The 112,548-nt window shown below is 33.4% G+C and overlaps 4 protein-coding genes across 4 annotated transcripts; all 4 read right to left on the reverse strand.

Moving 5' to 3' along the window:
* Positions 1-2,005: 2,005 nt before the first annotated feature.
* Positions 2,006-13,404, reverse strand: LOC147075746 (uncharacterized). The gene is made up of 5 exons (XM_085942374.1): positions 13,304-13,404; positions 10,171-10,344; positions 7,413-9,091; positions 5,889-6,041; positions 2,006-2,157 (listed from the first exon to the last, which is right to left on the reverse strand). Exons 1-5 carry the CDS (start codon positions 13,402-13,404, stop codon positions 2,006-2,008), a joined length of 2,259 nt encoding a protein of 752 aa, XP_085798500.1.
* A 3,383-nt stretch (positions 13,405-16,787) lies between these two features.
* LOC147075747 (circadian clock-controlled protein daywake-like) lies at positions 16,788-38,836 on the reverse strand. The gene is made up of 5 exons (XM_085942054.1): positions 38,701-38,836; positions 24,340-24,571; positions 23,414-23,544; positions 20,675-20,827; positions 16,788-17,003 (listed from the first exon to the last, which is right to left on the reverse strand). The coding sequence occupies exons 1-5, from the start codon at positions 38,780-38,782 to the stop codon at positions 16,852-16,854; spliced, it is 750 nt and encodes a 249-aa protein (XP_085798180.1). The 5' UTR covers positions 38,783-38,836; the 3' UTR covers positions 16,788-16,851.
* Positions 38,837-46,226: 7,390 nt separating this feature from the next.
* On the reverse strand, positions 46,227-71,910 carry LOC147075748 (circadian clock-controlled protein daywake-like). Its single transcript, XM_085942056.1, has 5 exons — positions 71,683-71,910; positions 61,597-61,828; positions 59,413-59,543; positions 53,742-53,894; positions 46,227-46,550 (listed from the first exon to the last, which is right to left on the reverse strand). The coding sequence occupies exons 1-5, from the start codon at positions 71,756-71,758 to the stop codon at positions 46,399-46,401; spliced, it is 744 nt and encodes a 247-aa protein (XP_085798182.1). The 5' UTR covers positions 71,759-71,910; the 3' UTR covers positions 46,227-46,398.
* A 4,931-nt stretch (positions 71,911-76,841) lies between these two features.
* LOC147075749 (circadian clock-controlled protein daywake-like) lies at positions 76,842-93,706 on the reverse strand. Its single transcript, XM_085942055.1, has 5 exons — positions 93,470-93,706; positions 87,044-87,275; positions 84,299-84,429; positions 81,634-81,780; positions 76,842-77,706 (listed from the first exon to the last, which is right to left on the reverse strand). The coding sequence occupies exons 1-5, from the start codon at positions 93,552-93,554 to the stop codon at positions 77,555-77,557; spliced, it is 747 nt and encodes a 248-aa protein (XP_085798181.1). The 5' UTR covers positions 93,555-93,706; the 3' UTR covers positions 76,842-77,554.
* Positions 93,707-112,548: the final 18,842 nt, after the last annotated feature.

Here is a 112,548-nt window from a genome sequence, read left to right on the forward strand (position 1 = left end):
GAATATATCAGAACACGATGCCAATACATTATTTTAATACTTTTAGCCATCGTTAAGTAGAATTTAATTAATTTTCAGTTAATTCTGTTTTGTATGAAAAGTTATTTCGGAAGTAATCCGTAATCCAATCCACTATTATTGATTGCTAGGAAATTATTAATATATACGTGCGTTACTATGGAAATCAATATGAGTGTCAAAATGACATTTCAGTATTATTTCTATCAAATACAATTTTTTTTGGTCGTTTAAGCTAGTCAAGTCAAGTTTATATGATTCAACAGAAAATTTAAAAACGTTGTATATAAAAAGTTCTTTTTATCTTGTAATTTTTACTAATGATAATGAAGGTACGATCATGATATCGATATAGTAAGGCCCCGTCCAGGGTGGACGCGTTCGGCGGAGCGTTGAGTGGCGCGCGCAACTCAAACGTATAAAGTGTAACTAAAAAAGACATTGTCTACAAACATTTTCACACACGGTTATATGTTTGAGTAGCGCGCGCCGCTCAACGCTCCGCCGAACGCGTCTACCCTGGACGAGGACTGGAATCGGCCATAAAATATTCATTTATCGCACTGGACAAAGCTGACTTAAGAATGTGAGTCAATGTAAATCAAGCCATGAAATGGTATATTATGTTTTATCAGTGAGACGTCGTCGGGATCATAGCCAAAAATACCCGTCAAAATGTTCCAAATTATGTGCACTAAAAATGATTATTCAATTTATGAGGATAACTGGGCTGATTGGGTTCGATAATAAATGTAATGAATATTTTTATTATTAATATGTATTTTTTATTATATTTACATGTTTATGGTCATATATTTCTGTTTCAAGTATTATTTTAATATTATTTAGTTTTTCTTATAGGTAAGTAGGTAGTGTTACCAACATAATGATACATCCGTATGGAATGCAATGCTATATTATTATTTGTAAGGCATTACTTTTCAATATTTTCTTTCTTACTTTCATACTTTGATCGTTAAAATAATAGATTCCCAAATTCCCGTACTATTTCAGATAAAAATACTGAAAGTCGTCATATCTCTCTAGAGATCAACCTTCTTTATCAAAGCAAAATACAGAAAGTGCAATGATTACTGCTTTATGTATCTATATTTATACCTACGGAATATTGGAAAACAAGATGTTGTTATAAATAAAACGCTCTGATGCTACATACACTTAAAATTATTTATTGTTAAACACAAAATATTTGATAATGAAACATAAATATAAGAAAAAAGCGATGAACATGAAAAATAATCCTAATGAGATGGATGAAAATGTTGCGTTGCTTCCAACTTATTAATGTTTGGCTCTCGATTATTTACTCGCAGTCATTTTATTTTTTTAGTATTTTGAGAGATTTGCGTCATATTTTGATAATATTCAAATCAAATCAAATCAAATTTATTTATTTTACATATAATGAACACAACAAATTATAAATTCAAAGCATTCACGACATGACAGTTAATAATACAATAAATAATAAAATAAGAAATAAAATAAGAAAATAAATAACAAAATAAAAGTAGATGGAAGCACACAAAGTGAACTTTGATAGACCCTATCTTAAAAACTTATGAAACAATGTCCATCTAAATTCACCCTCACGTAAGTGGAATATATCAATATCCGAAGCGATTTCATTAAACATGGTTACTGCCCTTCCAATTGGCATTACTAATGGCAGGTTAGTTCTGCACCGTGGAAGAACAATCAACGGATGCCCTCGATTCCTAAGGTAATTATCAGAGACATCAGAGAGAATATTGTAACTACTTTAAATTATTTAACTGTATTTTATAACAACACTTAAAACTGGTTTCCAAAATTTTCTTCTGCTTTATTTTTGTTTTCACTGCCTCCTTATTAACGACACCTTATTACTTCCGAGGCTACCGCCGGCCCCCTAGATCACTCTAGCTGATAAGCAGCTTCCATTAATAATTAATTCTTAAAGATAATTAAATATATCACTTTGTTCTTATACAACTAAAAATTCTTCCACCGCTACTTCGTCGAGAAAATATCCAATAAATTCTACAACCCTGTTGGTCATGGCGACCATCATTGGTGTTCCTACTTCGTTGAATATCTCTTTCCAGTTTTCATTCGCGAACCTTATCACTCCATCAGCTGAAACAAAAATAAAATGTACATAATATAATGGAAAGAGTACGTGAAAGCACACGCGATTAGGGATTGCAATTCCGGTATTTCAAAACCGGTATTAAATTATTAATCGACACCGAAATACCGGTTTCAAAAATAAAGAATACCGGCATTTTCGGTATTAAGAAAGCACACACGTTTATGTTTATCGAAAATATTTTAACGTTATTTTTTCATTACTTACTACTATATTGCCGCCAAAATACAAAAATATTGACTGAAACCAACAAATGTTAAATAATATTAAAACAAAATCCCTCAAATTGTTACGATGAATAATTAACGTATATCGAAGAAGAAAATATTAGTGGCGAATATTTCCAATTATTCTATAACTATTGATCTAACGTTGATAGTATGCACCTACATCCAACTAACATTGAGTTTGAGAAAGATTTTCCTGTATCCGGACTTATAGTTTTTGTAAAAATTAGCAGTTCTAAAATATTATGATCTATACATATTGATAAAAATCAACAATATAAAATATGTAGGTAGATATTTTAGGTTGCTATAAAATAGTGTTTTAAAAAAAAATATGGTAACAATAATTATTAATGGGTACTTCTTTTTTCTATAATATCTATGTTTTGACGAATACCGGTATTGATATATTCATTCGGTATTGCAATCCCTACACGCGATGGTATTGAAACAGTTTGGATATGTATTCTCAAATACGCTGTTGTCCACTTTGAGGAATTTTCTTTTTCTTTCGTCTCTTTCTATTGTTATGCGATTGATTTTGACATAACTGCATAGACCAAACGCGGGCTAAATGTAGTTTTAGGGAATTTTCGACAGTATTCAAGAGTCAAGGGGGAAGGAAGGTTGGGGAATAATTAAATTAAATACAAAATTAAAAAATTTCACATTTTAAAGATTTAACTGGTGGTAATTATTATCCCAGCTAACTATATACTGTTACTAACCATACTGCCAGGCGGCTCTCGTGGTGAAGTTGGTAAGGCGCTCGCCTTCCACCCGAGAGTTCCTGGGTTCGATTCCCGGTCATGACAAAAACATTTATGTGTTTTTCTCAAAGCTTGGGTGTTTGTGATTGTTCAAAATTACTAACAACCACCTTATACGAAAAAGCAAGGACATGGTTATTAATAATTCTAAAAAAAAAAAAAAACCATACTGCCAATTAATCGGCACCGTTACTAAATCGTAGCAGACTTGGGAAACGAAAAACTGTCAAAATAGTAAAGCAGGTATAACATAGGTATACAGAATTCAATGAACTGTAGTATACTCGTATTATGTGTTTTCGTATGCAAGTTAAAAAAACATTAAGGGGGGACATGCTCGTCGAAGGTCAAAATTGAGTTTTTATTGTATATTCAAACCATGAGCCTGGACACTCCTTAAACGTTGTAGATGATCTATTTATATAATTTTGAAGCCTTATTATCCTTTATAGTTATTTTAAACATTTGATGACTGCATGAAGTATTTTTGTTACATAAAATAGTATTCTTTTAAACCTCTCGCTCTAATGTTTTAGAATATAGTCATATTTCGGTACATAACTGTGCAGTGGTGTTAAGATTTTTTACATTTATTAATTTTTAAACGCATTTATAAAACCATTAGCATAATTTATTACGAGATAATTTTTGTAAAATATTCACGATAAAAAATTATATTGATAATCTCTGTGATCCCAAATTTGACAAGAATTAGGCATTTTATTATTCAAAAATCGGCAAGATTAACACATTTCAAGATGATTCTAAAGATATTTATTATAAGCTATGTTTTTGACCATTCAAGTGTGATAAACATCTTATGAATAATGATTGCTTTATAATAATTATTGACCTAAGAATAAGGTAGTGTTTTTTTGAAATACGCCATTTCTTTTGTCATTCCCCAGTAGTTAAGCTACAACATACGGCCGTAGCCATAAATTGACAAACTATAATTGAAGTAGGGAGTAAAATGATATTGACGCGCGTGTTTGAACATGTACCGTTTAAAAAAAAATATTAAAAAATCCGGTTAAGTACATGTTCAAACACGCGCGTTAACATAATTTTACTCCCTACTTTAATTATAGTTTGTCATTTTATGGCTACGGCCGTATGTTGTAGCTTAATTACTAGGGAATGACAAAAGAAATGGCGTATTTCAAAAAAACACTACCTTATTCTTAGGTCAATAATTATTATAAAGCAATCATTATTCATAAGATTTTTATCACACTTGAATGGTCAAAGACATAGCTTATAATAAAAATCTTTAGATTTATCTTCAAATGTGTTAATCTTGCCGATTTTTTGAATAATAAAATGCCTAATTCTTGTCAAATTTGGGATCACAGAGATTATCAAAATAATTTTTTATGGTGAATATTTTACAAAAATTATCTCGTAATAAATTATACTAATGGTTTTATAAATGCGTTTAAAAATTAATAAATGTAAAAAATCTTAACACCACTGCACAGTTCTGTACCGAAATATGACTATATTCTAAAACATTAGAGCGAGAGGTTTAAAAGAATACTATTTTATGTAACAAAAATACTTCATGCAGTCATCAAATGTTTAAAATAACTATAAAGGATAATAAGGCTTCAAAATTATATAAATAGATTATCTACAACGTTTAAGGAGTGTCCAGGATCACGGTTTGAAAATACAATAAAAACTCAATTTTGACGTTCGACGAGCATGTCCCCCCTTAATTTAAATTGAAATTTAAACGGAATATAACTTAGTATATTCGCTTGAATTCTGTGTACGATACATATTATACCTACTTAAATATTTTAACAGCTGTCACTCGCGTTTCTCAATTATGCCACTATTTAGTGGCGTTACTAGATCTATCGGATCATTAACAAAAAAGTTTGTTTTTTACGAAGAACGTTATAATGAGAATGTTTATAGAATGTGTTATAGTACCCAAAGCCGACTATATTTAGGTCATGACACTGACATGCGAATTACGATAGTAGTGCTAGTTATTAATTATCTTCGAAAGCAATGCGGTAACCTTTTTGCAATAAATAAAGATTTTAGATTATGTATTTCGTTCACATCAGTTAATGTAAGTATTGCCATGTATTTCAATAATAAACAATCATAATTTCCTAAAAAAACAGTTACACTAGAATTATGAACAATAATTAATGGTACGATCGAAATTTACAGTTTTGTATCACAACCTGACTATAGTAGGACTTGCAACATGCATACAGCGCGTATTTTAGATTTTTTCAATAACATTTTTTAACTACTTTTACTGAAAATTCACGTAATTAATTTTTTTTTAGATTATCTTTCAATATTTGATCTATTTCAATATGACTACAGTGAAGTACCAAACCAAGTTATAGACGACAATTGGATTGAGATAAATACTATTACTGTTTATTTCAATATGCAACAATCATCATTTTATACAAACAGTTTACCACATTCCAATCAAAGTATAAGCAATAACCAGCATTACAATCGAAGTTTGCACTTTCGTTTCACGGTCTGACTATAGTGGGCTTTGTAGCTATAGCATATTTATAAATAATTTTAACATCTTTGGTATACGACAAATAGGTGAAAACACTTTTTGAGCTGGACAAAGAAACGTTATGGATTTATGCGTATATTTTTATGGAATAGATTATTAACGTGTTATCAAAAGTAATACGTTTAGTAAGTCTTTAATAAAAAATAATACATTACCTAGAGCTTTATTGCCATTGAATAAATTTGAAAACTCAAATTTCACATGCTTTGGGGAATATCGCACTTTATGTTTCACAATTTTCCAATGATCTTTTCCATCCGAACCCTTGACAACATCGTACGAGAGTGTGTAGTTGTATTCTGTGTTTGCTAGAATGATAAAACAAACAATATTAAGTATACGAATGCACAAGCATTTGTGTATTAATGTGAATGTGTAACCCGCCAGGGGCATCTAGTGGCATATTATGACCGTACCAAAATTAGAATCGGTATACGAATATAGTATGTATAGGGATTTCAAGTAATAATTATTATTAAACTGGCGCTAGGGGCCGTTCAGGTCCATGGCCGACTGCACAACGTTTTTCCAGGCATCTCTGTCCAGCGCTCTCTCTTCCCAGTTGACTATCCCCAGCCTTTCCGCATCCCTTTGAATGTTGTCCGCCCATCTCCGTCGAGGGCGGCCAAGAGGTCGAGTACCAGCTGGTGTGCCTTTGTAAATCCTATAGAGAGTTCTAGATCGTTCAGATCGTACAACGTGGCCCGCCCATCTGAGCCTTCTTGACCTCAGAATATTAGTGATTCTAGGTTGGTATCGGTCGAAGAGCTCAGCGTTTGTGCGGATGCGCCACCGGTGGTTCTCATTGACGGGTCCAAGTATTCTCCGGAGGATTCTGTTTTCAAACACTTGGAGCGCCTTTTCTTGTTTTTCTGTTAAACCCCACGTTTCACATCCATACATGACGATTGGCTTGATGACCACGTTATACACCCGGAATTTCGTTTTGATGGACAGCATTTTGGACCTGAACAGACGACTCAGCGCGAAGTACGCTGCATTTCCACTTCTCAGTCGGTCAGAGAGCTCTAGGGACATTTCATTTTTAGAGGTAATGTTGGAGCCCAAGTACTTGAAGAGAGAGGTTCTCTCGAACGAGGAGTTTCTTATTCCAATGTTTCCAGAGGGTTCAATGCCTCTTGTCATTTTCAAATACTTGGTCTTTCCCACATTTACTCGTAGATTCAACCTTTTCGCTGTGTCCTCCAGAGGAGTGAAAATATCTCTGACTTCTTCTTCAGATTCTCCGAGCACCACCAAATCATCTGCGTAGCCCAATATTTTATGGGACCCATTCAGGGTAACTCCACCTTCTGCTTTCAGAGCTTCTCTAACGGCTTTCTCTAAAGCTAAGTTGAACAGCATTGGTGATAAGGAGTCGCCTTGTTTTAGTCCTGCTGTCACCTTAAAAGATTCTGATATACTACCTTGCATATGAATTCTACTTCTGGATCCGTCCATGCATACTTTTATTATATTTATAAGTTTTGACGGTATTTCAAATTCTTTCAATATATTCCAGAGAGCTTCTCTATCAATAGAGTCATATGCGGTTTTAAAATCTACAAAGAGACAGTGTACATCTTGGGCGTATTCCCATTTCTTTTCAAAGATTTGGCGCAGTGTAAAGATTTGATCGGTAGTACTGCGGTTTCGTCTAAAGCCGCATTGGTAGTCACCAAGAATGTTTTCGGCATATGGTAGAATTCTTTCGAGAATAATGTTCGACAGAACTTTGTATGCAGTAGGAAGAAGAGAGATGCCACGGTAGTTTGCACAGTTGAGTTTGTCCCCTTTCTTGAAGATAGGACAGACCAGTGATTCTTTCCATGCTTCAGGGATCTTTTCTTCCTCCCATATTTGTTGCAGTAGCTCAAGCATGGCACTAAGAAAGGTTTCTCCTCCATGCTTGAGAAGCTCCGATGGAATATTATCGTTTCCTGCCGATTTGTTATTCTTTAAATAACTCAGTGCTCCCATCAACTCTGCCTTATTTGGTGGCGGTATAAGAGGTTCTGCTGTCGCGATTTCTGGCGATTCCAAAGGTTCATCTGGTACAGAGCGTTGAAGTAAGTTTTCAAAATGGGACTTCCATATGTTTAGCACTTGCTCTTTGTTTGCCACTATCTGACCCTGTTGATCTTTGATTTGTAGCGTGCTAGGTTGAAAGCCTCTTTTTTCAAAGCTCACTTTCGAGAAGAATGATCGAGTTTTATTTCGTTTTGCTTCTTCTTCCATCTGCTCAAAATTACTTTTGATGAAGCTTCGTTTGCACTTTCTCAGATGCTTTCGGACATTTTTGCACGTCTCGCTATATCGTTTCTGTGCTTCTTCGCTCTGCGTATTTTGCAGATAGAGCGCTCTTTCTGCTCTTCTCTCCTCCACCATTTGTCGGCAAGTGTCGTCGTACCAAAGGCACTTTACTTTCTTGGGTGCCAGTCCTATCGAGACTTCCGCAGCTTTTACCATTCCTTCTTTTAGTCTCTTCCACCTCTCATCGATACTCCAGGCTTCTCCTTCGGTGAGTTTTCCGATTTGGTTTTTTAACTCTTTTCTGTAGCTATCTCTTCCGTTTGGAGTTGTCAGCTTTTCTATATGGTACTTCACTCTCGTCTTCGCATTTGCGTGGGCTGTCTTTTTAAGTTTTTCCCTAAAGGTTGCTATCGATAAGTTGTGGTCCGTATCACAGTCAGCGCCTCTGTAGCTTCGAATGTTTTCAATAGCTTTATGGTGTCGTCTATCAATTAGAAAATGGTCAATCTGGTTAAAGGTCTTCCTGTCCCTTGAATTCCAAGTCACTTTATGTATATTTTTACGAGGGAAAGTGGTACTTCGGGCGATTAAGTTTTTGGCGCTGCAGAAGAGAGCCACTTTTTTACCATTTTCGTTAGAATGATCATGTAGGCTCTCTTTTCCAATAAAGGGTCTGAATACAGCTTCCTTCCCTATTTTCGCATTGAAGTCTCCTAGCACACATTTGATATCATGTCCCGGTAGCCTGTCAAAAGTCGCTTCAAGGAGATCATAGAAATTATCCTTTTCGGCCTCTTCTGAAGTCTCTGTCGGGGCATGTACATTCACAAGTGATATATTAAACCATCTTCCTTTGATTCTGAGCACACATATGCGCTCGTTTACGGGTTCAAAAGAAAGTATAGCATCTGCTACTTCTCTAGCGACCACAAAACCTGTTCCGAAAACATGTTTCCCCTCTGTGTTTCCGCTATAGTAGATAACATGCTGTCCGACTATAAGTTTTCCGCTATCCGGCCAACGGGTTTCCTGGATGGCGGTAATTTGGACCTTATATTTTGACAGTTCTTCCACTAGGTTTTGAGCTGCGCCAGCTCGGTATAGGCTGAGTACGTTCCAAAATCCTATTCGTAGTCCATTTTTCGGTCCGGGTCGTCTAGAAGCGGTTGCCATATGTCCGAGGCATTGTGTAGTATTAGTAACCTTTGGTGATTTCACGGGAGAGAGTGGTTAACCCTCTGCCCAACCCCCAACCTGGAGGGCCAGGTCTGTTGGTCCGCGGGAGATATTTTATTTTTCTCCTACCCTTGATTAGGGCATTCTCCTATCCGCCACCTGGAGACGCGCTCTCTAGGGGTTACAGACTCCCCCGAGAGTCAAGTAATAATAAATTAAATATTAATTATTTTTTAAATATAAAACATTAATACAACAATTTAGTAAAAAAATCTTTTCTACATATTAGAGAAAACGTAATAAACTAAATTTAAAAAATATTCATGCCCATAAAATGATGTTTAATAATAATGTGAGATCCTTTAAAAAAATCACATTTTATAACGTTGTTTTTAAATTATAGGTTTATCTTTGACTTCACATAAAAATATATTTTTTAATATTTCAGATACCTACCTACGTATTCATTAATTAAAACACTTTAAAATGTAAATTATCTACAAATTTCTCAAATTTCAAACTTCGCATTTTTGCACTTAGGACGCGCCGTAAACTACATTATTATGTTTCAAATGAGCATAGTATCATAGAAATGTGTCTACTCAAAAAGATTTTTCAGTCGCAGCAAATAAATAATGATTATAACACAATGTATGTAATATTGACCGAAATGCGTCTCATCTTGTGCAGTATAGGTCTGTTACCGAAAGTTGAGGCGATCACATATACGAAAGATTGTGTGTATTGAAGTATATGAAGAATACAGATTTTTTTACAGGTGTTCCTTTTTTGATTAGCTCGATTTTTTTCCTAAATCAAAACAAAGAATCTCCTTCTTTAAAAGACGATTTAAAAATTTGAAACATCCTGTTTTTAAACAATGCGTCTGTGTGAGTATTCTGGTTGCCTCAACTCTGGTTGTGCTACCTATAACAACAAACGTTCTAAGAAATAAACAAACAGCGGTGGAAAACAATTGAAAGTTCAGTATTTTTAAATTAACCTTACCTCGAAGATTCAGAAAAATTATTTAATTCTGATGATTCCTTACCCAGGTTTACATAACTTTTCCCTGCTCCGGTTACTGGAATTATCAAAAGTCTTCCATTGATTTTGTAAGTAGAGTTCAACACAGATGTACTTAAAGTTCGCAACTTTATTTTCTTCTTCTTCTGATTCAATCTGAAAAAAAATATTTAGTTGCTACAATAACAATGTTTATGGCTGTGGAAATCTTAATAATTACGCTTATAAAGAAAACCTATTCAAAATATAAAGAAGCATACAATGGTACACATTAAATCTATTATTAATATTAAGAATGTATTATAGAGTAATTATTTTGTGTTTTTTTTATAAACTATACAATTGTATTTTTCACACCAAAGAAAGGTATAATATCAATATGACACTTAGTGTTATAATCAATTCATTGATCTGATAAGAAAATTATTTCACCTTAATTTCTTCGAATGTTCTTCATTTTAAATTTGTGTTTATATATTCTAATTCTAATGCAAAACCTCCTAACATATCACACAGGCTTATTGATACTTTAAAACAAATAGTGATAAATTTTGGTATCATATTCTTTTCTACCGAGCGATTTTATAGAGCCGCGTTGAAAAAAGTTTTATTAGAAAATAAATGAACATATTTATTTCGACCCTTATACCCCGTTTATGAGTGCATGGATGTACTGCTAACGTATTATCGTGCAAATTGCAAGATTGCATGCACGTATTAAAAAAGTTCAGTAGCTCCTGAATTTTCACACGACAATCGGAATATGTGTAATATATTGCAATATCAGCACCTGTGCAGTATAACGATAGTAGCAAACCTGTCGGTAAAAAACCAAACTATACCACGCAGACTTATTTCGAGGTTTACCGATTTTCACGACCTGTCAAGTAATACCATAAAATGACAACATCGCGTCTTGCTTATTCTTGAAGAATGAGATTGGCGGGACAGTCAGGACTTTTAGACTGTAAACAGTTATTATCGCGATAGTTTAAAATACACACTAAATGGTGCAGGTAAATCCATGCACGTGTACAGGCGCTTAAAGGTAATCTTCTTCTCTTATTAGTTAAAGCATTTAAACATCACATGGTGCCTCCAAGAATTGCTGTCATGACAGCCGCGGAAGCTATAATTTGACTAAGTATCTATATTTTTTACAATCACCGAGATATTATGTATTAACAAATCAAAACTATGGAATTAACAAAAATTTTGTTTCACAACTGTTATAGCAGAGTTCTATTGCGTAAGCGTCAGTTCGATGAATAATAATAATTTAATCATTCGACTTCAAAATGTAGATGAAGTTTCTTTTTGATAAAATACGTTTGACAAATATTACAATCAACATTTTATAAATTTAAATTAATATCTCCCCAGTTGTATTAGGTATTTGTAGTGTGAAAATACTTTTACAATTTAATATTAAAGATCCTATTTATTTTATTCAATAGTAGACACATGCAAGATTTAATAATATTGTGTTTTGTTGAAAATACATATTTTTCGAAATACCTAAGAAACATACCTACTAGAAGAAATCATAGAAAAAATTTAGACCTTTCAACGTCTGAATAATCATATATTTTGAGTAATCGATCCATTTATGACTCATAGAAACTATTTTACTAATAACTACGCTTTCTCAAAGGTGTCAAAACAAAATTTCAACATCCATAATCCTAAATAATAGCCAGCTTTGTTATGAATACTTTAGATAATTACACATTTTTAACTAAGTGTTAAATATTTTATGTTAAAATGTAACAAGAGTCGTTATTTAAATAGAAAATCTTAAAAAAATAGTTTAATTAATAGTCATATTGCATTCTCAAACAACATAGATAATGTCACAACCATATAATGCATGTGTGAGGATAATACCCCATTTACACGTGCTTGGAATTACTGCTGACAGTACGGATTATCGTGGCCATAACAAGAAAATGTACGTGTAGACATGTATTATCCTGTAGTTGCAATATTGCATGCATGAATCAAAAAATTTCGGAAGCTTCTGAATTTTCATGCAACAGTTGGGATTTTTCCGATCTGCGCCTGAGCAGTAGAACGATAGTGGTGAACCTGCCGGCAAAAAAAAGAACTACACCGCGCAGACTCATTTTGAGGTTAACCGATTTTCGGTACCTGTCAATTAGTACCATAAAATGACAACATCGCGTCTCCCTTAAAGCGCCTGTACACGTGCACGGAATTACTGTCGCCAATTGTGCTTATTTTATACTTTCATCACAATAAGTGTTCACACGTAAAAGTGCTGACTGTCTCTCCAATCTCATTCTTCAAGAGTAAGCGAGACTCGATGTTGTCATTTTATACTACAATTTTGACAGGACGTATTGAAAATCAGTTAACCTCAAATGATTAGTTCGTTTTTTTACCGGCAGGTTCGCCGATATCGTTCTACTACGCAGGCGCAGATCTTACTTGCGCGGAAAAAATCATCACAATTTGGAAGCTTCCACTTGTTTGATTTATGCACGCAATCTTGCCAACTGTAGGATAATACATCTTTCCCCATACATTTTATTTTTGTGCACAGTAAATCTATGCACGTGTAAACGGGGTATTACTCTTGAAGAATGAGATTGGAGAGGCAGTCCGAATTTTTACGTGTAAACAGTAGTTATTGTCACGATAGTTTAAAATACACACTTCTGCTGCTAGTCCATGCACCTGTACAGGCGCTATACGAAACCGATGCATTATTATGAATGAGTTAACTTGACGTAACATATCTCGGTTAATTTAAGTTCAAATTTTCCGCTAGTTTGGACAGTATGTAAAAACATTCGCAATACGATGCGTCTTTGATCCATTTGCCAGATAGAGTATACGTTTTATAAATTTGCACTTTTTACTACACTGATACGCGTCTTTGCCTGATTACTTCGTATAAAATAAGATCAAATGATATTCACTTGTATTAATATAATATGTAGCAAATAAATATACATAATTTATGTTAAAAAAATATTTTTAGAATATAATTACATCGTTTTCATCCTAGAGCTGGAGTGCAAAGTTATGAAGTGGCAACTCTACCTGGTCTTTCAAGAGTTGGCATATTAACGCCCCTGTGTATACTTACTCTAAGCCGAGAACTTTACTATCTCCAAGCTCAGTTATGACGACGTTAAAGAAGTCGAATTGCAAAGATGGCTGCCCTTTTCCAACAACATCATTAAGCATCATCGGGTCAAATGATCTTGGACCATCTTCAGAATTTTTCTTTAACACTTTTAAACCCTTTTGGATGGCATTCTTTAAACACAGATTCAGTGCAGGATCCGATTCATGGCACGGCGTTATACTGGAAGCTGACAAACATTAAAAAAATATATAAAAACCAGTTGTCTGTAGAGTCCTTGCTCGCGAAAAATGTTTGATGGGTCCTGGCCAGTGTTTCCAGGACTCATCAACAAATAAAGTCAATGATACCAGCAAGACTTTCCTTATCTCGGAATTTCTGATGAAAGTAATACATTTCGTATACATTTGTTTTAATTACGATAAAATAGTCGTCTACGATATAATTTTATTTAGTAGCTAGCTGTATATAATATTTAAAAATATGGCTTGCACAAGACTAAATATAATATTTTAAGTTTTAATTATTTAAGCTATTAAATATTCATCACTCTACCAAAAAAGGCGAATGCAAAGGAGCGTAGCTAAATAAATATAATTAATTAGGTACATGGGTCAATGAGAAATGGGACCAGTCTCAGGAAATAAAAACTAGAGTTGAGATCGCAAGGAGCGAGAAGTTCTACGTAGTATCAAAACCAGGAAACTACGGTACCTCGGCCATATTATGAGAGGACAAAAATACAGAATTCCCCAACTTGTCATTAAATAAAAGATCAATAGGAAGCGTAGCAGAGGACGCCGCTGCATTTCGTGGCTTAAGAACCTCCGTGATTGGTACGAGTGCAGCTCCACTGAAATGTTCCGGGTAGCAGACGACAAAGATAAGATAGCCTTGATGGTGGCCGACCTTTGCTAGGGGATGGCACAATAAGAAGAAGATTGATTGGTTTGTTAAAGATTGATCATGATTTAAAATGTTCATAAGTCCTTATTTATTTACATTGTGAACATAACAAATCTAAATTCAAAACGTTCACAACATGAGATTTACATTACAACAAAAATATTACTATCAAAAGAGAGAAGAAAAAATATATATAAAAAATACAATTTTATACAGAAAAATAAAATTTTGAAAACAAAATACATAGCATGTCACTGAAAATGTCCATGTCTTTGGGGAGCGCATTGACTAGTCTTGCACCCTTTCGCTAATAGTACCTGATAGGCTTGACACGAGGAAACTGTTCCGACACAGAATATAATATCATGGCTGCGACCACGTAGGTAATCGACAGGCGCATGTAAATTTAAATTCATTAGTACACCAGGATTGGAAACTATCCCTCGCGATAACAGGCAAAAGTGTTTCAAGAGCAGAAGTGACCTATTCAAGAGAGTGAAAAGTAAGCATGCCTTGTAGAAAGGCAGTCGGAAAATAATATTTGACGAATTATCGAGAGGAAAATAGTTATGTATGGTTTAAAATAAAGACATCAAAGAAATTTCTTCTAGACGCGCTCTAAAATAAGCTTGTAGTAAACCTCATAAGGACACTAGATAATAGACCCATATTTAACGAGTATAGGTACGTATGACATTTGGATTCTTGAATGGTTTAGCTTATCTATGAAATATACGGCACTTTGTAGGTTAGCTAATGATTTGTTAATATAATTATAAAAATCCAAAAATATATTAAACAAAATGTTAGAACAAATAAAAATACCTACATTTAAACCAAATATGACTTGAATCCACAACTGTAAAGTATAATGTTCAGACTGTTTTATTAAAAAAAATATTCACTAATAGTCTAATTAAAGATGTTTTAATATATTGCATTCAAGGAACTTACGTAATTTTTGTGCAAATGCATGATTAGTTTGTATCGAAACTATCAATGAGTACCATGCAAAAATGGCACTGAAACTTTTCACCATGATGTTTGACATCTATCTTGATAGAAACCTGGCGTGTTTAATGCCAAGCTATATAATATTAAACCAGTTTACATAATTTTGCAACGATCTCCTTCCCCGAGCAGTAGACTAAGATAAGCGTTTACTTTGCAAGGACGAGGATAACCGCTCAATATTCAGACGTATGACGCCAAGAAAGCCAAATAAATCTGTATCCGAAATTTTAGTATCATAATGAAAGTTATATATTTTTGCACAAATTTTGTAGCAATATGACGTATTTGCCAAATTATCAATGTAAATAATAATGCGTTATGTATGATACGTAGGTAAGATAACTTTTCGGACGCATAGTTATTAGTAAATTTCGGTGTCATTAGTTTAGTGTACCAGAGGCACCTAGCGGAAAAATACGAAGCTTGTAATTTGAGACATTTTTTGAAGAATCTGCGTTGTAAAAGAGTATTTTAATAGTAAACAAAAATAAACTTGTGTATAATAATTAAACATATATTAGTGACAGGAAATATGCATAAGTAAACCGTTTTTTATATATTATTTATTAAATATTCATTATATGAATTCTTGTCCTTCGGTCTGACAACTGCTCTCGGTTTATGCACTGGCGCCCATTCAATATTGGTGTATTTGAAGGTTGCAACACACACTGTTGCACGTCTATAATGTGTGTTTCATTTTCGTAGGACACTCACACATTCAAAAACCCTGCCTCAAAACGTATCTCATATTCTTCCACACTCGAGATCGGTTGCCTGTTACTCAACACCCATTAGGTATTTCAGCGCGTCTATTCTATACACAAGACTGCTTTCGGCCTATCTAGGGTAGGTTTGTATCGAAGTATTAGCACTTATTGTAACAATTACAATAAGTTAGTTGTAATTGATACAATAAGCGCTATGTTTTAACAGCACCTCTTTTGGCTGTGGTAAATTTTAGAGCGAGTTAGACGGTTTTGACTGCTTAGACGGCTAACTTATTGTAATTGTTACAATAAGTGTTAATACTTTGATACAAACCTATCCTAGATAGCTACCGTAGCAGCCGGAAGCAGTCTTGTGTATAGAATAAATGCGCAGTTCCCATTAATTCTGTGTTCCCTCGTATTAACAATAAACCTCAAAACAAACATTGGACTCAAGTCAGCTTTGTGTGTGGACCATTTAGCCTAGCCATTCGTAATTTAGGGTAGCGTGTGTATGAACACAAACAAAGAGTATATTATTATGTATTACTGATACCACTAATACATAAACCAAGTTCATTGAAGTTTGGAATGAACTGTAATAATTAATTGTCTCTTTGAACTGCCTTGTACGAAAAAAGCAAAGGCAAGGTTCGTAATAAATTAATTAAAAAAATATCTGCTCTGTAGGTGAACCTGTCGTTCACCACTGAGTTTCTAATATATTAGGATCAAACTGAGTGACAGCTTTGTACCCTGATTTCCCAGTTCACGCTGAATTTTCAATGATACTATTATTCAATAAAAAACAATTTCTTTTACTTTTTATTTCTATTACAATAATATAAGTAGGTATAATAACATATTATGTATTATTTTTTATTAATAATAAATAATTAATACAGTAAATATTTTGTATCAGGGTAGTAGAAAATCTTCGACTGGCACGTTGTCGAAAACACTTTTGATTTGTTTCATGATGACGTCTATGAATGCGGTCATCACTGGTGTTCCAACTTCGCCGAAAATTTCCCGCCAATTCTCGTTGGCAAAGCCTATCAACTGATCAGCTGGAAAAAATACATTGTATTCAATAATTATACATTTAGCGGATTAGCATTACGCCAATACAACGGACAGGATCGGCAGCGATTTTACTTAAATGAGGGTCTCGAACCAGTCATATAATTGATAAATTATACCAAAATCATTACAAATTAGTGTACCCAACGTCAAAACAGCATATAACATGACAACTTAAGGCGATGTCTTTACATACCAGAGGCACCTAGCGGAAAAATACGAAGCTTGCAATTTGAGACATTTTTTTGATTATTTACAATTTCAACTGTATTACTTAATTAATAAATATGTATCTGAAAACATTAAAAAGAAAAATATTTTTTTAAGTCATAGATAAACTTATTGTAAAAAAATGTTGTAAAATGTGAATTTGTCACAGGACCACATCTTATTATTACATTATATTTTATGGTCATATTTATTATTAAAATTTAGTTTTCTATTTTTTATTGTACAGATTTTTTACTAATTTACTAAAAGTTTTAATATTTTTTTTAAAAAACATTGATTTTTATAAAAATATAAATGTGTATAACTTGAAATCCTTTTTATTTATATCTTAAATATTATAACCATACCTAATTAAGATTAATAGACTTAATAAACTAAATTTTAATAATAAATATGACAATAAAATATATGTACTTAATAATAAGATAGGATCCTGCAATAAATTCACATTTTTTAACAATTATAAGTTTATCTTTGACTTAAAATTAAAAATATTTTTCTTTTTAATGTTTTCAGATACATATTTATTAATTAATATAGTTGAAATTGTAAATTATCAAAACAACGTCTCAAATTGCAGGCTTCGTATTTTTTCGCTAGGTGCCTCTGCTGGTATTCCTCTCCCCCTTAAATGGCAGTCTCGAACCAGTCATACGATAATTAAATTATACCAAAATAATTACAAATTACTGTACCCAACGTCAAAATGGCCTATAACATAACAACTTAATCAGATAAACCACTAGTATTATTAAATTGTATCATCACCTTTATCTTCAATATTAATTGGATAAGGAAGAGATACATTGTTATTTTGGCTAGATATGTTGGTCATGGCCCCCACATCCTGAATCGCCCCCCTACCTATCGCTAAGGTTAGGTGCAGTGTGATTTTCTACAGTACGGCACTCAACATAATATTATGAAGTACTTCAGCAGCATTCTTTTGTGGTAGCCAAGTAACATGGAATCCGTCGCCATTTTGGATAAACAGCCATTTTGTATGTCAAGAAACACACTTAAAATAATTACAAAGTGAAATTATACACGTGAAGTATCGTTAAAATATACCAATCATCATATCACACCACATTCCATCGCATAGCCATATATTTTACAACGTTTTTATTGGGTCTAGGACGATTTGGCACCGGACAACTGGACGCCACGGAATTCGAAAATAAATAGACGTTAGGTACTTATAGGTACTTTAAAAAAAAATATTAAATATTATTATTTATACTTCAATGATTATATTATGATTTAAAAGTTGGTAAGAATGTAAATATGCAGACGTAAACAATGATTTAATCTTGCATATGTTTAAATTCCAACGAAAAAAGAGTTTTTTATTTTATATAAAGCCTTAGGCATGGTAATTCGCAATCCGCGTTAAAGAATACACTGTGTTAAGAGTAAAATGAATTCAAACTACTAAGTAATAGATGGAAACTGATTAAAATACCTCGTCTACACGTGTCTACGACAGTGCGGCGTCCAATTGTCCGGAGGCCAGTCGTCCCATTCCCTTTTTATTAGGTCGTATTCTTATTTGTTCGGTGGTTGTTTGTCCGGTACAAATCTTGCAATCGATTTTTAACTAACTTCCCGACTAGCTATACATTTGAAACTTTTAGAATATATCAGAACGCGATGCCAATGCATTTTTTTAATTTAGCCACTTTTAAGTAGAATTAAATTCATTTTCAGTTAATTCTGTTTTGTATGAAAAGTTATTTTGGAAGAAATCCGTAATCCAATCCACTATTATTGGTTGCTAGGGTCCTAACAACTAAATTATTAATATATATATGCGTTACTATGGAAATCAATATGAGTGTCAGAATGACATTTCAATCCCACCTATGATAATTATGTTGGTAGTTGGAATTTATAGTTTTTATTTTATTGTTTATCGTATGGGACATTAATATCGGTCAGTGCCTTGGGCCGCCAAGTATCTGACTCCAGCCACTGGACAACACAAACATGGGCACTCCAAACCAACTCGCCCCGCACCATATTCAGTTTTAATCGAGTGTATCACGAGGTCCTACTTTTGTATATGAAGCATTAGCAGTTGTTTACGTCTAGGAATGTCTCAGGAGCAGATACCCAAGACTTGGGTATCTCTCTCTCACGCTCTCAAGTGAGCTTTGACCGAGTTTAATGAAATACGCAATTTAATAAAAAGTGCAATGGGATAGAAAGGCACGGAGACAAAAATAAATGAATTTAATGATAATATATAAGAAAAAAACAAAGCTAAAAACCGCCACTTGACAGGATGTAATTAATAGACATAATGTGAACACAGAAACACATAAACATAAGCACATAACTCAATGCCAGTGATACTCCAAGTGCACGAGCTAGTGTGCTGAGACACCTAAGGCCAGTGTGATAATGTAATAATAATGTTAGCTTTGTCTGTTTCGGTAGCTGTATTTTTTTCGAGCAATATCAAAATTTATTGCAGCATTCTGCTCTTCCTTTATTGCAGATATTATGTACGCAATCTAATCGAATGCAACTTCACTAATTCCGAATGGCTAATCACCGACCGACAACTTTTACTACGACAGTCCGGAAAACAACAAACGTTTCAGATTTGCCAATCTTACTATCATTTTGGTCCGCGTACTCTGCAAGACCGTGACTAATGTAATATGTAGGTCATTATCAGATTTTGGAAGCAGAGGCAGTTTGGCCCGGGTCTAACAATATTAGGCAATTTTAAACTATGTTAAAAAAATGCTTAATTTGTTCTCAATGTTTTGATTCGGTTTGATCGTTGATCCGCACTTCAAATTAATTGCAATCACGTATTTTTTTTATTAATCATATTCTAATTTTAGTTTAATAGTTTTTTAATATAAATTAATTGCTTTTTAAATATGTCAAAATCTAAGTAATAATATGTGCCATGGTCAATAAAAACTAAACTATTTTGAAGGGTTTCAAGATTATTAAATTTACTTAACTTAATAGCGCCTGTACACGTGCATGGATTTACTGGAAGCAATAGTGAGTATTTTAAACTATCGTGACAATAAAACTATTTACACGTAAAAGTGCTGACTGTCTCTCCAATCGCATTCTTTAAGAGTGAGCGAGACGCAGTGATGTCATTGTATGGTACTATTTCGTAGGTACTATTTGACAGGTAGTGAAAATCAGTCAAGGTTCGCCACTATCGTTCTACTGCGCAGGCGCAGATCGAAAAAATTTTACTCTTGCATGAAAATTCAGAAGCTTCCAAACTTTTTTGATTCATTTATGCAAGCTTGCAACTACAGGAATGCAGGATAAAACATGTTTACCCATACATTTTCTTGTTATGGCCGCGATGATACTAACTGTCAACAGTAAATCCATGCACGTGTAAACGGTGCATAACTTATAGAAATCTTAATTAAAAACATACATAGGAATTTGTTTCCATTGAAGAGGTTTGTAAATTCAAATTGAATCGCCTCTGGGTAGTATGTAACATGGTGTTTCTTCAGTTTCCAGTAATCTTTACCATCTGGTCCTTTCACCACGTCGTAAGGAAGACTGTAGTTAAATCCTATATTAACTGAAAGAAAAACGAACAATATGAAATTGAAATTATTAAGCAGTTTTGCCAATCACCATAATTATGTATGGTACTACAACCCGTGGCGGGTCTTGGCCACGTGATCTTTTTGCCTCCATACCTCGGCCTCCAAATGCCACTTTCTTGAACAGCCCCAAAGATTCTTCTGAAAACTCTCCTCTCAAAGATATACATATTTCTCTCATCCTGTTTGCTGGGGGCAGGGGAGTTTTATATATGGTTGCTTTGGTTTTCTTTGAGAGTGATTTGGTCTTTAGAAGTTTTTGGAGACCAAACTAGCACCTGTTGGCGAGGGTGATCCAGCCAAGAGCTTTTGAAATGAGTGAGATTTTATTTCATGGAAGACACCTTAATTAAAGCCCTCGACTTTGATTCTGAATGAAATATCTTGAAAAAAAGGTTGAAATTTCTTATATTCTCGACTTCAGGAGGAGTCACTCATAGAAAACGCTCGCAAAGAAGTTTTACTTAATTAAGAGGATATACGAGTGAAACACGAATACAATCGTAAGATTTCGACACACTAGTTTTCATTACAAACACCATATTAATAAAACAAAATAATATGATTCTTTTATACTATAGATATTATGTTTAATTATCTATCGGAATATATATAGTCATAATCATCATCAGCCGGGATCGATCCACTGCTGAATAAAGGCATCCCCTAGGTCCCTCCACTCTTATCGGTCCCTTGTTTTTTGCTGCCACTTACATCCACCGACCTTTATGAGTTCGTGTATCCAGCAGGTTTTAGGACGTCCCTGTGTGCGTTTAGTGCCCCTTGGGTGCCACTGTATGACGGCATTTGTCCACTCGCCGAGCGACATACCAGCCCATTGCCATGTCGTCTGCTTAGCGACCTCTATAACAGCGTGTACTTTTGTCTGCTTCCTAATACAATGGTGTTGTGTGATCTTTACGCGTTATGCCCAACATGCACCATTTATTCATGCCTCGTCACGCTACTCATAATTTTTTGATTTCTCTTACATTAAGAGTCCATGTTTCATATGCATACGTAAGCGTTGGAACCACTCATTTGTTAATAAATGAATATCGACTCTTTCATGCCAAAAGGGGAGGGGGTTAGTGACAAATCGCTACTATTCAGGATTTCAGGAAATTTCATGATAATGAGAACAACTTCGTTTCTTTACAACTTCTTTCTTAGTATTTGAGTTTTTTTTATTTCATTTATGGTAGAATAATATTGTTTTGGTGTATGCAGCGTTAATTTATTTATTTATTTGCAATTATAAGGTGTAAATCACTTAATTCCTTTTGGCTGTCCAAGAAAAAATACAAAGTTCATAAAGAAAACACCTAATTGTTTTTGTTCTATTAATTTATTCATGTTTTTATGTTTTATTTGTTTATTATAATCATTTTAATTTTGGTACGTTACGTTAGCGGTAGGTACGTTAATTCTTATTGGATTTCTGTAGGGTTATCACTTACGTCCAAATTGGACATTCTTAACTCTGTTTGCAATCCATCTATGAAGAACGCCCTTTTGTCAGTTTGTAGATATTTTTTTTTTGTAAACCTTACTTCATAATATTTAACTCGAAATCACCAAAATATCACTTACGCCCTTTGCTTGAAGAAGTCAATATATACATAAAATTATATTGAAAAAAAAACATAATTTGAAAACATCTCATGCATATACGAACTAGAAAAAAAATAGAAAAAAATACGACACCCAACGGGACTTGAACTTGTTTAAAAATCTTGTGAGTTATTCGTTGAATAAAGGAAATAGTTTTTTTTATTATATAATCCCAGGTTCGAATCCTAGGTCTGGCAAATACACTTATGGTTTTTCAATTTGTGTTTGCAGTCAGAGTATGGACCTAATAGGTTGGCTAACATCTATTTCTAGTAAAAACAAAAATCTTTTAATACGAACCTCCACTCTGTGGATGCCCATGCGATCTTATTAGGATCAGATATGGCCGAAAGAAAAAAAGAAAATATATACACTCCTCTTGACTGAATCCAGGATGATGCTCAGGAAATCTTTCCATTTCGGATTAGAGTAAAGAGAGGTTTTTGTAGCGACCTGGACCTCATAATTATTTTTCTGCAGAAGTGAAGAAAACAAGAGCTTGGTATTTTCACACTCAGCGAGTACTCGTTTTTGTTACATATATATATATATATTATTTTGGTAAATTTATATTTAAAAAAATGAGCCGTGAGCCATCAAGGAATTGGGGGTTTCAGGTTGTTTATACGTTGGACATTTTTACTCATTATTAGTTCACTTTATTAAGGCTTGTTTACACTGGCTTAAGTGCTAATCATTAATACAAGCACCAACATGATCCAGTTGGTAGCTGGGTTGTTCCGTGTAATTGCTATTTTAAGTCGACACTCACGATGATCGTTCAATCTAATTAATAATTACAATTAGGCTTTATGAGTATAGTCGATTTGGTCGCCGCGGAGGAATTCAAATGACTTTGCGACTATTGGATAAACCATTTTTTGTATTCTAGTGACACCATTAAATTTGATCTCCCCCACTTTATTACAATAAACAAATCCACTTACTCATTCTGATATAACTATCTCCATCGCCCGTCACAGGGATGATCAATAATCTTCCATTGGCCTTATACTTAGCTTTCATATGACCCGTGTTTGTGGTTGCAAATTTTATTTTCTTCTTCTTCTGATTCAATCTGAAATTAAAACAAATCAAAGAAGGTGAGCAGGTACAAAGTTATGCCAAAAAATACAATTATTGGAGAGTGCAAGCTAATTTACCGGAGACATCTGGCGACAATATACGAAAGGTAAGATTTAATAAAACAATATTAATAGATAAACAAATAAAATGTATTAGGTAAAATAAAAAATAAATCGGTTTTGGCTAGATACTTTTTTTCTAAAACTAGAGCAGAAAATTTTACCTTGTTTTAAAATTCGTATATTTTATTTTTGTCAATGTGTAGTGCCTTCTAGAGATACTAAGCATGTGATTGATAGTATAGTTCATATATTATAATAATATATTCAATTAATAAATGCGTACTTACTAAAAATATTTCTTTATTTGAAATCAAAAATGTAAACTTACAACACATTTAAAAAAATATATATTTATTATTAAAATTAAGTTTTCTTTAATGTTTTAAAAATAATTTTGGCTAATTATTCATAGTTTTAATGTTATATTTTATGCACAGTGATCTGAGCTCCCAGCAGCGTAGCTATATAATTTACACCGCAAGACAAGTTCGATTTCCATTTGGGCATCATTCTTTTTTTGTAAAACATCTATTTTAGTGCATTTTAATATATTTTATTAAAAAGTATCTAATATTATATGTTATGTTCAGTAAATTGTATCATTAAAATACTAAACATTAAACAAATTCAAGTCCCGTAAATATGGCTGGTTTAGGACTCTTTTTTCAGTTTCCTACCACAGCCTACCTTCTTTAATTAAACATGCACCATTTGCCAATACTCACTTGAAATCAAGCACTGTGGAATTTGTGATCCCGTATACATTGATGTTGAAAAAATCAAATTGCAAAATTTGTCCGAAATTTCCCTTGATGTCGCCAATCTTCATAGGTTCGAATGGTATCAATCCAAGTTCTGGAACTCCCTTCGCTAACATGGTTAGGGCAATCTGTGTCTGCTTCTTCATGCAGGTATTCAAATCAGGATCTGATTGACGACATGCGGTTAAAACGGAAGCTGCAACATAAGTAGAACACAAACATTGTTAGGAATATATAACACCAATAACTTTACTTGTCATAATAATTATATCTTGTAACTAGGGAATCCAATCCCGAGTCAAAATTCTGATCCCGGGATTTCGGGATTACAATTTGACAATCCCGGGATCCCGGGACTGGTCCCGGGATTGGCATTTTTTCCATTGTTAATATAAAATTTTTATATTTACAAATATCATTGTAAAATCGGTCAAAAATAAATCTAGTATAATTTATACTATTTAAGACATTTATTGTTAATATTGTATACGTTCAATAAACGGAAATAAACAAGTTTAATGGAGTAAATAATATTGTACTACAAATAATAATGTGAATTTAATAGGAGATTGCTGTTTCTGATAGTAAAGATTTAATGAATGGATTAGCGAGATTTAAAATAGTAAAGCAAATAATCATGGCGTACTTATGGCCCTTCCGCTTCACAAATCTAATTAGTAAGCCAAATATGAAACTGCCGTAAAACGTATGATATCATGGTGGAATTACTTTGTTAAAAGTGCGAAGCATTGTTTTTTTCCAATCTTTCCATTTTTAATAATTTATGTGAAAAAATAAAATGAATCGGCAACCTACACATGGGTATAAATCAAACTTCATTAAAACTCAGTTTATTTCTAATGTAGTTATTTTTTATTTAAAGTAATTTTTCTGTTATATTTTCGCTTTTATTTTATTTTCCATAAAAATTGATAAAAAAATCAATCCCGAAATCCCGGGATTATGTTTATCAATCCCGGGATTCATGGGTATCGAAAATAGTACGGGATCCCGGGATAACGGGATTCGGGATCCCGGGATTGGAATCCCTACTTGTAACAGGCTCGGTGCAAGATGTGCATTATACGAGAGCGGGCGAATCAAGAAGGCGGTCAAAAAATAATTTTCTCATTTTATGTTAAGAAGTAAACTTTTCAAAGATTTATAACAAAATTAATTTTTTTTTAAAAAATATCATCATTTTTAACAAAAATATCCAGCCAGCCCAATAAAAATCAGCAATATCTGTCATAGTACTCAGTGACATCCCTAGGCAAACTGCTGCCCTTAAGCAGCATAGAATACTTGCTTACCTCTATTATTTTTGATTTCGGGTATTTAAAACAGACAAATATGCCAAAGATCTTTAATCGTAGTATATTCTTGGGTTTTCACCGTGTCTCCTTCTTCCTTCTTTACTTGACGTTTCGGGCTCGTTGCAGAGGCCATTATCAAGAGATATGTTTTATGATGAAATGTAGTGTGGGTATGTGAATGTAAACGTTGCTACACTACATTTCATCATAGAACATATCTCTTGATAATGGCCTCTGCAACGAGCCCGAAACGTCGAGTAAAGAAGGAAGAAGGAGACACGGTGAAAACCCAAGAATATACTACGATAAAAAACAACCGTGAAAGCCTCAAACATTATAAAGATCTTTAAATTTACGTACGCATCATATTCTGAGATTTTTGTAAATAGGCAACTGAGACTAATGTTTAAATTAGCTGCAAGTAGCAAATAAATTTTATTAAAAGTTGATTGGCTTAATTTTTATAGTAGGGGACCTCGACATTACTCAGTGTCTGGGCCTCTACATAATACTTTAAACCGATGCTGCCTTTCTATGAGATTATTTAAATTGTATCTAATACTTTCATTTAAAATGTATACAAAAAACGCATAACTTTTTCTTTCCGAAAAACCAAGGTGGCCGTCGTCCAGGACGTTGTCCAGACGGTGTGGCCCAGGGAATACAAAATGAATGGGAACCTAATAGTTCCCTTAAAACCAACCCGCCCCGTACCACACTCTCTCTTAATCGAGCGTATCACGAGGCCCTACGTTTGCATGTTAAGCATCACCAGTTATTATGCCTGGATTACGCATGTCTCAGGTGCAGATGGCCAAGTCAAGTACGTCACCACGCACTCAAGTGTGCTTTGATTGAGTATACAGAGACTTTCTAATAAAAGTGCCCGTGGGAGAGAGGATCACGGAGAATCAACAAAAATAACTGATTCTAATAATTAATTTACATATAATATGTAAAAACAAAGCTAAAACAATGCGGATTAATGGAAACCAGCTTACCCTACGGGCATGGTAGCAATTTTGTAGCAGGGTTCGCTTTAGGCTATAAAACCATGGGACATATAGCGAACTGACTGTTCACAAATATTGAATGCGCGTTATGTTTACGTGACAAACTTTATTGTATAATACGAGACAGACCTAACTATTGAAAATGACATATAGATCCGACCAGATAGGGTAAGCCAGTTTTATTAATTTTGAGTTCCATGGTGCGGCCGAATCGTCCTACGACCGGCTGTTACCAAGTAAGTATGTATCTACCTACTGTTTTTTTAAAACATGACTTCACCACTATTAATAATTAGCGAATACTTATTATTATTGATACAGTATTATGAAAAAGATTATTTTTAAATTTCTGCAATGTATGCTGATTATAATTATATTGTTCTATTTTTGAATAGTTAAATTATATATTCAGACAGTTAAGGTATGTTAGAGGTCATTGTTAATATAACTTCATAAAAATGTTAATTAATAATAATTTCGTATTGTATGTAATAACAAGATACGCTGTTCTGATGACGCCTTAGGCAAGAGCATTCGTAATTGACCAGTTTTGTAGCACCTACTTAAAAATGTCAACATAAAAATCGATTTCATTATATTAAAATTTAATGTTGAGAAATAGTTTGTATTTCAAATCACTTGCGTATGCTATGGCCATTTAAAATTAAGTCAACGCAAAAATGTTGTTGAAACATCTTCTCATCGGTATCGTGAATAAAAATATGCCAGATAAGAAAATAGACTAAACTGTAGAAAAATGATGGATTTTCTCAAGACTACAAAAACATATTGAAACTAACATTTAAAAAAGTCATAAGTATGAATATTGCTTTCACAAGAATTTCAAATTTATTTATTGACATAATATAGTGAACTTCATAAATTGAAAATTTAGGATGTTCATAACATGACAATATGAAAATTTTAGAAATATAAACAATATTAGAAAAACAATATAAAAAGACTAGATTCAGAGAGTAAATTAATATAAAATAATTACAAGATAAAAAGAACTTTTTATATATAACGTTTTTAAATTTTCTGTTGAATTATTGTGCTCAATTATGCTCAAACTTGTACTTGATATGAAGTAAATAAAAAAACAAACAAATATAGAATACTGAAATGTCATTTTGACATTTCATTTTGATTTCCATAGTAATGCACGGATATATTCCACCTCCTTAGAAACCAATTCTTTTATTTTTTACGGATTTTTTTGAAATAACTTTCCATACATAACAGAATTAACAGAAAATGAATTCAATTCTGCTTAAAGATGGCTAAAAGTATTAAAAGAGTGCATTGGCATCGTGTTCTGCTATATTATAAGTTTTAAATGTCTAGCTAGTCGGGAAGTTATTTAAAAATCGATTGCAAGATTTGAACTGGACAAACAACCACCGGATAAACAAGAATATGAGCTAATAAAAACGTTGTAAAAATAAAATATTTGGCAGTGTTGACAATTCTAAGGAAAGACCACTGTATGTTTTGATATTTTATAAATTTCGATAAGAAACAATTTAAATACTTAAATGACAGGGCTCTAGTCTGGGGGCCCGGGCTCTGGGGGGGGGGGGGTGACGTGGTGGGTTGATCAGATAAGTAAGGTAAACACACACCACAATCTTGCTTTAATAGTAAAAAAGTCACATGCGTATTATGCTTCATGACCATTAACATTTTAAATTATATAATTGAACGATGTAATTTTTGATTATTTCGTGTCGATACTCGACAACTCCATGATTAAAGTAGATGTATTAAAAATAGAAAAAAAAATCGTTAATAATACACTAAATAGGTGCCCTTAATTTGAGCTAAAACACAATTTCAAAAATATTAATGTAGTGTGTCACACTGCCTTTAACCTTAGCGATAGGTAGGGGGTCCTACAAAGATCTTATCCTGAGGGCCCGCTTCAGATTGTGGGGACCATGGCTGTAGGTACTTACTATTTCTACTTAATTTAATAATAATCAAGATCAGTTTCAACCCGCAAGAGACACCGTCAATTCAGTTCTGTTGAAGCCAAGGCCTGACAAAAACGAACCATAGGGGAGAGCAGGTAGGATTCGTACACTTTTTACTCTAAGCCGTATAAAAACAAAACTGTAAGATATTTTAAAATAACTTCAATGCTGTTATATATCCAATATATTTGGCTTTAATAATAGTGAAGTATAGTTTAGATACAAATCAGCATGGCGAAGCTACGGTAACTTTTCTGAAAAATGGAAAACGTACGAAACTACCCCACACGTGGGGTAGCTTCGTACATAGTGTGGGGCACATTCGTACATAATGGGGAACCTTCGTACAGTCAAATAAAATGCTATTATTCAATCTAATATAATCATGTATTGAGATCAAAGCTAACACAGAATCAGCCTTCATGTAATAATAATTAACAGTTATTGTTTTTAAAGTGCTTATAACTACTTAGTCATAAAAACATAACACTTTTATTTATTTTTTTGTTAATAAAGGAACGAATAAACCAACATTATAAAATTAACCATTAGAGTAATAGGTCTTAATCGTATTTAATAGTTGTACTATCCAACATTATATATAGATAAGTCTTTTTCGAAGCTAAATATTATCCGGGCTGTTCTTGCTGTAAAAGCAGATTTTGATAACGGGAAAACACATAACACATCTGATATGTAAACTGTTCCTTCATCTTTGGTAGTGGGAAAGACAAATTTCCAGGTATGAGGCTTCTTCCTCAAAAATGAAACTTTGTATTCAACGGGACTATATTTTTTAAGCACCTGCCCAAGATAATTTAAACGGTCTTTGTTTTCTTGAACTCTACTATCACAAAGCGTTCTTCTTTGATGTTCTCTGACGTAACTGGAGTTTCATTGTCAGTATCCAATCCTTCAGACGTCTCTTCGATGAGAGAACAAGAATTTTCTCTTAAACTCATATTAGCCTCATCCTCACAATCAGTTTCATCCTGACTATCAGTCTTTACAGTTTTATTTTGCCTCTTTGGTTTAGTTGTCCCTGAAGTTTTCTTCTGTCTCTTTGTTTTGGTTCTTGTATCTGACAGTAAATGTAATGCTCGCTACATTTCCTTAGCCCTTTGTTTCCTCTCTTGCTCTTGCTTCTTCAACTGTTTTGCTTTTTCTATTTCTTCTAGTCTATTTTTTTCAGGGGTATCTGTATATATTCTCGATTTTCCTGGTAGTTTTCCTTTCTTCGACTTTTTTAACGCATTTCTGTCCACTCTGGGATAGGGCCGGATAATTTCTGGAGTTATTAATCCTACAGTTGATGAAGATGCAGGTGCAGTTGTAGGTGATAGCAAGGAGGGTGATACTGGAGCTGAGCTCCATGGAAGATCTTGTTGAGTAATCTCTGTTTCTGTAAGTAGAGTTTCTGGCACATTGGCATCTTGGCCCGCTGTAGAAGTTGATTGGCAACCTTACGTGGATTCTAACGGCTGCATCTTGCATCATTGCATCTTCATCAACGTCTCCTGTTCCTGTCCTCTTTTTCACATATATTCGCGGCATGGTTCTGTAACAATAATATTTTTGGTGAACAATCTTTCTACTGCCACGCAGTTAGGAATGGGGTACATTCGTACAGTACGAATCTACCCCACTCATAACTGCACGAAGGTACCCCAAACCGAGAAATCAACAAATTAATTGAAAATAAAAATAACCGCTATAGTTAGCCTAAAATGACTATTTACATATTAAACAAAGTTATCACTTCATAAACTATACTAAGTCACTTATAACATTCGTGCAAAACTTATAACAGTTAAGCGTGTTCAAAAGTGAATACAAAAAATACTTACGTAGAGCGAAAACACGTATCGGCGTTCTCCGTCGAAGCTGTTGGCCGCACTGATGCTCTGCCCCGCGGTTATACTATGCGTATGAGCGGGAGTCTTACACACAAACGTGAGCACGCCAATAAATTGGATAGTGAAGATATCGCCACTGTACGAATGCTCCCTGTGTACGAATCCTACCTGCTCTCCCCTAAGTGAGAGTGAGAAAGCATTCGTCACGCTTACATCTCCGCAATATGCGTTAAATTTATTATTTTTGTGTTAAATGTAAAGTTAGTGGTAATTATTTTCAGTTAATTTAGTAGAAAATATGGTTATGTTGCGTTTAAATTTGAAGCAACATGATGGTATAACGTTTCATAGTTAAGTTAATAATAATAAAATTGAGGTTCTACTGTGCGTTATATGCAATAAACACGGCTTCGTTTTGACGAACAATACCCATTCTCTTTATATTATTACTCTGAGGTTGAAGCGAACGAAACCGGTCGTGATTATTATTAAACTAATCCGATTTAGTCCTATATAGGTACTGTATTTTATTTTAATTAATACAATTTTCGTAAATATATGAACGAAGTATTTACTGATATAGATGGAATACTACAAAATAAGACAGCGATCCATATTTCGAACTCAATTAAAATTTATTTACTTACAATATTACAAATTAATATTCATGGCATTCACAGAATGACATATAACTTGTGAAGTCATCCGTCTCGAGTTTAATTCCGGATGGGTTGGTTACATATGAATCATACGTACCTATTACGTTTCGCTGTATCACAGCTTACCGTGAGCTATCTTACATAAAAATAATTAATGATAAAAATAACTTTTTATATACAACGTTTTTAAATTTTCTGTTGAATATTGGTTGAATCATATAAACTTGACTTGACTAGCTTAAACGATCAAAAAAAATTGTACTTGATAGAGATAATACTGAAATGTCATTTTGACATGTCATATTGATTTTCGTAGAAACGCACGTATATATTAATAATTTAGTTGCTAGGACCCCAGACCCCCCCTAGCAACCAATTATGGTGTCGAAATAACTTTTCATACAAAACAGAATTAACTGAAAATGAATTCAATTATACTTAAAGATGGCAAAAAGTATTAAAAAAATGCATTGGCATCGTGTTCTTATATATTTAAAAAGTTTTAAATGTCTAACTACTAGGGATGCTAGTTAAAAATTGATTGCAAGATTTGTACCGGACAAATAAGAATATGAGCTAAGAAAAACGTTGTAAAAAATAAAATAAAATAAGCGTTATTCGTGAAATATTGGAGAAAATATTCAACACATAAGACTAAGAGCATTAATTTTGTATTGATTGGTATCAAATATTCAATAATAACATTGGTGGTATTATCAGATATGTGTCTTGCCAGATCTATTATTTTGAATAGGCATTGCTTGTAAAATTTGCATCTAGCATACAGCGTTAAATATAGCGTTTTTCATCAACGCAAATAGTTTAAAACTTCTCAAGCGAAAAAATTGCACCAAATTTGATTGAAAATCAACCTTATATCTTTATGTATGGCGGGAAGCAGACATCTTCAATAAAAAAATAACTAAATCAAATTGACAACCATTTACGCAAGTTGTAAGAATTATCAAGAATAAAATGTTATGGGGAAGTATTTTAAACTACACGTATTTTTCTCTCTGCTATTTTCACACAAGACTACTAATCATTCCCAATCCATGGGCTGCCAACTTAATGCTAAACTCAATAAGATATTTGGATATGATGCAAACAATAATATTAAATAATATTGATTTTAATCGGTGCCTTCATGTTAACACACTGTCGAATGTGGATGTTTTCGGACAGAATTTTATGTTTAAATTTTAAATTTTGTTTTAAATTTATGTATGCGTAATTACGTAAATTGAAAAGATTATACAAAGTGCAATAGATACCAGAAACATGAATGTGATGATTAATATAATATAACGAAAAAATAGTAACATGTAATTTTATGATTGCTTTTAATGTTTTATTTTCGCCTTATTAAAATTGCACCCCTTTTTCGTTTCTATGCAGGGTGTCATGATTCTTATAAAAATGGGTAGCGATTTTATATAGATCGGCGGGTCTATTCTATTTATACACAAGCCTGCTTTCGGTCCACTACGGCAGCTAAACAGGGTAAGAAAGTATCGAATTATTAACACATATTGTAACAATTACGATAAGCTAGACGTCTGAACTGTCAAAACTGTCTATCTCGGTCTAAATTTTATCACAGCCAAGAGATGTGCTGTTAAAACATAGCACTCATTGTAACAATTATAACTAAATTATTGCAATTGTTACAATCCGTGTTAATAATTCGATACTTTCCTACCCTATTTAGCTGCCGTAGCGGACCGAAAGCAGCATTGTGTATAGAATAGACCCGCAGGAATCTTCACAGAACAGATTGATAAGACAGAAATGTGAAAGCTATTTGGCCTGGACAAAGGGTTTGAAGCTAGGATATTTTTATTATTTTATGACCCAACCCAAATAACTAAGAGCGCCGACTGTCCTCAAACACGAAATACTAGTCTAATACCAATATTTTTGAAAGAATTTTGGAACACTTTTGTGAAATAATATATGACACGCTATAGAAAAGTAAATAAATTTACGAAAACAGCAAAATGAGCAATGTATAAGATATACAAATATATTGAATACTACAGGACACGTGCAGGAAAATCCAAATGTTTGGTAATATAATATGTATATATATACTCCTAACTTGAAGGTTATAATAATTATGATATTTTAGAACTATTTTGATAACAACTTCCATTATAATATGTTATTAAAATCAACATAGTTTTACGGTCGTTTTTGGCATTACTTGTTCACATGAATATTAATTATTCGATTTTGCTTATTATTTCCTATACAAAATTGTACATAATCCTACAGACAACAAAATTTGATGTGGATAGTCAGCGCCATCTTTAGATTAATAAAGCCTGAGCATATCTTTTTGGACAAGCAACGAGTGGTCCACTGTCAAAATCAGATCCCAGATTGCTTGACATATTGATTCGCCCTTTCTCGATTCAAATTGAATTATAAAAAAAACAAGAAAAAAAAGTTTCTCAAACCAAATATATTAATAAATTATAAAAAATAATATACATTCCTGTTATTCATCAGCTGTCAAACAAGTCCTTCATACAAAAACCGGTGGTAATATCGATTTCCAAAAATATGTAGCATTGATCTATGCATTACATTTGTAGAAGGTGTGTTAATGCTAGTGTATTATTTATCATGTAACTTATCTATTCATATCAAACCATTCCCTGTGTGAACACGACAGACGCGTCAGTATGAGCACTCTATAGAAAAATTACAGGCAATGACAGGTAATCCTTAGACAACAATGGGAGGAGCGGAAAAAGTAGGACCAGTCATTGTGAATGTATCGGCTTTCTACTTAAGTCGGCAATGGGATAGTGCAAACTTAATTGCTTTTCGTTTGCCTGTATGGTGTGGAATCCTGGAGAGGTATAATGTTCTCAATTTCCGCCGAAGATATTATGCACCGTATATGTGATATATGTGTGGTATATATATGTGGTATATGTGAGATATTTAGTCGTAAGATATTGTATCGGAAATAAATAGCCGTGTAGTATATTATATTGAGATCAAATTGAAGTCTAAAAAACACTTAAATAAAACGTAATAAAAACGACTTGAAATGCAAATAAAAGTCAAAAGAAAAACGTATAATTTACATACAATTCTGGTAGGTGCTCGTAAGTTTTAAGTCGGACATATTAAATATCTGATAATAATGACAGCATTATTATCAGATATTTGATACCAATCAATATCAAATTAATATTCCTATTGAATCTAATAAAATTGGTATGTTACTGTATGCAATACTCCACGAACAACCCGCATTTTTTTGTTCTTAATGCTATACGACCATCTCTTTTCGATAAGACAGCTCAGCTCATTGTTGTTATCGTCAAACTATTCTCATACCGTGCAAAGAACATACTGCGCGACGATAATGGGAAAATACACTCAATCAAAAACAAGGCAATTTTTTGTAAACTATTTATATACTTTCATAAATATTAAATAAATAGTAAATAGGATATATTAGTTTACGTTAGTTTCAAAGATGTTGAAAAAACTGAAAGAGATGGAGCCTAAATGTATGAAACTGAAGCAAAAAGGACCTCTGGCTTACTAAAGCCTCAATTACATTGAGCTTCTTTACGAGCTGTTTATTGGCGAATCTACAATCTGCCTGTAAAGTCGCCCAGTGTAATCATCGAATAAGCTAATAAGCAGGTTGTAAACACTCTACCGAGAAAAGTTGAAAGCCGGTCAACTTTACACGCTACACGCCGGCGTGTGGGCCTACTGCGTCTGCGCAGTAGAGCGCAGTACCAACCTCCCGGTAAAAAAACGAACTACGTTCTGTCAAAATAGTCACTGGCTTGTGGCTTCTCAGCGAATGGAAAGTTTTGTGTGTAATCATCAAATCGCAGTAGCTGAATCGCCCGCTTTTAAATTCGCCAATAAACAGCTCGTAAAGAAGCTCAATATAATTGAGGCTTAATTAAGTTAGCTACATTGTTATTTCACATTGCAAATTCAATTAAAGTGAACTTCAAACTTCCGCAATGACAATATACTATAATTTAAGATACACCGAATTACATATTAGATACACAATTAATTACCATTTCAATTTGATATTTCGAGGGTATACTTGCAGAACGCATTAAGTGAGTTTTTGCTGTTTTTCTGTTTTAAATGCCAAAATTCTTAGAATTTTACGCTCTACGTTCTGGTAAAACGCACTTAGTCATAGGATATACTGGTAAGAAAATAGAATCTGCATTATGTCATATTGTTATTTTTTTATACTGACAGAAAGCATTATATGACCTATAATGCGTTCTGTGTGTACAAAATACAGGACTTGTAACATGGCATACGCATTAAGTGTGACATAATGCATTCTGTCAGTACAAATTTTGTCAATAGATGTCACCATTGCAATTTTAATTCATCTGTCTTTAGTGATTAGTGAAACAATACATTGAACCATTTGAAGAATTAATTAGAATGGCTTCGTCTCAAAGAGCAAAACATAATATATTAAAAATGTGTTGGAGTTGTTCTTATGATCGCAAAAAAGATTACATTCTAAAAAATGTTGAGATTGAAATTCCCGTTGATAGAAAACCAAGGAATGAAAAAAGGAAATCCAGACAAAACTAAAGAGTTATTTCTTTTTCAAGAATGGACAAAAAGTCGGAGTTTGAAATTTTTTTTTAGAGTACTTTACACATTAATTCAAATAGATCAGTAATTCACGCATTTAAAGGACAAGAAGACGTGGGAGTACAGTTTACGTTATACGATCGTAGAGGTAAACACCTCCCTATTCACAAAACTAGCAATGAGAATTTAATCCATATAAAGTCTCACATAGAATCCTTCCCGTTTATGGAGTCACTACACGAGAAAGGACATATATAAATAAGTAATATTTAGACAGTAAATTAACAATTTGCAAAATGTATAGCTGTGTAAAGACTATTGCACAGAAAAAGGCGTATCACTATTGACACAGATAACCTATCATTGAGTGTTCTGCAAAAATTATAATTTATCATAAACTATTTTTTTTATTCAAACGAATAATTCACAAGATTTAAAAATATATCATTCTGATTATTGAACATTATATAATTTAGAAAAACACTTTCTGAGAGAATACACTATAACCAATAGAAAATTTTTTTTTTGAAAAAAGTAAGCCACCCGGCCGGGAATCGAACCCAGCATGTCCACGGGTAAACGCCCGATATAAATGATTCCGATGCCGAAAACGACGAATAATAATGAACATTCTTTTTTTTAATATTAATACTGATACTAATCTAATTGTTTTCATGAATAAGTGCAATGTGCAAGTGCAAGGAAATGCAAATAATGTCAATCAGAATTAAGGCTAGTCATAATAATGTAGCATACTATCCAATCTGCATACCCTTCAGAGAAATGTTATTGTAGTTTACGGTAAATAATTTAATATTAAAAAAATCTGTTTAAAAATTATTGTGATTTATTATTATTTTCATTGTATTTTTTCAATATTTCTCTAATTTAAAATAAATAATGTTATTTTCACTAAAAATATTATTTTTATTTGTATTATTATGTACCAATCTAATCATTAACATAAAAAAATATAACAATAATGCATTGTCATTTATCTAATAATATGTCAAAGTTAGCGAATAGTTACTGACAGAATGCATTATGTCAGCGGTCACATTACATTTACATTTTTAAAAAAATATCCATACAACTTATCAACATCAAATCTTATGTTTTGTATGCCAAAAAGGTTATTCTTTATAATGTGGAAAAAAAATATATAAAACATAAAACATTCTACGTGGGAGAAAGCTTTGAAAAAAAAATTAAGCTATTAATGCGATTATCTCAGAACTTGTTTTAATGACTTAATGCTTTCTGTCAGTATACCCTCGATTTTATGTATCACATAATATATTGATCAAAGCAGACATTTGAATATAAAATGTAACTATAAACATTTGTGAAAATATACTTCTTTGTCAATTTTATGGAACCGGCCTAAAGCGATACATTAACCATTATTTTTAAGATGAATAATTACGCAAAACACCATGAAATACATGTTATGTTACGTGTTATGGGACGCAGGTTATGTAAATAATGCAAAAGACTTCAAAGCAGAACGCAAGTAGCTATTTTACGTTCAACGCTGCCAATAGAAGAAGAAAACAACGAAATTGTTACCAATATAAGCGAGTGCAGAATCGTTTGATTCGAAAATCAATTTCAAAATTTCTAATACAGAATACGTAACTCATTCTATCTAGACTGACAATTATTTGGTTAGTGCATTTTGATTCAAATATAATATTATAGTCTCAACAAAAACAGTTATCCGTGTCAATCTCGGAATTAGTGAATTGAAAAATATAGTGTTATTGGAAGCAAATATTTTACAGTTTGTGTGTATTTACAGGTAGCCACGCGGCTTAACCGTTGGACTATCACGCCGTGGGTCTCAGGTACAGGGCTCGAAATAGACCGGAACGCACCGGAGCGCCGTTCCTGCTCGTGAAATTCTAAAAGATACCGTTCCGGCTCGTGGCTTCTTTGAAAATTGCGTTCCGTTTCATGTTATTGAGATAATATTGCATGTAGGTATGTAGTTTTTAATGTTGTTAGAACTGATTCGTGGGAAAAAAATTATTATTATATTATTTAATAATGATTAGTCCTTCAAGATCTATAATATAATATAGACTGTTCGGACTTCACATGTGTTTACAAAAAAGGCTAAAGGGGCTACAGGTCCAGGACCATTAGTAGGTCCCAGGAACCTGAAAAATAATTTGAAATTACAAAAGAACCTTGCAGCGAAGGAATACACAAATGTACGAGCTTCTATAATTTTGAAGATAAGAGCCAAATTCTAAGACAATTGACGAAAAATAAGTGATTTTGCAAAAATAAGTAGGTACCCATTAAAAAAAAAAAACTACATTTTAATGTTGTATTGGGGGGGGGGGTAATGTGTATTAGAGCAGAGCCAAGTATAAATGAATCCCGGATTATTAGGCATATCGCCCTTATGATATCCGAAGAATATTTAACATGATTTGATAATTTTTAATGACTATTCAGCGCATGATTTTCTATTTCGAGCACTGCTCAGGTACGAATCCTGGGACTCGCAAGTACACATATTGTTTTTCAATTTGTGTGTGAGTCACAGTATGGACCTAATAGGTTGAGCAAGTGGCTGACATCCATTTCTCGTAAAAAACAAAATCTGTTAATACAAACCTCTACTCTGCGGAGGCCCATATGATCCTATTAGGATCGGACATGGTCGAAAAAAAAAATATATAATGTTTTTATATTAATCATGTTGCAAAAACTTTCACTTTTACATACGATCTTAGTAGAAAAATCCACCTCTTTCTAGAATAAATTAACAATTAAATAACGTCGAGGTAGGAAGAAGGACACACAGTGACATCTAAAAAGTACCTACTGCCAATCAAGTAAATAATATTGTATTAAATATTTAATTTTAATTAACTTACGTAGTTTTTTTGCGTTTCCATTATCTAAAAATACAACTGTCCCACACACAATTAAAAGAATTTTCACTATAAAATCCATCATCCCTAATTGTATACTAACATTATCTCACTAAGTATTGTCGAACGTCAAGCTCTTAGTAAAATATTATTATGTTTATATACAGTGAAATGAATTTTGTGAAACCCCTTCCCAACTGTCATTATATATGGTGTTTCATTTACAGTTTATAATTTAAATTATTTAATTTTTATGAAACAATTTAACAGATAAGATACGTATGGCATGTTGCACCATCTTGTTGGAACCACATATCGACCAGATCACAATCATCTAATTCATGCCAGAAAAAATCAGTATCTAATCATTTTTCTGTAGCGTCCTCCATTGACAGTAACTGCATTACCATTTTAGTTTTCAAAATACTACGGTCCAGTTACAACTCCAAACCATAAACCTCACCAGTGACTTCCCGTGGGGGTAGGCAGATTGAGCGTCGCTTGAGGGGGGGGCAGTTTTTCGAAGGGCGACAAATCGAGGGGAATCATTAGGTATACCTATATAAAAAGGGGTATCTACCTAAACTTAGTAATAACGAAAATATCTTTCCATTAAAAATTCAGCTCACTTGTTGGAAACATTAATTGACATAAAAGTCTAGTATAGTTTATTTCCGTTGTCCTTGGACATCACATTCTTGATTACCAGCAACGACACGTGCAGATTTGCGAATTATATTTGAATTATAGGTAGGTACATACTTATCTAATAATTAATTATCCAAATATATTTGCCAGACACGTTTTGAAAGTTGTCAGGTGTATTTTTAAATGTATCTGAAACCGTGGACTCGCAATATTGTCTATTGAAGTAGAGATGGCATTTAAATTAGATTTAGTGGTATATATTTTGTTAGTAATGTATCCATAAAACACATTTATTAGATATTGGAGTAGTAAAGGTGATGAAAAATACTGTATAAAAAAAGGGGCGGTATTTTGACGCTGCCTAGGGGCGACATTTTATCTAGGGACGTCACTGAACCTCACCAAGTTGTTAATAATATTTAATAGGTAAGTGCTAAATAACTAGTTATAATAAGTGTTTGTCACTGAGTTTTACTTTGACAAATTACTTTGACTTTGACCGCATTTATCCCGTCTACTACTTATAGCTTTCTGGCACTTTTTCGGCTACATTCTCCTAACGATGTACAAATCACCTGCAAATATAGCTACCGGTGCTCACCTACGAGTTATCGCAACCTGTCGCATCTACACGTGGTTATCGAGTGCGCGTAGCCCAACGGACATTAGGGTCATTAGTGTACGTTATTGTAGTCTGCACTGTCCTGTCTTTTAGACATGCCACGTCAAAATATTAAATCGAACATTAGATGCCTCAGATAATTTCACCAATTCAAGAGTTCCACTGACAGATGACGTCGTAAAATGCCAAGAGGAGAGGGGTCAACCCATTGAGAAGGCTATGCGACAACCAAGTTATCTTCAACGGGTGAGAAAGAAGAGGAAGTAATATTCTCTCCATCTATATAATTCTTTTTAGTTACTGGGAGGGGACCCAAACCTCCCCCCCCCTTTTTTTGTGCGCGCGTGTTAAGTTGACTACTTTGTTGATTCAAGTCGTGATGTAACTATATATACTTAACGCATTTCGTTCTCTTTAGTAGTTAGTAAATTAATCGTCAAGTTGACTTGGGTCCAGATGGCGGTGCCAAATAATTATCAGATTTGCGTGAACTGTACTAGTACAAACAAGATGAGTTTATTTAGCATTTAATGGACAATAAACTTATATTATTGCATGAAGAAAACATCCAGCGTACTTCAGTGAAACGGCAAATAATTTTCAACAGTAGGTGCGACGAAATTTTCACTCGTCGCCTGGACTCGCCAATCGGAGACCGACAGTCGAAGTATGCGCACGTCGATTTGTTTTGTCATGGCGTCGGATGAAAATATTCTTAAATCGTGTAAAGAAGACTAAAAAACTTTACGTACGTTCTTAAAAAAGAAAACATGCCAATGAATATACTATTATTATTAGTAATATAACAATAAACATAACATTAAATGGACGCATGATGGATTTTTATGACAAATTATATTTCGTTCGGCACGCGTCATTTTCACAATCCGCGCATCGCCTAACCACGATATTTTTAGACCATGCCTCAACTGAAGTATGTATAGCCTTAAATTAAAATTGACTGGAAGTATTAAAATAACTAGCAGCGCTCATGGGAATTTATTGTAGCATTCATCTTTTGAATCCCGTCAATCAGCCGATTAAAAAATCAACTAATATTAAATCATGCTGTAGATAGTGAAGACATATTTTTTTGGTAATCCTCAGACTTCCAAGGTTACACTTGATAATAAAATAATCGTTAATTCTTTGAAATCTTTTCATATACCTACGTCAAATATTGTATACATTTTTTCTGAGTGGATTGTGTACATATTGTTTTATCTCTTATAACTCTTATAAGAATATGTTCTTTTTGTGACGAGAATAAAATAAACAAAAATTAACTTAAAGTCTTTATAAATAATCGAAGGAATTCGTTGCAAAGTCAGTAATATTTTTATTTACATATTTAATATTATTACTCATTTGTTCATTATTTAGACGAAAAGATGTATCTACCAATAGTCTTTAAAACAATCTCATATCGATTTTTTTTTCAAAGATATGTGCTTAATTATTTTTTTTATGTGTTCTATATTCATTTTGATGAACAGAAAAAATATTTTTTTTTTTGAAAAATATATAGTTTTTTCGTAATTATCGATTTCCCAGCGGTCAGTTTTCTGACCGGTGTCCATTTAGGTAAAAAAAATATTTGTTCTCGGATTTTTTTTTTAATAATAAAAACATAGGTTTTTTAGGAAAAAATTATAATTTCATTTATTTCTGTGACAATAATAATCACTTCATTAATTTTATAGAAGTTTCTCAAAATAATAAACATTTCTAATGCCTTGTTGGCTTTTTCTTTTGTTCAGATAATTGGTACGGCATAAAACACGGTATGCAAAGGGATACTTTGCAATTTGTTACTGAGCTTTGTATCACTTTCAGCGTACCTAGTGCTGCAATAACCACATCTGCGAAGTGTACATTTTTCAGGATAATGATTTGAATTGATATCGTCAGGAAATGGAGGTCGACCAACCCTTTTTCGTAAAGTAAAAGATCCTATCAGCTGATCAGCCAACTTGTTTCTAAAGTGAAGATGTGTAATAGGTTTTTTTTTCATTATCCAACACAGCTTGGTATTCTGTAATTCCTTCAAATAATCTCAGAAATGCTTCTTCACCCATGTCTTCAAGGTCTTTTGCACTAAAACCTCCGCTTCTCCCATTTTCCATACTCAGACAATAAAAAAAAATTTGTTCTGCAATATAGGCTTCTGCCTATACATATAACATTCCATAACTATTTTATTTCATTCTGAGATATGTATTTCAAAAAATTATTACAGTTTGAATGAAAACAAAAACAATTATTTTTACCTGCGATTTTTATGGAAATCATTTTTTCAAAGAATGACACATATCATCAAATAACTCGATAGCGACTAATTATTCACAAAAAATAACTAGTAATTGTGAAAGTTCACTATATTGTTATATGAAATTAGATGTATTGTGGTTTAGAAATTATTTTTAGTGACTAGATTATGTAAATCAAAAAGGGTCCAAATTATACAATTTGAGGTTAGATTCTCGACATGCCACTCAATAATTTGATATTATTTTACTATAACAAATACAATTTATAGGTAAAATACAAAAAACTATATGTTTTTATGTATAGTATAAATGTACATACTTTGTTTTCAGTAAACAAGTCACAATTTTCGAAAAACAAGAACTTAAAAACACTATAGTTGAAAAACTGGCAGCTATCATGTCGCTAAATGGACACCGGTCAGATAACTGACCGGGACACATTTTTCGTAATCTATTCAATATGTGCAAACTTCAGGGCGATTGGCCAGATTCAAAACCTCTGTGCGTTATCTGAGAATGATTAAAACCCATAAGGGTGATTATAACTTGTAAAATTATAGAAATATAGACCTTAATGTTGCCGGTCTCAAAACTATCCGTTTTTCGCTTATGACCTATAAAGGGTTAAGGAGCGGATTTATATGCAACAAAAAACATGATCATATGCATGCACGTATGCACTTAAAATCAATAAAATATCCACTGAAACCAAAGAAATATGCAGTTAAAATTTAACATTTTTTTGTGGGAAAAAATTATAAATACCCACTTTACCCAATATTACTGACAAAAAATCGAATAACTAGTTAATAATTTTTCAACATAATACGATAGCAGAACAAAAACACTCAATATAAAGTTAATCAATTACAATTTTCAAAATAGTTTTTCACAAGTAGGTACAAATAATTGAATAATAAATGCAATATAAACGAAACATAACTTAAAAAACAAAAACGACACACTTAACTATTATAATTCCTTAATACTATTTTCTGTTTGTTGCCCGAAAAAAATACAATATTTTTTTTCCTAATGTCTCAAATATGCTTTAACGTCTCAAAAATGCATTTATATGCACAATAAAATTTTATTTTTGGATTTTGTGTCTTTCAAAACAGATTTCTGTGCAACTCTCATAGCTGTGCATACACCCTAACAAAACATGCACTAGCATATAAATATGGGGCCTACTTATCACATAAATCCCCTTTTACATTATTTATTGAAATTGAATTCAATTATCATGTAAGTTATTCGATTATTCGGTACACAGTGACACCTGTTTTTGAAATTGGCCAAACATCTTCTCAAAATTAATAATAATTTTAAAGGTAGAAATTGTGTTTTGCAGAAAAATGTATGTGTAGAGCAGGGAACTCAGAAATAATGGGAACTGAAATACACAACGGGTAAGGCGATAGCAGGTAACCGACTCGAGTAAGGAAGAATCCGGGTTAAACTTTCACACGTGTTAAAAATACGTTTTACGTCGAATATTAAAAACTGCTCTCGGTTTATGCATTTACGCTCATTTAATGTTGGTGTATTACGCACACTATTGCACGTGCATAATGCGTGCTTCATTTTCGTAGGACACTCACACATTCAAAAGCCTGGTTCACCATGCAGCGTATTGAATATTGCCTATCGGTATTCTATTTATTATCTGTTCTGTGGTGTAGAGCCACACTGTCGTATGCATGAGATTCCCAAAAACCTTATAGGCTATATACTGCACGTTTGTATGCATGAGTAAACACGTAATTAGCTGTTAAGTGACGTCACGAATGTGTTGTGTCAGTGTTGCCATATTTTGAAAGTGGAATTATAGTACAGAGCCTCCAAAATTATAGTATTTGGGGATAAAATATAGTACGCGTTGTCATCTCTTGAAAATGAAAATTTTCCCATGCGAAATGGCAAATGCAGAATTATAGTACTTTTATATAAAATTATAGTACGATTTTCAAAATCATAGTATTTTGGCCGTACTATACCTATTTTATATCGTACATAGTACGCGGACCAAAATTATAGTACAAATACTATAATTATAGTACGGTTGGCAACACTGGTCATGGTGTTCGTATTATAAAATTTCATTTCCCGATAAATAATTCAAAATTTTGAAATTGTAAATGTGTCTGAAAGTGTGCGAACGGTACCATATAAATTTAATAATTATACATGAATAATTATTATGTACTTTAAATAATTTATCAGCTATTTTATCACATGTATTTTATAATTATTCTACTGTACGAAAGGTTGTATTGCCAGTAAACTTTTCCATTTGGTGGCAACACTGAATACATTTGGTGGCAATACTGAATATTATTATGACTAACTTCACTTCAATTATTGAGATGTCAAAAGAGAATAAGAATAAATGACAGAAAATGCAAATGATTTAAGACAATAATATGTAATGATCTCTGTATAATATTATCATTTATACCAATCACCGTATGATACTATTGATGTTTCCAGTGTATTTGAGAGTTGTGCCTTGTTTATTACAGTTATCTTACAATAATTAACTAGGTAGGTAGGTGGTACCGTAATATTTTGAAGAACGCAGAATGCTTACAATTGTATATTTTAATGCCAGATACAGCAGTAGATACATATTTTTGCGGTGGTTTAGCGGAGATATTTTATCGTAATCTTACGTAAGTCCATCTTATGTCTCCATGAGAAATATTGCAAGCGAAATAAGCGAGGCATTTTATCAGTTACCTACTATCTAGATTATAAGACTAGGGATCAAAATTATACGTATTTTGTAAACAGCACGACTAGGAACTGTTTTTAAAGTTCGCAAATGTTTTACAGAATCTACAAAACGAATAAGGGCCTAAACCAAATGTTTTTGCAATGAATGCAAAATTAAAATGACATTTGAAAGTGACAGCTGAGGCAGCCATTTTTAATGGCGCGTGACGTCAGATCGCTTACGTCACAAAGAGTGTTATTAGCTATTCGATGGAAAATCGGTTAAATAGCTTATAAAGAATTTGGGAATCTCATACATACGGCCCACAGAGTTGGTTGGATAAGCCACAATTTATTATTTTTTATTTTCCTAGTAGGTACACAATTGCTTATATTACATTGCATATATTTTAGGTTGATATCATCATGATTTATGGTACGGTCTCCTACAAAAACTTCCTCCATCCTGGATGATTCAGCGCCGACACTCCAGCAGTTGCTTTAATGGAGAATTATTCTTAAATTTCGTGTGGCGCAGTCCAGCCATTTCAATTTCGGCCGTCGAGGTTTTCTCTAATCCTCGGGGGGTCGCGTACATAGCCCGCATTGCTATTATATCCTCCGGCATTCCCCATGCACGTAGCCGATCCTGAGCAGTTTCGATTTTTTTTTATATACCTACGACGTTTTAATAGATTTTTGGTGCGTGTAATTCACCCAACTTATTAAGTCCCAGTAGGTACTGGATCAAATACGCATTGAAAAAAAAATGCTTTTTTGTCAAGCTGCGAGATCGAACCCGCAATCTACAGCTTCAAAGATGGTCGTTCTACTGTGAAAATGGTAAACATCTATTACTACATTTTTTATGACAAACTTCTTCTGGAGACGACCAGGATCCACAGCGGATTGTAGATTCAACGAAAAAGGATTGAATTAGGATTTTCAGGCATATTTCAATTGAAACATAGGTAAATGTGCCGCAGAGGTGGACATGAGATTTTACAACTTTCTTTTCAGACCAAACCAAACCTAACCCAACATAATCTAACCTACCCCAACCTAATATTACCTCATATAATCTTAGTTTGTGATAATGGGGTATCGAAATGTATGAAAATTTCAAATTTTCAATTAACGTTTATTGGATAGAAAAGCCGATGCGCCGACAGAAAATATATAATTGTCTACATGGAATATACTGTTTTTGTAAAAAAAATATATATATATAAAAGCTCGTGTCCACCTCTGCAGCACAATTACCGAAACATAATAATATCATGTTTTATTATCTTTTCTAACATGGAGATGGGAAGAGAAATAATAATAATTATTATTAATTATGTTTGCTTGCAAGTAGGTATGTATTTGTATTTATTCATATTATTTAAAATTATTATCACGAACTACCAAAATAACTAAGTATACCAAATATTGTTAAGTTTATGGTGTAAATAATTCATTTATAGGAATTGCTTCAAAGATTTTTTTTATCACGTTCACTACACTCTTTGAGACTTCTTTCATCATGGGTGGTGACAAATCATTGACGATGATCTCCCAATTGTCATTCAATACATTTAATGTGGCATCAGCTGGAAAAAAAACAATGTTATTATTAGTTTTCCCTAGTATTTTTATTTTTAATACAATCGACGAAAAACAAAATGCTCTCTCGAAGTTCCACGTTCCAAATTCGATTTATTTCATAGCAACGAAACGTAAATTTGTAATCAACTGTCAAATAGGTCAACCGGCTAAACGTAATTTAACAAAATGTCATCAGACAAGTGAATAGGTAGTGATTTTGCCAAATAAAATACGACAGATAGGTAAGTTCCTGATAGATAATTAAGTTCACCTATTATATTACAAAATGTATTTATGTATAGTGCATTTATTATTAGAAGATTTCTGAACCTCTTGCACGATAAATAACGGTCAGAAGAATTCTTGTAAAATTTAATAATAAACATGACCATAAAATAACATGCAATAATAATATGGGATTATTTAACGAATTCACATTTTATAACGTTATTTTTTTAAATCGTCAGTTTCTCTTTGACTTTTATTTTGAAATGTTTTTGGGTAGATACTTACGTATTTATTAATTGAAATATTTTGTAAATTATCAAAAAATGTTTCAAATTGCACGCTTTTTTCCGTTAATGTGCCTCCGTTGGGCGGAGTATTCACCTTAACAAACTGGTTTCAGCTGCAATACGCTTCATCATTGACGTGTTCATTATTAAAATTTAGTTTTCTCTTATGCATAGAAGAGACTTTTGATTTTGAAGCACATTGACTGCTGAATAGATAATTACCACATTTAAAAAGCATGCTAATTATTTATTTATTTATTTGAAAAAGACACGTTGAGTACATAACAAATTATTCATTCAGGACGTTCAGAACATGACATTTAGAACAAAAATTACAAGTAATCAGTTAGAGAAAAAACAAGGTGGAGAAAAAAAGAAGGCAAAAATAGTTTTTATACAAAAGAAATAAAATAAAAGAAAACAACAATAATTCAAAAAATAAAAATTAAACAATAAAATAAAATTTAAAAAACAGAATATATAATGGATCGCCAAAAATATCTAGATCTCTAGGTAGTGCATTGACCAGACGCACAGCCCTCGCTATTGGTACCTGGTGAGCCTGACATGAGGAAACAGCTTTCATCCAAAATAGGTCATGGCTGCGACCATGCACGTAATTGACGGGTGCGTAAAAATTCAAATTTTCTTGAATATCGGGATTGAAAACGATACCACGTGAGAGCAGGGAAAAATGCTTTAAGAGCAGAAGTGACCTACGAGCTTCAAGAGAATGAAAGGCGAGCATGCCTTGAAGAAAGTTAGTCGGAAAATACTCGATTAAGAAGGTGTCAAAAGGAAAATAATTATAAACTTTTAAATAAAGGTGACGAAGATTTTTTTTCTGAACACGCTCTAAAACATTCTTATAGGAAACCTCATAAAGACTCCAGATAATGGAGCCATACTCAAGAATACTCCGTACTAACGACACATAGAGTGTACGTAAAACAGTTGGATTCTTGAATGACTTGGCTTGTCTTATTAGCGTCCAATGTATTGAAAAGTTTAAGGTGAATACTCCACTCCGCCAAGTCAAACCCTTCAATTTGAGACTTTTTTTTTTGAAAATTTACTTTTTTTTATTAAGCCCTAGTCATGATTGACATGATTTTTTACAAATTCATATTTTTAATGTTTTTAATATCTATATTGAAAAATATCGATTTTTATGAAATTAATATAAATGTGTATTACCTACTTGAAATCCTTGTATTCATCTGTATAATATTATAAACGAACGGCATTATTTCAAATTCTGTTAATATTGGCAACAATTCCTAGGGCGGTGTTTATCTTTACAAATCATAATTTAAGTGTACTTCCACTAACTTGTTAAGAGATTTTTAATTTGAATTAATATTACAGAAGATCTCATATAAATTTATTTATTAAACACACGTTTTGTAAAAAAAGTAAAAAAAGTTTTTCCACCGGAATACGAAGGTTCAAGTTCAATAAGGTACAAACAGTTTTCTATGATTGTTTCTAATAGTTTTTAGAGTTGCCACTTCATAACTTTGCACTCCGGCTCTAGGATGACGTATGCGATGATGCGTATCAGTATGGCAAAGTGCAAAAAAATACAAAATTATGAAGCGTATATCTGAGCTTGTTCCAAATTAAATATTGCACATAACTAATTACACATAATATAACTAATGTGTAGCCCAGTATCTTGTATATTCTCAATAATAATTATTGAATAAACAATAATTTAATTAAACATTTGTGTTTTCCTCAATTTATTTTATTACATCTATACTTTATGTCCTCATAATTACAATTCATGATTTTTATGTAGGTACTCATAACTTGCAGTTGTATAAATTGCAATAAAATATACATTTTATTATTATTTTATTCACTAGGTATATACTTATTGTTTTTAATGCAGCGTCATATATTTAAATGTATAGTATAAACTAGATTGATGTTGTAAAGCGATGTAACGTGCGAAATATACAGAATGCCGAATAAGAGAAGTTAAAATATATTTTTTTAAATTAGTTTTTCTTTTACATTATGAGTTTTTTTCTTTTGACCTTCCCTTTACGAAGCTAAAAATAATTATCCATTTCGGTGATGTCACCTTTGGTTACCGTACGAGATTGACAACATTACAGTATGTAAAAGGAAAATGCCTATTTTGACAACATGGATAAATATAATAAATTCATCATCATTATTTGCTATTTTACCACGTTTGTATTAGCTCGTATTTTTGTTTGTCCGGTGGTTGTTTATCCAGTACAAATCTTGCAATCGATTTTTAACTAATTTACCGACTAGCTAGACATTTGAAACTTTTAGAATATATCAGAACACGATGCCAATGCATTTTTTAGCCATCTTTAAGTAGAATTGAATTCATTTTCAGTTAATTCTGTTTTGTATGAAAAGTTATTTCGGAAGAAATCCGTAAAAAGTAAAATACTATTATTGGTTGCTAAGTGGGTGGTCCTAGCAACTAAATTATTAATATATACGTGCGTTACTATGGAAATCAATATGAAATGTCAAAATGACATTTCAGTATTCTATTTCTGTATTTCTATCAAGTACAAATATTTTTGATCGTTTAAGCTAGTCAAGTCAAGTTTATATGATTCAACAGAAAATTTAAAAACGTTGCATATAAAAAGTTCTTTTATCTTGTAATTGGGCATTTTCGCCAAAGTTTGTACATTGCGTTTTTGGCATGTCCCATGACTTTGATTGATTTTTTCATAGTTATTATATTATAAAATGTTGGAAAGTTATGTACTTTTAACATGCAAATTTATTAATTTACTCTATTCAATCAGTTAAATACAACTATCTGACCTGTATATATTTTTAATTGATTATTTAGATCGAAAGGTAGTGCGTTTTTACCATGTCCCACCCATAAATTCAAATAAACAAAGTCTAATTTCGTCATTAATTTTGAGTGTGTAAAATTAAATTCGTAGTGTTTTCAACAGCTTACATTATATATTTTTGGAAAATATATAGTTTTTTCGTAAATTTGTACCAATATTGAAAAAAAATCACGTTTAAAGTGTGTCCCAGGATATTTGAAAAAGTGGAACTCCACATTCCGTTACCACGATTTTAGCATGAAGGCGAAAAATTTTCACTATAAATATGTTTTTTTTTAATGTAGCAACATTTTTGTATAACACTGATCGCCATGTACACTTTAAATTGTTGGTGTGTGTCGGTATCGCTATCGGAACAGGTTGCTTTCTGGGTTGGTCATTTAAGAAGTTCCACTACTGTTACCACGATTTATAAGGTAAGAAAACACATATTTCTATTTCACATACTACACATATTGAGCTTATCTTTCATACTACAGATATAATAAAACATATCGCAGGTTTAACAATAAAACTAAGCTAAATTTTGGCTTCAAACACTTCTGAAACAGAATCCGTTACTTCCATTCCGAAACTATATTGGTGGTAACGTATATGTGGAATGTAAAAGTAACGAAATGGCATGCATAAAGTTGGGTTTACAGTGTGTGTTTAGTTCTTCATAGATTATAAAAATTTTATTTTGTCTGTTCGTATGAAAAACAAAAATATTTTCATTAAAAAATATAGAAAATAACCTGACTATAATATAATAATATAATAAAGATTAAAAAAGTATGTGATATATCTGAATACGCAAAAATAGCGCACATAAAAGTATGGAGATAAAAAAAAACAACAGAAGGAAAAGAAAAAACACCAGACTGAAATAATTGCGAGACAGGCACTGGCTCTGTCATACTCTTTCTGTTATACGCCACCAAAATTTTAAAACTTCTCCATACATTTTAGGCATAGAAATTTATAAAAATGTATGAAAAAGTATTTTTTTGTCACGTTTAACAGAAATGTGTACTCGATTAGATTTAATACCTAGAACTGTAGGTATTCACGAAATGTCAGAAAAGTACGTCTTGATTACAATCAACCTGTATAGCTACATTTTATGTTGATGAATACAATTAAATTTCAAGACAACATACAGTCGAACTTGGTTATTACGAGGAAGATGGGACCGACTGAATTTGCTTGTTATAAGCGTTACTCGTTATATCAGAGAATAGGTATTTTTAAATGAGCATGTCACATTACACAAAAAGTCGAAAATAAAAAATTTGGAAACCATCGTAAAAATCCCCGAAACGAGCATGGCATTCATAAACTACAAAAGAAGTTGTTTATTGTAATTAACGCTGGTAGGTACCTACGGACTTCACAAACCTTGGATTTTTCAACCATATGCGTGGATACTTTTTTATTATTGTCGGTGAAACACCAATAAGGTAGGTACTTAGACACTTTACTAGTGTCATAAACGTAATCCGACCCCGGCGGCATCCTGTCCAATCGGATTTTATTGCTTAGGGTCGAAATGTTTTAAAACGGTCGACACATTAACAGTATTTTAGCTCGGTATATCCGATAAGTTGCTCGTTATAACAGTGAAAAAATTAAATGTATGGCGAAAATCATAAACCAATTGTCAACAAATGTTTCGTTATTACATCCGAGATCTCGCTATGTCCGAGATCGTAATAACCGAGTTTGACTATAATTATTTTCGTAAAAGTTATATACTCCGTGCCGCGCTAGGAACTCGCGTCTGAATCCCTTGCTGATTTTTTTTTCATATATTGTTAATTTGCTTAAAAATATTTTTTATCTGAGTTACAAATAATATAAATGCCAAATAAAGTTATGGTAATGTATAGTGTGTCAAAATTATTACCTACCTTATTTTACAAGTATTGTGAAATTTATTATAAAATATATCTATTTTAGTGATTAAGTTTGATTTGTTTTGTTATTTTGACGCACGTTGAATATTTATCTGTCTATCAAAAAATTCAAATAAATTTCATAAAACAAAAATTTGTTTTTATGGTAACATGTAACTTAAGCTTTACAAATTACACTCCGTTACCATTTCGTTCCATTCCGAAAATGTCCCCAAAAAAGTTGAACGTTAACTATTTTTCATTTGATTATTAAATAACGAAACTTATTTATTTTTCCAATAAAATTTAGTAAAAGTGATTATTGTCTTTAAAAAAATAGCAGAACGAACATTGATTGGTTTTTTCAAATACTAAAGGAAAAATGCTCTGCCATTATAGACATAGGGTAACGGAGGGGAACGAAATGTGCCCAAGAATTAAAATTCAATAATATTTTTTGACTATTTGTAGTTTTATTTTGAAGTGTATGGTTTTTTTAATCTAATAGAGCTCTTTTAAGTGATAAAAAGTGTTTCATTCATGTTTTAAAAGCTAAGTTTCGTAGTCACGGAACGGAAACTTATTATGCCCAATTTCATAATAAAAATGATATAAATATTGTATTAATCAATATTTTGCTGAAAAATTGCTATCACCAATTCAGTAATAGAACAAGGAATCTGCTAGCTATATAAAAATGGTTAATTTGAGTGAAAAAATAATATTACCCAAATTTCAAACATGTACAAACTTTGGCGAAAATGCCCAATTATTAATCTATAAAATAATCAAAAGGCTTCAAAATTCAATTATATTATAATCATATGAGTATTTCTATACATTATTATAGCCTTCAAGAAGGGCGGTCATAATACTTGATCGCGCTGCTTATTTTCATATTATCATTTTCTCATATGTAATTAAGTAAGTATGACTTTCTTTGCCGCGCATAAGTACCTTTAGATCTATCTCTTTTGTTTGTATTGGAATGTGATGCTGTTGTGAATTTATAATTTACGACAAGAAAATGAAATCTGACGTATATCTATCAATTGTATGTAGAGTTGGGCATTTCCCGAGAAAATCTCAATTTCGAGATTCGGGATTTCCCGAAATGATGCAATTTTGAATTCTCGAGATTCGGGATTTCCAGAAAAGAATTCTCGAGAATTCTCGAGATGTCGAGAAATTTAAAAAAACCTGTAAAAATCCTAAAATCTGTGTAAAAACAGACAAATTCCAAAAAAATGATTTTTTTTATTTATGTAAGAAGAAAAACAAAATAGAATTGGGAAAACAAAAATAATTCTAAATATTACTTATGAAAATGGGATTTCAAAAAACAAAGACCGTCAATCGCCGCGTCTGACAATCGCGTACGCTTTTGAGACATAAAATTGCGCTCATTTTGAGTCATCGTTGGCTTAATTGTGTAAAATGCCCCGATTAGTCTTTGAACGTTTTGTGTTTTCTGTCCACTTTTTTCATATAGAAAATCGTTTTTTTTTCAATTAATATTTGATAATAAAGAAATTCCGAATTCCGAGAAAAGTTTCTCGAGATCCGGGATTTCCCAAAATATTAAAAATTTCAATTCTCGAGATTCGGGATTGAAAATCTCGAAAATTTCTTGAGGATTCCCGTCGGGAAATTCCCGAAACCTAACTCTAATTGTATGTATTTACTTGATAATGTTATCGATTTCGAAAATAAACACATTTTAATTAGATGTCATATTGATGATTGAACTGAAATATGAAAATGACGAAGTGCATATTAACTGACATATTTGCAGTTTAATGGGCTGGGTGACCTAAGGTGGCATTACAGTAACGGGAGGGTTAAGCTAGTAGCTGGGTTAAATCGCACCATAGTACCTACATAATTAATTCAGCTATAAAATAACTATAAATTTTATTATTCTCATGCTGAATACTTACCAAGTCGTTTATTGTCATTGAAAAGGTGAGAAAATGCAAAATGCGCTTTAGTTAATGTATACTTGACTTTATGTTTCAAAATTTTCCAATATTCATTTCCATCACTCCCTTTATATGTATCGTAGTCCATCTTGAATTGGTAGTTTAGATTCTCTGAAAAAAGAAAGACGTTGTAAATAAATACACATATCATAAATTGCTACTCGAAAATGTTCCTATTTTACAAGGTTTTTCTTAGCTCGTATTCTTATTTGTCCGGTACAAATCTTGCAATCGATTTTTAACTAACTTCCCGACTAGCTAGACATTTGAAACTTTTAGAATATATCAGTACACGATGCCAATGCATTTTTTTTTAATAGAATTGAATTCATTTTCAGTTAATTCTGTTTTGTATGAAAAATTATTTCGACATCATTATTGGTTGCTAGGGGTCTGGGGTCCTAGCAACTAAATTAATAATATATACGTGCGTTACTATGGAAATCAATATGACATGTCAAGTACAAATTTTTTTGATCGTTTAAGCTAGTCAAGTCATTTTTATATGGTTCAACAGAATTTAAAAACGTTGTAAGTATATAAAAAGTTTTTTTTATCTTGTAATTATTTATGGGATTATTATAAAACATTATACAATATACACCTTATAAATATACCAATAGAAAACATATTTTTAAATATATAGTCGTGGGACTCGAACTCCAATGAATTTCAGCCTTTGTGCTTACTCTTATAATCTTTTCTAATATAGGTAGCATAGTTTAATTTCTTGAAATAATTTATTTACTATTTTCTAAATATATTGAAGTAGATAGGATCATGTTATTTACACATGACCAATGACATTATTAATGGACGACGCACTCAGTACAATAGCTAGCAAGTAAATTCAAACGTAACGTTCGCACGTGCATAGGTAGACGTCACGCAATATCCATTATGCAATATCACGCATCGGGAATTTATAGCAATATCACCTTTATTGTAATGGCGTTAGAACAGTGTTTCTAGTATCAATGTTCGTTTGAGCGAACCCGTTCGAACCGAACCATTCGGCAGACCCGACAAGAAGCATCAAGAATTTATAGCAATATCACCTTTATTGTAATGACGTTAGAACAGATTATGCCATTCGGCAGACCCGAAAAAAAAGTGAGTGTCATTTTTTTTCCAGATGCGTTGTCCATAATAATGTCATTGCACATGACACACTTTATTCATATGGCAACAAAATGGCAAAGGACAACCTGAGTACGCATGCGCAATACGTTAGTTTCAAGAGAGCTCGTAAACTATTTCCGGCGCTCAAAGGACGCATAGCGGCTTTTTAACATGAAGGCGAGGCGGGATTCAAGTCTCTCAGTTTTGATCGTTCGAACGAAGCAGACGTCTTGCTCAGTTCCGAGCTTTCGTGCAAAGAAGACCGGGCCCATGGCCTTGATTTCCTGACGTTTTGGAGACGTTGATTATGGCCAACCGAAGGACATCCCCCTGAGGCCAGGAGATCGAAGGAAGCCCATGGTCCCGACACGTTGGAGGACGGCGATGGGCTGAGAGCATATTTGTTATGTGGTATTTGTTATATTATTTCATCACGTTACGGTCCACCGAACTAGCATTTTATTTGTACTCTAAATTGTCTGAATATTATACTACGTTAGACGCTCGTAATTGATTTGATGAATTTACACCTTTATACACTGTCGCCCGCTAGTAAATTTTATATATTAATTATACATCACTATTGTCTCTATGCATTTCATAGAGTGGCGCTCAAATCCGAGATATTTATAATTGTATTTTTTATGTCTTTAATTATTACAGACATACGAATGAGTGAAGTAACCGGACAGGTAACTGAGGTTTTAGAGGTATTGTCAAACCACCCACGACCCTGCATTCCCCAAGTCTCATGTTCTGCCGCGTTCCTATCCCATCTCCACGCTCCATACCCAGGCGCACCTGCCTACATACTTCCCATCTAATTCCCTTCCTATCCATCATAAACCCTTCCCACCTACCTCCCTATCCTCATCAATACGTAATAATAGTTCTATTTATTTGAGTGTACCACTGGAAAGACGAAATATTTAACATTAATATAGTATTGATTATTTGGATACAAGATGAAAATTTTTCATTAAATCTAAATATAATTATATATAGTAATATAATATACTATAGTATGTTTCCTTAACAATGGGATATTGTTTAAATTCAAATTCAAATCAAATCAAATTTATATATTGTACAATAATGAACATATTATAAATTCAAAGCGTTCACGACATGAAATAAAATAAGTGTTAATAATTAAAAAAAAATAAAATACAGAGAAGTATGAGTTAATAATACAATAAGAAATAAAATAAGAAAAGAAATAAAATAAAATAACAAAATAAAAGTAGATGGAAGCACACAAAGTGATCTTGATAGACCCGATCTTAAAAACTTATAAAACAACGTCCACCTAAATTCACCCTCACGTTAGTGGAATATGTCAATATCCGAAGCGATTTCATTAAATATGGTTATTGCCCTCCCAATTGGCATTACTAATGGTAGGTTAGTTCTGCACCGCGGGAGAACAAACAACGGATGCTCGACTCGATTCCTAAGGTAATATCAGAGGCACACAAGCCAAAACCACCAAGAATGGCAGAGTTCACATTTACGCCGCGTATAAGTCTGAAAAAATATGTAGCTAAATAAAGATCCCTTCTAAATTTTAAGCTACAGTATGTAAGCATCCCTAAGAGAAAATCAGTCGGATAGAGCCACGGATAATATCCATACAGCCGAAAGTAAAGGAGTCTCAAAAATTTCTTTTGGACTCTCTCCACCATAAGGCCGTACTTCAACTGATGCGAGGCCAAACGATAGACCATATAAACACCATATAAAAATGATTTTTGCAAAATTTAGACACTCTAGCCACTTGCATAATTGTATACAACGTGACACCTTCATACAGTAAAACTTCGATTATCTGAAAATTATATGATTTAAAAATAAAAAGTATATAATATCATCAGAAAGAATTGACTTTTTCATAATTCTGGATTAATCGTTATCCGGGCTATCTTATCCCATAACAGTCAAGATTATCGAGGTTCTACTGAACTACTACGTATGAATTTATAATAAATTGATATTAATTCATTTTTTTGCAGAACATAGATCACATCTGTTGTTGCTTGTGGAGTGGGCAAGCTAAATTTTATTAATATATTTCCAAATTAGTTGTAGGATTATAATATTCTACTTTTATAATATTTTAATACTAAAAAAAATGTTATAATTTCCACGACATTAATTATTGTAATTTTCAATACCAAATAGCAAGTTCCACACAACACTATATTTGCTGACATAAGGAGTAGTAGAGGATAGGATAGTTTATTCAAATAAATTAGCTATTATAAAATAAATAATGATAAGATAAAAATATTGAAACCATAAAATGTGCAATGAGTGTAGGAAATCTTCAAAACTAGTCAAACTAGATATAATGTATTATTTTTTCAAATATCCGAATTACGTCGAAAAAGTAGAACAATAATTATGGAAAAACAGTATTCTAGATATTATTGAAACAGGGTAATACCGGATAATTTACATAGGTGTTATGGTTGTATCGAATTAGTTTGAAATGTCGCAAAAATGCGCCACAGTATGCAGTAAGAATAAAGGAAAAAATAAAACAATTACTATGCAGTGACGGTCCCGTGGGGATAGGCGGGTCGCGCGTTGCATAGAGGCGGTACACTATCAACGGCGGCAAATGAAGGAACTAATATAAATATTACAACTTTTGAAAGCAGTGGTGGTTTACCATGAAGCCGACGATGCGGTCGCTTCATTAAAAAATGGACATCTTAGTTTAAAAAAATAATCGAAACATAAAAAATCCTGACAATGTATTTTTATTTTTGTATTGTACATAATATCGTAATGGTGGTTAATCGCACAGGCAAAATTTTTGCAAGGGTGCCTCCAAACCTGTTAGCGTCAAATACCGCCACGTGCCTAAAACTACCACTCTTTGATAGTTAGTAGGTTTTGTGGAAATGCTCTAATTTTCAGTACATAGTATAATATATGCCATTTAATTTAAATTCCGTATATTTGTCTGTTTAAACCATTTAAGAGCTAAGATACACATAGCAGACGACGTTTACATTTTTTGTCTTAGCCCTAAGATAGTCGAAAATAGGTAACAAGTGCTTTTGCAAGTTGCATAGGCTGTTAAAATTCGACATAAATCGTGCACACTAAACTTTGTCAGTCATATTTATTTTTGTTTTCATTGAACTAAGAATACAATTTTCAGATGGTGCTGGTTAGTTTATAAAATTCAAATAAACTCTGCCTAAGCCAAACAATAATAGTTAATATGTTATGGGCGGTCCAATAAAAATAGTGTATACTTTTTTAGTCATACTTATATATTTTCGTCGAATTAAGAATACTAAGATTTATGGTGTTAGTTTAAAGTTTAGTTAATAAGTAAGTTGTTTTTTTTTTAAATTCATTAATCTCTGCCTACCCAAACCAAAATTGTTAAAAATGTATGGTTTTACGGCATAGTTTTATATTTTATAGAAAAACGCATATTTTTCTACAATTAATTATCTACTATGACTTGGATTAGGCAGTGTTTAATTGAATTTTAAAAACTAACAAGCACTATAATATATACTCGTATAATAATATAATATACACATTGTAGTCTTAGTTCAATGAAAGAAATACGTTTGAATGAAAAGGTTTAGTGTGCCCTATTTATGTTGGATCTTAACACCCTAGATGCACTTTTGCCACTGGTATCACCTACATACCTAACGAGTTTTCATAAAATGTTAAATCAACTAATATATAATGGTACGGCACTTAAGGGGGAGAAGCATGCCAGCAGAGAACCTAGCGGAAAAATACGAAGCTTTTTACAATTTCAACTGTATTAATTAATAAATATGTATCTGAAAATATTAAAAAGATTTTATTTTTTTTAAATTCAAAGATAAACTTACAATAATTGTAAAAAAAATGTAATAAAATGTGAATTCGTTGCAGGGTCACATCTTATTAATATATTATATTTTATAGTCATATTAATTATTATTAAAATTTAGTTTATTGAGTTTTCAATTTTTCATCGTGTTCGAATTTTATTTTAGGTATGGTCCCAATATTGAAGCACGGTTTAATATAAATAAAAAGGATTTCAAGTTATACACATTTATATTTTTATAAAAATCGATGTTTTTTAAAATAAATATAAAAAATATTAAAACGAATTAGTCAAAAATCTACACGACGAAAAATTGAAAATTGAATAAACTAAATTTTAATAATAAATATGACCATAAAATTTAATGTAATAGTAAGATGTGACCCTGCAACAAATTCACATTTTATTACATTTTTTTTACAATTGTAAGTTTATCTCTGAATTAAAAAAAAAATATTTTTAATGTTTTCAGATACATATTTATTAATTAATACAGTTGAAATTGTAAATTATCAAAAGAAAATCTCAGATTGCAAGCTTCGTATTTTTCCGCTAGGTTCTCTGCTGTCGTGCCTCTCATTGCCTAGGGTCGTTACTGTTACTAACATATTGCATTATTATAAACACACGTGGTAAAAAAAATGATTTTCTTACCGAAATCTATTTTGGAGTCCCCTCCTCCAGTTATTGGTATAAATAAGAGCCGTCCACCGACTGCATATAACCCATAAAGCGATCCGTTTATAGTGTAATCAAAAAATATTTTCTTTCTCAATGGGTCGATTCTGAAAAGAAAATATCTGATCATTTAGCATTTCACTATTAACTATTTGCAGATTGGCTAGACATTTGAAACTTTTCGAATATATTAGAACACGATGACAATGCATTCTTTTAATACTTTTAGCCGTCTTTAAGTAGAATATAATTCAATTTCAGTTAATTCTGTTTTGTATGGAAAGTTATTTCGGAAAAAAATCGTAAAAAGTAATACACTGTTATTGGTTGCTTAAGGGGTCCTAGCAACAAAATTATTAATATACGTGCGTTACTATGTAAATCAATATGAAATGTCAAAATGACATTTCAGTATTTCATATTTATTCAGTATTTCTATCAAGTACAAAAAAAGTATTTATTAATACATAGAATTGTCAAGTTTATATGATTTAACAGAAAATTTAAAAACGTGTTAAGTATATAAAAAGTTCTTTTTATCTTGTAATTATTAATTATTCATGTTTAACAATGGAATCAAGTCGGCTCTCGTGGTGCCGTGGGTAAGGCGCTGGCCTACCGCCCGAGAGTTCTGGTTTCGATTCCCGGTGAGGACACAATATTTATGTGTTTTTCTCTAAGCCTGGGTGTTGATTGTTCAAAATTACTAACAAAACCACCTTGTACGAAAAAGCAAGGACATGGTTATTAATAATTCTAAAAAAAACAATGGAATCAAAAGGAACAAGTGAAAAACTGACTCATTTGTTTCAAAACAAATGAAAATAATAAAAAGTGATAACTAACTTACTAAGACATAACTATTTTTTTAAAAACAAATGAAAAAGCAGTAAACTGCATTACCGCTGGAGCTTTCATTTATTTAGTACTATTTTCGCATTACAGCTGCTGCCTGATCACTTTATTAACTCTTGTCAAAGTTGTCAAAGGTGCGTTATTCGAAAATGGTTGGATGTACGTGCATGACCTTATCCGCTTACATCACTCCACCACTCCGCCGCTGCTATTTGACTTCATAGCTTTATTTTCAAGAAGTTTGAATCTTATTAGGATAACAAGATGTTTTGAGAACTCTTGGTACTACTTGGAAAAGTTGGTACCTACCAAAAATTATGTTTATAAGATTTGCAAGTTTTATCAATATTGGTTCAGCATAATTTGAGTACCTAATCACCGAACAAACTGTAACGGAAAGATAGACAGATAGTAGTACAAGTATAGAATAGTAATGATTTATTTTCAGACGTAGCATTATGGCTTGCTCTTTCGTCGTTGTGTTCCTCATAGCCAATGATCGTGACTATGATAGAACACTGTAGGATTATTCCACCACCTTTCATTTTATCAATCTGTCATCTACAGCCAGTTATGTCACAACCATTTATTTGATAAATAAAACAGATTCAAACTTAGGATTAATAAAAAATTGTACTATAAAATGCAAGAGAAATAATTATTAAAATACATTGTAAAAAATAAACATAATATAATAATAATACATTTATGTGTTCAACAAATGCAAATTTTATTTAGGTTTTTTATAATTTAAATTTATCTCGAAATTGAAAAAAAAGTGGGAAATATGCTATGTCATATTCCAAGAGTTAATTATCTCGGGATATAAACTACCAAACGTAACGATTTTTAACTCGTACCCGGCAAGGTAAGTTAGAGATATTGTAGGTCTCAAATTACGTTAGCCCGTAAGCTGTCAAATAAAATGTCGTTGATTACGCGAAATATTTTCAACAAATTATAAAGGCGATGTACATTTTGTACAATGTAGAATATAATTATATTATAAACGCCATAGTTGATAATATGATAATACAACAACAACAATACTTACGAACCGAGATATAACACATACATAATTATTGCAGTTATTTTTTAGGTTAAAGGTTAAACAAACCGCAAAGGAATATATAATAGGTAATACGAATGTCAATGGCATGGCGCATGCACCGCGAAAGGTGTTAACTAGCAACCGACTTGTATAAATAATCGACCTGGATTAAGAAAAATAACGGAAACGTTGGAATAGCTCTACTAAAGGCATTACGCATCATCTAATACGAAAAATTCATACAATTATATTACCTGAGTTCGTTTATTTTGCAGTTTTTAAGTCCAGTGATGTATGCCTTTTTAAATGTGAACTTAATAGACTGTTGCTCAACGCTTATGTCGTTTGTATGCAAGGGATCGATAGATGGAACATCCAATTCGGGGATTCCTCCAGTCAAGAACTGGATGGCATTCTGGGCTGCTGCAGTCAGACACGTCTTCAAAGATGGATCGGACAAGCTGCATTTTTCTTTTATGAATGACGCTAAAAACAAATATCACAACATACATATGTCAATACAAAATATAAATACATAATGTATAGTTAGTTAGTCAGCTATGATCACTTTTTTGACATTTCGACGTCGAGCTGTTTAAATCTCTGCACGGCTATTCTAACATATCACTCCAAAATCAATAAAAAAGTGATAAATATGATATGAGGTATTCAGGCAGTTCATTATCCCGGGATGTAAACTATCAGGCGTGATGTTTTTAACACGGCCGCCGATGAGCGCGTTAACAGCGAGCTCTCAAATGTCATTGAGTAACACAGTTCACACGTCTGACTTGATTTGAAATGCATCCCATTAGAATTAAGTATGACGTGTTAACTATGCTTACAATTATTGTAGAATATAACTGCCTTATTTATGGAATTTATCCGAGTGATATCCATTTTATTTTGGTGCAATAAAAATAACGGAAACCTATTTTATTTTTGTAATTTATTATTAATAACCATGTCCTTGCTTTTTCGTACAACGTGGTTTGTTAGTAATTTTGAACAATCACAAACACCCAGGATTTGAGAAAACCACATACAATATGGTGTCCTCACCGGGATCGAGCCCAGAGGTCCCGGATGGAAGTCTAGCGCCTTACACACTGCACCACGAGAGCCCGCCACACACACATAATAATAATTATATACACTTCTCATGCATCTCAAAATGTTAAAATTCGATTTTCTCAAAACATACAAAACTGGACATACAATACCTTTGCATTATTGACTAAACCATCGATATGTCGTATTATCTGTCTTAGTTATATATGTAAGTTTTACTGGAAAAATTGGTGCTCGCCAAGTTTTTAGAATATCCCTGCAGATGTGACAAAATTAACATTTTACAGGAGGGACCAAAAAAACTAGTATAGGCCAACTACACACGTAACTGCTCAGGCCAATTCTTGAATGAAGCAGTAAAAAACACCGCTTTAATGAAGCATTAATGAAGCACGTAAAATTTTTAGTTGTACAGGAGATATTGTGTGTATAAAGCTTCGAACGAAATGCATTCGTGCGAGTGAGAAAGCATTCAGCATGCTTATACCTTATATCCATGCGTTAGAGTAAGATAGAAAGTAAACATGCCAAAACGAACCGTTTGTGAATTGTTGAAGTACGTAGCCAATTAATCAGTTACGTCTCCAATATAACAATATTATAACACGGAATTTCCGTTGTATTTTGCAAACAAACATGTGTGTTTCTGTATTACAAAATCACAATAAATATTTAAGTGAGAATTTAAACACAAACTAATACTTTCAGCGGTAATAGTTGTGTAAAAGATAGAAAAAATAGAATAACAGCCTGCTCACTACGTACAAATTTTTGACGTTTAATAATATGTCAGTCAAATGGAGAGTTACTAGCGCCTCTAGCGGCAAAGCGTGTATAGTTAAATTGCATACGGTACTCGACACCACCGGTCGACTTTTAATATACTTCGTTGTAGTAGGTTTGCGCTTAGTAGGGTGTTCATCCAAAATTTTCGAATGCGATTTTACGCCAGATATATAATACGCCCGTATAATTGCGTTCATCCAAATTTAGTACATAAGCATCTCGCCGAACCCGAACACCTAATGCCCTTCTACCATAAGTTTAGCGAAACCGATTGCTAAATTCGGCAGAGTCCATTTTTGACAGATCGCAACTGACAGCCCGCGTTTGTTGATAATTGTCATAGGTTCTTGTTTTCTTCCGTATTTCATTATGATTCAGTGTATTATTTTGATTATTGTCTAATGGTACTATCTATTTTACAATTGATTCTATAATTGGTGCTTATTTTATTCAATCATGAATGCTTTATTTATAGGTAGTAAACTTTGCTTTCGTAGATAAAGCTAATCTACAATGCCGCAAATTTCGTAAAAGAGGCGACGCTTTCAAATTTAAGAGTCTCGTTAGTAAATACACATCAGACGCAGATTCATGAAATCAAATAAATACAAGTAATATAATATTTTGAACAACTCAATTCACATGATTATGCTGGAATCGATTTATGCATAATAATTATATGGTAGGTAGGTATACTATCACGATAACCATTTACTTTCATTTGTTTATATTGTAATGATTATTTATTCAATAACGTTTATTCGGCATTCGGATTATCCGGCCATAATGTAGTATTAATCTAAAAATAAAAGAAATAATATGAAAGTAAATGTAATAGCGAGTTCAAAATATATGGACCACTAGGGATATCTAGCGGCAAAATGTGAGAAATTGTCATTTATTTGACAGTTAAGTGCCCATAGACATCAAAAACTGACCATAGAGAAAAATATTTTTCTGTTTTAATATAAGGAATACTTGTTTCAAATAGGCGCGCATGTACAAACACCGTTATTTGCATAGAGCATAATGGAACACGGCGGCGCCCGTATATACAAATCCGAAGCTAAGTGGGTGAACACTCGACAAGTTTTATTACGGCAATAAACGGTTTCGGCGTAAGGTGAGACCGTCATAAACCATTCGGTTCGGCTTATTTCCATGGAAACCCTATAAGTTGTGCAACCGGTAATACTGCTTCATTCCTGAGCGGTATAAATACTTACGCATCGTTTGCACAATAGTTAGTTTACATGACTGTATATATTATAACAATATCGCTACACAATGTATTTTGACTGTAAAAAGGACATGGCAGTATTTGAATATTTATGTTTATTGTATAGTTATGCGTGCAAGCTTGCGTAGACTGAACCACTTTTGTATTTTTATTGCGTTTTTCGACCACATAGTCCAAGCGTAAACTAGTGCTGTTCATGTATACCTATTTGTGCGTATGCGTATATGTATGTAAGTCTCTATGTAAGTTATTCATCTAAATAACAGGTAGTAGATGGCTCCTCATCATCGATTATTTGCAAGTGGCGAGATTAGGGATGTGGAGGCTCGACGTGCCGATTGATTTAAGCCCCCCCCCCCACGATAAAAATAATAATATGCTTTTACTAAAAATAGTTGTAGAGAATGAAAATGATGACACATAACAATATGAGCGGTTTATTTTTTGTGTACAAATATCTATCTGAGTGATTATGTAATTGGCCCATTTGATGTTATTTGCAGGGATTTGGTGATAAAGCTTTAGGTAATATTTTCTACTCAAATTGTAAGAAATGAATTTATAATTGAGCGTAGTTATATAAAAAGCAGCCAGGTCACAATTTTGAAAAAATGTGTTATTGTTATTTCCATAATCTCACACGTTTGTTTTACGTTCTGCACAAATCAGCCAAGCTGCTATCATACAAAATATCATATAAATGCGTTTTAAAGATTTTGCAAAACTCAGAATATGACATTTTCGATCTGCATAAAGCGATCAAGCTGCTGTCATACAAACATGTCATATAAATGGGTTTTAAAAATATGCCATTTTCGATCTGCATAAAGCTACCACATGATACTAATATTATGTACTCAATTATTAAAATCCTGACTGTGTAAGGTGTATTTTTGTACATTAAATTAATAAACATTATTTTCTCAATTACATTATAATTATGTTTTTCATTTTATTATATATAATATAATATATATATTTTTCATGTAAAAATTAATGCTAGGAAGCTAAATATTAATTTATAAGTTTTTAGAATTATTTTCAGAACTTTGAAATTCCCATAATACTTTTATGTAATTTAGAAGGTTTTATTTTAAGAAAATAAATGCAATAATAAAGATTTTTCTTAAAAAAATAAGAGTTATCTGCATACGACGTATATTGGAGGTGTTACCGTATTATTAAAATGAAAAAGCCTAATGTTGCTATAACTAAATATAGGTATTTCAATTTAGTGGTACATAAATATAAATTAAGAGTAAAAATACTATGAATAATTTGTCACATCTTTTTTGTTAATTATAAAAATGTCCGTAACTTGAAATCCATTTTATTTATATTGAATCAAGATTCGGCATTGTGACCACACCAAAGTGTTATTATGACAACGTCACATTAGTACTTATGTATCTAGATAATTGGATTTTTTGATCGGTGGTTTGTGTAGATACCTACTTGATCCGATGAAGTACCTAAATGCTAAGTACTAGACTTATATGAGATGTGAGCATTATGTAATTTTAACACGTGTTGGTAAGAACCGTACGTTAGTATGAAGATATAAACAAAGTATAAGTACCTAGTAAATACATATTGACATCTGAAGAAAACTGGTCACTTGAGATTAAAAATGATTAAAAAAAATCAATAACCTTGCATACCAATAGCAAAGTATTTTTTTTTAAATTATATTATTATAATTAAACGGGTATTATACTATATATTATAATGTGATAATATATGTAAAATTTCTGTTATTTTTTTTTGAATATAAGTACTCAACACCCAGAACAATATTATATTTAAATAAATTATATGTTTAATAATAATATGTACCACTACAGTTGACTGTTAATTGAAATAAAATCAAAGCTTCAGCTGTTCAGATCAGCGCATCTATTCTATACACAAGGCTGCTATCAGTGGCTGTCAAGGGTAGTTTATCATATTTATGTATTGATGTATTATAATAATTATTGTTACAATAAGTTAGCCGTTTAAACTGTCTATCTCGCTTTCAAAGTTAACACACTCAAGAGAGGTGCTGTTAAGGGCGGACGTGCTCAGCGTGGGTCAAAATGGAGCTTTTTTTCTATTTTCAAAGCATGATCCTGGGCATACCTTAAACGTTGTAGATAATCTATTTATATAATTTTGAAGCCTTATTATCCGTTATATTTATTTTAAACATTTGATGACTGCATAAAGTATTTTTATTACATAAAATAGTATTCTTTTAAACCTCTCGCTCTAATGTTTTAGAATATAGTCATATTTCAGTACATAAATGTGCAGTTAAGCATGTCGTTGCAATTGGAACTAATATTCGAAGTACTTTTCCACATTCAGTGGCGAATGGGAAAAACCAAAACTCCTCCAAAGTCAAACAATGTCCATTGTATAAATTAAATACTGTTTACCTCAAAGAAGTTGAACTAAAAATAGAAGAAGCCTTAAACATTTCCATAATGACATTTAAAATTAACTTGTTATCATGGACCCAAAAGTGTAAATTTTCGTTAAGGCTTATACTTCAGTTGAGGCATGATCTAAAAAGATCGTGACTAGGCGATGCGCGGATTGTGCAAATGACGTGAGCCGAACGAAATATAATTTGTCATAAAAATTCAACATGCGTCCATTTAATGTTATGTTTATTGTTATATTAGTAATAATAATAGTATATTCATTGACATGTTTTCTTTTTCAAGTACACGAGGAACGCTTTTTAGTCATCTTTAGACGATTTAAAAATATATTCCTCCGACGCCATCACAAAACAAATTGACGTGCTCACACCTCGACTGTCGATCTCCGATTGGCGACGAGTGCGAAATTTCGTTCCACCTACTGTTGAAAATTATTTGCCGTTTCATTTATGTATGCTCTTAATATGGGCAACAGGTTTTTGTGGTTTGAATAATATTAAGGTACCTCGGTTCCTAGCCAGCACAGAATCTCTAAAATTTTATTTCGCACTTGATAATAATTTTTGTATATATTTTACATTAATTATATAATGTACACGATGGCCGAGCGGTAACGTGTCGGCTTATAATGTTGTGGGTCTCGGATCTGGAAAATTCACATTAAAAAATAAATATGTGTTTGGAGCCTGAGTATGGTCCTAATAGATTGAGCAGGTAGCTAATATCCATTTCTCGTAAAAAATCTGTTAATACAACCTACACTCTGTGGAACCCATATTATGATAGTCTCTGGATCGAACGTGATTCAAATTCAAACATATTTTATTTTACCTACAGTGATCTTTGCAAATTACAAATTTAAGACGTTCACAATTTGACATTTAAAAACAAAAAATAGTATCATAACAGTATTAAAAAAAAACAAAGAAATAGATGCAGCATTAAAAAAGAAAGATTACAAACATTATAAAATGGATTCAAGGAAGTACACTGAATGCACTAAGTAGACCCTATTTTACGTAGGTGGAATATGTCAATATCCGAAGCGATTTGGTTGAATAACTCTGTTCAACCCTCCCAATTGGCATCACCAATGACAGGTTATTTCTCCACCTTGTAAGAACAAAAAACTGAGGCTCCCGATTTATAATATAGTTAGACACGGGTCAATACTACAAAGAATGGCAGAGTTCTCATTTTTTATACCATGTCCGATCCTAATATTATGGGCCTCAACAGAGTGGCGAAAACAGGAAACAGATTTTGTTTCTACGAGAAATGGATGTTAGTCACTTGCTCAACATATTAGGTCCATACTCTGACTCAAACACAAATTTAAAAACAATATGTGTACTTTTCAGACCCAAGATTCGAACCTAGGGCTCACGATGTTATAGGGCTATATGCCGACGTTTAATCCGCGTAGTAAAAATACATAATGTAAATATAATATAATATTATATGACGTATAGGTACCTACCACATTTTTTAAATTTCGATGATCAGTATTTAAAAATATTGAGTGCGTCTTATAATCGATGCAGTGTGTGATTTGATGATAGACAAAGAATGTACCTAAATGAAACTATGAATATCTAAAAATTATGTACGCGCGTTAGAAGTTATACTTCTTTGGCGTAACAAAACAATTACCTGAGTCTATTAATATTACAGTGGATTATGTTGATGAAAATGTACGCGATTCATCGGTGTCTCATATAGCACATGATAATTGTAATTTAATTATTGTATTAGACCAAAACTCATCTTTGCCACACAGCGGTTATAATCGATTCAGAAGTGCCCATGATGAATTAATAAAAAATCAAATTTTAATATATTTTTTGAATTATTTACCAACTGAACATTCACAAAATTTATTTATTTATTGATATATAATTTTACTCAACACTACAACAAATAAAGTTTTATGAATATACATTAACAGTGTAGAAGTATTCAGTAACTAACAGTGTAGTCTCCAGAAATTTGTTTATAAACATATGTATTAATTATTACACAATATTGGTTATGTTTACAACACGTGCTGTTTATTTGGTTGTATTGAACGACTAACTAAATGACACTATGCGCATGCACATGTACCCTGGAGACCGAAATGAATATAATCATAATAATAAATTATGTGTTGCATCGGCGCGCGCAACTTCGTCACACGCCAAAAATACACTCTGATCTGTTTTCCCAAACGCGCAAAAATAAGACGTATCACTTCAAAAAAATGTTTTAGAAGATATTTTATATTGCGCCGAACAAGGCTTCTATTGTCAGCATAATCTAAAGAAAAAAAATGTGGGAAATTTTCTTTGATTTTCATTGTCATAATTATCAAAGAAATGTTTTTTGGAATAACTTAATCATATTATATAGACAGATTTATGTGGACTGTAAATAATGCTGACGTTTTCAATAATACGGCTGTGAATGTGTACTGATTTTGATATCCTCATGACAAAACCTACTTTACTAGATCTGGTTTCAATGTTGAAAATATGGTAATTGTCAGTAAACTTAGCATTATATTACATAACCACATCCATGACCGTTGCCACTCTACTCAATATGGTGAATGGGTAAATTAGGTAAGTGTACGAAAATAATCAAGCGTTTCTTTAACGAGTAAATACAATGATATGGGATGAAAGGTCTTGATATTAAGTGGCAACCACCCCACCTACCAAAGGCACGCAGCTGAAAAGAACGTTTGCAATTTGAGAGATTTTCTTGCCAGAATAGCTCATTTTCTAAGACACGAAATATAGAAATGATTTAATGTTATACAGATTTAATTTTTTTCTTATAATAATGTTTTTGATTTTTAAGATAATTAATAAAATGACACCCACGATGGCCGCGTGGCTTCAGCGTTGGCCTATTGCGTCGTGGGTCCCAGGTTCGAATCCTGGGTCTGGCAAGTACACAATATATTGTTTTTCAATTTGTATATGAGTCAGAGTATGGACCTAATAGGTTGAGCAAGTGGCTGACATCCATTTCTCGTAAAAACAAAATCTGTCAATACAAACCTCCACTCTGTGGAGGCCCATATGATCTTATTACGATCGGACATGGTAAAAATAAAAATATATAATATAATCACATTAAAACTATGAATTAGTTAAAAATCTTTTCAATACATTAGAGAAAACTTAATAACTTAAAATTAAATAATTAACATGACTGCACAGTAATAATTAAATTTGGTCCTTTAACACATTCACATTTTATAACTTTTATTTTAACTTGTATGCTTACCTATCAAATGTAACATTTTAACTTTCAATTTTAACATTTTTAAATAGGTAGATATGTGTATTTATAATTAATTAAATTACTTATACACAAAATGTAAATTATCCAAAAAAATGCCTAACACGTATTTTTCCACTGGTTCTGATAGGTTTAATAGTTTAATGGTATAATATAATCATGGCCCCCACAAGAGGGAGGGCTGACAGGGCTCTAGCCTAGGGGCCCGGTCTCAGGGGGGGGGGCGTGACGGGTCGACCAGATAAATGAGATAAATACACATCTTAAATTTGCTCTAATAGCAAAAAAAGTCGCCTGAGGCGCTAGTTTACTTCAAGAATATTACCATTTCAAAATATATGGTTGTTGGGACGTGTCGAGTAATACTCAACGACTCCATAATTCGATGTGTTAAAAAATCGCTAAATTACACTGAATTTTATTTGACCTCAATCACCATTTGAAAAACAATACTGGAGAGCGCAGACTGCCTTTAACCATAGCGATAGGTAGGGGGGCCTGCCCAAGATCCTGGCCTGGGGGCCCGCTTCAAGATGTGGGGGCCATGAATATAATATATACATATAAATATTCTTTATAAGACAACAACAGGTCAAGAGGCTCAAAGTGAAACAATAAAAAACACTCAGCCATTGAGGAAAATCACATAAATATATTGAGACCTCACCGAGGATTGAATCTGGAGCTCTCGGATTCACCTAAATTGTATATTTATTTTAATAAACTATTTCTTTCATTCAACGAACAAGACACAAGATTTAAGAATGTTTATGTATATAATGATTATGTATACTGAATATACACAATTTGAAAACATCTCATGCACAAATACATTAATTGATACCTACCTTAATTTAATATACTAAAACCGATAGTCAACATTATAATACAATTCGATAAGCATTTCATGGTTAAAATTGTCGTGATTCAATAGGATTCCAAAAGCATACTGGCCCGAATCCACCAGAATACAGGTTCAAGTCCCGTAGGGTGTCGTATTTTACAACGTTTTTCTTAGCTCGTATTCTTATTTGTCCGGTACAAATCTTGCAATCGATTTTTAACTAACTTCCCGACTAGCTAGACATTTGAAACTTTTAGAATATATCAGAACACGATGCCAATGCATTTATTAGCGATCTGTATGTAGAATTGGATTCATTTTCAGTTAATTCTGTTTTGTATGAAAAGTTATTTCGACACCATTATTGATTGCTAGGGTTCTGGGGTTCTAGCAACTAAATTATTAATATATACGTGCGTTACTATGGAAATCAATAATATGACATGTCAAGTACAGCTTTTTTTATTGTTTAAGCTAGTCAATTCAAGTTTATATGATTCAACAGAAAATTTAAAAACGTGGTATATCAAAAGTTCTTTTTATTTTGTTTCTTGAAAATGATTTTTTCTAGTGTGTATATGCGTGAGATGTTTTCAAATTATGTATATGTAGATTTTATTTGTAAAGAAGAGGAGAATATTACAAAGTATTTGTTAAACAGAATAAATGCAGTACTTACGCAATTTTTGAGTATCAGCAGATATATTGAAAAATGCAGTGAGCGTTACGAAGTATGTAAACAAAATTTTCTTCATGACTATTAAATTATTAATACGTTAATAAATACACACACTTAAATAAACTGCCAAACAAATTGTTAAATCACCTGCTATTATACATCGTTCATATAATAATCAGAGTGTAATCGAATTTTTGAACAGTGTTTGTCTAGAGTTCGAATGAAAATGCAGATTTTTACAAAAGTAAGATCAATATATTGAGCACTTTAGCTGTCGCAGATTGTCAGTTATTATGTAAATACGGAAGACTTAAAGTTTGGCGGAGTTTAGATATTCAATCAATTGGTACTTGACTGGAAGTTCTGACGACAAATTCGTAATACTAATAAGAATACTTTACTTGTTCACTTGTTTTTATTTATTTAAAACACTAAAATACTGGTTTATTCATAACCACACAGAAAATTAACTGATACACTGTAAATCATCAGCGGTATTTTTTTTTGACGCAGGTGACGCAATCGATTCGCTAGAAGATTTAAACGGGGCCTGGAAACAGGTAAAACCAGTCATATAGTTATGGAAATATCCGAAAATGTCCTCCAAAAGGCAAGAGATCGGGCTGACACCCCGGAAGTCCGGAGATACGTGTGAGTCACACAACCAACTTCCACCCTTCGACTAGTTCAGTGATGTAAATTGTTCAGGGCGGTCAATCGAAGCTGGGTTTGGCGGTGGTAGAGCACGCTCAGTGTAAGGTTAGGTCTTGACAGTTGGGTAAAGATGCAGGATTGACAGTTGATGATGGTGGACATTTAAAATGAAACACACGTTGTTTGTAGCACAAATATTAGCAGAAAGTTTTATTTTTAACAGTTTAGGTTCACAAAAAAAGGTTACTCGCACAGCTACACAGCATCAATTACACATGAATAATTTTGAAACAGCCCTAAATTTGTTAATGATGGGCGCCGTGGGCTGCGGCAATTAAAATTTAAAGATCTATGAATCACTTGGTTCGTAACACTAGCGAATTCTACCTACAACGTACGTAGCACGCGAACTCTGAATTATTTTACAATTCAGCGAAAATTATAACACTAGGAGCGGTGCGCGGGGACACCGTGTCCATCACGGATCGAAAGGCTTCGGCTTACTCACTTCGTTCTCCCTTTTTCGACCCCTCGTATCCTTAGATGGATTAGGTGCGAGTCTCGCACCTCCCTGATTGGCCGATCAGATCAGTCGAAGAAACCTTGTTCATCAATTTTAGACTAGTTGTAGGTATGCCCCCGAAATGGGACTTACGCCATTCGATTTAAAAAAAATAATTTAATATGCTGGATACGTTGCTTTAATAATTCGTTTAGAATAAATAGATCGAAAGTCGGAACTATTTATCTACAATAATTAGATTACATGCGTCCGACGCACGGTCACCAACGCATTTCCCAGAAGTGCTTTTCGCAGGTTAACCCAACCCGCCTATGCGCCTACGGCTATCGACTTTGCATACTTTGGACCTAATCGCTACCCCAGGTAAATTGTTTCAAAAATAACCTGCTTTCTCTTACCTTAATAACGACGGGAGGTTTACTAAGTACCTACGATTCAAAATTTTGTAAAAATTCAAATTTAAATTTCTGCGCCGTTGAAATGTTATACCTACCTAACTTACCCTTTCGCGTTACGGTATCGTTTTAAAACAAAAATTATTTCTTTAGGTGTCCTTTAAATACGTACTCATTATATTTTGTTTCGAATTACGACTATACATATCAATCGTGCGTGATTAGCCTCTATCTTGCTTATCTGGTAATTAGTATATTTATAGTTAATTAATAAAAGTACAGAGCACTTTATTTGATGGAGCGGCGATAGATGGATATTTGGCTTGGCGGACTATAGGAAACATGAATGTGGCATCCATAGCTTCGCTCGTACTTTACCCTAAAGGGGTCCTCCATACACGTAGAAACGTGGAGGTATCAGGGCCAACCAGCTGTTGAGTCCATTGGGCCGTCCGACAAAGGTTTAACTACAATGTTAAAAAAATGAGGCGTTTTATTGCGGACGTGAAGATCTTCCGTATTATTTTAGCCTTGTTTTATTGTACAATATATGTATTAATTAGAATCTTTTATTTTTGTTAATCAGTACTTGGGCATCTGCTGATGCTTTACATCCAAACGCAGGACCTCGTGATACGCTCGATTAAGACCGAGTGTGGTACCGGGCGGATTGGTTCCATTCCGCAGAAAAAGAATGATACAAGAGATTCCTGACTTCGACAAACGTGTGATTGAAAAAATTGTGTCGAGTCGATGAAAAACAGAAGAATGGATTTCTCAAACAAATGAAAAATAAATCCCGGTCACTGCCAGATACGAGATACCTCGGTAGTACCTACTATTAATTCGGTCAAAAGTCATTGGGTCAAAACAAATAGTTTGTGACAACCAGTTTGTGTAAAAGTTTAAAATTCATTTTTTTTCAAGAAAAACTGTTTTTAGATGTACAACAAATAATAAATGGTGAGTTACACTTACAAGGTGAATCGGTGGATGTTTTGGTTAATGGCAAACATATTAACAATATACGATATGCCGATGATACTGTGCTGATTGCTGATAGTTTAAAGAGTTTACATCAACTAGCAGAAAAGGTCAATGAGGTCAGTAATTCTTATGGAAATGAACCTCAAGAAATCAAAACTATTACTAGTATCAAAAACAGCGACACCAGACACTAACACAAATTTTGTCATTAACAGCAAACCAATCGAACGTATGACCTATTATAAATATTTAGGTACATGGGTCAATGAGAAATGGGACCAGTCTCAGAAAATAAAAACTAGAATTGAGATCGCAAGGAGCGTCTTTCTCAAAATGAGACGCCTCCTTAGCAATCGAGATCTTAACTTAGGTCTGAGACTGCGTATGGTACGTTGTTATGTTCTCTCAATTCTTTTATATGGTATGGTAGTAGGGACGCTAAGCCAAGAGATGTCACGGAGACTTGAAGCTTTCGAGATGTGGCTGTATAGGCGCATCCTCAAAATTCCTTGGACTGACCGGGGGACAAATGTTGAAGTTCTCAATCGAATAGGGAAGGACCAAGAAGTTCTACGTAGTATCAAAACCAGGAAACTACAGTACCTCGGCCACATTATGAAAGGACAAAAATACAGTATTCCCCAACTTGTCATTCAAGGAAAGATCAATGGGAAGTGTAGCAGAGGACGGCGCCGCATTTTGTGGCTTAAAAACCTCCGTGATTGGTACGAGTGCAGCTCCACTGAACTGTTCCGGGTGGAGATGGCACAATAAGAAGAAGAAGAGTTATTTATGATTTCTTTTTAATGTAATTAAAAAACCAAGTTTTTTTTTGCAAATTATATTTGGCCTGTTAGGTACTGCCAAGGCCTTTTGGCTGGTGGCACAAATCTAAAGCATTTTTTTCATTGTGGCCCTGATAAAAAATCTCACATGACAGGTTTCAATCTTACTAGTATAATCTGTCTGTACTTAACGATTTTTTTTGTTGGTTTTTAGACCTGTTGTATTTTTTTAATTTTGAACATGATTTAAGAAGTTTACCAGGAAATTACTAGAACTGTCACGGTTAATTATTGAAGTTATACTTCTTTTGGGACGTACCTAGTGAAATTGACAAACCGTTATGGAAGTGGAAATGACGTCGGCCGCGTAATCAAGGTATACCAACGTGAATTTGCGGATTAATATGCTGTCTTGTCATAGCGGCCACCTATAGATAAAATATGTAGAGCGCAATGCAGAACCATCTGTCATAACTAAAATTTCCTTAGCACAAAACACTATGCACAATCACCGTCCGTTATGATAATGTGGTCTATGGTTCACCTCGTCATAAATAGCTTCGTTCCGTGTTTCTATTCAAAATAATACCATATTAAAAATTTCTCTTTACCAATGTTTAGGTAAATTATTTTGCAATTGTTCAACGATGACAAAAATATGAAAACTATATAAAATAAATTCAATAACTATAAAAACCACAATTAATATAATTTAATGTCTCTGCAATTAGCGAATATTTTTAGAGCCCGTGATTTTTCCCGATATCGTAACACTAGAGTCTAGTCCACCATTAAAAAATTCTTACTAAACGTCGTAAACGTAAGATGATATTGTTTACAATTTTCAGAGATGCCATCATGAGAAATGGAAATGCAAATAGAAATGGCGTATTTCAAAAAAATGCTACCTTATTCTTAGGTCAATAATTATTATACAACAATCATTATTCGTAGGATGTTTATCACATTTGGTCAAAGACATAGCTTATAATCAGTAGATATCTTATAGAATTATCTTCAAATGTGTCAATCGTGCCCATTTTTTGAGTAATAAAATGCCTAATTCTTGTCAAATTTGAGATCACAGAGATTATAAAATATTTTTTTTATCGTACATATTTCGCTATATAATATTAACATTAATTTTACTAATGGTTTTGTAAATGCGTTCAAAAATGAATAAATCTAAAAAATCTTAACCCCACTGCACATGGATGTACTGAAATATGACTATATTCTAAAACATTAGGTTGAGAGGTTTAAAAGAATACCATTTTATGTAATAAAAATACTTTATGCAGTCATCAAATGTTTAAAATGAATATAAAGGATAATAAGGCTTCAAAATTGTATAAATAGATTATCTACAACGTTTAAGGAATGCCCAGATCATGCTTTGAAAATAGCATAGAAGCTCCATTTTGACGTACGCTGAGCACGTCCGCCCTTAAGGAATGTCCATGGATAAGCTCTGAGAATATCATAAAATCTCCAATCAATTTTGACCTACGTTGGGCATGTGGGCCCTTAGGAAGGGTAGGCTTCAGATAATTGCCTAGTATGCAGTCTTCGCCACTGATATCTGGCATCCTGGTAACCCTCCTCCTCTAGATCTGTATTCCACCAATCAGTACCTTCAAATTACAGTCCATTGCTAAAAGCGCGACCAATATTAAGGGTGCTACTTTCCATAGAGATGTCACTGATACAATCAGTGCTGTAAGTTGAATACAAATACGCCATAATCTCATAATAGTAAAGAATATAATATTGTATGTAAGTTATATTCAAAATATTCCCAATGAAACACAGTCACATATTTTTTCACATTTATTGTTATTATAAAAAACTAAATTATCAAATAGGTATAATACACACATTTTTTTAAATTATATAGAAGCCTCCCCCTATATTAAATTTGGGGATTTTGAAATAATCGAAGAAAATCATATTTTTGAGAAGAAATTATTTATAATTAAAAGGCCTCTCTTGAATTCCTTAACCACTTTTTTGTGTTCCTCTTCCAATTTTCCATGTGAATTTTTTTCTGTAAAGTCTTTTTGCATCCGCAGGGTTAACAAAAACTCTCGTGTCATCCTCCATTTTGACAAACGCACAGATCATTATTGGGGAGAAGCCAACATAACGGATCAAAAACAAGTGACTTAATGTTTCTAGATCATAAAAATAAATATGCCAAAACAGGGACAATGTGATTAGATCATTGTTGCATATTCAGTTAAAAACTGCCAAAAAGTAACACAGATCATTATTATTGAAGGCGCTTCATAATATATATAGGCTAACTTGAGTAAAGTGCAGTTAAATCATAATGGAAATAATGTAATAATTAACAAAAATAACAATGAACTTAAAAACTTTACTACTGAAAACTGCTGTAATGTTGACTGAAGAACTTAAAAAAAAAACTGATTTTTATTTAGGCCTTCGGTTACGAAAAAAGGTTTCAGACCTTTTTATTGTAATTCAATTATTTTTATTAATATAATAAATACATATGAACACATTTATTCTGGTAAAAGTACACTAAACGGTATTTTACTTAAAAAGATATTGATAACATCAGCCAAGTTTCCGAGAATAGTCTCAATTCCTGGAGCTCCAAAATCACTAATCACCGCTTTCCAGTTGTCATTCAAAATGAAAGACAATGTTTCACCTGAAATAATATAACTATTCATTAATTATCCATGTTAATGAGGTGTGATTTTATTTGACGCAGATGACGCAATTGGTTTTCATGTCCGGAAATTTGTACGTATGCAGTTCGCCGTATCAGACTTCACCGTGAAATGTTGTATCGGAAATTGTGTCGCTAGATTTCAAAATCAGTAATAGATGAATAGGAAAAAAACAGCTTTTTGTTTTCTCATATACACAGTCACAAGGGTGAAAGTTTATATTATTTCGAGTATAGAATATTTAAAATTAATATATTCCACATTTTGATAATGCAGAAATGTTAGAAAACAGTAGTTCTTCAGCAATTCACAAAAAAGTCAAAAATACCTAAAGGTGTACTTGGCTGATTTTGTAATGTAGCGACACATATATGGCCGTATATTAAAGACCGTCCAACCTCTTTGGATCGTACTGACATAAAATTCATGTCTAAATAAAATACGGTTCTTGTCGGTTTACAGGAAGCCAGTACAAACAAATTTTGTAAATAGCCGATATACTGGATTATTTGTTAGGTTAGGTTTTCATTCTCGAATTTATGAATTTTGCCAAAATCAGCTATGAAAATTGAATTGATGTTCATAGTGAATCTAATAAAATTGGAGACCGTGTAGTGTACGGTCATCTCGTTTTGATAAGAAAGCTCACGGTGAAATGTTTTACGTACAATTAACATGGAACCATTGGTTTTAAACGGGGGAAGGGCTGCGGCACGAATAATCGACGCCCGGGCGCCAACCCAAAATTGGTACACCCCCCCCCAAATATACATATATTTTTAAAAGGAAGTGCAAGAGTCACAGAACAGATTAATAAATACAATTTAGATAGGCTATACCCCAAAACACTACATTTTGAAGTTTTAAATGTGTGAGTGTCCTACGAAAACGAAACACACATTATAGATGTGCAATAGTGTGTGTTGCAACCTTCAAATACACCAATATTCAATGAGCCTCAGTGCATAAGCCAAGAGCAGTTGTCAGAACGAAGGACACAGGTTTAAGTTTTTCCCATATTCTACAACACTCGAAATCGGTTGTCTGTTACTCCACACCCGTTAGGTATTTCAATAATTGAAGGCGTCCCCGGAAAACGGGCCTATATAATACATCGAGTCAAAAAGTAATTTTACTGACTAAAACGGGTCTATATCATTGCGCACGATGTTGGAAAGTTTTATTATTTTAAGTGCCACACTTTTTGAGATATTAGCAACACTAAAATGCTTACCGTAGAAAAGGGGTCTATATGATTTTTTTATTATCCAAAATAATAAAAAAATCAAGTCAATGATAAAGAGTGTTTTCATGAACATAATTATTAACTACGTATCATAGATATACCTACTCCAAAAGTTCAAATGTTCGAATAAAACGTTTTTTTCCTCTCCTGAACAATTTTGTTTTTGCATATAGACCCCTTTTACGGGGACGCCTTCAATTTATGTTTATTTTTTCGTTCGTCAGTGGCGTAGTTCATTTAAGTACTTTATTTTTTTATATTTATTGTTCTCGAAAGATTTAGTTCTTCAAACGTGAAATATCATTCGGTGTTAAAAAGTTTTAAAAGAGGACTATTAAATAGTTTAACATCTACACTGATCGGGTCATATCTGAACTTTTCTTATTATCCAGCCTTATATTCGTGGGACTTATCCACTGTGACGCTAATTTTGCAATATTAGTATTCATTTTCCAAGTCACCACATCTCAATATATCTATTCTTCTTTTACAACAAGAGGCCATGAGGCCCAGTGACAGTAGTGTAGTGATACAGTAGTGTATTTAGTAATAAATTAGAAACAGTCACATCCACTCAGGCTTTGAGAAAATCACATACTTATCTACATATATTGTGACCTCACCGAGTCAAACTCGGGGCTCCCGGATGAATGCCCAGCGCTTTACGCGTTCGCGCTTTAGCAGGTAGCGCGACTGTCTGGATTCGCGTTAAAAATCGTTATGGTACGTTTACATTTGACACTAATATCGTCATATTTATGTATGACACCATATTCACTTAAGTGTAAACAGTAAGTATATTTGTATCTGCCACTTATTTTGCGTGTGTCGACTCTCACCTGCCACTTATTCAATCTACTTATATACGCAAATGTAAACACCGCGTATTCGACAAGTTCGAACTTGGAGCGATATATCACCGAAGTTGAACCACCGTCTACTTTTATGTCAAGTACCTGACACAATATTCGTAGTTTGACAGGTACCTAGTGAATTGCATATGTATATTTCTAAAACAACGGACAATCAATAATAATAGGTAAACCATGAATGTATGCCCAACGTTTACGTTAATAAATGTACTGTAGCGATCTGTCAAAAATCATAGACAATGAGAAATAAATCGGATGTGCCGTGTTCTATGGATTTTGTTCGAAAATAAAATATCGCTTGTTCTCGGCACATACGATTAATTCTGATGCACTCTGTGAAGAAAAAATGCGCTTCAAATGGTATTACCTAATTCATTTTGGCCCACACCTGCACTCGTATTAGGTACGATAATATTATATTGGATATGCAATGACGATCAAGTGCTAGATATCGCAATGTTACTGTTAATCGTTCTTCTACGCATTTCTGAATTGTGTGTCTTGTTTTTTGGCAAAAGGTCCAATCTTGCAAACTAAAGTTCACAAATTGAGTTGGATCTTCGATTTTAAACTCTGACATTAAACGGAAGGCACCTAGTTCTTCTCGTCGCTGAATCCATTCCCGCACCCATCTAGACCATTTTTTCCTCCTTTTTGTTGCCAAAAGACTTAAAATAATAACACTCGCTGCTTTCTTTTTTAACATTCCCATATTGACAACTGACATAACGTTTTTGAGAAGTATACAAAATAAGTGTCCGAATAAATTACAATATCATATGTAAACACCGCATATATTTATTCCAATGTTGCCATTGAATAAAGTGTCGAGACTTTATTTCAACGAGAAGTATACCAGAATTTTATGTCAGATCCATGCAGGTGTAAACAGTAAATGAAATTTTATGTCCGACACATAAAATAAGTATACGGGTATAAGTGTCAGATGTAAACGTACCATTACACCTCACAGTTCATAAGCCGACATAATTGACACTCGTAATACGACATAGATCACTTTTTTATTTACTTTGGAGTAGTGATTGCAATACTGAATGAATATATCAATACCGGTATTTCGGTATTTCTTATTGAATACCGGTATTAATACCGGTATTTGTAAAACATATTATAAAAAAAAATAATTATAGCTATTAAAATCTATTTAAAACATTATTAATAGCAGCTTAAAGCACCTACCTACATTTATAATGTTGATCATTATACCGATGTATAGATAAGTCCGGGTAAAGGAAAATCTCTCTCAAATTTAACATTTGTTGGATGTACCTATCTACTATCGACGTTGGATCAATATATGTTTTCTTTCTCGAAATATTTTAATTCTATAAGTATATTGAAGGGTTTGGCAGCATTTATCTTATGCACTAAAGTTAATATAATTATACAATATTATATTACTTAGTAGTATTGAACAAATAATATTAAATTCATTTTCAAAAAACATAAACGTGTATGCTTTCTTAATACCGAAAATACCGATATTTTGGATTTTTGAAACCGGTATTTCGGTATCGATAAAAAAATTAATACCGGTATTGCAAACCCTACTTTGGAGTTAAGTGATATGTTGGAATAACCTTGTAGGTCTCGTAAAACAGTATTTAGTTAACATCATGAAATTGAGCATACACTGGGAATGTCGCAGGATTGATTGAGTGAGAGAGAACGCGAGAGAGATTCTAGTCCAATTTCAGAAGGTAACGGGTGAAGTACGCCATTCGGTTAAAAAGGTCAGAGATGTAACAAAAAGTACTTGTCCTTACCAAACTGTTTACTGGAAAGTCCGTCTACTTTAAAGCTGGCATGTTCCATAGTCAAATCCTTCTTTGTTATTTTCAGTTTCATAAATTGATTGCCTTGTTCATCCTTTACAAATGTGTAAGACGAATAAAGTTTAGCTCTGAAATTTTCTGTAAATAAAAAAAAAAGAGCTGAATTGTACGATTCAACATTTTATTGTAATTTATTGTCAATATCAATAATCATTCACAACCGTGAAGGTGGTAGTGTAAAATGTACGTAAACGTATTATTGGCATGTTCCAAATTTTCTACCGCACCTTTCGTTGTCTGAACTTTTAGACAGCATTAATTTAATATTAATATTAAACCTAGTTGTAAGATAAATCACTTGTTTATTATCAATATGAAATCAATCTCATTGAAAAGTATAATAAGTATTGTGCCTTTAGAAGGAACATACTCTTATGTATATCAGTAGCGAAGGTACCTGTCTGCTGTGTGAACAATCCGCGATAATAATTTCCAAACCCGCCAACACAGAACAGAAGAAAACCTCAAGCCGACCACAATCAAACCGATAAATACAAACTCAATACCAACAACTGAAACGAGCAAACAATGAAGACCTCTCGACGATAAATTCCACCACCTATTCAATCAACTAATTACAGATCTTCCATTAGGAAAAACATTAATCCGCAGGGAGGATACTTCCCTCAACGCCATAATTCAGATGTAAGGGATAGAGGGCTTAACCAACAGGCCTGGCGCCCTATCGCCATGCATACCCGAACGTAAAAACGTCGTGATAGGTAATTGAAAAAAAGCTCTAGTACATATTATATGTGCAGGACTTGAATTTGAATTTAGTTCATAAATATAGTTAACCTTTTTATATTATTATGTACCTAGATATCTCTCGAAAAAATACAACATGCATTTTTATTTATTTAAAAAAAAAAAATCCTAACCGCATTCGAGCTCTACTAAAAATTCTATTGTCTCGATAGTTCAGCGTTCTTTCGAAGGAACTATTTTGCATTGAGTCACCGCCATCTTTAGATTAATAAAGCCTGAGCATAACTTTTTGCGCAAGCAACGAGTGGTCCACTGCCATACTGTTTATTGATAACGTACTTGCAAGCAGAGTTTGGTATTGAAGACTATAAATAAGTTATTAGTTATTGTCGTTTAGAATCAACTGTCGCATTGACAATCGTCCTAGTGTATTATGGTATTATTTTACAGAGAAGAAGTTTATTTACGTTGATCGTCACTTCCAATTATTAATAACACATAAGCACTAAATCAGATGAACTCCAAGGTCTCCAAGATACGTCAAAATAATCTGAAACTAAGAATACTAGGACAAGTGAACACGACAGACACGTCAGTATGAGCACTCTATAGACAATGACAGGCAATGACAGGTCATCCATAGACAACGGGAGGGGCGAAAAGTAGGACCAGTCGTGTAATGTATCGGCTTCCTTCTTCAGTGGGCAATGATCGAGTCCATCGAGTTCACATCACTGTAAAATATCTGGCTTTTATACATATCGCTTCAGGTTTTGACTGTGTTCGTGTGTTTTTTACAATACGTGTGTAATCGTTTTTATGTGTCGCATGCGAGAAATGTACCAAATTAGTTGAAGCCTCTGTTGATTACATATAATTAAAATACCTACGTGCTCTCTGGTTGATTAAGTCGATAATCAATTTATATAATATACCTATAGACAGATGTCATTGGCAGATTATATTTATTTGTAGAATATAAAACAATTAAGTTATTGTTTAAAATACATTAATAGGCAATTCAAAATTAACACAACAAAAATCAAAATACAATCTTGCAAAGCCATCGACAATGGCAAAATCACTAGGACGTGATAAAAATAACCAACACGTTTGTTCACCGGGAGACTCACGAGGTGACTCATAATCACGTAGCGAGGCGCGAAGCATGCAGTGTGGCCATTGCGATAGAATAGTGTGCGTTCTTTCGCTAGGATATGTCACCTATCACGTAGCCATCAAACAAGGCACCTGCCAATGTGGCCGAAGCCTAATCGCTCACACGCTTCTACATAATATGAGCTGATAGTAATAATGATGGCATAATCGGGCCCGCGTGGCATCTCTCTTATGCAACTGTCATTGTGTATTAAACTCGCGTAAGTGATTACTGATTACACAAGCGTTATTGAAATAGATACCTACCATCGACGCGTTCTTTAACTATGAATATTGTTACCCTGTATCTCTTTGCTTATGATATAAAAATAACATTATTTAGCGCATCAACAAGAATTGTGATAGGTGACAGTGTCATCTGGTAAATCAATATTCTGCAAAATCATACATTTCACATACTGGGTCTGACATACAGATAAATCATCAATATTTCTTTCGACCATGTCCGATCCTAATAGGATCATATGGGCATCCACAGAGTAGAGGTTTGTGTTGACAGATTTTGTTTTTTACGAGAAATGGATGTCAGCCACTTGCTCAACCTATTAGGTCCATACCCTGACACACACAAATTGAAAAACAATATGTGTACTTGCCAGACCCAGGATTCGAACCTGGGACCCACGGCTTTATAGTCCAACGCTTAAGCCACGCGGCCACCGTGGGTGTTAGTCAATCATCAACATACAATATTTAAAAAAAATCTTACTTAGTTTTACTCTCAAGTTGCCTTTGTCGTTGATTGGTATATTTAATAATCTCCCACTAACATCGAATTGTCCGTAAGTTTCGAGGTCCGCTTCAAATGTAATTGTAACCCGTTGCTTGCGGAGATTAATCCTATAACAAAAAAAATAATCAACATAAATACTACTTCTTGCAATGTCATATTAATCCCCCCCCCCAAATCCCTATTTCTTGATGAAAACTATTCATGAGAAAGCGGACAATACCCTCTACCAATGGTGTGCAAAGTTATACTATATATATAACGTATACTTATAACTTGTTTTTCCCTATTTGACAATGGCTATTGAACATAACCGCACTGACTCCCATGGCCCCCACAAGGGGGGGGGGGGGGGCTGACAGGGCTCTAGCCTGGGGGCCCGGTCTCAGGAAGGGCCCGGCGTCACGAGTCGACCAGATAACTGAGATAAACGTAAATCACAAATTTGCTCTAATAGTAAAAAAGGCGCTATTTTACGCCAATGTTATTAACAATGAAAAATATTTGGTTGTACGATGCAATTTTAAACTGTGTGCCGATACTCCGAAATCTCGAATTACTCCTCTCGCGTTGGTTTGAAAATCAAAGCGAAGAAAAGATACGTCTCGTGCAATAGCACCTGTCCTGATCCAGATTTCCCGCTGATTAGCGATGGACAAAACATTGAGAGCGTCGACAGCTTCAAGTACCTGGGGGTACACATCACGGGAGATGGCATTTTGCAGAAAGAGCTCGCTATCCGAATGGGAATGGCTGAGCAACATTCAACTCGATGCGAAATGTCTGGGACTCACGATTGTACTCGGTCAAAACCAAATGCCGCCTATTCGACGCTTGCATTCTAACAGTGCTGCTTCACGGTAGCAAATCATGGCACCTTACGAAGTCTCAGAGCAACCGTATACTGAGCTTCGAAAACAGATGTTTGCGACGAATACTAGGTGTGCGGGGTGGTATGACTTTAGGAGCAACGAGGAGATAAGAGAACGCACCAAGCAGCCTCTCATCACGCTGAAAGTGAAGAGGCGACGTTGGACCTGGCTCGGCCACGTGCTGCGGATGCCAGAAGAGAACTTTAACCTGGTTTGCCTGTTCTTCAAGCCGACCGGATTCCGGTGACCTGGAAGGCCCCTTAATACAATCTACAGAATGTATACGGCGGAGCTACGGGATGCTGGTTTGACCTGAAACGAAGCAAGAAGACTGGCGAGCGACAGGGATTCTTGGAGGCGCCGCGTGGTGTCCATATGCTCCAGCTAAGGGGAGGATATGGCCAAAGAAGAAGAAGCCGATACTCGACAACTCCATAATTCAAATGTATTTACATATTAAAAATACAAAAAATCTCTAAAAATACACCTTAATTTTACCGCGTACACCATTTGGAAAACTCTACTACAGTGGGTCACACTGCCTTTACCCTTAGCGATAGATAGCCTGGGGGCCCGCCTCAGGATGTGGGGGCCATGCTGATTATGGGTCCCGGCAATTGGTAGATCAGAGAAGAGTTTCGCTGAACGTGCAAAATTTCTCTGATATTCTTTTACAAAAATATGCTTACGCAATACTAAATGTAACATTTGCGGTTATTATTTATCAATTGTATAGCATCTTTGTTTCATAAATTAATAATATATGCAATGTTGAAAATTTGTTTTTTTTTCTTCATTTTTATACTAAACTTGATTTTTTTCAGTTTATATTATACATTTATAGGGAGCCATTGGGCCAACTGATAAATGTTGGTTTATATTAAGGGGGAAACTTCTACCTACCAGAGGCACCTAGCGGAAAAATCCAAAAAAAACGATTTCAAGTTATACAAATTTATATTTGATATGATTCGCAAAAATTTACGTAAGTATCTAAAATTAACACTGTTGGAGAGTAGGTTTAGTGGAAATGATCTAATTATCAGTAGATTTACGCCAATTTAAAGATTTTTTATCGTGCAAGAAATGAAAATATAATTAATATTAAATTCTACAGGTTTTTAAAAAAGGTTTGTCGATAGCTATTTCGGTTGTAATACCATTATCAAGACGATTCAGATAGGCCGCATGCCCTTGCTTAAATACTACACGTGTATAGATAGAGACAGAATACATTATCTTACTCGTTCCAGCAATATTATGAATTTATACACTTATTATTAATTGTAATATTATTTATACTTTGAAAACCCTAAGTGGATTTTTTAATGGATATAAAAATTTATCAAAATTACAGTGTTTGAGGTTGACATTATTTATCAATTAAAATATTATTAGTATAATTGTATTATTCGTGTGTTTAAATTATATTTAATAGTGGCGACGAATGCATTACCAAATTTTCATTAATTATGTGATTACTTTTGGATAATATTAATTATATTTTCATTTCTTGTAAAATGGAATTCTACCAAGTAAATGCTAACTCAATTAATAATTTTTTTATCGTATTTGTCCGTTTAAGGTAGTCAAAAATAAATAATAATAAAATATCTAAATTGATAGGTAACCTCTTAGCAATGTAATACCTAACAAATTCGCAGACAATTTGAAAGTAAAAATGAAAAGGAACGGCTTATGTTCGGCAATTTGCCTAAGTACGTCACTGCACTAATGTAATTAATTAGAGATAATATGCTTATTATAGCTTGCTTTAGTGTAAAAAAGAAAAAATCAGAGGACACGTTGACAGAAATGATAACATATCAAAAATATAACTAGTATTACTAACGTCATATCTTCTATGGTTCCGGATGATAGTCCAATCAGTATTGAGTTCTTCGGTTTCAAATGGAAGGCATCGCCTACAGAAAAATCCGTGGAGTCGACAGCCATGGGATCCATCACTGGAATGTCAAGCTCGGGGATCCCTTTCAAGAATTCAAGCCGAAATTTTCGGCCAGCTTTCAGAATGCACGCGTTGAGATTGGGATCTGACCGCCTACATGGTGTGATGGACGATGCTGTAAAGTGTAAAAAAATAAACTTAAAAATTTTGAATGTCTGAAAATGCAGTGTTATAAGTATAGAGACATCTAGCGAATGAAATAGAAGACATATTAGGTATTATAATAATTAAATAGGGCCTGCCAAAGACATCTAACGGAAAAATTACGAAGCTTGCAATTTGAGGCGTGTATCTGAAATCTACAATGTGAATTTGTCATAGGATCCATCCCATATTATTATTGCATACTATTTTATGGTCATATGTATTATTAAAATTTAGTTTATTAAGTTTTCTATATTGTATCTAAGAGATTTTTGACTATATCATAGTTTTAATGTGTACTTATATTTACTTTAAAAAACATCGTTTTTTATAAAAATACAAATGTGCCATGACTTGAAATCCTTTTTATTTATATCAAATCTTATTTAGGTGTGGTCCCAATATTGAAGCTCGATTTTTATGTTTGACTTAAAATAAAAAATATTTTTCTTTTTAATGTTTAAGATTGATTTAAATCGTAAATGGTATCAGATGCCATTTTTATTTTTATTATTAATTTTCCTTAGGTAGGTACTATTTTTACTTTCTGAGTGGAAAGGTATGACAGCTGCCGACAGTCTATTAAAATAATCATGTCCGGAAAATCATAAGTTTGCAATTGGCAAGGTCTAGTTAAGTAATTAGAAATATAATAATATCGTATATATGTATATAGGGGAAAGTTGTACAAAATGGCATAGCGGGTAAAATGAACTTTTGCTCTAGTGACACATAAAAAGCAGCTTTTGTAGCTGTTATCAGTGTTCATGTTTGATGTAAATTTATTACAATTACTGATGTTTAAGTAAACTGGATTTTTTAATGAATTTCCAAAATCCGCTGCTTGGGGTAAAATAGCATAGTGTTATAAACACATACATAGAGGATATTGCTCAAGAAACAGGGTAGATAACCGGGCCGGTATTTATCAAATGGGTCTCTCATTTTCAAAAATATGCAAAAGCCTCACCGAATGAGTAGGTCCTACATATTGTGGACGGGCACTAAGGTGTACACAAGATCTAAACCCGGTTGGCTACGATACATGAAAATGTGAAAAATGGGCTCATGCTGATTAAGCTGGTTTAGATATAAAAGCAAAAATATTTTTTTGCTAAATTTGTTTTTCATAAAACATGTCATTTTTATTTGAAATTATACTATTCTTCTATTTTTGACAAATATTTATATGTTATTACACCCGGTGGGGTAAAATGATTTTTAGCTAGTAATTTTTTTTTACTATCGCGTACCTATGTAATATTTTGTTATTTAAAATATGCCAATATGTTAAAAAATAGGGCTACTTTACAGTCATGCTTCATTTTTATAATGAATTGCATGTTTTGATATTCTTTTTCTCAATAAACTAAACACTATGCCATTTTGTACACCCTTCCCCTACAAACATTCTGAATGATTCAAAAGTAGGTTAGCAAGCAGGTGATCGTAAGAAGTCGTAGGTACCTATCAACTATCTGATAAAAAAGACGGACTTTTGAAACCAATCAATATAAAGTTAATATTTATCCCATTGAATCTATTAAATACGCAAATAACGCGTCATTTTTTGATACGGTCATCCTCTTTCCGGTACGATAGCTGACGATGAACTGTGATACGGCAAAAGGTTTTACGTACTATTTACATGTAACCGGGTTAAGTTTGTTTTAAAAAGTATTATCAATTAGAACAAAAAATATATCGATAAAAAGAAAAATATGACTATTAATGTTTATAATATCATATACTTACATTCAATACCAAAACAGCCATAACGCAATACTGACCACTCTTTAATAATTAGAGAACCGGTTTAATAACCGGTATTTTTAATATTGTAGGTATTTAAATTTAATTATGGTTTTAAATATTTATGTATTCATTCTTTAAAATTGAAATAAAGTACAAGTACAGTTTGTTCAGTATATTGTTTTCAACAACTAATTTCATATCTTCTAATTTTGTCCAAGAACTATTTGTTATAATATGTAGGTGTTAATTATTTTAAATATACTATTATCAAATAAGACATACTTAATATATATTTTTAATTTAACTCTCAATAAGTTGTCACGAGTAATATGGCATGTTGCACTATCTTGTTGGAACATATCGTCTAGTACAAAATCATCAAATTCATGCTAGAAAAAATCAGTACCTAACTATAGTCTATGGTACCTAATCATATTGTTTCTCTAGCGTTCTCCATTGGCAGTAACTGCATTGCAAATTTTCGCTTTCAAAAAAATACAGTCCAATGACACCTCCAGACCATACATCACACCATACTGTTAATTTTTGTTGATGTATAGTTATTTAAAGAATAGCATATGAGTTTTCAATACTACTTAAAATGGAACAATTATTGTTCTTATTAAGGAAGACATTTAATAAAAAATGTGCGTCATCGCTGAAGATGATTTTTCATAAAATAATGCGTCTGTCTTAAGTTGATTTAAAGCCCAATCAGCAAAATTCCGACGCAATTACAACTAAAGGGTCAGATTAGTTATCTCTAACAAATATACAATAGATTCATCAGGAATACCAAGTAGTTAATAAAACATAGATATTGACGTTAATATTGTCATTCAATAGATTGGATTTGAACTTTATACAAAGCTAATGACTAATATAATAACAATGATAATGAATAATATAATATCAATCCTGACAGTTCAGAGTTCATTACAGAATAAAATAATTATTAAACCCACGAAGGATTATTCGATTTTATGACGTTATTGAATTTTTGATTTACGTATAAAGAAAAATATAAATCGAATGGAAAATTTTGAGTTGTTTCCGCATTGGCAGGGGTTTATTAACACGTCGCCCGTGTTTGATTAAGTTCATTGTAAATTACTAAATAATAATAATATTAATTGAATTTTATATTTTAATTGTGATTTCTTCAAAAAAAAAATCATAAAAATACAATCGTTTCACGCGCTCGCATAATATTTTCTCTGGCAAGACTCACTAATGTGGAGCTTATAAAATCAAATCTTATTTCGGTTCCACTTAATTATGTGAATCACTATTTTCAACGATGAATATAATAAAGTTAAAAACAGATCTCGACTTATACCAATCTTAACGATTACTTACGTATTGGAACATCATCATATATCTACCCCGAACTGTGAGATGTCGATGAAATGCTGTCAAAGGTTAAACTAATTTAATTACAGTATTAATTGTAATATAGTATTTTTTCTGCTTTATTATCTTCAACTAGGTACACACATTTTTTAAATAAATCGAATGTTAAATTATTTTATTAATAATTATTGTATTTTCTTCTTTTAAATAATAATGACAAATAATATTAAGTACATAGTAACATTTTCACGTTGAATTTATATTAATTCTATTTTAATAATTACTAATGTACTGGTTTTTGTCAAAAAAAGCTTTATTTTGCATTGAAAAAAATATTGGCGTTCGTCACTTTCAACCCGATCTCGAATGCACCCGCCACTACAAAGTTGTTGAGAATTCCTGAACTAGGGTATTGATAATGTAATACCCATAATGACCGGTTTCATACATAAAGAGCGGTATATTTATTTTAACAAAAATAATAATTAATGTAAATAACACTTATTCCTGGCGATGCGTTACTTTTACATACATTAAAATCACAATTAGTTACGAATAGTGAATCCAATCCCGAGCCAAAATCTTGATCCCGGGATTCGGGATTACGATTTGACGATCCCGGGATTGGCATTTTTTTCAATAGTTAATATAAAATTTCTATATATATACAAATAACGTTGATAAAATCGGTCAAAACTAAATTTAGTATAATGTATACTGTTTAAGACATTTATTGTTAATATTTTTTACGTTCAATCTTGGAAATACAAAGGTTTAATGGAATAAATAATATTGTAATATGTATAAATAATAATGTGATAGTAAAACAGTTTTATTTATTTATGAAAAGATAACAAATACAAGTTCAATTAAAATAAAAATAAATACAAATGCATTAAAAAACATGGTGGAATCACTTTGTTAAAAGTGCAAAGCATTGTTTTTTCCAATATTTTATTAATGTATGTGAAAAAATAAAATGAATTGGGAAACACATGCGTAATAAATCAAACTTTATTCAAACCAGTTTATTTCTAATGTATTTGTATGTTATTAAAAGTATTTTTTCTGTTATATTTTCGTGTTTATTTTATTATCCATAAAAATTGATAAAAAAACTCAATCCCGAAAGTTTCGGGATTATATTTACCAATCCCGGGATTCATAGGTATCGAAAATAGTTCAGGATCCCAGGATCCCGGGATTAGAATCCCTAGTCACGATGTACATACACTAGGATTGTTTAGAAAGTAAGACTTTTAGAATTAAGAAACATATTGTGGGTTAAACCAAAACAAAAAAAGCGATGTAATTACTATATTTGCCTTCTCTAAGTAGGGATTATATTTTAAAACTTTTTACGAAGAGTTGTAACACATATTGAAAAAAAAAAGAATACTTTCTAGATGCGCAAACTCTTGTACCGCGAGGACTTAACCGACATATGTTTAAATAAGTTAACACAAACGTAATCATAGATTATTATGCCTTTGTCAATTGAATGTAATTAACGGAAATTGAATTTAAATATTTTATGTTCCTATTTCTAGTAATTTTTGACCATAAACAAAATTGATTATTAATTTTAAGAGAGTATTTTTGTTAATATTGAAATCTGTGAGGTAAATATTTTTTTAGGTAACATCCAAAAAAATCCTCGAATCGAACAGTTTATGTAGGTTCATTTACATAGTTTTCTACTACCTATACTATACAGTATCTTTCCGTGCTTATGATGGCATACTCCGCAGGAATATTATTACAGATATTACAATTTTTATGAGCGGGCAATGGTGGTTTTCCTTGAAGCAGATAGTGCAGTCGCTTTATTAGAAAATATCGATATGTAAATATAAAAAAAATCATAACATAAAAAATTCTGACCGAATAACTAAATGTGTTCTAATATCCAATGACGGTATAGGATTTTTTTAGAAAGAGACTTTTAAACCTGTCAGTATCTCGGACTTTTACGTAGGTTTTAAAAAAATCTGTTATAGAGTAAGTCTTGTGAAAATGCTCTAATAATCAGCAATAATGAATGATTAGATGATTTTATATGTATGTCAATTATTTAAAGATTTTTGTTGCATTTACATACGTTGCTTCTATAATTAAACAACTCAAAATACCTTGTTCTCAGATAATGATGTTTGTGTTAAAATTTTGCACAAGTTGAAGTAAAAGTGTTTATTTTCTATTTAGTTCAAACGTATTGCTAAGTACAGTGGAATATTACAGTTTAATGAGTAATCAACCTAGATATTATTCTAGTTTATAATTGAATTAATGATCGACCCCAGAAAGGGTAATTGACCGACAATTTTTTTTTGTTTTTTTTTATTAAATTATAAATAAAATACTTTTCTACATAGAATGGCATTATTAACTCAAAACCTTGAAGTTTTGAGTTGAATCAATAGGAAGTTATTTACTAATTTGCATATAATTTAAGGTCAAATAATTACAAGATAAAAAGATCTTTTTATATACGTTTTTAAATTTTCTGTTGAACCATATAAACTTAACTTGAATAGCTTAAACGATCATAAAAATTTGTACTTGACATGTCATATTGATTTCCATAGTAACGCACGTATATATTAATAATTTGGTTGCTAGGACCCCAGCATCGTGTTCTGATATATTATAAAAGTTTTAAATGTCTAGCTAGTCGGGAAGTTAGTTAAAAATCGATTGAAAGATTTGTATCGGACAAAAAACCACCGGACAAATAAGAATACGAGCTAAGAAAAACGTTATAAAATGAAAGAGTCGACAATATAAGTATGTCTAAGGGTTGAAAGTACAATATTAATTGTACCTATATGATAAATTAGCGTATTTAGACCTGGTAAGCAAGACTCTTGCAAAATAAAAAAGGTCCAAAAATTTAAACCTGGTTCAGAATAGCGACAGTTAGGGGTGGGGGGAGAAGATTGTCAAGTCGAGTCGCAGACATCCTTTAACGGATATGATAAAACAAGAATAGGTATAAATTTAATATTAAACATTAATTTATTAGGTTGTTAAAATAATTAATGTGTAGGTACTTACGCAACGCTGAATAAGTATTGGAGTATTGTATAAAAGTCAAAAATAGAAAAACAGACAAATTGAAAGCGTGCATTTTTCCACTCATTTTGAAACAGCGATCCTCAGCACCAATTACAACGTAATATATCAGTTTTTTTATAACTTGAATAATATTTAAAAAAAAATGAAATTTATTCAATTTTGTTATATTTTGGCACACTCATACGTGCTATCATTGGCAATGTTTAAAAAATTGTGACATTTGAACGAAATCGATTCCTTATAAACAACTAAACTTTAACCCTCATTCTGCGAAGTATAAAGTTTATTTTTATTATATTCACATTGTTTTCCAATCAAAACGTATCAGTAAATTATCGGAGGCATAGTAGAGTGTTGGGTGTCCAGGATAATTATAAAAAATGCGCCCATTACGCAATAAAACACTTATTTAAGTTTTTAAATTAACTATGTACTTTTTTATTCAGTGAATAATTCACAATATTTAAGAAAGTAACATTCTAATGATTGAACTTACATAATTTTGAAAATATACGTTCAATAATTAGAATATTACATTCTTAAATATTGTGATATATTCGTTGAATAAAAAAAAATATTAATTAAAAATTATTAGCAAGTTCGAGTAAGTTATAAACGAAAAATCTTGGATTGATCCGTGACGTTGGTTAGTAATTAAAGCAGTACCTACTTTGATTTAAAAATACAAAAACCGATCGCCAATAAGTAGCTTAATTTGGGAAGCGCTTCAGTGAGTATTAAAAAGCCAATAGTTAATATTTGTCGTAATCAAGTATGACTACTTTAGCATAGTGGATTATGTGCGTGGGTGCGATACCCGAGAGATGCAGGCTAGATTCCTGCGAATTTACTGCGACAAAGATTTTTTCTATTGGTTACTTATAATATATTTTCTCAGAGGTTATTATGTATGTTCACTTATTTGTATGATAATACAAACATGCACCCTCTAAACCAACCCGCCATGCACCACACTCGGTCTTAATCAAGCGTATCACGATGCCCTACGTTTGGGATGAAGCATCAACAGTTGTTTACGCCTGGGAATGTCTCAATAACAGATACCCAAAACTGAGATCGCTACGCTCTCAAGTGAGCTTTGACTGAGTTTATTGAAAGACGTAATTTAATAAAAAGTCCCATATCAAAGAAAGACACGGAGACTTAACAAAAATAAATGAATTATAAGATACAAAAAAACAATACGGACCAACAAAATTATGTGAAGAGTTCTTCACGTCTGCAATAACACGTGGCAAATTTTTAAAATGCAATATAATTGGCCTTTGTGGTGACCAGGTTGGACGGTCTGATGGGCCCAACAGCTGGTTGGGACGACTAAAGCATCACTTCCCTTTTGGAGTATATTCTCGGACATTCCCAGAGGATATGGTTTGCATCCTGTAGACCTGTAGTTCTCCGCTACATGGACATGTTGACCGGGTAACAAGTTCAAACTCATAGTGCTTGGCAGCGAATCCACCATGGCCTGTCAAAAACTGACTGGTGTAGTATTTATATGACAATTGTGTCTGTACTAAGTATAAATATTAAGTTTAACTGTGTTCAATTAGAATTAATACATTTTGGTGGCAATGGGTTGAGGTAGGCTGTGGAGATTCGAAATAAATAGTGCACACTTATCATCATTGTCAGTAATATTTATTTATTTTCATTGAAATAAGAAAATAAATTGCAGATGGTATTGGTTATCAATTAAACCCTGCCTCGACCTTACCATAATAATCAATGGTAAAGGTAGGCTGTGGAGATCCGACAAAAATTATACACACTTTGTCAGTCATACTTGTTTGTTTTCATTGAACTAAGAGTACAAATAGCTAGGCACGAAGTAGGCTGTTAAGATCCGACATAAAATAGGGCACACTAAACTTTATCAGTCAAACGTTTTTGTTTGCATTGAACTAAGTCTACAATGTGAAGATAGTGTTTGTTAGTTTTTTAAATTCAATTAAACTTAATTGCTTAATTGCAAACCATAGTAGATAATAATAGTAAGAAAATCGTTTGTCTATATAATATGTTTGATCGATTATGGTTTGGTTTGGTATGGTATGGCTAAATGAATTTAAAAAAAAACTAACCAACACCATTTGTAATATTATGCATTCGTAATTCAACGAAAACAAAAAAAATATGACTAAAAAAAGTGTACATTATTTTTGTCAGATCGCCCATAGCATACCTATTCTATTATGGTTTGGTTTAGGTAGGGTTGAATTAAATTAAAAAAAACCTAATCAATACCATCCGCAATTTGTATTCATCATCATTATCATCATCGGCACTACAACCCAATGTGGATCTTGGCCGCCTCCAGGAAACGTCTCCACTCCCCTCTGTCTGCCGCAAGCTCCCTCCTCTCAGGGATGCTGTGTCTCTTTCTATACAATGCAGCCACCGCAGTCTAGGTCCCCGACCCTCCTTTTCCCTTCTGGTCTTTTGAAGAGAAGCCTCTTCGGTGATTGGGTGTCTTTCATCCTTGAGACATGGCCTGCCCAACAAAGTTGCCCCACTTTCACGTGTAAGACTACAGGGGGATCTTCATACAATGCATATATTTCATGGTTGTACCTTCCTCGCCACGTACCATCCTCCTCACATATAGCTCCGAAGACTCTTCTTAATATCTTTTTTTTTCAAAGATATCCAGCTTCATCTCATCTTTTTTTGATAAAGCCCAGCATTCTGACCCATAGGTTAATTTGTATTCATAGTTCAATTAAAAAGAAATAAATATGATTAACAAAGTTTTGTGTGGATTATTTATGTCGAATCTACACAGCCCACCTCCACCATTCGTCAGTGATAGATTTAAGTTATACGGAATTAATAAATGATAATATTAGTGTTTTAAAAAATTATGGCCCCGTTTATTACTATTATATTGTACTCGGTTATTCGTTATTATTTTTTTTACTTTAATTACATATACGTTAATTATAAGCCGATGCAGGTAATATTTCATAAACATCAAATTAAGGATCTGAACCACTATATTATTATCAAAGACGTCATGCCATTCGGATCGCTATACAATATTATTCGTCTATCAGGAGGTTAATTGATACATTCCTGCTAGTCTCGGAGGACCATCGCACCTAATAACTTGACTAGACTATGAACACTCAAAACAGTAAACAAAAGGCAGGTGTTTTTAAATCACAGCCAATTAATACTTCAATTTTATTTATTAGTATCATCATTATCATAATCAGCAGCCAGGGTCTCTCCACTGCCGAATGAAGGCCTCTCCTAGCGACCTCTACACTTCCCAGTCCATAGTTCTTCGCTGCCAAGTACACGGTTCCATGACAAAACAGAACATGACAAAATAGAACAGTGACAAAACAGAACAACGATAAATATAACTATGACCACTCAGGAAAAATATAGATTTTATATCGAAATTGTCCTATCTCTATTATGTTGATAGATTTTTAATAGCACAGATTTTCAATACACCATACTAAATCAAATTATATACCTAATTTCTGCATTCCTAATCGCTAGAAAGCCTCAAATAAACGGGACTGTGCCGGCAAGCTTAGGATAAATATGTTCAAAACGATTGGGTGACTAGGTACAACAAAACTGTTTTGTCATGTTCTGTTTTGTCACTGTTCTGTTTTGTGATGTTCTGTTTTGTCCGGTTACCCAAGTACATACATCGAACTTTATAAATTGGTATATCCAGAATATTTTAGGGCGTCACAGTGGACGTTTAGTGCCTTTTGGGTGCCATTGTATGGCGACATTCCAGCCCATTGCTATGTCATTTGATCGGCGACCTCTATCACATCCCGTACGGTTTGCTTTCATATCCATTGATATATTTTGTGATCTTTCTACGATATTCCTAGGGATTGCAATACCGAATGAAAATAACAATACCGGTATTTCGATACTTTTTAATGAATACCGGTTTTAATATCGGTATTCAATAGAAAAAAGAAAGAAAGAAAAAAACATAAATATCTTCCAATATATATTATATATATAAGTAAGTATATAAATCTTTACAGTATTAATATTTTATATGTAGCATGATGGTAACAAAGGGATGAACTGCCACGGAGGTAAACCAAACATCGCGTAACCCGACGTCATGTTAAGCCTTTTGTGTTAATTAATTCATTTTGTTTCCACTTTCAATACGGAATATATCGGTATTGTCTGATTTTTAAAACCGGTATTTCGATATCAAAAATACTGGGATACCGGTTTTTAAATACCCGTATTGCAATCCCTAGTTATTCCCAACATGCACCTTTCTAAGTCACGTTGCCATACTCGTATTTTTAAAAAAATATTTTACATTAAGAGTTAGTTGCACACATTTGTTGAATACTTTACGCTTAAGACAATGGGTAGTTACTTTTGACGATACTATTCAGGTACCCTAATGGCCCTAATACACCCCATGCCAGTTTGGTTCTGCAAGCAATCTAGTCATACATACACCGTCAATTGACAGTTTGTTGCCGAGATAGACGTAGTTTTTGACCAACTCTTTTTGAGTGTGAGTTTTTGGTTCAGCAAACCAGTTAATCATTACGTTTGTCTTCGAGACATTTATCTTTAAACCTGCTTTGCGGCGTTCAATTGCAAGCTCCTGCATCCTGCTCTGAAGGTCTTCTGAGTCGATAACATATAGTATAATTAATATCAGTATAAAATGATACAGAGTATTTAATAATATAGGTATACATTATCTATCAAAACAGTATTATACTTCAGGTGTTGATTCTTAAAATCAAGATTTTAAAGATACAAAATAATACTAAGTGAATATTTTAGCTTGTATGCTTACAAAATATTAAACTTGATATTTTAATTACTATTCAAAAAACAAGATGATATTGAAAATGATGAGTCAAGACTAGCGGTGGCAAACCCATGGCACGCGGTGAAATTTTGCTGTCACGTGAACCAATAATTGAAGGGTCTGGAAACAAAATTGGCAGCTTTCATTATCGTGAAATGTTGGAAAGTCGGAATTACTTACTTTTGTTAATTCTCCTTGCTCCTCTCTGCTATGGACATCCACGATGCTCCTCAAAGGTGAGAAGGCCATCGTTGGTGACTTCCACCTTGCGCCGTCTCCAAACTTTGATGTTGAAAAAGTATTACTGAGGATGCGGACAATACGTCAAGTGACGGTGGATGCGGCGTCAAAGATTTGATAGTGAAAGTGGGATGCCTCCACCAACGGCAGACACACATATTTGTTCTTTCCTGATGTCCAATGACGATTGGAAATAACCAGTTTGCCGCCTGTCCACAGATCCAGTGACGTCCCGCGGGGGTAGGCAGATTGAGCGTCGCTTGGGGGCGGTAGTTACTCGAAGGGCGGCAAATCGAGGAGAATCATCTCATATATATAGAAATACATAGTTACCTAAACTTAGTAATAACGAAAATATCTTTCCATTAAAAAAATCAGCTCACTGGTTGGAAAAAATGTATTAATTAATGTAAAAGGTTTAAGAAGACTGTAATTTTTTGTCAGGTTCGCAATATATAAAAAGCCACTGTATTACCAATGCCAAAAAATCCCACTTTTGAGGAAAAAATATTTATAAATTTAATTTTGTATGTTTTAGTGATATATATTTTCTTAGTGCCTAATGTATACATACAACACATTTTTTTAGATATTGGAGTTATGAAAGGATGATAAAAAATACTGTATAAAAAATGGAGGGGCACTTTGGCGCTGCCTAGGGGCGGCATTTTTTCTAGGGACGTCACTGCATAGATCACAAGCCATATCCTCTGGGAATGTCCTATTATGTGCTCCGAAAGGGAAGACAATATGCTCAAGCACCGCCATATTTAGATTAATAAAGTCTGAGCATAACTTTTTGCACAAGCAACGAGTGGTCCACTGCCATACTATTTATTGATAAAAAAAACTTGCAAGCAGAGTTTGGTATTCTATAATGACTGAAGAGTATAAAAAATAAGTTATTAGTTATTGTTGTTTAGAATCGACTGTCACATTGACAAACGTCCTAGTGTATTATGGTATTATTGTACACAGAAGAAGTTTACTTACGTTGATCGTCACTTCCAATTATTAACAACACAGAACCACTAAATCAGATGAACTTCAAGGTCTCCAAGGTTACCAAGATACGTTAAAATAATCTGAAAAAAATCTGAAAGTAAGAATACTCCGACAAGTGAACACGACAGATGCATCAGTTTGAGCACTCTATAGACAATGACAGGTCATCCATAGAGAACTGGAGGGGCGGAAAGGTAGGACCAGTCGTGAAATGTATCGGCTTTCCTCTTCAGTCGGCAATGGCTCAAGTCGATCCAACAAGCTTTTGGGCCCATCGGGCCATCCGACATCGTCGTCACAAAGGCCAACTATAGTGGTTGTAAGAAAATTGCGTCGCCTTATTGCGTACGCGAAGATCTCTTCACATAGTTTAGTATGTCCATATTGTTTTAGCTTTGTTTTAACATATTGTATGAAAATTAATTATAATCATGTATTCTCCGTGTACCTCTCTCTCGTAGGCAGTTTTTTTTAAAATTAGGTCTCATTAACGGCCCACATGCTCAGCGTAGGTCAAAATGGAGCTTTTATAGTATTTTCAGAGCATAACCCTGGACATTCCTTTAACGTTGTAGAAGCCTTATTATCCTTTTAACTAAACCTAACCGATTTTTTTTTAAAACGGTGCATGTTCAAATACGCGCGTTACCATGATCTTACTCCCTACTTCATTTATCATTTGTCAATTTATGACTACGGCCGTATGTGGTAGCTTAACCACTGGGAATTGCCAATAGAAATGGCGTATTTAAAAAAAATACTAACTCATTCGTAGGTCAATTACTCGTAGGGTTATTATAAAGCAATCATTATTCGTAGGATGTTTATCACATTTGAATGGTCAAAGACATAGCTTATAATCAGTATCTTCAAATGTGTTAATCGTGCTCATTTTTTGTTTAATAAAATGCCTAATTATTGTCAAATTTGTGATCACAAAGATTACAAAATATATTTTTTTATCGTAAATATGTCACTATTTATAATGTTAACATTAATTTTACTAATGGTTTTGTAAATGCGTTTAAAAATTAATAAACCTAAAAAATCTTAACACCACTGCATATGGATGTACTGAAATATGACTATATTCTAAAACATTAGAGCGAGAGGTTTAAAAGAATACTATTTTATGTAATAAAAATATTTTATGCAGTCATCAAATACAAGGATAATAAGGCTTCAAAATTATATAAATAGATTATCTACAACGTTTAAGGAATGTCCAGGGTTATGTTCTGAAAATACCATAAAAGCTCCATTTTGACCTTCGCTGAGCATGTGGACCCTTAAACTCAGTCAAAGCACATTGTAGTGCGTGGCGACCCTAGTCTCGCTCATGACATATTCTCAGGCGTAAACAACTGCCGATGCTTCACATCAAACGTAAGGCCTCGTGAAACACTCGATTAATACCGAGTGTGGTGTGGGGCGGGTTGGTTTGGAGGAAACTATTATGTGGTAAAAAAATATCTTATAATATGTATAATTTCTGATACAACTATTTTTAAATTGTTTTTAATCCTTTCTTCAATTAGTTAATTGATAGTAATTAACGTAAGAATCGGTGTAATTAAGGCGTGCAAAGACGCTCTGGGCACTTAACCGGTTAGTATATGTACATACAACATTTTAGAATAATAATAATTGCTTAGAATATATACTAACCTATAAGAAATAAATTATATATTTTTGTTGACTTGCCAACATTTCACGAAAAGTCAGTTCAAGGAATTTTGAGGATGCGTCTATACAGTCACATCTCGAAAGCCTCAATCTTCACGACATTTCCTGTTGTCGTATATACATAGAAAATGATTGAGAGAATAACATAACAGCGCACCATAGTATGCAGTCTCAGATCTAAGGCCTCGATTGCTAAGGATCCTACATAATAAGTGGGTCACACGTTCAATCGGTAACCTAATAGTGAATATTTTATTTGTGGGTTTTTATATCGTGTGCTACCCGTGCTTACGTATGGCTGCGAGACGTGGACCCTCAACATGAGAGATGTCCAAAGGCTAAGAGTCGCACAGCGAGGCATGGAGAGGTGTATGTTGGGCACCACGCGAAAGGACCGTAAGAGAAACGAATGGGTTAGGAAGCAGATAGGAGTACGCGATGTAATAGACGTTGCCAAACATATAAAATGGAGATGGGCAGGGCACATTGCTCGTTGAAAGGCCGGCCGCTGGACAAATGCCGTCATCCAGTGGTACCCAAGGGGCACAAAACGGCCACAGGGTTGCCCTAAAAGCCGCTGGATTGACGAACTGGTAAAGTTAGGCGGAAAGACACAGGATCGAGAGAGTTGGAAGAAGCTTGGGGAGACCTTCATCCAGCAGTGGATTGACCCCGGCTGATGATGATGATATCTTGTACATTACGTTTAAATTGACTTTCACCAATACCAATAAGTGTATTTAATAAGTGGTCAAATCTTTTGCTTGAACAAACAATTTTGTATGAATGATCTAAAATTAGAACAATCATCGCATTTAAAAATGTTTTTTTATGTAAATTATATTTTATGAAAGGCCTAATAAAATACATTTTTTTGTACATTTACAATAATATATAAATACTACTAATAGGTAATGCTATTTCTAATTAATATATTTTCTTAAAATAATGTACATTGCACGCCACACACGATAACTTAAAATTATGTATTTTTAGTTTTTTTAGCACGGATGTAAAAAATGTTCACCACCGCTGGTCTTAATGGATTTTTCCGCTGTATATATTGAAATGAATTAGCAGGTTTGGTTGATTATTTTTTAATGAGACGTATTAAGGGTCAACATATTATTTGTTAAGTTAGTAAAAATAGAGATTTTATGCTAATATTATAAGCTTGGGAATTCCTCAAACGTCGTAGAAAATCTAATAAATAATAAATTTTTAACTTCTATTATTTTTATATAGTTATGTTAAACATTCGATGACTGCATAAAGTATTTTTATTAAGTATATAAAATAGTATTCTTTTAAACCCGTAGGTCTAATAGTATAGAATATACTAGTATATCAGTACATCCATGTGCCATGATTTTTTCACTATTTAAATTATTAATTTTTCAACGCATGCATAAAACTATTAGTGAAATTCTTGTTTAATATTATATAGTAAAATATTTACGGTATAAAATTATATTTGCCATCTTTATAGACCAGTGGCGAAGGGTGACTTTTGGAAAGAGGTAGGCTGTGAGATCTGATAAAAAGAACACACTAATGTATACTTACGAGAAATAAGAAGATAATACGATATTACTACTAATGAATAGGTACGCACTAATGACAACGACACAATAATTTAATGAAACTCTAATAAAAACTCACTGACGACATAAAATTAAGCGATCAGTTTAAATTACGTATTTTAACAAAACATTTATACACATCAAAAATCATTAAATAAAGGTTCTTTTTATTTTAAAAAACAGTCTATATTTATTAAACAACATTTACTTTTTACAATTATTTCTTTAAATTATCTAATTATTAATTATTTATTTTTAGGCTCTGCGATCGGAGCTTACCTTAGTTCATACAATTCGATATACTGGGCGGGGCTACGTGACGTAATGTCCTGACATACTCCTGGACTTCCCGTCTTCAATGGGGAGTCGGAATAAAGTTTTGTAAGCCTAAGCGTGCAGCTTGGTCACATAGTCAATTAACAGAATATGAAAGGCTTATGACGTATCACTTGGCTATCTGGATAAAAAGGAATTATGTTAGATTTATAATGCTAATTATAGTATGTATCTAGATATAAATTTTCAAACAAATAGCTTTAAGTGTAATATTAAGATTTATACCATTAAAATTGTAATTAATTTAGTAATAGGAATAGTTTGTAAATCTATACCTATAAGATCTTGTTTTATGAGTTTGAAAGAGATAGGTGCAAAAGATGTAAGAGTGGAAGAGAGTTAGTATGAAAGTTCCTTTTGTAGCGATTGTACCACTCACTCAATTTTCACGTGAGAGTTTTTTGGTATTATTTAAAGTCAGTCGGAAGAAATACGTGTTGCGAGCGGACGCAAGTTGAATTTGTGTACTCCACGCAAAAAAATAAACCATTGTTTTAATTATTAGCATATAAGTGTGTAGCAAAGAAAATCACTTAAAATATAAAGCCACGTGCTTATAGCCAAAAAAAAGACAAAGACTTTTCATTTAACCCAAATCTATTTAATTATTTTTTGTGAATCCTGAGTTCGAATCAGTTCTGAGCTAGACCGGAACTCGGGATATCTCAAGTGGCACCCGGGGGGCCCCAGGCGCCTTCCAACGCTTAATGAGTCAAGAAGTGTTGGTCGGCCTGATTAACCGCATATGTCTCGTCTATTTAGACGATATTATCGTCTACAGTAAAACCTGCGACGAACACGCATACCACCTCCGTTTGGTAAAGGAAATATTACAGTACCATGAACTGCGGGTCGCTCCAGCGAAGTGTCAGATAGGACGTCGACAAGTGGAGTATTTGGGGCATCGAATTACTGCCACCGGTAATGAACCACAGGTACACCACCTCCAAGGAGTAGAGGCAGCCGCAGAGCCGACATCTCGGAAAGAGGTACGTGCTTTTCTGGGTCTATGTAATTGGCTCCGGGAATACGTTCCTAAATTCGCAGAGATGGCGACCCCGCTGACGCAACTGCTGCGCACTGCTGTACGCTTTCGTTGGACTGACGAAGCCTCTGAAGCTTTCCGCCGAATAAAGAATGCCTTACGGCAACCTTTGAGGTTAGCAAGGCCGGATTTCGCAAGACCCTTCTGCTTACAGACGGACGCATCGGGTCACGAAATTGCTGCCATTCTCTTTCAGCCAAAGAAGGGCGGTAGCAGAGACGTGATCGCATATGCAAGCAAGCGCATAAATGAAACTGAAACTGAGAGTAACGAACTTGAAACAATGGCCGCCGTGTGGGGAATTACTAAATACCGTGGTTATTTAGAAGACCAAAAGTTCACACTGATTACCGACAATCAGGCACTTACGTGGCTTAATACCGCCAAAAATCAGAGGGGAAAGTTAGCCAGATAGGCTATGCTCCTTTCGGAGTTCAGTTTCGATATTGAACACTGTAAGGGGGCGGAAAACTATCTGGCTGATCATCTCTCGCGATTTCCACAGAACCCTGCGGGCCTAACACTAAGCCCAGAGGAAGAAAGTGCCAGGATGGAGGTACCTACGAGAAAATAAACTGCGACGGTGATGTTGCTGGATATGGTTAACATCAGAGATGCAATAATCGAGCGACAAAGGTCCCATCCAACGACGAGGGGCTTACTCGCTCGACTTAACAATGCCACCAGTACGGGTAGAAGGCTTGCTGGGCTCGCCGTACGCAACGGCATGCTGGTGCGGTTGAATGGGAGACAGGATCCTAAACTCATCGTACCCGCAAGCCTAAGGAAAGACGTGATTCGCATATATCACGACGATAGTGGCCATCCAGGCGCTCTCAAAACGAATTATGCAATAAAGAATGAGTATTTTTGGCGCAAGCGACGACGAGAGATAGAAACATATATCCGTGGCTGTGTTATTTGTGCCACTCGGAAACGTGGAGCACTACAGCCCAAGGCCCCTCAAACTCACATATGGAAGCAAAGAGACCTTGGGAGATACTGGCTTTGGACTTAATGGGCCCTTATCCGGTGACACACAAACGTAATAAATTCATATTCATAATTACCGACTTATTTTCGCGGTGGGTCGAAGCGCTTGCGATACGCTCAGCTACGGCGGCGACTATCATTCCGCTTGTACGGGAACAGATCGTTCAGCGATACGGAAGTCCAAGAGCTATACTGACGGATAACGGGACCCAATTTAATCATCCTGCTTGGGCAGCAGCATTGGAGTCATGGGGGTAGTTCACTGGAATACCGCCGTTTATTGTCCTCGTGAGAACCCAACCGAACGCCGGAATCAGGAAATTAAAAAAGGGTTACGCATTCGTTTGAATGGTCCGGATCAAAGCCGCTGGGACGAACACCTCTTTGCCGTTTTGTGTGATCTTCGTTGCCGTCGTAACGGAGTAACGGGCTTCACACCTGCGGAAGTACTGTGGGGTCATCGAATGTGTAGACCCGGCTATTGGACCAATCCATTGCGCACCGAAGCCAGTAATTAGAGAGTCTTGAATAGAGATGAAATGAATACAGCTATACTGGCAAACCAAAAGAGCTATTTTCGTCGACGGAGGGGAAATCCCGGTCCTGAACCCCCAACATACGAGGATGGAGAATTGGTCTTTACGAAAGAACACCCAACAAACAGACAAGGTGCATGCGCAGGCCTAGACCCTCGTTGGTCAGGTCCCCATAAGATTATTTGGAAGGTTAGCAGGACTACCTACTATGTGGAGCGACGAGGTCGTCCCTATAAATTTCATATCGACCAAATCAGGAAATATTACCCTCCGGCGGTAGCGGAGGAAGAAGACGTCATAGAAAATGAAGAAGATGATCCAGCGGCACCAAACATGCCACTTCTGGGAGTCTCTGATGATCTAAATGTCGCCCGCGGGCAACTCACGGCGTGCGAGAGTGACGTGGTCACGGAACACGATGACGATCGTGACCGGAGTACGTCCCCGCGAAGTGAGAGGTCTGTGGACGGGCCGTCGAAGAGACGTCAGATGCCGAAGAGTAGTGCACTTGGTATGCAACCAACGAAGTCGAAGAGAAGGAGAAGAAAGGGCGGTACTTCCATCGTATCGTCCGAATCCGGTGAAGAAGGAAGCGTGTCAGCCGGCGCCACTAGCGTGCCGCGCGCCCACGATCTCTCAACGGATGAAATAACTGACAATGACAGGTCGTCACAGGACGACAGAGTGACACTCGGTAGGCGTAAAATTGCGAAAGATGCGTTCCAACGGGAAACATCCGCTGTTCCAACGGGGACACGACCTACGGAGTGGCCGCTGAAACGCCCTGGCAGATGGGGGAAACGACGTCCGACGAGGAATGTTCCCACCGCACCAGAGCAAACGCGATCGGTAGTCGCAACGGCGACACCAATAGTTGAGATTTTTGCTGCAGGACCGAGTTCTGACACTAGAAATCCTCGATACCCGAGACGTAGTAGGAGGCAAAGACTGCAAAAACGTGCCACCTCTACGATCCAACAATCGGGAGAAAGTACTGACGAATAACATTTAAATTGTAATCAATCCTGTCGTGAGCACCAACTTGATTTCAATAAAAATTAAATTTAACTAAATTAACCCTTGTGACAGTCTCATTTTAACGCTACGTCACACAAACAAACGTAAACAATATAAACTAAACCATAATCATTAAATTTATACTTAAGTCTTGGGAAATAATAATGCCGAAGTAAAATAAACTATTGTAATATTTTGTTGTCGTCGACGTCCGGGTAGGTAGAGGTTCCATCTGTGTCCAGTGACAGAGGCCGGGAGCCCTCGGCCACCACAATCTCTCCTCGACTAGGTAGACTCCCTCCCGTGACCCGTCTTCCTTACCTTGCATGGCGCCAGATGCAGGCGGCGGTCATGACGCGCTCTCTCTCGTGGTTGATAGGACGATATAAAACTAGAAAAAAAGTTTCTGTAAATCGCCTTCAGCTATGGGAGAGATTGATGCGAGTAACTGTAGCCTCACTCGTGCTATGCATAACTAGTACAGCCGATTAATATTAGACATTCCGAGACTGGAATATAAACGTTGTCGTTACCAATAACGCATAAATTTGATAAAATTATGTGGCATTGTATACCTAACGATTAGCCAAGGGATGCGATCTGTAGCAAATTGAGACCAAGGATTACGTTTAGGCCAAGCCGAAGGAGGGTCTTTTGACATACTCCTGGACTTCCCGTCTTCAATGGGGAGTCGAAATAAAGTTTTGTAAGCCTAAGCATGCAGCTTGGTCACATAGTCAATTAACAGAATATGAAAGGCTTATGACGTATCACTTGGCTATCTGGATAAAAAGGAATTATGTTAGATTTAAAATGCTAATTATAGTATGTACCTAGATATAAATTTTCAAACAAATAGCTTTAAGTGTAATATTAAGATTTATACCATTAAAATTGTAATTAATTTAGTAATAGGAATAGTTTGTAAATCAATATAAGATCTTGTTTTATGAGTTTGAAAGAGATAGGTGCAAACGATGTAAGAGTGGAAGAGAGTTAGTATGAAAGTTTCTTTTGTAGCGATTGTACCACTCACTCAATTTTCACGTGAGAGTTTTTTGGTGAGAGAATATAATATAATCAAGTGAATATATAAATAAGTCAATATGCAATTAAAAATATTTTTCTTAAGGAGGTAGGCTTCAAATAATCGCCTAGTATGGAGTCTTCGCCACTGTTATAGACTCAAATCTGACAAAGATCTGATCTGAAGAACTAGACAATTTGTTATTCAGAAAATGGACATTACCATGAATTAACACATTTTAAAATAATTCCAAAGATATTGATTGCATATTTTACCATTTAAAACAATAACAAAATATCCTACTAATTATGATTTATTTATAATAATTATAAACCTTAGAGTGAGGTAGTATTTTCTTGAAATACTCCATATTATTCTTCGTTCCTTTCCATCGTCAATCCGTTTCAAACACGTGGACTTTTCAATCGTCTAAATTGTCACTTTTTTTAACAACAAATAACGTAACCATATTGGAATTGTATTCGCATATTATGTTTAAAAGGCGTGTATTATTAATTCAACTGGAAAAACGTCAAAAAACAAACGCATGACTATATTATTATTCCAAATTTAAAAAAAGTATAACTTCACATTTCAACATCTAAATGAATTTTCAATTTGCAATTTTTACGTGGTACTTCTTTACATAAAAAGAATTTTTAATAAAATAAGATCATTTAATAATTTTATTTTAATAAGTTTTTTAATTCCCGTATTGTGCTTTATTTTTTGTTTGCAATTTTTTAAAACCATTTTTTCATTCTGCTAATTTGTCAAAATAATAACTACACTAATCAGCCATATAATAATATTCAATTGTTCCAGTACCAGGCATGGCAACATCGTAATTTTTCTTAACATAATCAATATCTCAGATCTGTGTTAGAGAGGTGTATGTATGGGACAGTGACATCCCGTGGGGGTAGGCAGATTGAGCGTCGCTTGAGGGCGGTAGTTTGTCGAGGGGCGGCAAATCGAGGAGAATCACTTGGAATATATAGAAATAGCTACATAAACTTAATAATAACGAAATTATCTTTCCATTAAAAATTTCAGCTCACTAGTTTTGTCGGGTTCGCGATATCTAGTTTACTTCCGTTGCCCTTCGATGTCATTGGTGACCAGAAACGACACGTGCAGATTTTCGAATAATTACAGTCTGATATTTTGTTAGTAATGTATCCATACAACACATTTCTTAGATATTGGACTTATGAAAGGATGATAAAAATATTGTATAAAATCATGGGGTGGCATTTTGGCGCTGCCTAGGGGTTGCATTTTATCTAGGGACGTCACTGGTATGGGATGTCTCCAGGGCTCTGTCCTCGGTCGCTTCTCAGGAACTTGCTCTTCGACTATCTACTTAGAATCGCGTTTTCAACGGACTGTTCTCTCATCGCTTACGCAGATGATAAGCTGTTACTGTTTGAAGCCTTAAAATCAATTGTTTATTATGGAAAACTAGCTAGACTGTCTTTTGCACCGGGTAAAACAGAAGACATGGTACTTAAAGGATCGGGTATTAAAGTAAGTACGCGGCCAAGCACATTCCGCATTGGGGGATACTCGAGTTAAAGTACCCAAGTTGTTTACATATCTTGGCATTCAAGTGGATAATTTATGTTAAATATCGATCACCATGCTAGGACCCAGATCCACAAGACCGTGGCGGCCTTCCTGAGATTGGTCATATGGCTGGTGATGGACGGGGCTTAAGGATAATGGCACTCATAATAGCATAATGATGCCATTTTGATAGGGATATGCTGCCTACGCTGCCAGCGTATGGTACATGCGTATCCACAACTATTAAACTCTTGTGGACAGTGCAGTGCGCTGTGGTCATTCATTTAAGACCTACCGTACAACATCCACGGACGCGCTCTCTGTCTTGGCCGGGACCCTTCCTCTTGATCTGCACATACATGTACGCGGTGCATCCACGATGCTCCTCAAAGGTGAGAAGGCTGTTGTTGGTGACATTTACCTTGCTCAGTTTCCAAATATAGTTTTCACGAATCTACGGTCGGTTGAATTACTGATTTAAATTTAGTGTTTTGTATTGAATTATTAGTTATATAGTAAACAAATAAATCATGATAATTTTACATAATTACCTAAGTATGTGTTTAAAAATCTGAGCATTTTATTAAATATAATATATGTTATTTACAAATCTATTTTCAATAACGTAATTATCAACAAGAGAAATGAACACGCGTTCAATATTGATTTTTTACGAAAATTCAATATGAGAAAGGGAGACAATAAAAATTTTCTATTATGTTAGTAAATGCGAGTAGGGATTGCAATACTGGTATTTCAAAACCGGTATTTCAAAACCGGTATTCAATTATTTATTAATACCGCAATAGCGGTTTCAAAAATCAAAAATACCGGCATTTTCGGTATTAAGAAAGCATCCGCGTTCGAATATCGAAAATGAATTTAATGTTATTTTTTCATTACTTACTAAGTACTATATTATTGTATAATATTAAATTTAGTGTATAAGATTAATGCCTAAACGCAAACATATTGACTGTAACCAACAAAAGTTAAATAATAATAAAACAAAATCCCCCAAATATATATTTAATATAGAATGGTCGCGATGAATATGTTATTTAGATGAATAGAACATATTATTTAGAAAAAGAAAACAGTTGTGGAAAATATTTCAAATTATTCTATAACTACTATTAATTGATTCAACGTTGGTAAAACATCAAACATAACGTTGAATTTGAGAAAGATTTTCCTGCACCTGGACTTATTATTTATTATTTGTAAAAATTCTAGCAGTTCTAAAATATTATGATCTATAAATATTTATAAAGGTCAATATAATAACTGTAGGTAGGTAGGTACTTCAGGTTGCTATAAAATGGTGTTTCAAATAGATTTTTATAGCTATATTTATTGATAGTTTTTTGTTCTATATGTTTTCTATAGGTATTCAATAAGAAATACCGAAATACCGGTATTGACATATTCATTCGATTTTGCAATCCTTAAGCCAGACGTAAAATAATATCGTTACGTATTCACCCGTGTCATTCCCTAGTCCTTTGATGCCTCGTACATTCTTTCCCCCACCCGCTATGTCTCCACGCCCATTGTATAGGCGTATACTGTGACGTAACAAACATTTAGAACCCTTCAATGTCGTACTGGGAGTGTGCTAGGAGTTTATGTATGTGTGATTTATATTCTGATATTGTATATTACAGTCAATCCTCAATGAAAAGTGACATTCTCGCTCGCCCTAAAATGTCGCAAATCTAGTGTTTGTAGGCTTGGTAGTCTTTTAGTTACTTACTAACTAATGAGTACCATCCAAATGCGTTATTGTCCAGCGAAAATCCACTCGCTTAGCGATGTCAAAGGGCTGGCCCTTTGCCATTTGAAGAGTTAGGCAATCTCTATTACACCACGTACGTTTGTCTGCATCCTTATCTATTAGGTTTAATAGGTGGAACGAATGGCCAGCAACCATTCGTAATACCAATTAGTGCTCGAATTGGAAACTTTTACAAGCCGGAGCCCTAGATGATTTTTAGATAAATATCAATAGTATGTTTACCTAATTTGAAATATAGCGTCACCTTACTATTAAAACCTCGTAAGTCTGTTTGAGAAGAATGTTGAGGGGAAGGAAAACACGTAATAAAGACAATATTTTCAATACCTCTCTAATCGATGAATCTGCTAACACTAGTTGCGAAATACGAGGTTTTAATTTCATGTTTGAAACCACGAGACCAACGATTTCTTAAACATTGTCGATAGATGTACAGCGTACTGGTTTAGAGAACCGAGGTTTTAAAATGTTTTTTTGTTAAAATTTTGTGGAACAAACTTAATTTTTCCATAATATCGGATTTTGATTTCGAGCAGCCTTAACCCGAAAAAATAATTTATGTTTAACCTCTTTAAATAGAAATACATTGCATTTAAGTACAAAATCAAATTAGGTTGACAATATTGTAATATTATTCAAAATAAACGTTAAATATTTTATTCACAGACTTTTTCAAAATATATTACGTATATACTCGCTGTAAAAAAATAAATATAATGACTATAACCCAACAAAATAATATTACCAACGAATTAAGGATTCTCTATTGTACAGAATTTCTCTAAATTATTTTGTATCCAAGCAAAACTGCTGTATTGGTATGGTTATATAACAAAATGTATAGGTATCTACAGGAAATCCAACGTATCATACCACCGGTCCCTATTAAAAAAGTCGGATCTGCAAAATACTATTTTTCAGTAGGAGCAATCAAAGATGTTTCATCAAATATCTTTTGTGACCTATTGCTTGCCATAATGAATAAAATACGGGTTATAGAAACTTTTCTAAACGTTTATAAAACATCCGTCTCTCCGGTAAACATAGCAGCAAATGTCAGATCCGACGCATCTTGCCCACCCACGCCCAGCCAACAATGTCGGTTGGTAAGAACCGACATTGTTATTCGAACACTCTCGGTAGATCCGTCATTTTTAACTTGAGTATCTCGAAATTTTTCAAACAAACAAAGAAAACTGTGATTGTGGTATAATGTTATTCGAACACTCTTGGTAGATCCGTCATTTTTAACTTGAGTGTTTAAATAACTTTTACGTATTAATCCGAAAATGACTAAATTTCAGATCTAACTTTTTTAATATGGACCGACAATACAGGGGTGGACACAGAACAGATTAATATATAGACTTCAGA

This window comes from Rhyacophila brunnea, unplaced genomic scaffold (genome assembly GCF_057557595.1).
Source record: "Rhyacophila brunnea isolate RB1 unplaced genomic scaffold, BYU_Rbru_1.0 scaffold_14, whole genome shotgun sequence".
Taxonomy (NCBI): domain Eukaryota; kingdom Metazoa; phylum Arthropoda; class Insecta; order Trichoptera; family Rhyacophilidae; genus Rhyacophila; species Rhyacophila brunnea.

Bases quoted from the DNA above. Each gene is read 5' to 3' on its own strand.
- LOC147075747 (XM_085942054.1), bottom strand. From the start codon at position 38,782: ATGATGGATTTTATAGTGAAAATTCTTTTAATTGTGTGTGGGACAGTT. The intron at 24,572-38,700 runs GTAAGTTAATTA...CTTATGTTGCAG, and splicing joins TGGAAACGCAAAAAAACTAC to CTTCCGTTTTAACCGCATGT. The intron at 17,004-20,674 runs GTATGTTTTTAA...TATTTTTTCCAG, and splicing joins CAATGGAAACAAATTCCTAT to CTGATCAGTTGATAGGCTTT.
- LOC147075748 (XM_085942056.1), bottom strand. From the start codon at position 71,758: ATGAAGAAAATTTTGTTTACATACTTCGTAACGCTCACTGCATTTTTC. The intron at 61,829-71,682 runs GTAAGTACTGCA...ATTTGTTTTTAG, and splicing joins TGCTGATACTCAAAAATTGC to CGTCATTCATAAAAGAAAAA. The intron at 46,551-53,741 runs GTAAGTATTCAG...TTTTTTTTCCAG, and splicing joins CAATGACAATAAACGACTTG to CTGATGCCACATTAAATGTA.
- LOC147075749 (XM_085942055.1), bottom strand. From the start codon at position 93,554: ATGAGTGGAAAAATGCACGCTTTCAATTTGTCTGTTTTTCTATTTTTG. The intron at 87,276-93,469 runs GTAAGTACCTAC...TACACTTTACAG, and splicing joins CAATACTTATTCAGCGTTGC to CATCGTCCATCACACCATGT. The intron at 77,707-81,633 runs GTAAGGACAAGT...ATATTATTTCAG, and splicing joins ACTTTCCAGTAAACAGTTTG to GTGAAACATTGTCTTTCATT.
- LOC147075746 (XM_085942374.1), bottom strand. From the start codon at position 13,404: ATGCTTAATGATGTTGTTGGAAAAGGGCAGCCATCTTTGCAATTCGAC. The intron at 9,092-10,170 runs GTAAGGTTAATT...GAACGTACTCAG, and splicing joins AATTTTTCTGAATCTTCGAG to CCTATACCGAGCTGGCGCAG. The intron at 2,158-5,888 runs GTAATGTATTAT...TTTTTGTTTCAG, and splicing joins CAATGGCAATAAAGCTCTAG to CTGATGGAGTGATAAGGTTC.